At 36.2% G+C, this 144,179-nt stretch overlaps 4 protein-coding genes across 8 annotated transcripts in view; 2 read left to right on the forward strand and 2 right to left on the reverse strand.

Moving 5' to 3' along the window:
* Positions 1-572: 572 nt before the first annotated feature.
* Positions 573-31,106, reverse strand: pparg (peroxisome proliferator-activated receptor gamma). Of its 4 annotated transcripts, XM_046875060.1 has the most exons (8): positions 19,851-19,949; positions 16,919-17,011; positions 14,385-14,930; positions 13,641-13,810; positions 10,632-10,770; positions 7,234-7,433; positions 3,241-3,727; positions 573-1,358 (listed from the first exon to the last, which is right to left on the reverse strand). In XM_046875060.1, the coding sequence occupies exons 3-8, from the start codon at positions 14,926-14,928 to the stop codon at positions 1,111-1,113; spliced, it is 1,788 nt and encodes a 595-aa protein (XP_046731016.1). In that variant the 5' UTR covers positions 14,929-14,930; positions 16,919-17,011; positions 19,851-19,949; the 3' UTR covers positions 573-1,110. The 4 variants fall into 4 exon arrangements, with proteins under 4 accessions (XP_046731016.1, XP_046731012.1, XP_046731015.1 ...); XM_046875056.1 differs by lacking the exons at positions 16,919-17,011; positions 19,851-19,949 and adding an exon at positions 30,851-31,106; XM_046875059.1 differs by lacking the exons at positions 16,919-17,011; positions 19,851-19,949 and adding an exon at positions 22,575-22,694.
* A 7,537-nt stretch (positions 31,107-38,643) lies between these two features.
* Positions 38,644-109,869, reverse strand: syn2b (synapsin IIb). Its single transcript, XM_046875030.1, is given in 14 exon segments — positions 38,644-39,604; positions 40,335-40,911; positions 45,063-45,129; positions 45,447-45,599; positions 47,377-47,479; positions 50,891-50,965; positions 51,487-51,629; positions 53,117-53,179; positions 62,013-62,102; positions 64,368-64,524; positions 66,179-66,270; positions 70,495-70,552; positions 109,234-109,360; positions 109,363-109,869. Coding segments are annotated over 14 exon segments (2,088 nt in total). The 5' UTR covers positions 109,616-109,869; the 3' UTR covers positions 38,644-39,474.
* On the forward strand, positions 53,868-60,015 carry LOC124402199 (metalloproteinase inhibitor 4-like). Its single transcript, XM_046875031.1, has 5 exons — positions 53,868-54,160; positions 57,159-57,253; positions 57,686-57,800; positions 57,986-58,107; positions 58,327-60,015. Exons 1-5 carry the CDS (start codon positions 54,034-54,036, stop codon positions 58,504-58,506), a joined length of 639 nt encoding a protein of 212 aa, XP_046730987.1. The 5' UTR covers positions 53,868-54,033; the 3' UTR covers positions 58,507-60,015.
* A 26,379-nt stretch (positions 109,870-136,248) lies between the features above and the next one.
* Positions 136,249-144,179, forward strand: part of tamm41 (TAM41 mitochondrial translocator assembly and maintenance homolog) — a 13,342-nt gene continuing 5,411 nt past the window's right edge. The window contains exons 1-6 of one of the 2 annotated variants that reach the window (XM_046875529.1): positions 136,249-136,855; positions 136,994-137,176; positions 138,180-138,272; positions 138,630-138,780; positions 142,038-142,183; positions 143,358-143,523. In XM_046875529.1, the coding sequence (XP_046731485.1) occupies positions 136,718-136,855; positions 136,994-137,176; positions 138,180-138,272; positions 138,630-138,780; positions 142,038-142,183; positions 143,358-143,523 (877 nt within the window). In that variant the 5' untranslated portion in view covers positions 136,249-136,717. Of the gene's footprint in view, positions 136,856-136,993; positions 137,177-137,994; positions 138,065-138,179; positions 138,273-138,629; positions 138,781-142,037; positions 142,184-143,357; positions 143,524-144,179 lie in introns of those variants that run through there. The other variant, XM_046875530.1, reaches the window with a different exon arrangement.

Below are 144,179 nucleotides of genomic sequence, written 5' to 3' on the forward strand. Positions count from 1 at the left end.
TATTGAGAAATGCAGTTTTGCTTAACGCTAAACATACAAGCATTTAAGAGCCAAACTACAGAAGCAACCAGCCTTCTCCTACATTTTTTTTAAGAATCCATTACTTTTTTACAGTCCCTCTAATATTACCCAACACATGCTCGAAGTTTAGAAATCAGTGTAACAAAATTACATCAAATAAAATTCTGTTCTCTGCCTGTCAGCTGTCTTTTGCCTGTCAGCTTATGATTAAGTGGCAGATGTGAAGCTGCTGTGGGGAGCAGTAGAGGTCAGATTTTGCAATCACTACAGGGTGTGTTCAGAGAGAGACACACAATATATGGCTGACATAATGCCTGAGAAATGGCTTTGCGTGTAACTGAGACTGCCAGTCCAACGATCTGAAAAAAAAGAAAAAAAAAAAAGGAAAAACGAGAAGGTGGACTTAGTAAGACATGCTATATCTTGCAAAAGTGTCAGTCAGGGTCAGAGCTGAGGCAGATGTTATGCGAAAAAATATTTATTTACAATTTCAAGCATTTCATCAAGCATTTTTAATGCAAAACATCCATGACAAGGCCTGCGCATGAGGCTGGCATTAAAAATCTGTTTATTGTATTTACAAAAAGGCATTACAGAATCAAAAAGTAAAGCTTTCACATGTATAATTTCCCTGGTGAGAACAATGTACAAAATGTTTCACAGATAATATTACTATATTTCTCGGTTCATCGTCAGAAAACGATTGAAAAACTTTATATCATTTAGGTTTATCGCATATCACATTGTTTTTATGGATAACTCTTGAAACTCCCCAACTTCCTTTGCAAACAATAAAAAATAAAGGTACACTCTCTTGGGAAAATGTTTTTTTTTTTTCCAGGCAGCTCTTTACAAATATATCTATGCATTTTTTAAAACCCAACAAAATATAAAATCTATTTAATTTCCCATTATAGAAGAATCTCACTCTTTCAAGGAGTGACCTTCTCTGTCTAACATGTTGATAGTGCTAAACAGATGACTCCACCCTCTTTTGTTTGTTCACAGATGGGGGGGGGGGGCAATTTCCCTCAACTGTAAACCAAAGCATAATTACAAGTGTTCAGCTAAGACAAGCCAATCCATACACTAGTACAGGTCCTTCATGATCTCCTGCAGTAGTGGATGTAAACACATGTTGATCTCTGACTCTTTGAGAACATGAATGAAGTGTACATGGTCAGAAACGATCTGCCTCAGGTCAGTCATCTTCTGAAGGACTTTGGCAAAAAGATGGAGGGAGTCCGGGTGGTTCATTTTGAGATGGAGCTCCAGTGAGTGGAGAACGTTCTCCTGTAGATCTTCAATGGGCTTCACATTCAGCAGGCCTGGACGGTCTGTCAACACAAAGTAGTCAGATTAAATGACTGTTAAATATTTTTTTACTGCTGCTTAGAACGTCTGAACCTTCAAACTTCATACATTATACGTCATATATTAGTGACCGATGATTTTTTTTTTGGCCTCAGGGTTAATTTTTCACATGCAAATCCCAAAAAAAAAAAAATCTAAGTTCAAAGGTAAGATGTTATTAAATGGCTACAAAGCGTTAACCAATAAATCTGTGCGATAACCATGTAAGACATCTTGTTAACGCAGAGATTTAACGCAACAATAATGATAAACTAGGTGCAGAATCAGCCAAATATAAATCCAGGTCAATATGAGGTCAGGTACAATGCTAATCCTTGTGAACTTGTGTCGCTTGGGCTTGGTATAAGCTAAACATGTTATGAGTCATACGCGTGGGAGTTGAGAAGGAAAACCATTTTGAGGTGAAATGCTGGTCATGCAAAAACCTTCTTACCTAAATAATCCTCATGGATTATAACTGCCTACAAAAGAAGAGGAGAATAGGTTTCTGGGATATGTAGCGATGTGTGCTTGGTTTACCTCAGAAATGTATAACACACTTTCGAACAAATGCAGGATGTGTAAATATTTTAACTTAAAAAGACTGTTGTCGGTTTAAGGTTGCATTAACATGAGCTTAACAACAGACAACTGTCATAAAAAAAAGTCACTATGATTTTTATATATAAAATATATGTATGTACTTTGTTATGTTGTCAAATTTAGGGATCAGACACTTGCCATCACCTCAAAACCATTCCTGGTTGGTACATATAAAACTTTCTATTTTCTTTTCAGGTTTAAATAAATATTAATCAAGTTTTCTAGACGATTTATAATAAGTGATTGTAAATGTTCTAAATCAGTAACAGCAGGACTCTACATTCCTGTTAAAAGAAAAGGTTCCAAGCCCAAATGCAAAATATTTAACTTTGAATGTTCTTAACAGCAAAACAGTGCTCAGGAAATAAGCAAGAATTAAACAAATAGATAAAGTAACTCAGTATGGTATAACACACACACACACACACACACACACACACACACACACACACACACACCTCCTCTCTGAGATTTCTTTAAATCTTTAAGCCTTGTGTTCAGTGTTCATGAGCCTCGAATAGTTGATTAGTTGTGGAACTATTTAGTGAACCCAGACTTTTGTTGGATTTGACATCAAACATTTTAATCAACACTTCACCGGTGGCACAGGAGGCCTCAAGAGAGTATTTGTTTAATCCTTGCTAATTTCCTAATCAATGATTTGGGCTTTGCCCATTTCTTTGCCCAGGAGTGGAATATAAAGTGTTACATGTATGCTTTCATCTGTATATGCCAGTTAGGCTGTAGGGGTACAACAAGGTAAAATAGTTTTGAGCTCATTTTTTTAAAATAATGTGTTACTGGAGCAGACAGGCTGCGCTCTAATCAGATGTATAGTGAGTGAAGAAAAAAAAAAAGAAAAAAAAAGAATGCACTGTCATCATTTGTTGTTCATTCTTGTGATTTTAGGCTCGGCGCTAGTCATGCGGATAGAGTACTAAATACTCAGAAGTATGACACTGTTTATTTACAACTCAAACTGTCATACGTCTTGGCTTCTTTTTCACCATGTGACCTTGAGTCAAAATACAAAAAAAAATTTTTTGTAAAAATATTCTACTTTTTTGTTTAATGTGAGTGACAAAACTAAAATTTTCTTGTTTCACTGAAGGTTAGTTTAAACCCCTTTAAACTCTAAAATCAAAATCGAAGACACCAGACAACTTTGTGAACCTTTTCATTTACATAATGCAGCTCGGGTTAACACGACTGTAAAACTCCTTTTGGATTTGAATATATTTGCTTCCTGCTCCAGTGCCTTACCTCCGCTGAGAATAATGACGGCCAAGAAGAGTGCCATGTCGCTATCGTCGAGCTCCAGCATGTTAAACTTGACAGAAAACTCAAACTTGGGCTCCATCATCTCGCCAAAGGGCTTGCGCAGGCTCTTGAGGAACTCGCGTGTCATGAAGATCTGGCCGTAAGAGATAAGCGTGCCGTCCTTGTTCATGAGGGGTGACATCATGATGATAAGGACCTCAATGACTGCATACTTGAGCAGCGTCACCTGATCGTTGAGGTCGAGGTTCAGGAAACCTGGGATGCTTTTGGCAAACTCTGTGACCTCGCTGACCGCCTCGGCAGAGCGTGACTGACAGCTATGGAAGAATCGCAGCTCTACTTCGCGCTGCAGATCGGACTGAACCGAGCTCACACTCGGACGCCTGTGATGGTCCTGCCGTGGGATCTGACGACAGTTTATGAACTGTTCACCCTCTAGCAGAGACTTCATATCATGGATAACGAACGGCTGCGGGGGAAAAATAAACAACTTCAGGCTTTTGAGCATAAAATTTTAGTTGTATGATGAGGTGTTAGAGGAATAACACAAGAGCTGTGAGCTAAAATAAACTTCCAGTATTTAACAAGTTACAAAAATAATGCCAATGTCAATTTCAGGGATTATGTGGATAACACTGAAACACAGATAACACCGTGACCTGGAATTAACGTTGTGTCATACTGGTACACACAGAATGTCACAATAATGTAAAACTGGCAATAGATTATAGGAGCAATAACAAAAATTATATATCATATATTTTCTCAATTTTATCATGTTTTGTTAATTTAAATATATTTGTCACATCATACTTAATTGTATACCATGACATTGCTGATTGCGCCGTTTAACAGAAATCACAAAGAAAATTTCGATTACTTATGTAATATCAGAAATAGGATACTAGGATAATGGGGTTTCAATATTACAAAAAAAAGAAGAAAAATTCTGATAAGAAATATTTCCAGAAAAAAAAAGTTTCGAAGTTCCTAGCATTCGTGAGGTGCTTTTAAATTAATATGTGAGAATTGACTGATTTCAGGAGTTGTATACAGCGATATGTGCTTAGTGTTAATCTGATAATAATTCTTGCGAAACATTATACGAATAAAGAACGTATAAGAACTTGTTTCAAATGATGGGTAATGACTCCAACGACTGAACAGCTATTTTTTTACAAACCAGACATGAAAAAAAATCTTCTCAATAAAACAAATAAATTAATAAAATCAGGAATACAGTTAAATTTAGCTGATATTTGTAATTGGGTGATTCAGTTTAAACATGTTATGCCTTTAGATATTTTTTCTCATCTCCATTAGAAGTAACTGTTTGACATTTTCTTTTTTTCATATTTTCACTTGGTAAGGTACAGTTCTCTTGCATTGACCATGCCAAAAAGAAGAGATGGTTTATTTTAATTTTATATTTTCTTGATGCAATGCAAGACTAGTAAAAATCTAGCCTTTTAGAGACAGGAAGGAACACATACAACTGCTATAATAATATTTAATGAATGTTAATAATAATAATTGAAATCTAAAATGAGAGGTAATTCATTACAATAATTTTTCATTAGGGTGTGTGTGTTTTTTAATAAGTCATCTGAGGTAAGCACATAGCTGAACTGTAGCATGTAAAACTAAGGGTTGACATCTTTATTTGATAAATCTGACCTCAGAAATGTTCTCCCACATACAGTGTTTCCCTTTGTGGAGCCAGAACACAGGATAGACAATAAATCAGCGTTTTTCTTTTTTTTTTTAAACTTGGTCATTTACTGTATATTGATAACACTAAGCTGAACCCCCTGCAGTATAACTTAAAGTGCAGCGGTTGATTAGTCTATAAAACAAAATCAATAAATAAAAATAGCAAAATCTATAAAATAGATATATAGCCATACATCTATAGTAATAACTCAAGTTACGCTGGAACTGACTTTATTTGTAGAGTCTTGTGAAAAAAAAAAAATGAATACACCAAATACTACTTGCATTGCTTTTTAACTTTTGCTTAGCAGACTGAACTTCACTTTAGGATAAGCAGCATTCTGCTGGTCTTTTGTCCTTCATGCTGTCGCAAATGAAATTAGGCGAGGTTTCTAACCTGAACTCGAGCAGACATCTGCATTCAAGGCAGGGATTAGTTGTTAAAATGGTGTCTGGGATTCTAGACAAAATCATCCCTGAGGTGTTTACTCTTGTATAAGCAATGAAAAAAAATATTCTGATTGTCTGAAATCCCAAGGTGACATATTTCTCCTTAAGTTAATCACCTCTGAATCGAGCATGCTCTGTGAGCCCTTGCAGGAGTGGACATGTTTGTATATTTTATATAACACCTGTAAAAGTGAATTTGGAATTGTTCTAAAAAGGTTTGCGGGCTTATGCTAGAGCCTGCTCAGGTAAAAAATTTTTAATTAAATTAATTAAAAAAAAAAAGAGACCAAGCCAAGTCTTGTGTTTGGAAATACATAGGTAAGAACATGTTTTAGTCTGACAACAAATGCTATACACATTTACAGCTTTACTATTCTGTGGACTTCGTAAATATTTCCGTGTTCTCGGCACAGTTTAGAATCATTCGGCTCATATCATAGTCCAGGCCAGTCAAAACAAGTGTCCAACAGCCTTGCTGATATGTCCTGCTAAAGACGCTTATGGCAATATTGTATTTTTTTATGTACACTATATGCTTAAATTCGGAATTATTAAATACATTTAAAAAATAATAAATAAAAAATTACATTCGCCTTTTTAATCTTACTTTAAAGTTTCTGCATTCAATTTTACATAGTCTTATGAATATTTGTAAATTAAAATAATAAAATAAATAAAAGACCTAGGCGGCATTAAACCTTTTGGCAGAAAAAAAACAGACACACACACGCACGCACGCACACACAAACATAAAAAAACAAGTGTTCAAGTGACCAAACTGAAATAACTGTTCTTATTATATTAGACATGTCTAATATAATATATATTATATATAATACTAATAATTATAAGTATTTATTACATTAGTAATTACATAATGCGGTAACAAAATATATATTTTTTCCTGTTGTAGATGTTTTAATATTGTATACTAGCATGCACATATATACTTTGCGCTTTAAACGACAGTGTATTGTGTTTTACTGAATTTAATATATGACTGTTGTCTACTGTGATGTCTGAACGTGTTCTATTATATTGTCTCCATTTACTACTATTGTTATCGGATTTATTGTTAATGTCGATCAGAAACAGTCTGCACAGATCTCAGTAAAGTGCTATTCGTCTTAAGGTTGCATCCCATAAACCTGATAAAAAAAAAAACAGACTTATAAAATTATAGTCTGCTGCTGCCTTCTAAAATTATATGGTATCCAGCCAGCAAACTCAGGAAGCCTTGTCATTTAGTCGCCAACAAACATGTTAATTCAGGAGTTCTCAATTTGAGCTTCAGATTACAGATACACTGGTATGTCAGGGTTTTTTTTTACACTACATATCTGAATATCAGTCTAGAACATTATGGATGTTTTTAAAAGTTGAATAAAAAAAATAATAATGGTGATCTCGCCAGCATGTATTGAAAACCTGAATTTCTTCCTTAAAGCTGCCAAAACATGCTGTTCTCAACTGGCTTCTATGATAAGTCCAGATAAGTAGTGTACATAACCACTGATACATCTGATATCTGAAACTTGAAACTGGAATTTAACCTGCTATTACTTGTGTTAGTGACTAAGAGGCTAGGCTAACTAAATATTCTGCCTTGAGGTTTATTTATTCAGTTCTGTATTGGATTGGTTGCGGTGAATTATAGAATCAGAATTGAATTGCTGATAGAAACTAATTTAAAATAAATTGTAAACAATTGGCTTTGCTTTGCTTTGCCAGTTTAAATGTCACCACAAGCTTTACTCCCAGCTGATCTGCAATGCAATTTTTAGTATACTGTATACAAAAAAGCAAACTCACAGCATTGTCACTGGTTTTCCCTGAGAGGATGGCCCTGGCCTTGGCTTTGGTCAGGGGGAAGTTCTTCAGATAGCTCTCGTAAAGAAGCTTAGCCAGGGATCTTAAGTCAGCTGCCTCCGGGTGCATGTGCTCCAGATCGGAGGAAACCTCAGCCAAGAGCTTCTCCTTCTCCGCCTGGGGCATGCGGCCAAAGCGAATGGCTGGGAAAAAGACAAACAGGCCAAAAAATGTTCAAATAAACTCCCCTGAAATCCCAAATCCAACATGGTCAACTTACGACACGGTCACTCCAGGGATCAGTGAGTGGGATGTATAAAAAGATACGAGGAGTTTGTTTTTTTAGTGCGTGGGCATGTTTGGGAATGTCAGAGTGACCTGTTTGAGGAGGACGCTTCCTGCATCCATTTAAATTCCTTTTAAAATTCCAACAAGGTCTTCAGCGGGGGTTCCATTTTTTTTAGATCCATCTAAAAATGCTTACAGTTCAGGCCTTGAAACCATTGTTTTTAAAGGGATTTAATAAATAATCATATTAATAATACATGTTTTTGTTCTCTCATGGGTTAAACTCAGAACATTATAAAAAGATGAATCTCTACGTTGATTTTTGATGAAGTAAAACGTATGCACCGGCACGGTATCACCTGATGACTCAAGATCAGGAGGCCTGACTTTATGCTGCCCCTACTTGAATTGTTGTTCTGACGCAATACCTGGCTAATCTGTGCTTTGTCCTCTCACAGTACTCAGATTTGTAAGATTGGGTGTTGGTTCAAAGACAAGAGCCGAAAAAAAGACAGCCATGATGGATTTTTTGTTTTGTTTTGTTTTTTTCCACGTTCATTTTTGTCACTTGTTCTCCTTTATGTGACTTCGTTTATGGCTTGCGACTGAGCGAACTGATTGGCACTGGCAATAATGGACATTTCACAACTGCAGCAAATTTTCTAAACAACTCCTTAATAGTAATATAAATGAAATAATTTTTTGATTCATTGATTAATTTCCAATTGCCCAATATTGTTCTGTCAAAAAACAAAATGATGAAAAATCTTCTTTTAAACTGCTGTTAAACGTTCATTACATGTACAAACACAGATGCTCCATGCAACTCTTCCAAACCTGTAATTTGGGTTCTCTCCCACACATAAGTATTTGTCTTGGGGGTAGAAAGTGGTTGAAAAGATGACGTGTGAAGCGTCAAGCCCTCTGTGCCTTTAAGCCAACAAACCAGTGGCTTACACTTATCTAACTTTTTTTTAATGCTAGGAAATTGATGTCGACTTTTTTTTTTTTTTCTCCCCCCCATGTGCCCTGACTTGTTGCAAAACTCTACTGATTAATAGGGAGCCAGCACGAGTTTCACACCTTTTGTAAACCTGCACACGCCTCCTTATATCACTCATACTGTACGGCGGCACTGAGCCAGCAACAGTGACACGGTGCGTTTACTGCTGTGCCTTCGTCAATCATTGATAAAGAAAAAGAAAAGTCTGATGAGATTTTACCCAACCAACGTGAAATGCGGGACAGAGGGAGGGCGAGCACGCGATGTGAGTGGAGGGAAAACAAAGGCAGCCAACGAGAAGCAGCTTCGCTGATAAGGATAAACTCAGATAACCTCGTCGCACTGTGAGCTACACCTGAATTCTGCATTCGCCTAAACACATCCGGTTTGAAATGACATGAAATGACAGGTACACTCGGTGGCCAAAAGTATGTGGACACCGGACCTTCACAGCCTTATGTGGACCTTTTTTAAAACGGTTGCTAACAAGCTGGAGGCAAACTATTTTTTTTCAATGCTCTCGAATTCACTGAAACTAAGAGGCTCCAACCAGTTCCAGCATGACAATACCCCTGTGCACATAACCAGCTGTATAAAGAAACGGTTTGCTGGCATGAAAGAAATCTAGTGTCCTAAAGAGTTTTGACCTTAATCGGATTTAATACTTTTGGGATGAAGCCCTACAGCCTCACTCTAACATCTAGGCTTCCCAGAAGCATGTTGAGCTTTGTAACAGCAACATTCTAGCTCAGCTAACCTTTTTTTGTTTTACTCTTCACATAATAAAATTCAGCATAATTTGTGTCTGAAAATTTACAAGTAAAAAGGCAGATCCCCAACATCCTGCAGGCAGACGGTATTGTCTCTTGTTTGTTCTTGACCATGCCGTACCACGTACTGTTGTGTGGCAGTCTTGTTTAATAAATTAGTTTTTTCTATATCCATTTTTATTGTTTACATGTTGCACATTTTGAAAATCACTGCTGATGCAATGCATTGTGGCCACTATATTAATATTTTGAAATGAAAATTCTAGCATTAATTAACGTAACACACATTTCGAATGAAATAGTTTATAATCTAGCTGATCTCGGAAGTGCCTCAACAAAAAAACTGTTTGTGCAGCGAAAACAGCAGCAGCAACTTAGAACAGCAGAAAACACTTTGTATATGAAACGCTTCTGATCTTTTTAGCTGATATTAGAATAGTACTGCTTTGTTTTGAGGTTGCAGGGGTGTGAATGGGGGTACAATGTGTTAAGGAAAGTCTGTTTGAGAGTCATGTGGCGGCACACGGTTAGGCACTCTGCACGCTCTGACAATAAAGCCACAGTCGATGCAGCTGGTGACCACAAAGAGGAAGCGACGAGAGGAGCAGGCCAAAGTGCTGCTGCCTCACTGCTACAGCACCATGCCTTGAACGTGTGCCTTGGCCGGAAATAGTTTTCTCTGAAACAGCAGGCACTTCCAGCAAAGGAATAGCTCTTCTCCAAAACGGCAAATTCACTAATGCTGAAACTAAGCAAGGTGTCTCATTCTTACTGTAGCAATTCTTCGGTCCACGATACACTGTGTTATTGATTCCATTCGATTTATATATTTATGATAACCTTATGCTTAATTGTGCATTTTCTTTTTTTTTTTTTACTTAATCTTTAATTTGATGCTTGTGTATTCCACTACCACACTTTCGGTTGTTACATTAATAATAATAATCCAACTCTTATTTGACTGAGCAGCACCTTATTACTTTTGCACGGTTTATTTGTTAACTTGTTTGTTTATACCAAAAAATCTATACGGATTCTATATGTGCAGAAGATCTGCAAATATAGTAGGCTTCATCACTGAATGTATTAAAGAACTGGCAATTTTCACAAAATAAGTGGTCATTTGATTTGGATTGTTATTGACTTTACCCACCACTAAATGCTTTAAACCAAATTAAATTGCTACACACAGAAAGTCAACATTGTGGAGATTACAGTATGTCTTGCTGACAATGTGAAAACTGTGTACAATGTACATTCAACAGTCTCTAGTGGAGCATCAGAACATAATTTCAGTGGGAAATTAATTACAGCAGCTTGAGGGAAAAAAAAGATCTCACCATTGTGTGACATTCCAACCACCAGACATTTCTGGAAGCGGCAGTACTGACACTTGTTGCGACTTTTCTTGTGGATGCGGCAGTGCAGGTCACAATGATCGTAGACTAGCTTTAGGCGAATTGTACGGCGAAAGAATCCCTGGGAATACAAGCGAAGGTTAGTAACAACTTTTTAAACTTGTGACCTGGAATGTTCACTTAACATTACATGTATTGTTTGAGCAGATGTAAAAAAAAAAGTTTTAAATTGTTCTCAAGGTCTCATCATTGAGGACGGTCTCAAGGTTGGTTTTTGTTTTGCAGTATGCAATTTATTAATGACTCTCAAATAGCAAATTGGGAAAATGTTATGTCCAGTCTTTTTTTAATGGGTGGTGTGGCTGAGGCTATTTACTCTCCTTTGTCTATTAAAGGCCTGAATTGTCCATTAAAGGCCAGCCTATGTGTGTAATCAGGTGTGACTTCTGCTTGGTTAGAAGGAAAACCAGCGGTGACATGAGCTCTTTTGTATTTGTGAAGTAAACCATTTGACTGAACCTAACATTCAGCATTCTTTCTCACCAAATCTCAAATTAAGATGGAGAATGTCTCAGGAGAAATACAACCACCAAAACTCTTTACCGAAGCCCAATGTTTCTCATAAAAAAGTTTTAAATAATTTACCTAACTTAATATTGTCGCCACACAAATTATGTACTCTCCTTTTTTACCATTCACATCATGTTGGACAAGAGCAAGTCATTTATAAAGACCTCTCAAATGGCAAATTGGTAACATTTGATGTACATGGTGTGACCAGAGGTCCCTCCACTGGAACACTATAATATAATGGTTAACTGTAACACTTGGAAAGTTGAGTTATTAAGATCTTTTTCAAATGTATTTTCACCATCAGACAAAAAACAAATAGGAAAAGTATATTCCTTTCCATTAAATGAACCTTATGTGATTCTAATGATCTAAGCTTGGACTGCCTATTGATATCTATAAAGGGTAGATGTCTCGCTTAAAGCCATGCCTGATTTCACCCATTAGCTGATGCTGGCCTTCAATCGCATGTCAGGAGTGGCGCTTGCTTGATTGGAGAGAAAACCTGCAGCAACGCCCCCCTCTTGTGAAGTCGTTATTCACTCAGAGATAACGGGTCTCACGATAGACACTGTTTATCTACATAGTCCATCATTAGGACTCAGCAGAATTCCTGAATTGGACTTTGGGCAGAATGTAATCTAATAGTTTTACTTACTAATTTATGTATGAATGTATGTATATAGTTTACATACAAGTCTCAAGTATAAGTATAAGTGTAAGTATAGTTCAGTAAGTACAGTAAGTAAGTAGATAGTAAGTAAAATTAAGTTTTAAATGCTTCATCAGCATTTTATTTTTCTCATGACTCATACCACTGAATCATACCAATACCTGATATGTCTCTTAATCATTTGTTAATGTAGATATGACTTCAGCCACAGTAGGTGATCTTCGATGTTAACCAATGTTTCAACCATGTGACTTGAGTCTACAAGCAGTCACGCCACAATAGTGCGTTCCTGGTGCGAATTCTAGATAGGCTATACATGTTGAGTTGCAGTGCACTACTGGCTGTTTAAAATATTATTCAAAGAAAAATATTACCGTATATATTATTATATTATATAAATTATATATATATATATATATATATATATATATATATATATATATATATATATATACACACACACACACACACACACACACACACACACACACACACATATATATATATATATATATATATATATATATATATATATATATATATACATACTTAGAAATAAATAAAAGATAAAAATAAATATTTTTTGCTAATTACTGCATATGTAATGGAACAGAACAAACACACAAATAAACATTTACAATTCTTTTTGTAATTATTTTAGCAAAATTTAATTAGGATTAGAATTTCAGCACGTCCTCTTAGCATCGAGCCGAACTGTCTTCAATAAGCACAGGAAACATTATAAAACGGAGAGGATGTTTTCCATGTACCTTCTGCCTCCCTTGATCAGTTTATTATTTTTAGCAGCATTTTGAACTATAAATATAAAGGAAGTCAGGCCAAATAACACCCCACCCAAAATGGCTTTTGTATTTTAGAACAATTTGTGTATTAACCTGCTTGGCTGAACCTAACAGGCACTGTTACATGAAAAATATATAAATAACTATGTATAGGTATTTTAGGTGCCCCTGGATGCTGCATTTTGAACATTTCCTCTCAAAAACTGTACCGCATCATGTTGAACAAGTAAGGGTAATTCCATTTAGACTCGTGTTGGTGGACTATTCAATTTTCTAAAGGTGTATCATCAAACCCACACACCTACCTGTCTGCCTACTTTAACAAGCCCCCGTGTCTAGAGTGCGTGGAATGGAAATGTAAGCGAGAAGTCTGGTTCACCCACTCACATGATTATTCTTATTCAGACACCTCTTTCTGCCCATATGTTTTCTCTGAATGGAAACTTGCAATGGGGCTTTTGTGGTTCAAGTGACAGACAGAGGAAAGATATCCAGACACCTTTTGACCTTGTCTATGTGTCTGAGTGTGAAATGAAACTTAATTTATCTGAATGACAAGAGGGAGATTTTTATTTTGGGCACTTGCTGTTCATAACTGAGAAGATGATAAAGGTTCATATTTAGTTCAAGCAAGCAACTTGTATCATGTATCTTGTATCTTGTTACATGTAACTCTACTTCTTAGAAATAAACACTGGTGATTAGAAACAGCATAATGCAACTCAACATACAGAACTAGACAGAATAAAATAGTCATCTAAAACACCTTCAAAACTGTAATTCCAAACCTTCATATATATAAAGGTTTATATATATATATATATATATATATATATATATATATATATATATATATATATATATATATATATATAAAACTTCTGGCTTTAAGTGCCAACTTCCTTTGATAATAATTGAAAAAAGAAAAGGAATAATTAAATGTACCTTGCATCCCTCACAAGCATGAACACCGTAGTGGAATCCTGAAGCCTTGTCCCCGCACACGCGACACTCGATGTTTAAAACTGAGGTGGAAGGATCGTCATGCTGTTTTGGAAATCCCATGCTGTTTTCTGCAAACTGCGGTGGAGACTCTGGCTCAAGTTTAATCGAACCTTATAGAAAAGAGCACAATATACCTGTTAAGAAGTAGATATTTCCCCTTATTTAATTTATTATAAAAGTCCAGAATTGTTTAAAAAACAAGCAAAAAAAATATGATGACATCATTATGTTTGTTATTGATTTATGTCTATGAACAATAAATGATCTGAAATTATCCATTGCATCATCTATATTTCAGCAATGAGATAATGACTATATATATATTTGCTATGTTTAATCTTCAGGCTTGTGATGTAATTCCTACTTTATGGAGCATAGTAGGCATCACTAAATAAAATTCAGCTGTGCTATGACAGCACTAGGTCGTTTACATGCGACTGGCATTTACCACATACGAGGACAAAAAAATCAGTGCTGCCAAAACTTAAATGGAGGGGTTTTTTTTTTGTTCAGTTTGGCCTTTAAATGCATTTACTAAAAACCAACTTTACTAAAAGCTGGATTTATGAGGCCCATTAGCTGTGCATCATAGGCATATAATCTGAAAAATTATATAACACATATATTATGCACATATATAAATTCTGGATTTTAACAGTATTGAAAGAAAAATTTGGTTCATACTTTGGGTTTCATGTACTCTGAAGTTCTCTTCCTGAGTTCTGTAGCTGCTCTGTTGTGGTCTATAGCTAATATCTTGTGCTCTATAGCTGCTCTCTTGTGGTCTATAGTTGCTCTCCGGTGCTCTATAGCTGTTCTCCTGTGCGTTATAGCTGTTCTCTTGTGCTCTATAGCTATTCTCTTGTGCTCTATAGCTATTCTCTTGTGCTCGATAGCTGTTCTCTTGTGCTCGATAGCTGTTCTCTTGTGCTCGATAGCTGTTCTCTTGGGGTCTATAGCTGTTCTCATGCAGTCTGTAGGGGTTCTCATGGGGTCTGTAGTTGTCTCCTTGGGATCTGTAGTTGTACATGTGCGTCAGATCCATCATGTGTGTCGTCTCGCTCTGGCCCGGGCTGGGTGTGTACTCGATGCCAGAGATGGATGTATAGTCATTGATCGTGGAGAAAGGCTTCATGTCCAGAGAGTGTGAGCTGTCGTCAAGTCCTTCCAGGTCCAGAACGCTTAGGCCAAATCCCATGGGCCAGGAAAACGTCTGTGTGTCCACCATATCTACCCAAGAGACACATACACAGATTTAGAATGAGGCAATAAGGCAATAAGGCAAAAGGCAAATCGCACCATCAGAACAGGACTTGCTTATTATTCCCAGTCTCTGAGCTCTTAGTCATTGCATTTTCTTGTTTCTTTTAGTATGGTCAGTTATGAGTAATAAGAATCCAAGCTGGAATACAAGCCTAATTTTTTCATCTCAGCCCAGCTAAAAGATAACAGAATCAACAAAAATATATTTTCCTTTACCCAACCAAAGAACTACATCTCAAATCACCTCATCATCAGCAAATCATTTTTTGACCCACATTCTTTATGTGGACGAAGAAAGGCAAATGAAGAGCAAGAAGAGTTGCTTAAGATGATTGTTGCTTTCCTAAGTGGCCTCGCAGCTCATGAAAACAGCCCGAGGTCTGCCACTGACGCAAGCACCAAGGCCTTGGCCTAACACTCTGTTTCAAGTGAAAAGAGACAGAGAGAGAGTTTCAGCCTGTGTTTATTCTGTGAAATGCAGATGGCGTATGTGACTGGGGCAACACTTTGGCAGCAGGATTTAAATCAGAAGAAGACCTTTTGAAAAACAACTATAAGAAAGCAAACAAGCGCTTTATGTGAAAGTTCTTCTGAAGTACCCAAAAAATCTAAAGCTCTTTTTACATCACTATTTACAATTGTTATATAAATGTACTAATTCTTACTGCCTATTTTGCTTCATTTATTATCTTCAAAAAAAAAAAAAAAAAAAATTCAAGGAGTTTTTGCTTCATGTATAGGGTCTAATAAGGAAATCTTTAGTTTGCATACCAACACACACACACACACACACACACACATATATATATATATATATATATATATATATATATAAAATAGCTTTAAAAGATTAATAATCCATTCCTTTATTCAGAAACAGACAAGAACACAGACAAACACATACATATGTAGTGTAGTAACGCTAAGAAATGTCACTTATTCCACAGGTTGTTCTTTGTAAAAATATATATAATATCCTATTTTTAAATATTATTTATTAACATAGATTGTATAATGTTACAAAATGCACTGACATAAAGTAAAGAAAATACATAAGAAGACAAAATTCCGCCATATTGATCAGTAAGATTTTACACAATCAAAGCCAGCTGTTGTGTGAGGATTGCATTTATAACCAGATAGCTGTGAGAATGTGTTTCACTAGGGATTTATAAAATTTCGAAAAAAATTCACCATGCCTTTCATTTTATCTACATGGAAATTATATTTTAGAATCTGCTCCAAGTATTAGAGCATTGCGTGAATCTAGGGCATTCAAGAAAATAGTCCAGGTGTCAAACTGGATTCAAAGAATGTCCAATATAATTTTTTCAATAATCCAAAAATAGCTAAATTGTTGACATGGTTCCCAGCAATCCTCCCAAAATATCTGCTCCGGGTCTAAAAGTGTACGAAGAAAGTCCAGGTGTCAAACTGCACTTAACCAGTGCCCACTATATTTCTTCAATATTCCAAAAATAGCTAAATTGTTAATATGGTTCCCAGCGGTGTTCCCAAAATACCTATACGCTGCAAACATCCTCTGCACAACGACTTATTTTTTCCCTTCTTACCTTCATGGAATGTGAATGAATGAATGGAATCTCCACAAAATCACCTGAGCACACTTCTGCTGACCCCTTTCTTTTTGGAAATGCTGGGCAATATGAACAGTCTATTCTTAGCACTGTCACGACTTTCTGTCCCTAACGGATTCACTCTGAAAAGTGGTAAACATGTTCCTCTCAGGGCCTTTTGCTCTAGTTGGAAAAACAAGCAAGATACATAGTCAGGCAAGTGGTTTGGTGAGACACAGCCTCTCTTCACCTCAATCTGCTTTTCTCAGTGGTGAAATTGAGAGTCATCACATTCTAGTGAAAACCACAGGCTTATCATCTGATGAGCAAATAATAATAAAATAAAATAAAAAAAAAACAACAAAAAGAAATGCTAACCTTTTGTTTGGTTTAAATGCTGAAATACTCCTTCCCAAAAAAGGTAATTTACATAAAAGGATCTCGTGTTGGCTCACGTCGTACGAGACTTGACTGTGTTGGTGTTGAAGAAGTGATGAAAAAGAAAAAAAGATGAACAAAGCAAGACCAAGGAAATAATTTGAACAAAAGATAAAAACACTATGGGTATTTATTTTTCCGGCCCAATCAAGTCTGATCTTGCAGTGTGCAGAAAACAGGTAGACATTTAGACATGAGGCTTTACGGATAGCCACAGACTTTACACAGAATTTATTATAATCGAATTTTTAATTAATCTAATGTAATAAGTAATATAATGCTATCTGATACATTAGATTACTTTTATAGCCAATAACAACATAAAAGTCACACAAGTAATTTCAGTCTGTGTCTCCTAACAAATTTGGCACAAAAGAATCCTCCATATTGTTGCAGTATTTCTGCAGCAATTTAGCCATAGCTTAGCTTAGCTAAATTAGCACTAGATGCAGCTAGTAACACTGCCATGAGAAAGCAATTCAACTTTCCTGAATTCATTTCGAGGTATTAAATCAATTCCTATGTACACACAGTTTTATCCATTGATGTTTATTGGCTTCTTCTTTGCCCCCCTGACTGAACGGGTTACTAGCAAACTGGCTATCTCAACAACCATAAAACAACTATAAAAAAAAATGGTAAAACAGAAAAAGATAACTTTTTTTTTTTCTTTTGCAATCTAATCTACATTCCTGACTGAAAGCGTACTTTGCTCATTTTTATTGTATAATTTATTTTCTGGTCAGAAGATATTTAATGGCTGAACACTGGTAAAAATAAGTGCATCTGCCGTCCAAGTTGCACTACAAAGTACAATCTATCAATTTAATGGTATGAAAAAAACAGTGTCTAATTCTTTTCAGAAGGCAGCATGTATATATATATATATATATATATATATATATATATATATATATATATATATATATATATATATATATATACATACACTTTTGCATATGTCTCTAGGCTAAAGTAATTCCTGATTAAAAATTCATGAAATTTTAAATATGTATAACTAATGACACTGACTATCCCCTTTTCACAGTTTACATTACAATACTAGTAATATTAATAATGGCGGTTATAGAGACTCTAAGTACACAAACTTTCTGGAGTGTCCTTCAAAAAAGGGTGTGAGGCCAGAGATGATTTTCTATCGAGAGCTCTGCTTCTGTTCATGCACGAAAGTTATGGAAAAGAGTTGCTCACAGAGTGTGATGTGAAATCTTTTCCACAGGGACAGTATTGCAACAGAAACGTAATGTTTTCCATTAATATTTCCTAAGCGCCTAAATAGCTAAGCCAAGATGAAGGAGTCACACAATTTTTTTTTTTCGTTTTATATTCAAAGTTGTTAATCTCCCACGTTTATGTATACATAGTTAAAAATGTGTACTGCTAATTGTAATATATCGGCAGTGTAGCATTTTCTGGCTTCCTCATGCCAGACAATTTTTGTTAAATAACCAACTGAATAAATAAAAGAAAGAAAAAGTTTGCTAAAACAATTCACTATCAACATTGATTGTAAGACAAAAATAAGAAAATACAGGGGGCTGATTTTCTTTTATAGGTTAACACACCATGTTACTGATTGTCATTTGAGGTGAGTACACAAGTGACACAGATCTTAGTTTTTAGAAATTCTTAACAAATTTTCATGTGAGGTCACTTCCTTCTCCAATTGTTAATTTTTCAGTTATTTGTTTTTTACCAAATGCCTTCGGAGGAGATTCCAAAAAGCTAATTGATCTGGTTGAATAGACAAGTAGTATCTTTTCAGACTGTATAGAGTATGTGACCTCTGATGCTATGCTGGTAGGCACGATGGCTGTACCTGCATAATTTAATCATAGGCATCTTTGAGCTGATGTAGGTGAAATGGGGTAGATAGCGTTTTCCATGTTTCAGGTGCTAGCATTCAGGGGCCCTTGTCAGTAGCTGCCAAAATGTCTTGATGTTTGGGTTTGGCAGATGACCAAATTTGGGTAAAAAAAAAAAATCAGAAAACTGATTGAGCTTATTTTACACAAACTAAATAAAGGCATACAGACCAGAATAATAGTTTTTTCTTTATTTCCAAATTCAACTTAAAACAACCGGGTCATGCAAATGGTGCTATATATCAGTTTTTCATTGACTAGCTGCATTCCTGTGTGAATCCATAACAGATTTATGTCTGAGTGTATACGATGACCCTCCATGCACATACCCATCACTACAGAAATAGGTGAAAAGCTGAGTTACTGATCTGTAGTGTATTTTGTTTTTACTACTCCAACTCCAATTCTGAAAAGCTGCCAACGATTTGTCCGTCAAAGAAACTTGAGGAATAATTTCCAGAAGTTTTTTAGATTATGCAAACAATTTTTTGGGAATATAGTTATTTATTAGTAAAAAAATAAGGTTAACATATTAATGCAAGGTAGCTGTTCTTGTGCACCACTTCAAGAGTGTAGTGTGTGTAGTATTATCGAGCTGCAGTAGTTTAGTAGTGATTCATTCCAATACCTTTGTGAGAATGTGCCTATTTCGTGTGTTTCATTGTGCCTCCTCCATTTATTTTTATGATTATATTACAGTTCTTTCCGGTCAGTTTATGGAAACGTTTCAGTCTTGGATGTTTATGAATGTTGGCTTCTTTAAAGGCTTGTATATGCCTGAATTCAATTGCCTCACCTCAAGTCTCGCTGTCCAAATATAAATATATATAAAAAAGATCAAGCACTTGAATCTGTCAGCAGTGCTGCATGCCCAAACCACTAACAAAACATTTTTTCCTCTGATAGTCAGTAGACACCTATTTACCTTCATGCACTAAACAAAAACATATTTTGGCTAAAAATCATCAGAATAAAATTTCACTTACCAAACTGTCATAATTCAGAAACCGTGTGAATGCACGTCCGTGGCTGAGAATCACGCTACTTATTACGGATAACTCCGTGTCTTGTGGAAAGCAGCAATTGAGACTGCACAAGAAGAAGAACCAGCCTGACGACATTCAGCAACATCTACACATTCGTCAGTCAAACGATAAGCACACCGGTCTTTCCTGGTGGAATTTCTCAAAAGATACCACCGTAAAATGTGAACAGTATTCTCGCAGAGAAATGTACATTGCTGAACAACAACTCGACTCCTTTAATTGCTGTGCATTTCTGCATTGCACAATACAAATATAACAGGCTGAGACTATTATTACTAGTATTCAGTAAACAGATGTACTGGTGGCTGGATACAGACAACGTCATGCACATGTTTTATATGTTTGACATGTTTTGTCATATGATCTGGAACAAAGTACATAACCTGATCATGACGAATTATTTCTGTCTAAATTCTTACAATAACTGTACACAAACATTGGGCTCATTGATGTAATTTTAACTTGTCTCTTTTTTCCATTCTACCTTTTGTTTGTATTTGTTTAGGTTAACCAACAGACACAATTTAGCATGGTATTGCTTTCTTTCTTCTTCTTTTTTTTTCCATTTACATGTTTATTTCTCCATTTTTTTGTTTACTGCTTGCTGGTAGGCAGTGGGTAGGACTGGGTAAGGTAGAGGTTAAAACCTTTGTAGCCACCTTTGTGTGCCCAAATTGTTTGCATGCACATACGTACATATCAAAGTGTTTTTTTTTTCCATACTGACTCTTATTGAATGCACTCCGACCGAAAAGAAAAAAAGAGAGGTTTCTCAGAAAAACAGAGAGAGCGACTTACGATTATAAAGTACCGCTCTTGGTGCAACACTTTCATCAGAAAAGGCCATGACCTCGAGGCTTTGTCATAGCGAGCTGCAGAAAGAGAAATGTGACTTCCTGACATCAGTGCCAGCGTGAGTGGCAGAAAACTCTTCCCCTGCGCTGTTGTCTCTGCCGTGCCCTCTCGTTTTGAGACTAAAGCCAGACAATAAAGCTGTCACGCCACCCACACGGCTAGTACTGAACTTACTAGGCATACATTTGTAACTTTGATGCAGCAATTAGAATACACAAGCTTAAAACCACATTTAGTTTGGCATGGATTTGTCTAGCCCGGCACACGTGAACTCTGATTTCTTTTTTGGTCTGATTCGAAAAAACGTCGCTCCTTACCGGGGAACTCCTAAAGAAGATTTCTCTTTTTTACTCACTTTTAGCTTTCAATTAAATGGGTTTTGATATGGCTGGCAAAATTACAATCAGAATAAAACATTTTTAAACAAACTTGCTGATGTTCATATGCTAAACTGCTGGATAGAAACATCTTACTTCCATGTTTTGAAATGAATCAGTCATTTTTAGACCTTTTTGATGAGTCCGACATATAAAAATCAGGAAACAGGCACTCTCGAGTTAAGTAAGCTTTCTTATCAGCATATCAGTTAAATATAAATAAGACAAGTTAAATGTCTCTTGACATTATCATGAGGATGATTAGAAAATCTCTGAGTAGACAAGGGATAAGGAACACGGCATCACAGCTATGATGGCATCAGTGCATTTATGGGTTAAATGATACTGATAAATAAATGCGGGATGATTAAAAAACACTTTCTGTCATGGCATTTTTTGTCAGTTTCGGGGATCAAACATGACTTTGTGCATGGTGTTATTTACATATGCAACAGTACAGAGTTTTACATAATTTATATTATTATTATTAATTATTGTATTTACATTTTATTATTTATTATTTGACCATGAATTGTTTTTTATTGTTTTCACTAAAAATAATAAAAACAACATTTTACAACGTACATTTATGGTAAAAAAAAAACAAAACAATGCAAATCTTTTTAATCTCTTAGAGGTTAACATTCTTACAAAAAAAAAGATAAATATTAGATAGGAAAAAATCTAGTTTTCACTGGAAAAAACAGGATCTGAATCTCTTTGCCACACTCTAATTTGTACACATGCACACCACATATATGTCTTTTAGTTCATTCTTGCATTGTTTAATCTCATTTAATTGTTTAATCTGTAAAATGAATCTTTGCTCACAGTACTTACAGCAGCTGCGTCACCATTTGCGAGAGCACTCAAATTTAATAAAGCACTCGTTCAGATTCTCTCTACAATATAAACTAATGAACTAATGAACAACTTAATGAGTATAAAATATATCTTTAGATATTTAATGGAACATTTGTTAAAAATTCTTATTTTGTAATTGTGAGTTAATTATTATACTTTGATGGATTAAAACTGGATTCAGCTCATGGATCATCAAAATTGAAATTCTTATGTTGGTATTAAACAACACATGACCAGGAAATGTGTTTCAGAACAATAAAATGAAAGTCCAAACAAAAATCTAAATAAGGTGTCTGTGATTACATTCGAAAGCCATGTGGGACATTAAGATGATCAGCCGCTCATTATGATGAAAATCATGAACGTGGTTGCATCATGGTGGCGGCGATTATCAGCTTTTTAAGAACTGGAAATTTGTAACTAAAGCATCATTTCATGGACCAGAGTCAGAATGAGAAACAGACCACAAATAAAACAAAACAAAAATACAAATAATAATAATAATAAAAAATAAAAAATAAAAAACCACCCCAAAAACCCCCAATACAAATCTAAAAGTTGTACTTACCCCAAAATGTAAACCTTTGAGCCACAAGCCAATTGAGATTCTCTGCGACACGGAGATGCGTAATCACTAAGGACAACTTTTGGCAACTGGGTAAGTGAGTGGCTATTTCTGTGGTTCTGCCAAATTGAACAGGAACTTGAGTTTTTACTCTTCATGGCATCAGCAAAAGTGCAGACAGCTAACCATCATGTGGTTCTGCTGTGAGGTGTTCGGCTAGCCAGATGACTTCCTGTTGCTTCACTTGCTGGTTTTCTGCTTTCCACTTCTCTTTACGGAAAGCTGGATGGATCACTTCTTCCTCGGGATACGTTTATAATAGTAAAGCTGACGTAATAAGTTGCTTTCTCTGCACTGTGACATTTCAGTGTCATTGCTGAGGTCTTGACCTCTGATCCTATGATCATGACAGTCTTAATGACCGATAGTAGCTGTATGAGATGGCTTGTCAGATTTTTTTTTTCTGCTCTAGTTCTGCTTTTGTTATTACGCAACAACTACAGTAAAATTAATACAGTAGCCCTAAAGCATATGTGCTACCTCTAAGCCCATGTAGAGCTGATTAAGACCTGGGTATTTAGTATTGTGATGCCCATTTGATCTCTATCTGTCTGACAGAGACAATTTATAGAAATATTACCTTAACACTGAAATGAATTTTTAAAATGAAAACACATCCACATTGGCAAAGAATAGGCAATGCAGCATACAGTATTATGTTATTTAAGACCCAGGACTGATGCTGATGAATACACTGAATTTCTATTTAAGATAAGACTACTCAGGTGGAATTTTTATTCAGCATCCATACCTAATAAAATCCGTCTCATTTAGCATAAAGAGTGTTGCGTGGTAAAGTATTGTGTTTGTGGTATATTTGTGGTTTTGTCCGGTTTGACGGAGCATTGCATGCATCATTATTTCACAGACACCACTCCTATAACGCCCGAAAGAATTCGTCAAAAGCTCCACCCAGATTGAAAAACAACAAAAACAATAACTCAAACATTTACCTATTTTAACCTTGAACAACAATACATTAAAAAAAAGAATACTTTATTCAGATCATATTGTGCATCATGATACAGTTATGTAATGGAAATACATACGTACAAGTTATTAACTTTGCTGCTGCACACTTGTTCCGGATCATTCCACCAACTTCGCATAATTCGTCTAATAAGTATAGCTGAGAATAAGAGGCGGCTGAATACTTGCAATTAAAATATACACCTTATGCTACTTGTAAACGTTTGATAAAATTTTATTCAGTTTTTTTCTTGACTTTTTGTGGTGCTTTTTTCTCACAAAATATGTCCACAAAATGCAGGTCCCCTGCTCAAGACTCAAAAAAATTATACCCATCAATTAACAAAACAAAAGCAAAAAAAAAAACGTCTGCACAATTGTTCTGAAATATTGCACATGTACAACAGCTGACTGGAGATTTGCAGCCTGCAATTCAGGCAAATGATCCTAAACGATTTCTTTCGCCAGCCCTTGATCACAAAGCAAAACACACAACACACACACACTCACACGCGCAAGTACGTAGCAACTGCTCCATCGTTCCAGCACATGACTAATCATGATCTCATGGTTTTGGATCTGAAGTCCTGGTGAAAACATTAAAACGCACACAAGTACATAACTCGGGACGGATGTGGATCAATTGTTTACCTGAACATTCTCAACAAACCTTAATCCTTCGCAAATAGCGTTTTCTGTGTCGGACACCACGATCTTTATTGTGTAGCTCCTTGGGAATTTGCTCTTGCACAATATCTGAGGACGTGAACTTTCCCCCAATTGCTTTTAATAGGCATTGAGTTAACGGCTGATGTCCCTCTTGAGGTTTCACGCGCTTCCTCAGCTTCCTCAGCGGATGAGGAAGGGGCTTATGCGAGTCAGAAAGGCCTCAAACCTATCGTACCAGAGAAGGGCTCTTCCCTCGTTCCTCGAGGTGGACAGGAAAAAGGAGGGACGCTCAGCAGGGGATTTACAGTGCTGACCAAAACCATGTGGCCATGCTGTTCCTGTCCAAACACTCTGAGAAAGGTCAGCTCGCTGAATGATGTAGATGACATTCCCTAAGTGTTTACTATCATTTCCGACAATTCTGTACAAATGTCAGGCTGTTGAGGATGCATCGTATGCACTTATGAAACATTATGCACAATTCGGTAAGCAAACATCATCAAATCAGTTCCCTGTCCCAGTGGGCTCGCTGTCAAGATGAGGCACTTTGATAACCAACCTAATGAAATGGCATTTTGTGTAACTATTATAACTGGCACCGATGCACATATAAAATCTCAGGCTGTGCCCACAACAGTCCGGATACATTTAAAAATGCATCTTCTTCTTTATGTTCTGGCCTTCCTTGCACACAGAGAAGGAGCTTTTCAAAGTGTTCTACCATTGTATACATTTGGGACTAAGAAAGCGAAGATATTCAAAAACAATGACGTATTTTGAGTCACGTGACTGATTCAGCTCTAAACAAACAAGATGGTGAACGACAATGCGCTGCAGTTGTGTCTGCTTTCCGGTTTAATCGCGTTGTTAAACTTCACCACTTAAGACTGCATTTTTACAAAGAGATGCAAAGTAAATAAATAGACGGAAATGGCACAATGCAACGCTTCTTGCGATTTTAGGCATGGGGATTTTCAGTGTGTGGAGCAATTTTTGGAGAACGTTCAAAAATGTCAGTGTAGACGGCGAGCATTTCAAAACCTGACCTGAAACATGAGCTCAATATCGTATTGTAGAATCGACATATTTCCCAAATTCAATCCAATGATGTGTTTTTAACGCACAATACACCACTCTAGACAACTCTTTTAATGAAACACCAGTTAGCACCAGTATTTGCCAAGAAAAGAGAATAGAAACCGAGAGGGCGTCTTCACAGCAAGAACCTTTTTAACAGTGTCTGCAATTATTAAAGAGATAAAAATCAATGATTAGTGATAAACCTGTGACGTCTCAGAAAGCAGTGAGCAGCTTTAGGGTTCCCTAAATCCTATGCATGTGTAAATAAGTAAAAAATATTAACTCGATTTAAGCATTTTATTGAATGTTTTCGGGGGTCAATTTGCCCATAAATGCTTCAGCGGGGAGAAACGTTAAAATTATTTATAATATATAAAATGATATGTTGTCAAGTGCTTAGTACAATATGTTATCATGATGACAGATATAGCAATCTCTTCCAAATCCTACCATCTGTGATAAGACAAGGCTAGGAGGATATGTCGTATTTCATATAAACCCACTTGTAGCAAATGAATGTATAGAAATAGGAAGTGCTTTAAAAAGCAACAGGTGTTCAGGTCATCCGGTGTTCAAATCACATTAAATAGTCTGGCCGCTGTTTTTAATCCTGACGCCATGACGGGGTTTCGGAAACTTGCGTTACAACCCAGTTGCAAAAATAAAAAACGGGAATGTATATGCTTAATTATAAAAAAAATTTTTCAATCAACATTGAGTGACATGCGTTACCAATGTGATGAACTCTAGAAAGAAAACCCCAAACAGGCAGCGTGCGCACGCTAGGCACACAGAACGGATCAAATGTGTTCGAAATTTCATCTCAGCTGGATAAAACGTGTTTCAAATCTCAGATATATATGATATATTTTAACACATGTAGCCATATACACCTACTCAACCCCCCACAACACACACACAAACTTAACCGAAGATCTTTTTACTGATATTTGAATCTATCTCCAAATTGAGTCACGCTGCAAAACCCAAAAAGGAAAAAAATTCAAACGCTGAATGGAAACCACACACCACACGAGCACATCGGCACTTATCCGAAAATCTTTTTTATGAGCAAGTTGTGACACTGTAGCTTCTCAGCGTATGTAATTAAACAATAGTGAGGATGGATTTTATTCGGTATAATTGCTTTTTTTTTTTTTCATTTTTAATTTATTTTAATTCTGTCATAAGATGAATATAAACTGTTATATTTGTGGTATTTTCAGTATATTTAATTATTAATAATTATTATTATTATAATTTTTTTTCTATGCATATTTTGTCAGCTAACTTGTGGATTATTAGAATATATTATAATATTATAATTACTATATTATAGATGCCAGTTGATACAACAACAAATAAAATTATATTTATCAATAGACTGGAAGTAATCACATAAGAATATAATGCAGCCTTAAAACAGGAAACATATTTCGGGTCGCTTGACGCTGTAAACAAACAAATACCTGCCATTTCCTATGGTGTCTAGCACTTTCATATGAAACCTGTAGCTGAAAATGTAACTGTGGTTGTATCTTGTACTTGTAGCTGATGCTCTTTTTCACAAAAAGTAATTAAAATACTAAATATTATCTAATTACTGAATTATTTAATAACATAAAATATAATTTAATTGATTAGAAACGGTTTACTTAAATAAAATCTTGCAACCTGAATTGCACATGCATGTTTGATTGTAACAAACTGCTGACAGAAGCAAAAAACCTTTTTGAAAATGTAAAAAAAATAAATAAAAAACTTCGCCAAGTAGGTCATTTTGGTCTTCAAAGATTATAACATTTTATTATGGGATGATATAGCACTCATTTAGTGAACACAGCGTACTACTGAAATGGCTCGAGCGTGTTCCTGCTATACAAGTTCCATTGTTCAGCTTATATTATATACACCAAATGAAACAAATTAATGCTGAGGTTTGAAAGATATTTCAGGAGCAAAATTTTGTGAATGCTAATTACACTACATTTTTTATCGAATATGTATTTACAAGCACTGACGTTTGCCATATTTACTTTTAAAGAAACCCTGATGAAATGTAAGTGCGCAGTGACACTTAAATTCACAATAACACAGTGACTACTGAAACCACGATGAGGGCGATGTAATATCACCACATCTGCAACATTTCAGCCAAACATTCGGCATAAAACTAATTTTTGGTTCAGGGCGAAATCTGTGCGGAGATCACCTTTGGAGGTCGCCTTCCAAAGGACCAAGTTTAGCTTTGTAACACAAACGCAAAATGGACCAAAAGTGTAGTCCCAGGATTTAGAAATTTGCAATAATAATAATGTGTGCACCAAATTCCAAGGTTATAACAAAACATTGAACAAGCATAGCAGCGGAATGTCATTTCGCTGATGCGTTGAGGAAAGTGTGTTACAATCGAAAAGATCTGAACTACAAACTATAACCGCATCATGAAACTCTTATTTATAACAAAGGCCACTACTGAGGACTCACAACCGACACAACCCACACGCCGCCATTTAACCTGCATGTATTAAACATTTTTAAATAAGTAAAAAAAAAAAAGACGCTGACGCAAGCGATGCAAGCAAACGAAGGTTTGTTTTTTACTGCCGGTTTTGTACTAGAATGAGACCGAATGTAAACACTACTTCGCTCAGATCACTCCGCTTGCACATTTATAACAACGGGGCAAAGTCCATCACGTATTACGTCAATTATATAATACGTCTAATTTCAAACCATCTCATTCCCAGACAACACACACACACACACACACACACACACACACACACACACACACACACACACACACACAGATCCTAGCACTAGTTACGTTCATAAACCCAAATCAACCTATTACATCTACAAGCTACAAATTAATCACGATGAAATCACTTATGCCTTGGCAAAGGTTTTTTGCAGCAATCAATGTTTCTTATTGACCAATATATAATAACAATAATAAAGTGCACAGATGTTTCCTATTTTTAGGTTTAAACAATGAAATATAGATAAAACAAAGGAAATAATGTTAACAAACACACAGACAGACAGACAGACAGACAGACAGACAGACAGACAGACAGACATACAGACAGATAGATAGAGTTAGGAATACTACTATATACAAGCATATACTATGCTACATTCTAAAGCATTACACACACACACACACACACACACACACACACACACACACACACACACACACACACACACACACATATAAATATATATATACAGGTAGGTAGATAGATAGATAGATAGATAGATAGATAGATAGATAGATAGATAGATTTAGATGTTGTTTGTATTATATAAAATATTATATTATAATGTATTATATGCATTATCTAAACACTACTTGCACATGCTCACTGATTTTTTTTGTCTACATTCGGATTTAAAAATAAAATTAGAGCAATTGTGTGTGTGTGTTTAAATGTACATGATACTTTTGTAAAAACGAGACTTGTTTTCAACGTATCCTGCCGTCAATTTCTACTTAATGTATCATAAAAACCTAAACAAAATGCCGCCATTTCACCCAAAATCCACACACACAAAAACACACAAATAATGTCCTGATGACACGTGCAATTTTAGTAATTTACTAACTGTATTTCATAGTATCATCATGTTATATAAAGTTACACCGAGGTTATATTCAGGATCTAACCTATATAAGCACTTATTATTAATCCTGGTAAAAGTTGAAATACTTCTATATGAGTAATGACCTTGGATATATAAATGTCATTCAGTGCAATGAACTGATTCATTTGTTGGTTGCACAATTCAACATCACAATTTTTTTTTTTTTTTTGGATAGGGGAAATTTCTTTAAATAGTGTAATGGCTCTTTTGGTTCTGCTGTGGTTTGGAATGTTTATTGCCGTTTATTACAGGCATGTTCAAAATCGTATCACATTATCAGAAACTGATAAAAAGAAATGGGTGAGTGTGTGTGTGTGTGTGTGTGTGTGTAGGGCGGCATAGGCTAGCTCATTTAACACGCACATTTACACACACACACACGGCCCACACAAACCAGTTTGCAAAACAACCATAATCAATTTATTTCGGCCTACTGTTTAAAATTCGAACTTGATTCTTACATCTAATATAAACCCAACACTATAACGTATTCGCAATAATAAATGTGTGACGTTCGAAACACAATTTTCCCAATAAAAGCGTCATTTGAAATGACGTTTAAAGAAAAATAAATCTCCACAGCGTTGGGATCATCGAAGCACCAATCCAAGCAGTACTCACCGTGTCTGCCTTATGGTATTGGTTGAGAAGTCACCTTTTGCCAGTAAATGAGTCACATTTTATGCAAGAACAAAAACACGGTCATGTCCCTTTCATCCGACATGAACGGCATCAACATTCGCAGCTCTTATGTATTAATATAAAATATATTCTTTATTCTTTCATATTCATCCGCATTCAAATATTAGATCGATATTTTTTCAGAGACCAAGATTCTATCAAAATGATTTCTTTCGCTACTTATATAAATTCAGAATGTTTAGAAAACCAAATCGAAACTATATCACCCTATATAGGAAGAGCTTCGTGGGGCGAATAAAAGAGATCGATAAATTTGCATCACGTCACTTCCTGAAAAAGAAATCAAAACAAAACAAAAAAAAAGCCACTGCAAAATCCTTTGTGAATGAATAAACAGAATGAAGCATGTATGAACTGTGTGTTGCAAAGCCGAGTGAATATTAAACCACAACTTTGGAAATTTTTTTTTTTGCTTTCATTTTAAACAGAGATCAAATCTGATGCTTGTGAGCAATCAAACATAGGCACAATCTCTATTTATGTTGATCCTTGTTGAAATCTGAGGGTTAAAGGTCTTGGCAAAAGGCCCAACAGTGGCTTTCTGATAGTTCAGGGATTTGAACTCAAAACCCTCTGATCAATTACAGGGAAGGTTACCCGCTGAGACCACTCCTGGCTGATAGGCAGTGGGTGAATGATTTCTACGACGAACATCGCTGATAAGTTTTTTTTCGAGACTTTTTTCGAGCCTATTGGAATGGTCCCAGTGCAATGTCCTGATGGTGTATAGATAAAACTCTTACTGATTTACTTCAGGGTTATAACCATGGTGTGGATCTGTAAACTGCTGAGTCACAGGAGACATACAATGCTGGGATAAAGCATTCATTAATCAACTTATTAAAAAATAAAATTTTAAGGCAAATGTGCAATCAGTTCTTAAAGTAGTGAGCTACACCTGAGCAAGTACTAATCCCACCCAGGTGTGTTCATGATCTGCAAACCTAACACACTGAATACAATTGAATAATCAGTGGGGGGGGGTTTCTTATTATTTTCAGATTTAAAGTGGGGATTAGTCCATGCTTATTTTATAACTTCGAAAACTTTTGCTAAAGTTGACACGCACGTGCGCGCGCGCACACACACGCACACGACGGAGTGTGTGTGTGTGTGTGTGTGTGTTCAGTAAAAGAATCGCTCACCTGCGTGTGTGCGTTGAACGTGTCCTCTCTTCTCTGCGCTCTCGTCTTTCGCGCTGTGGCTCCACACCGCTGTTCCTCCACCGCCGTTCACCGTGTAACAGTCCGTGTTGGCGGTTCGAACCCTTCCTCGATAACTTTTTTTTTTCTTTTTTTTTCTTTTTTCCGGCTGAACTGCTGCGGTTTTATCGTCCGATGGCAGGTGCTGCCGCTGCTCTGATGCTGAGAGCTGTGCTTTCTGTGCGCGTTGCCAGATTGGGTCCAGCATTCAACCCCTACAGGGGCGGTTCTAGCGTTTTATTCATTCATGAGGGAGGGCAAAGGGGGGCATTAACAGGATTGCCCGGCTGAGCATATATGTTACATGTGTACAGGGCACACACACTTTTCATAAAAAAAAAAACAACAACATTTAAACTAATATTCAATAATCATTAGCCCAGACAACGGTAACTTATAAAAAGCCAGTAATATGTAATGATTAAAACAGACAGACAGACAGACAGATAGATAGATAGATAGATAGATAGATAGATAGATAGATAGATAGATAGATAGATAGATAGATAGATAGATAACTAGTTTTTAGCCAATTAATATTGTTAATCTTTTTATTATTATTATTGTTATTATTATTATTATTATTATTATTATTATTATTATTATTATAATTTTTTTTTTTAAATAAGTATTATTATTAAAATAATACTATGATACCCTGTCAGATGGGAATCTTGGGAAGTGGTGTGTGTATGTGTGTGTCTGTGTGTGTGTGTGTGTGTGTGTGTGTGTGTGTGTGTGTGTGTGTAAAGAAAATAATCAACGATAAGGTGTTGTGATGCACCTGTGAGACAAGTTAACTTTCTGTTAACACTTACGCTATAGCAGCTATAAAAACAATACTCCTTCAATGTCTCGCTTCCTCTTTATTTGTATATTTACTGCATCTATCTATCTATCTATCTATCTATCTATCTATCTATCATCTATCTATCTATCTATCTATCTATCTATCTATCTATCTATCTATCTATCTACGTATCTATCTATCTATCTATCTATCTATCTATCTATCTATCTATCTATCTATCTATCTATCTATCTATCTATCTATCTATCTATCTATCTATCTATCTAAATATTATAAAGGGCGAAAACCACCTTGGTAAAGTGGTGTGTGTGTGTGTGTGTGTGTGTGTGTGTGTGTGTGTGTGTGTGTGTGTGTGTATGTGTGTGTGTGTGTGTGTGTGTGTGTGTGTTAATGAAAATGCTCAACAACGAGGTGTTGTGATGAGGACTGTGTAAGGGCTGAGAGACATGTTACTTCCTGTTAACACTTACTTTAAACAGCTATAAATAGTCAGTCCTTTACAAGCATCTTCTTAATTCATTCTTCATTTAATCATTTGTTCATTCTCTCTATCATACAACAAATGACGCATGCAGTCTCCTGAATAGCACATCAGAAAAATGATCATGTTATTGTCAGGAGATCACAAGTTTAAATGCTGACTCATTTATATCAACACTACCCAATCGTGGTTTTCTGTAAACTCCTGCATGCGGAAGAGGCTAGATAGTGCTTTTTCCTATAATGAAGCAGTTTAAAAAGATGTGGTTAGCTGACTTCAAGTGTCTTGGACAAAGCATGTGCTATTCTACATTCTCACATGCTGCGATTTAATCACTGCAAATCAACAGTCACTGTACTATGTAGACATTTTTCACTGTGTGGTGCAACCAACAATCCAATTCTCACAACATATTTATATATACAATTCACCAATGCATATATACACCATGTCATACAAGATGAAGGAGAAGCAATGTGTGGCACAAGCGCAAGACTGTCACGTGTGTTCTGTCACAGATGCTGGGTAGTTGTCGTACCATTTTTGCATAAAGTTAAACTTTTCTTAACTTTGTGGCGTCACTCGACACTCCCAGAGCTAATCACCAACGGTCACTGCCGCTGATGTTGCCGGAAGTCACTGGCTCTTATTAAAAACGAAAGGTCTCCAGTCGCTTTGTTGCTGCGAATCACTGCACAGTAGGTGTGAACGCAGCTTTAGTCTTCACCCTTCCTGGTTGAAAGATGTTGCGTCATATGTGAAAGCTGAATGTTGGCTGGTAACTGGCAGATGAATACATTGTGGAGTACAGCGAGGTGGGGTGATGGGAAAATGTGTCTTGAGCAACTGGGATGCGTTATATTCTTAATTCTGAAGTGTGTTTTCCTGTGCTGGAAAACTTCATGTTGCTGGAAGCCTAAATAACGTCTTTAAATGCTAAATAATCATCTCCCTACATTATGTTTCATGACATCAATGATAAAACATTTTATCTGCATGAACGATCAAATCGATTCTGATTCATTTAAAATCTGTTACTCATTCCTTTTGACTTTAAGCTTTTATTTTCTGTTATGGCTCAGTTGCGTTTTGTTTTAGCTATTTGGGACACATTCAGTAGAAATTAGATTGGCATCTTTGGAACTAGTGAAACACATTAAAAATTTTTAAGTGTAAATTATATTTAAAAAAAATGATGTGGTTTAGCTAAAATATAATGTAGGTACCTGGAAGTGAAGGGGAACACTAGTGTGGCAAATTATATTTTACGTGGGGCTCCTTCACCCCTATCAGTTCCCCAAATTCATTGAAAACCACTCAGAGCAATACCTACATCATGAGTAAGGTTTTTTCCCAAACATGATCTGGACGGGAAACATGTTCAATCTGGCAACCCCGACCTTTCTCCTCCCTACACATGAAGCAATGCTGTAGGGTCTGTGCCAAAATCGTTCAGTCAGACCAGTGTGACCAATTCTGTTGCTTTGGTCCTCTTGTATTTCACCTAATTTAAGTGTTTATCCTGCTCTAACATCTGCCTCATAGTTACAGTGAGTTACAGCCTAAAAACAGTAAAATAGCTACAGTTTGTAGGGTATGTAGTATCTGTACATCATCATCTGGGTACCAATAAATGACAATTTAAAATAAATGCATGCATAATTAGAAAATGTATAATGTGCATATCCAATATATGAGGATTATTTATGTCTTTTTTGCTGAGGAGTGTTTTTGCTTCTTGTAAGTTGTTCATCTATTAAGCAGCATTATTATCATATTACTATATTTTGACATTATACACTTTTTTACACTTATTTTTTGGTTTTATACTGTACTATCTATAAGATATATGCATAGAGTACACACTTATACGTTATTAGCGTACATGTACTTCCTGAGGAGTTCTTAGTTACTTGAATTTTGTACTTTTACTAGTTCAGTTAAAGTATCTGCATGTGTCTACTGTTTTTCAGTATATTCATACAAATCTAGAAGAAAAAAATTGGATTGCATAAAAGAGGTGACTCAGAAGGATAAACTATAATTATCAATATGCAGCTTTTAGGCATATTTGCAATATACAGCATAGAGTCTTGTACACTGCAGCAGTAAATACACATTTTGTCAATTTATTTCATTTGGTGTTTCACTACCAGACATTCATGGCTGGATTCAGTTGATAGCAGTTGCTTATTAAAAACTGCACCCATTATTATTTTATCATAGAGAATTCATAGCAAAGGAAATAATACTTTAAAAAAGAAATCATAGTTGATATATTAATAAGTCAATTTTTCTATCTTTTTAGATTTTTGTTTCTTGTTATTTGTCATGTATCGATGTGCAATGTATACAGAGAATCAGTGTGATATTGCTTTTTGAGTAAGGAAAAAAAAAAGAAAGTTTTTGTATTTTATCATGTGTTGGTCTTAGTATTTAAATGTTATTTAGTATTTTTTTCAAAGCTTTCTGAGGTCAGGTACCTTTAGGTAATCAACTAGTGCCACCTACTGGTGAATCACACTCATAAGATTTGTTTATTTGAATGCTTCCCATCTATCTTTGTTCTAAGATAACCACCTACCTATTAGAAACCTATACATAACTGATCAGTCATGGGTATCCGGTATGGGTGGATGTCTGGACTAGTGTTTTAATCTTAAAGACATTTTAATATGAATCAGAGGTGTTTCATGAGTTCTGGATAAGTTTAAATACGTCAGTAATTAAGGGCTGCATATGGTTCAGGTCTGTGTTTATTATAATTTTTTTTAACATACTTTTTGCTGTTAGACTTACAGTGAAGACAATTAGTAAAATACTTTGAAAACACAGTTAAAGTTTATAAACATTTACCACAATTTAAAACACACGCATGTTGAAACACCTAGTGTTATTAACAAACGTAGCTCTAGAAGGGGTCCAGTGCCAATGTGTTAACAATCTTAAATTCCCCAAAGCAGGAACTCATTCACACAGGTCAGGAAACGTCTGCATTGTTGGGCATTTCACACACACACACACACACACACACACACACACACACACACACACACACACACACACACACACACACACACACACACACACTCACACGAATATGTTTTTGGGCAGTGAAAGGAAACCAGAATATCTAAAGAATTTCCAAGTGGACACAGATACCCAGAACGAACACGCAAAACACACAAACCGCAACCTGAATTTAGGGTTGAACCTGAAATCCTGGATCTGTGCTTTCATACAGGCACCACATCACAATCTGGCATATTTCTGTGAAAAAAAAAAAAGCTACAAAATTTTATATGGTCACTGTTTTTTTGCAAATATGTGACAGCTTTCATTTTCCTTAATAGATTGTTTACTCTTGAATATATCCCCTCAGATTTTAAAAGATCCCCTGAGTCAATTATTGCTTTACCATAGATGTAGCTCTGAAGAAGCCTGAATGGAATTGTTTCAAATTGGTGTATATCGAACATTTCAAGGAATATAAGGATCTTATTTGCAAGCGAAAGTTGCCTCTTGCAACAGGTACCCTATGAGATATTGTGTGCACAGGTACAGAAGATATTTACTGGGTGTCTTTTACCTTCCACATTAAACACAATAGAGCCTCCATCATTGAATACAAACAGAAATCATGATTAGTGATTAGTTGAAGTATTTTTTGCAGAGTAATACCAAACTGGTAAAAGCTGGTTTGAATGTCTTTTATCCCCAATATATGCTCTCAGATGTCCATCCTTCTTAAGCTTGTTAGGCAATGACATGTCCTTCCTCCAAGTGTGCCTTGGTATTATACTGGAATGTCATCATCCTGGCCAGGGAGAGGGAGCTCATCAGTAAACTCTCAAGAGACGAAAAAGGAGTTAGAGGTCTTTTTTTTAGGTGTCTGTTTTGTATTTTATACCATCATTTATTAATTCTGCCTCACCAGCCTATATAGAGCCTGATGTTGTTGCTTCTCCAGGCTTAGAGTAACTACCAAAGGCTCAAGTGTGAAGCCCTTATTCCTTTAGCTCATTTAGAAGTCTCTATATTCAAAATGGCTTTCAAACACACACACACACACACACACACACACACACACACACACACACACACACACACACACACGCACACAGAGCAAATCTCTCTCTAAAAATTTTCATGTATATCTTTGACTAGATTCTATTTGCTATTTTTGTTTGACTATTACTGGACATTTATTACATAAAAGGAAAGTGGAAGAAAGGGGAAGTGGCACAATCTCTCATTGGTTCATCCAATAAACTGTAAAAACAGACCAAAAAGGGTGTGAAATCTAAAAATGAACAGCATCTCTGTAATTATTTCTAGAAGCATTCATATCATTAAACAAATTTAAAGAATTAATAAAATAAATACATTTTTCTGATATATATGTATTTTTGAAATTTGATACTGCTGTTTGATATTCAGTATCATGTGTGGATATATTTTAAATTGATTATTTCTTTTCATTAGAAAATAAGTGGACAGAGTCATTTTCCTGAGGAGGTCAAACTCATCAAAATGTGTGTAAGGAAACAGCCATTAAATCTCACAACTGGCTTTTAGACTAGTTTGACTTATCTACCCTGTAAATCAGTATTGTGAGGAAAAATCAGTGGTGAAATAAAAAGTGATGTGGAAGAGAATGTTGTGAAAGTCCAGTATGAATACTGCTAGCACTCCTGACCTGTCATTGTGTATATTGTCCACTAGAAGCCGTTATTCTTCCCGCATGTGGTTTCCTTCTTCCTGTTATTTTAATTGCTGCAACCTGTGTCTCATTTCATTGGGCATATTAAGTCGCCCTGTTTCTTAGATTTTTGTTTAGTGTTCCTAAATCCAGCCGTCAATGTTTTGTTCGTGGATTACTCGATTATCTGAATTTTATTGTTTGACATGATCCGAGATTGTTTGGATCTCCGAAGCTCTGTTCCAAACATGCACAGAAGGTGCAAGAATAATACAGAGAGCTTTTTGAATTCAACACACTATAGCACAGACTGAATCCTTAAGCACAGCATGATAGTTAATTTTGGAAAAATATGGATAGGGCTTATCTCAGGAACGCTGGGCACTAGATGTGAGGTGGAATGCCAGTCCACTACAGGGTGCAACGCACACACTTATTCACACTTGGTGGCAATTTATAATAAGCCCACCAACTTGCATGCTTTCACACACTGGGAAGAAACCAGATAGGCCAAAGAAAATGCATAGAAACATGGGGAGAACATGAGAAAGTTGACAGACAGTAGAGTTCGGAATTGAGTCCCGGAGCTTTGGATCAGCATCACTACCTGCTGTGCCACCACAGTCACAAATGATTTCTGTTTTTTTAACATTGTGTCAGAATTGTTAAATGTATTTGCGACATCAGTTTAGATGTCTATTGAGATTTATGGCTCTTTCTCCCTATTTAGGAGTCATGTATTATGCCTTGTGTTCTAATAACTGCCTGAAGGTGTTGAGCAGATGCCAAATGTCTCTTTTCTCAATATTGTTTCTGGTGTGCCCCAACTTGAGAATAACAACTATACACCAACCAGGCATAACTTTATGTACAAAGATCAGGCATATCATTATGACCACCTGCCTAATATTTTGCTGTCCCCTCTTTTGTTGCCAAAACAGTCCTGACCCATTGAGCATTAACAGCATTAACTTATTCAGCAATCTCATCTGTTGAATTGAACCACACTGGCCAGCCTCTGCTTCCCACGTGCATCATTGAGCCTTGGCCACCCATGACCCTGTTGCCAGTTCACCACTGTTTCTTCCTTGGACCCCTTTTGATAGATGCTGACCGCAATTTTGAGGACAAAATGTTCACTTGCTGCTAAATATATCCCTCCCACTAACAGGTGCAATGATGAAGAGATAATCAGTGTTAATCACTTCACCGGTCATAATGTTATAATGTAATATTATGCCTGATCGGTGTCCCTTTTATATAAGTAGTATTTATATTTCCCATATTACTATGTAGTTAGCAAAATGATCATTAAAAATTGTCTAGAAGTGTTCTAAAGTTACCTGCAGTATACTGTAGGTACCTTTCTTTGTGCATTTATACATATTATGCACCAGGATAGTCGATGTTTTGCATGAAAAATAATGTTTAACATTACCCTTTTTATTATATATACATACCCTTCTTATCAATCCATTCTATTATATAGTGACCATAAACCATTAACCAGCAGTCACACAAGATTTTTGTTGTGTCTTGGTAGACATAAAAAAGAAGCCATTTCTTCTACATACATAGATTTGTGTATTTGTAAAAAATATCTACCAGACAAGATGTTCTTGTTAGTACTTTAGTGCACACAAATAAATATCAAACATGCCTCCCATTTATAAAGAAAAGACATTGATAAAAGCATCTATCTCAAACTAATAACGGACATGCTCATAATGAGCAACGATGAATTAGTGGAATGAAGCGCCACATATTTATTGACACCTGTACAGAAAAAAAAACAACTGTCACAGAGTCATGCAAAGCAGAAACACTCAGACCAAAGTAAACACAACGTGAACAATATATGACACCAGAAATAAATTAACCTCCTGAGATGCTGAACATACAGAACAATACGATATGTAAGGATACTACATGGCACTCATGATTAATTGAACATGTTGATACGTTTGGAACCAGAGCCACACCAAAAAACATCAGGCATTCCACTGAAACGTCACTACTGCATTAAAATCAGACCCGTCCAAGCACTGCATACTGTAGGAAGCTTGGATCGGAAAGTGCTTGTATAAAGGTCCCGTCGAGGTATTGTTGAACTATTTCATATTACAACAGATCAACTAGATATACACACTGCATGGGAGCGACAAGGGAAACCACTCACAGATATTTTTATCTTTGGGCAACTGAAATACACTTCATATACAATAAGGCTACAACATCAAGGGGTATTATAACAGACGACGTCAGCACACATCAGGCTCTTCTCTCTTGATTGCCTTAGACATCCATTTACTCGAAAACCATGCATCTGAACATTGCCCACTTCCTCCTCATACATATGGCAAATGTTTCAGTCCAGTGCAAATCAGAACAGAACAGCTTGCCAGAACAATCACTGTACATCACACTCCACTTGCTTATTGACAGTCGAACATTTACAGCAGAGTTGGGAGGAGGGTACAATGTATTACAGCTACACAGACTTAACCTCAGACCAGGACACACTTCTTGTCAATGAAGTCCAAGCCAACAAATTCTTCACCATAAACTTGTCACTAGTCGGAGAACAAGCTGGCAAAAGACTTCCGCAGGTTTCGAATGGTCTCAGCCTTGGCTTCATCCTCATTGCCAGAGCGGAAGGTCTCACCAAAGGCATTAAAGGCATTGGTCAGGGACTGGGATTTACTGAAAAAGAGACACAAAATGTAAAAAATATTGTGAACTTATTGGCCAAAGTCTTGTTTAAGATAATTACGATGTCTAATCTCAGTAGATGCTGCACAGTGAGGTATGTTCATATAGTACTGAATGTTTACTTGAGTTAAACATGTTGAGTGAAGTGAAAATTAAACAGAGACAAGAATCAATTTATCTTCAAAAAAATCATACGAATCAAAAGGAAAATCCAAAAAAGCTTGAAAATAAAAATACAATTTTAAGTTACTAATAATATATGTGACATTAATCAACAGATTAAAATAATTAATAATATTATTATTTTAAAATGCTTATATAGATATAGATATATATTTTATTTTATAAGCTGCTGAATAATGGTGAAGGTCACACTGTTAAATTAAATGTAATTACAATTACTTGGACTAGTCTAGCCCTGTGTCTTTTTAGGTATTGTATTGAAAAGTGTCAATCTAAACGATAAATGCAAAAACATCTTCTTACTTTCTACTCAAGAAGACTTATTTTTGCAAGTAACTACATGCAGGATTTCCTAATTAGAGTGGTGTTCTCAAAAAACAACTAAAACACTTGTGTAACCAAACCTTAGATTGACCCATGTAAATGCCGATGGAACTTGTGGGCACTAAATTGTATGAGAACAGTTAAATCTGCAGCGACGGCTAAACTAAATCTTGCCCAAGAGAGCTTCTTTCAGTGCATGAAGTATAAACTTTACTTTAAGAAAGGATGCGATGACTTCTGTTGTGGTGCAGGCTGTTCCTCTACAGCAGAGGGTGCAGGAGCCGAAGATGTCGATTCAGACGCGGCCACATTCTGAACTGGAGCCTCGACCTGGGCTTGCTCTTTAGGCAGAGGTTTGGCCTGGACCTGTGGCTTAGTGGGAGACTGGTTTTTAGTTGGTGCTTTGGGTGAGGATTGAACCTGTGTTGGAGCTGCATCGGTCTGGATTTGGCTGTGATCTGCTGGTTCAGGCTTGACTTTAGCTGGGGCCTTTGCCAAAGGTGGGGTCTGGGGCTTGGGCTGGAGCTGAGGCTTGGAGTTTCTGCGCACTGGAGGCACAGGCTTTGGTGGAAGTGGTTTTGGAACCTGGGGCTTTGGGGGTAAATCTGTTGGTTTTCCAGGTGCTGGAGTGGGTGAAGCCTGAGGGTGGGCTTTGGGTTGCTGGGTTGTGGGTGGAGGGGTTGGGGAAGGAGTTGTTTTCAAGACAGGATCTGGTCCTGGTGCACTAGATGCTGATGCGGCCAGTGGCTCTTGAGTCTTGGGTTGGGACTCTTTGGGTTTTGCTGGGGCTCCTAGAGTTTAGTATAAGACAGACTCACTCATTACATTAGATTACATTTCACAGATGACAATCATTTTAAATCCAGCACCAGATGCTCATAATAATATATCAAATTAACAAAAGACTCACCCCCTGAATCAGACCAAAGTAAAGGAACAGGTGGATACAAACAAAGAAAACCAGAAGGAAAACTCATGCTTTGTACTACAAAAACTTTTTTTAAATAAATAAAAAAAAACAAAAAAAAAAAACTGAAACAAAGAAAAGGATCAAAGACGGGAATGCAAAACAAATCTTTACCTTCAAACTACAAAATGAGATCAGCAAAAAAAAAAAAGGGAAAAAAACTAATAAAAACAAAATAAAGCCGAGAAATTGGATGTTGTTGGATCTCTTAGAAATTTCTCTGTTGTGATGGCACTTTTCGCCATTTCTTTAACCCTCATATTTTATTCAATACTTAACAAAGGGTGTTCCACTACCCTTAGCCGAATCTTAACATTTTACAGCAGTACATTTCTGTTTAAATAATCAATATACAGCATTTGGAGCAGCATGATTGATAGCTGGTATGAAATATCACTTTGACTCACAAACTTTGTTTTTCTCAGATCAAAATGACTTGAACATAATGTCTGCAATAGAGCAATGGTGTGACAAATATTTTTGATTTATCAAAACTTAATAGTTCTGGCTATACCTTCTACATAAGGGTTAATATGCCATTAGACATAAGAAAAAAGTGTGTGTGTGTGTGTGTGTGTATATATATATATATATATATATATATATATATATATATATATATATATATATATATATATATATATATAAAAATGAAATTTCAAACATATTACTCAAAAGCATCACACAGCATTTTTCTTCATTGTATCTATAATTGGAATCTAATCAGTGATTCTTAATTATATATTCAAATATTGTGTGTGTGTTTGCTGGAGAGTAAGAAATGAATAAAACTAATGGTAATAAACTAAAATTCGATAAATTAGGATACAGTAACACAACTTGTGTAATAGGGGAACTTTATTACTTTGGACTTGGGGGTGGGGGATTTTGTGTATGTTATGTACAGTCAAAGCTGTACTTAATTCAAGTACTGGATTTAAAGAATAACCCCAGGCTCAAGAATTATTAAAGCCTAATATAACATAATGCAGTGACCATTCAGCAGAAAATGAAAAACATTCACAAACATCTTTAAATGGAAATTCCTACCTTAAATTTTTTTCTGTTTAACTTCATTACTAACATGAATCACTTCCAGACATGCAACATACAAAAAACAAAAAATCCAAACAGAACAGTTCTACTCGGTTACATTTACCACCTAATACTGTCATCATTACATAAAATATAGAACACACATGGCACTATGTTATTCCACTAAACATTACTATTCATTTAATCATATAGATTATAGTTATAAAAATATTAAACAATCTCAGTATCATTATGAATGCATTGCATCAGAAGACTATTATTTGTTTACTCATAGTGAGCTTGTACACAGTCGCACTTTCATATTTTATAACAGTCATAGAAGAAGTAATGAAACACTTTGCAGACATGGCATGTTATGCACCCCAACTATTTTAGCAGTACTATGAAGCGGCTTTGACACTTTTTGCCACCTGTATAAATGCTCAAATACTGAACACTAATAATGAGCTTGGAGCATTGAAAGCATTATCATGGTATTTTTAGGCAAACTGAAACTCATCTGAAGTGCTGATTCCACTTTCCAACTGATTCTACAGCAATAAATGTTTTCGTGTGTGATTAATCTTAAAACACCAAATTCAAACTGTAGGTTTTGCATGACCTGTTAAAGTTGGTAGCTGTATCTCTACACATTTGTCTTTGAAACAAATTTTACACAAAAGCAACACAATTAACTATATGTAACCAGGCAATTGCATTCACATTACATTGAACCACGCAGCACACAGCAGTTGGTTGGCAGCATTTTCCCAAATAAAAATGCGCCTACAACTTTTACAGACAAACTAGTGGTGCAACAATATGGCATACTGAATTGTTTGAAATTAGGCTCAAGATATTATGCATGCAAAATACAATAACGGTTTAATAATACCACTTATATTATATAAGGTGTTCTAAACATTTAAACTCAATCCAGCCTACATTCTCTTATCTGAAACAATTGCATAAAGAACATTCTTTCCTACACGTGTAACATTCAACCAGTCTGGTACACCAGAGGGTGATCTTTACAAAACTTTCTTGTCATGCTTCCTGTAAAAAGGAATTTTACAGGAATTTTCTCATGCTTGTTTTCCTGAAAAAACATGAGAATTTTCTATTGTAATATGCAATGGCGTTTTTTTAGTGCACCTGATTACTGTTTTAGGGATATCAACAAGATTTTCAAGATGCTCAACCTTCTTATCACAAGGCACTTGCACTGGTCAAGCTATGTTCAATCTCACCCTGCTAACGCAATGATACACAGGTTTCAAGGGGGGATTCCTAGAGGTTTTTGGCCACTCAGGCTGAGAAAGGATGCCATGGAGAGACTACTTACATGAAAACATTGGGAACTATTTGCTAATGATTTTGTGTTAAGCTTTCACTTTAGCAGCCGAAAATGACTGAAATGAGTCAATGGTGAATGCAGATTCTTTTTTCAGAATCTCAGTCCCTTCAAATGGCTATCTGAATTGACAGTGTGACTAAAGCCTGCCACCATGGCAGTCTAAATTTTGAATGCACACTAAGTTAACATTGAACCGATGGACAGCTAAAACCAGGCTACAATCTTTGGCTTGTGCATGAACTATTTGGACCCAAACATCAGAGCCACACCACAAGTGAGTAGTAGTAACATTACTCTAATGATAAAGAATAAACATATCATGCTGTCTCTTAAATTGTTTTGGTGTTCTGGGTCTAATTTTATCCTTGCTCTTGAAGCTAAGATGAAAACGTAGCTAAGATTCATAGGCCTTGTTACAAGTCCATATACAGTTATAGCCATAGTTGGGAGTAGGAAACAAAACCAGATACACACCAGTGTATCGAACTTAGAAATTGCTCATGGACACCCATTTGCCATAAAAACACAATTGCATTGGCTATCCTTGTTTATGGTATTACCAAAGAACACTATTCCGAAGCCCTAAACAGATCTAGCTGAAGTTTTTAGTAAGACCAAGGCTTAAGGTTAACTTCCCATAGACTATTCAACTGACCTTCCGTCAGGGGCTATTCACCCTATATGAATTGTTTAATCATAAAAAAAAAAACCTTTGCATCAACCAACCACAACCAAGATTTACATTGCTTTCTAGGGTAGGCCAAATTTAAAGAAAGTTCAACAGGGGCTTTAGCAGTGTGATCTCTCCGCTACCCATGATTCTCAAAGGCGAACACAAGAAGCTGAAGTGAAACCAAGAGGTAGCCTTTTCTGTAGCCTTAGCAACATGGAAAAACTGGTACACCCCTGGCTATCAAGGCAGCCTTAGAGCAATGGCAACATTGGCCCGAGGGTGCAGAGGGTGTCCATGATTGCTAAGCTTGCTTGGGAGCAGAGCACGCTAGGTCGGTTCTCGAGGGAGAGGCTGCCTACTGATCACCAATCACAAGAACCACAAGAGAATCATAAGAGTATGTCAAGACTTCCAAGATACCCCACTTCAGGCCAAATGCACCCTTTACTTGCACTTACCTATTAATTACAATTATTATAAAATATGTTGTAATTAAATAGTGATGATATAGTGTACAGGCCAAGTAAGAGTACAATACACTGCATTCTGTAAATGAGTTTGAATGGATCATGCAAACAATAGCTTTAAGTTATGGTACTTTTATAATGTTTTATACTGTAATCAACTGAAATAAAAAAGGTACATATTCAAGTCGTACATCGTTATTATGTAGAATTTGATCAAATGTGATAAGTGCACCATGAATTCCCTCCGACAAATATGTAATATGAGCCTCATCTGAAATGCACCACTCAGTGCCTAGAATTATCACTCAATAAATGACTTCTGAAAACTCTTTGTACTGCAGCAGATAGATCTGTGCGGACATGCCGTGTGTAAAATTAGTGTGACTGGACTGGTTTTGTTTCTCCAGTAACTCCACTACAGTCAAGAATTTACTGTAAACCACCTTGCGGAGGAACTCGCTGGGACAGAGGCTTTGTATGGTCAGCCGGTCCTTCCTTTACAGCAGGGCTCTGTGGAAACACAAATTATACACAACTTACGTCTGGTGGGTATATATATTGATGTCTTTCTGACTCAACACTAGGTGGCGCCTGTTAGACAGAATATTGGACATTTCTTTAAAACAGTGATGCAATTTATGTTGTCTCAGATGATTTAAGCTAATCCATGCTCACAATTTCATAATGACAAAAAGTAAATGTATGCAATGATTTATGCAAAAAAAAAAATTGGCACATCAAATTCTTTTCAAAGCTATATTTCCTCATATAGGCACTCTTAACATGTATCAGTTATAAAATTATTTGTGGTAAGGTGGATTTGCTACCTGTGGTTGTTGGACAGCAGCTGGAGGCCGCTGCTGAGTTCGAGTAGGTGCCCGAGTTGCTAACTGGCTCATCTTGGCTAGAACAACATCGGATATCAGCTGCCGGTCTTCTGATTGGTGGTCCCCGATGAGCGGCATGGAGGAGCCCACCACCTGAAGAGAAATAATACAAAGATCAGTTGTATCTTAATCTCAGTGGTGGACAGTAACAAAGTAAATGTAATTTTGTTACTGTACATGAGTAGCTTTTTCATGTATCTGTACTTTACTGAAGTATTTCTATTTGGGGAGACTTTTAATTCAACTTCACTACATTTCATAGTCAAATATCTTACTTTTTACACAACTACAATTTGTAAAATCAGTTGTTCCATTTTATTAATGAGTGGATGAAAACTTAACTAGTCAAGCACACAGTAAAACACCAATCAGGCTGATTGTTTTGATTGTTTTGATTGCCTCTTGGTGGTATCCACTATCTAAATCTACAGGTTTTCAATAGTTCCCAGTTCTCAACCGTATCCATCCACATTACCAGTTGATTAGGCACACCTATTAGTCTTTTTTCCTGAATACCAGCATTAATTTCACAAAGACATGGATTCTATACTAGCTGCATTATGCATTCATTTTGAACCATGCAGAAATGATTGTTCTATGTTAGATGACTGCACATTTTTCTGTGAGCAGCTCTTTGCACCTTTGCACCATTGCACCATCTTGAAGATGGTGGGTGGTGCAGTAGGGATTATGCATGACACAGAAGCTGAGACAACTCATTGTCACATTACTATACTATTATTCCTGAACTGGAGTACCTCACAGGAACTATCATGGCATTTTTATTGTTTGTAAATATCTATAATCTTACCTTTTTATTTAACATTTTAACTTGTTATTTTCTTCTCCTAGCTATTTGTGCTTTAGCTGAATGTCAAATACAATTAGGTTGTTTTTGTTTTCCCTATTAAAATAATATTTCTGCATGAAGTCATTTGTAATAATTTAAAAGGTTATATTAAGGCAACAGCTGCTCAACAGCTAGGATGTACTGTACAGGCAACAAAAATGTAAATAAATTATAGGACAATAAGAATGGGAGAAATATTTTAGGTATAATGTCTGTGACTAAGATTGGTTCAATGCTTTCCTATTTTAGAAGGTGAAAGCTTGCAAAGGGCAGAGGACCATAAACACACATGGTCACATAAAAAAAAGGTTACATAAGCATTGTCCCTCCTTTTCAGGGCCTCCACAGTTTTAATGGAATGTCTTCAATTTCTTTACAGCATTTTGTAGACATAGTCTACTGCATTTAAAACTAAACAGTGTACAATACAAAGTTACCTGTGTTCTAAAAGTTTCTGTCAAGTTGTTATTATCTCTTTTATATGAAAACCATCATTAAAATATTTCCCCCCAAATGTCTGCACAGTGGGAGCCATAATGCACAAATGGGCAATAGTAACTCAAAAGATAATACAACTTCATATGACTGTTTTTACTCAGCACCAAGTATTGTGATTAAATGTTATTTTAGACTAATTAATGCCCTTTTTGCTATTTGTTTTATTAATCACTTTAGTTTAATCATTGCTATCAGTGACTTTGCATTCCTCTTCAGTCTCAGGTTTTCTGACATTTGGTCAAACTGCAATGCAATTGATGCCCTACTCAGAGTGCATTAACACTTCCTTTAGCAATGTCTTTCAGAAAATACTTTTACATTTTACCATATGCCAATTGTGTGATATGATAAATATTCTTTCAATATTTCATTTCTTTTAAAGTTCTTTAAATTTTAACTTTATAAATTTAGCACCTGGTGTTTCTTAATTCTGGCCTTTCAGATCGCCTAAACGTAGCCCTAGGAGCAGATTTAGGAACCAGTGTAAAATATTGACCGTTATTGTTACTAACACTGCCTTACCTCAGTAATGTAGTCTTTTCCATCCTTTCCATGAATGGCTTTAACAGCACAGACGTCCAGCCCTCCAAAGATTTCTGAACAAATGTCAACCCACATCTTATATCTGTGTGACAAAAGAGCAGAGGCCAACAATTTATTAAATACAAAAATAAATAAATATTAATAGACTTGTTTTTGGAGTGCATTTTAATTTATTTTCTTTTTCAATCTAACCAGTTAGTAAAGATATGCGTTAAATGGTTTTACAATAAATTATATATCTGGACTGCTTGGTATTTGACTATTGGCAGATGAGTAACACAGAAAACCTGCAGAATGAATGTGCCTTTCTTGGCAAAGGGCTGTGTGGAGATGATGTAGATTGTCTCTAGGTTACATATGTAACCTTGGTTCCCAGATTGAATGAGATGCTGCGTCATAACGCTTTGGGAACGCTTCAACGTTGTCCACGCCCTGAATCGCATGTGTAATCAGTCCAATGATGGGATGATGTTACGACAAGGAAGCTATAAAAAGCACATGCTAGCTTCTGAACAGGCAAGGAAGCGCTGCAGGGATGCAGGCAGTGTGACTTAGAGATGCAGCGTCTAATTCTTTAAGGAAACCAGGGTAACATACGTAACCTGCGTCACAAACAACCATTCTTATCATGTTGCCGAACAGACCAGTAGGCACTACCGGGGCATCTAACAGCACAGAGAGGCCTCTCAGTGGAGACGAGGACGGACATGGCCAATGGCCCTAGTGGTCTCCTTAGTAGCCCTAAGAGCTAGGTCTAAAGCCCCACACATCTTAAGGACCTGATTGCCCTGAAGAAACTTCATGTCTAGCTCCAGCAGCAAATCAGCCTGATAAGCCTGGAGCTTCGATGTGTTCAGGCAACCAGCAGCTTGCCCTGCTGTGGTATAAGTTGTATGAAGCGGTTTGTTGGGCAGTACCAGAGACCTGAGAGATAATGTAACACCCATGGAGCAGTAGCCAGCGAGCGTCTCTTCAACCCGAGGCATTGTCCCATAGCTGTGCTCTTTCAGCTCTACTATGTTAGCATAGAAAGAGGAATTGGGGCTGAAGAGGCAGGCCGTATATAGATGACCCCAGGACCTAGACACTTCAGTGCTTTGGGGTAGTGATGTCGGTTGCAGAAAGCGTTCTTCAAGTTTGCTGGACGGGCGCTGTTTCTGCTGCTCTGCTGACCAAGCGGCAACAAGTGTTTGTGCACCTTTCCCCCCGTCGTGCTGCTTCCGGGGGTTCTGGAAAGAGTTCGCCAGGACGAAGTCTGCCTACTCCTGGTAGCCCCAAGGTGGCTAAGCAAACTATGGTTCACGTACCTAGTAGCTCTCCTCAAGCACAATCCATAGGCGATTGCTCTGAGGAGGGATCTCCTTTCCCAGCTCTCCTTTCCCCCGCTCAGAGTTGTGGAGGCTGTGGCTAAGGCCCCTGAGGGGGCACAGCTCTGAGGTTCTAGCCTCCCCACCGAGGTGGTAGAACCATTCTTCACTCCAGAGCTCCCTCCACAAGGAGGACGTATTCGGCCAGGTGGCATCTGTTCTGCTTGTGGTGTGACCACCAGCAGCTGGATCCAATCCACTGCCCGGTTAGCTCAGTGCTGTAGTTTCTCCAGTGACAGTTCACCAAGTCTATGCGTCTGCCATTTTAGCTTTCCATGACCCGTAAGATTGCAGGCATTCTATCCTTCTTCATTCCAGGCCCCAGACCAGGAAAAACTGAGCCGGCTGTGTCCGGTACGCGCACTGGACACTTACGTCCACAGGATGGCTCCTTGGAGGAAAACTGATCAGCTGCCCAGCTGCTACAACCCTCCCAGTAGAGGCCTCCCTGCTAATAAGGGAGGGGAGCTCTGAGCAGATGGATCCTTGATGCCATCACATCATCCTATTGGTCCTCTGGTCTACCCATTCCAGAGCTCACTCCACTTGGAGTGTGGCTGCCTCCACAGCTTGCTCCTCGGGAGTACACCTCCAATGCTGAGGGTTGTTCCACCCTGCTGATCTTTGTGCGGTTCTATAACCTGGACCGCAGTGCCACTCCTGGCCCCTCTGTCCTCCTCTAGCTGTGTGTAAACATACCCACTAGTCAGGGACTGGTCAGTCTGGCGTGATTGGACACTCGTTCCCAAAGCGTTTTGACACAGCTCGAGATCCTGAAAGAGAATGTCTCTAGGTTACGTTTGTAACCCTAGTTCCCTGAGGGAACGAGACACTGTATCTCTAAGCCACACTGCCGGCATCCCTGCAGAAGCTGGCACCAGCTTCACTCCTTGTGTGTTTTATAATTCCTGGTCATGATGTCACCCCGCCAGTGACGGCCAGCGTCCAATTTCTGACTGATTTCACACATTATTTCAGAGCGTGAACAATCGGGAATGTTCCCAAAGTGTTTCAACGCAGTGTCTCATTCTCCTAGGGAACTAGGGTTACATACGTAACCTAGAGACGTTCCTAAACATTACCAAATGCTTTGTCACATGACATCAACCCACCGTGAAGGGTAAAGACAAACATGTGTTTCCACTGAGGCATATGTAGCCACCCTCTGCATCTTTGTGAAACACTGAAACACTCAGAGGAAAGATTTATTTGCCCACAAACATTCACAATTGGCTACCTTTGTTCTGAGCGATAGAGGAAAATAAGTAATGCCACCTTTCCAATTTAGTAAGCATGACCAATTTTGGCCTCTGGACTCTGGCTAATTTACTGTTTTGAACTTGAACTCTTCTAAGGATAGGCTGAATGCCGTCTGATTTGAAACTGAACACATAAAGACAATGCCATAGTCAAGATACAGTACAGTACAGTACAGTATAGTACTGTTTAAAAGTCTTAGGCACATGCAAAAAAATAGTGTGAAGAAAAGATGCATTTAAAAATAATAATGAAATGAAAATTCTATATTAAAAAGTTAATATTTGGTGTGGAAAAAATATCAGTAGACTCAGGTACACTTTGTGCAGTTTAATAAATTAGTTGAAAAGATGCCATAAAGTTTTTAAAGTATATATATATGATGTATGTATGTTATTTTTATATTGTCAATATATAGTATATATGTTGTTTATATAGTCAATGATGCAGAAGTCATAAAATAAACATATATAACGAAACCTGGATTAAAAAAACATAGGGTGTCTAAGAATATTTTTGCAGTTTTTTATATGCAGAAAATTCATATCTCAAACAATGAAAAAAAAATCCTCAGATCCAAATGATGCATGATTAAAAGAGGTGCAAATAGATAGTATGACTGAAATAAACTAAAAACAGGGATGTGGATCCAGAATCACGAATAATGGAATCAACTGTGGAATAATATGCAACAATTTTCTAGTTCTAGTTACTCTACATTATGAATGTTATGAAAGGTTGAATGTTATGAATCTAAATAATGATTTAGCCTGTCTGGTTTAATGTTGAAGAGAAAAAGAGACTTGGGAAATTCTCATAATGACATTTTATTCTTACATTTCTGAGTTAGCAATTTTATGCCTACTTACTTGTCTGTCATAGCTACTTGTTCCAGCATGGCAGAGCCAGTGTTTGATTTCCAGTTGCCAGAGATGGATGTTCTCCTGTAAGTGAATAAAATGTAATATACTCCAAAGCAATAAAAAATCTGTCTCTTTAGTAAGCTCAAAGCTTCAGAGGGCTTATATAATATCTGTCTGATCAGTGGCATTGATAATAATAATTAAATATTATTATTTCGCACTATCACTGTAGATGACAGCTTAGGCATTTTTCTCTAAATGTCTTAAAGAACTAGAGGCAAATAATGCTTAAGGGATTTGACAGTCGATTTATAGGAAATAAAAACGGCATAATGCAGTGGTTTATGAAACCCAAAAGAGAACATGCAGACTATAATGTTCACGGAAGCATTAGATAAGACATTGCAACAAAAAAGTAGCAATTATTTAACCTTAAATAACATTGAGTTAAATATGAGGTTTGGCAAATGCACATACCCTAGCATGCACAAATATCACAATCATCATTATCGTCATTATCATCACCATGCTTGCCATAAACAGTGATTATACAAACCAGAAAAGATAATGCTAGTGATTTTTGTGGGAATATGTACACTTACATATAAGCTTTGTAGTCAGTGCCTATCTTCTGGACCCTGATGTCATACTTGGCATCAATGAAAGGTTCTGTAGTTGTGTAGGTCTGAGTGATGGCCACCACGCTGGCAATGTCTTGGAAATCGCTGTGATTATCAACTTTAACCTGTCACAATTCCCAATACATGTCTCATAGCAATTCTACTGAGTATAAGAGTCTAATATTTTAACTAGGTGTGAAACCATACCAAACATCGGCCATATCAGGATACAATGCTAAACTCAGCATTGGATATTTTAGGATTTTTTTTTAAAGAATGCCTAAGATTTTAGAAAAAGATGTACACTATGTCCAAGGGTATATGGACACCTATCTATTTCACCCGCCCCAAAATTTTACCACATCAGTTAAGAATGCCTTTGTATGTTGCGGCATTACGATTTCCCTTCATTGGAACTGAAAAGCTTCAAAACTTGTGCACAAAGGGAAGTCACAATAGAGGTCAAGGTTGGCTTTTAAAGAACTTGAATAACATGTACTTTCGGTATGAACCATGATGCCAACTTGCATTAATCTTTTTGCTCTCTTGTGGCTGAATGTGCACAAATCTTCATAGTTACAGTCCTCGAACATAGATGAATTTTGGGTAAACAATTCAATATTAATACCCATGGTTTTTGAATAAGATGTTTAACACTCAGGTGTCCACATATGCTTGTCCTCATTATCTATTTTAGTCTGGAATCATAGTATAAAATCAGATTAACTTAAGTAGCCACTTATTGTAGACACCAAATGTCACTAGGTTCTGTTTTGGTATAATATTGGCTTGAATGCAGCTTTTGACTCTATCGCCAATTATATTTAATAATTAATTACAATACATAAGCAGTATGCTATAAAAGTCTACCACAAGTTTCTATCTTTAGCCCCCTAAAGCTGCTTTGCTGTCTGTTTCAGCTAGTTTCAGCTGGATTCAGCTGGTTCAGTCTATGTTTGTACCAAAAAAAGTCATGCCAGAGCATATTATCTCTTATCTTTTAAGCTAGAACTAGCTGTTTGTTTATGAATTTCTACAGTATGGTGGGCTAATGATGATTAAATTCCTTAATGGATTAGCTCTGATGTGGTAGCTCAGGCAGTGGAAGTGGGTGTTTTTTTATGTAACCCCAAACATGCAGTGTTCCAAAAACGTAAAAATATAAAGTTAAGATCAGCTATGTAGGTGTTTTGAGAAACACATACTTGTTTTACGTACATATACTGTACTTATTGTTTAATCTGTTTGTAATTCTTAGGTCTTTTGTCTTGTCAAATAGTTTCTCTTGTTAAATTGGTTCATATGAATCTATTACATTATTAAATGAGTAGAAATACTCAGTTCATTAGTGATTGTACATAACAAATTATCATAAGATCATAAGATACTGCCCATCATGAGATTACCAGTTTAACTATTTCAGATATTTTTTTACCACATTACAGCAGGCATACCCATTTACTGTTTCACCTCCAGTTTCTGAGTAAATGCATAGGCCAGCCAAATGTACCATATCTACTCTTGCCATGCTAACATACTAATATACCAGCAGTTTTATTACATGCAGTGCATTTGTGTTTGAAAGCTTTCACTTAAGATGGACGTGTCCTACCTTTCCCATGCCAGAGTGGGCATGTCCAATCTTCACAACTACTGGGAATGTTGGCATTGATATCTGAAACACACGTATAAGTAAAGGAATAAGTGAATAATTCAGTGTTATGTAACTTTAGAAATATATAGTGACATCTTTAATACTGGAAGTGCAGGAATACATTATATATTAACTTTGTTTATGTAATTTAAGTGGATTTCCTATACAACAGCCATTATATAAGTAGGTACAATAATAATATCCTGTCCTTATTAGGAACATCTTTTTTTTAAAGGTTTTACTGGATATTAGAATATAATGCATATAGCTGCTAATGTTTTTTTATTATGAAATCGTAGGAAGACTTTCCCCCGCTTTTCACAGAAATGAATACAGCTTTGAACTAAGGCATCACTATCTGAACAAAAACTTAAAAAGACTATAAACATTAACTCTGTCTGACAAATCCTGTGCTCCTAACTCTACTATAGCAATGGCATACCCTTTATTCACTGCAGGGCTTACTGAATGCTTATTGAAATCATTACAAATTTTGTGTAAGGCTTGATTTCTATTACTATTAAAAACCAAAACGATTCAAAGGATTCAACGTCATCCACACACTGTTTTTGACATACTGGCATTAGTACAGCATGACTGAATTTTACAGTAATCTGGTTAAAAATAGACTGGGAAGGAAGGAATCCATGTAAATGTTCTAACTCACTGAGTAGTCTGTAGGAGGGGCGCAGATAAATAAGAGCGAGAGAGAGAGAGAGAGAGAGAGAGAGAGAGAGAGAGAGAAAACAGAATGCTGAGTGTTATATAAAAGTGATAGTCAAGGATAGGAAGAGAGTGTGTTTTTTTCATTTCGGCTTTTGGTTTAAACTTTTAGCTTTAAAACTTTTTTCTTAAAAAAAAAAAAAAAACTCGTAATGGAGCAAGTAAAAATGCAACTGTTCTTGCTGATTGTCCTGGTATTAGGCATAAAAGCCCCAGTGGTTCAGGGGTGTACCTGTTTACCAGCACATTTGCAAGATCATTTCTGCCATTCTCAAATAGGTATGTACTGCCTGCACACACACACACACACACATACATACACACACGCAAAACAGTTTAATTGAAAAAACTTTTTCCACGAAATGTTGTCTCCTTTGTGGAATTCGTCTCCTCTCAGAAGTTAGAACCAGACTGAGTGTGTCGCATTTTATTTATTTAATAAGGAACTGTATTATCTCAGGCTTGTGTCAGTAATCTTTTCCTAAGTGAGGACAATCACATTGCTTTTTAAAAAGCTGTCATTGCAATCTAGGATTTAATAAAATTAAAATATCTGATAATTAAAAAAAAGATATGCTGTCCTAAAGATTCAGTGGCACCAAACTGTTGTTTTTTCATTGAACTCAAAATAACAGCTACTATCCCCTGCCCTTCTTAAAGAACCTTTAATGATTATAGATAAAACAATACAGATTCACACTTGATGAAACATTTTTTTCAACATAATATGATGGTTCAGTGGTAAAAATTTAAACTCAGACTAAATATTAAGTCTAGCATATATCAATGATGTTTGAGAATGAATGATGAACATACACATATTAATACTGTGACAGTAAAAATGTAATAGTTTTTTAAAGCACCCTATATGGTCTTTTTCCAAAGTCAATAAAGCTTTAGGCTTCCTTTTTTTTAAACAAGTTGAGACGTGCTTGAAAAGAATGGGAAAACTTTCTTGTTTGCACTTTCATATCCTCATGCTGTGTTTTATTATGCCAAGAAAAGCAGTCCGGTTGTGACTCTGTGTCTTCTCTTACATAAGAAGTCTTACATAAGAATGTTTGATTAAAGCACCATGTTTGCTCCAAATGCTGTGCCAATTCACTTCATGCTTCTACTATGGCCATACTATTGCCAAATATTTTCATTGTTTATATTAATAATAATTTGTGCCCCTGCACACAGTTTGACATGTAGTATTTAGTTTTTAAATACTGTTGTATAGTTTACTGACTACTGATATGCAGTGTGATACTACAGTTACATTTCCAAAATTTGGCAGATGTAATTTGATTATTAGTAGTGAGATACAATTATTTCATTTAAACAGTGAGCACTTAAGACCTAAGGACCCAGCATTGGACCACTTAATGACACTGGGATTTGAACTCACAACCTGCCAATCAGTCCAGCATCTTAACCACTGAGTCACCATTTACCTGTTGTTCTTAACATAACACGTGTGGTTGTAGTCATGATAAGTGTGGATCTAAAATATTTGGTGGGAAAAGAGTAAAAACATTTTTAAATCTTTAAATCTGGTTTCCACCTGACAACAGTCGTGGTCATAATTAAATAATTAATATAAATAAAAATGACAGGAACGGTCACCAGAGCTTCCTGTTCAAATCTAAAACTAAATTGTTAATATAAAGTTAATTCAAAATTCTTGTTCTTACAATTCTGAGTCATTTTTTCACATGCTTGTTAGTTTTGTCCATTTCATTCATTTATCATCCACATGCCTAACTCATAAACATTCATCGCAACATGCAGTTCAGCTGATGCAGAAACAAGCTAATATCTATCATATCCTTTAAGGCTGCCCCACCTCACTTTTAACAAATTTAATCTTGGCACAAATCTGATCATCTGTTGCTCATCATTGTACCCTATGAATAGCCTGGAACTTTCCACTGAGCCTTTTATACTTGTTTTTTAAGTATAACATATGCAATTTGCCATATGCCATATCTTGGGTCCATGTTCCACTATTTTTAATTGTTCTCTTGACGATATTTGTGTCTTATTTTAGATATTTTTAAGTGCGCATGTACACAATATATTTTTTACAGAGCCACTTGCCGTTGCAAGAAAGCTAGCCTAGGAATTGAATTTTGCTTATTATGAAACCAGCTCATGATTCTATGAAGCCACCCATTTTAACAGTAAAGTGAATACAAAGATTTATATTATTCACCTAGTGTTTAGTGTTGGCAGCAGTCAGTGTTACATAACTGACCACCAGTGCTATGGGCAAGCAGTTACAGTGGTCTAACATCTAAATCCTTCTAGGTATAATGTTGATTTAAAAAACTTGTCTCGGTCACAGTCTCCTAGATTCTTTATAAATACACAATCTTTTACAAGTCTAACAAACTGATTTAGTATATCTCACTGATGAGGGATCAAAATGGCATCCCAAGATGTAGGCCAGGTATGCAAACTTGTTCATATAGTATTGTTTAGTTTCTAAGAACAGCATGATATATGATTTGCCATGGATGCATCAATCTGCCTACCTGCTTCATTATTCAAAGACGCTACATTTTATTTCAATTTATGCTACTGTGAAATAACCAGACTTTTCATTGGTTAAAGACTGCTGAAGTCTACTCCCATTACATTTTCATGACATTGGCTTGTCAAATGTAAATTGTCTCTGACAAAAATGACTGAACTTTCATTCCGCTATGTGCTTGTTTAGCAGCTGTAAACAAAAGTTGTTACTAGAGCAATGGTTTAGTTCTTGTAACGAAATCTTGGACTCATTGTTTGATCACCTGCAATTACCGAAGCACATAAGCAGAAGAGTACACAATATTAACTTGGGAATAGGGTCTGGCTGTGAACTACTCTTCTCCTGCTAAATAATATACATAGCCCACATTCTTTGCTCCATTAACTGGGTATATATACATTCCTTCTGGCCCCCAAATGCTTTATAAACAACATTTAAATAGCCATGTTTCAGTTCTATGGCTCCAGGTCCCAATACAAGAGAGAGATAAAAATGCATGTTGCTTCTTGCTAAGGACATGCAAAGGGCATACGGAACTCCTTATAGTATGGCTGTTATGCCTGTCTCAGTCACACACACACACACACACACACACACACACACACACACACACACACACACACACACACACACACCTCTTGATGTGGATATGCTTTTTAAACATCACTTGAATTTTGCAGGATTTTGGTTCATATTATATAAAGCTTTCTAGGCAACAAAACTTGTCCTTACACTGAATTTTTCTGTTTTTTTTAGTGATCCGTGCTAAGATAATCGGACAGAAGACTGCAACTCAGAGCATGCGCTTATATGGGGCAAAGACGATTGAGTACAAAATTAAATTGATCAAGGTAAACTGTCATTGTCCAAGTAAATTCGTGGGTAATCAAATTCACATATTTTGCATAAATGAAGGTTAGCAAAAACTATAAATGCTTTTTCTATCCCCTATTGCTTCATGTTATTTTTCAAACTAAGAAGATGAATTTCCGCTGATGCTGTTGTGTAAAAATGGGCTTAACACAGTATGTTAAAGTCAGACTGCTCAGAATGTTACTTGAATTGTTATTGAATGAGACAAAAGACTCAACAAGCTAATAAAATTCTAAATGTTTTGTAATTGAACTTAATTGGTTTTCCATCAGTCATAATGTGTAGGCTCTTTCAAATGAACTATTACTAATGATAATTTGACTATTATCTGTCCAGTTGAACTCAAAATAATGGAAATATAAAGTCATTCTCTCTTTCTATTGGCTCTTTTATATCCTTTTGCATTGCAGACGTTCAAGGGCTTTGACAAGGTTGATAATATTCAGTACGTCTATACCCCTTTTGATGATTCTTTGTGTGGGGTTAGGCTGGATGCCGAAAACAAGGTTCAGTATTTGCTTTCAGGTAAATGATCAGTCATATGGGTATTTAGACATTGTATAAATTCCTTCTGTATGCATACAAATGTCTCATGGTGAAATGCTGAGACAGTCCCTCAAAATGATAAATAATCTGAGAATGAGTGTTCAAAGTATTTATAGCAAAATGTTTAGGAAAAGGTGCTTTTATTGTTTCTTTTTATTTTACAGGATATTTGTGGAATGAAAAAGTCATGATTGAACTATGTGGCGTCAATGAGCTTTGGGAAAATCTCTCACTGTCTCAGAAAAAAAACCTAAAGTACAGATACCAAAAAGGATGCGAGTGCCAAGTATGCTCTCTCATGGCTGTTGTTGATATTTAGGCAAAAAAGAAAACAATTTTTCAATATATATGCTTTAATATTTGATATATGTATTAGCACTACTGGTTTATTAATTTTTTTTATTTATAACATTCATGAAATATCTTATTTTTTATCATATATTTGCTGAACCCCATTATTTTAGAAAATTTACTTTAACCTTGCCTTGTGTACTTAAACTTACAGATTAGAGACTGTTACACTTCGACCTGCCGGGCCACGTCTGCAAATGAATGCGTGTGGTATCCATTCAGCAGAGAATCTCTCCAAGGTGTGTGCATGAAACGGACCAATGGTTCATGCAACTGGTATACTGAAAAGTCTGACAATGTCAGACAAAATGGTATGGGAGAGACTTCTATGTGAGTGCTAGAGGTCAGCGAACACAAACCCACAGAAACACTGCAATAAATGTGTTCACAAAGCTTCGATTTATAAAACCAACCAATCATCCTGCCCTTAACTATTTATAAATGTTTATACTTGGCTATGGTAAATTCCTATACATTTACTTAAATGTGACACTCTCTGCATTTAAGTAGGATACAATAATTTATGCAACTGAAACTCCTAGTCAACATTACAGTCAACTTCAGGAGCAGATTAAGGGAAAACTTACCTAAAAGGCATACATTTTTTTTTGCTAGTAAACAAAATTCTGTTAAAAATAATCTGGCAGTTGCAGTCCCCTGGACACCCGTGTGATGAGGACAATACAACACAATAGAATACTATTTGTGCATGCTAATGATCACTTTAAACAATGGCCAATGGCAAAAATTAAGATTATGAAGTAATTTGACTTCTTATATTACAGTGGATTTAACCTGCCTATAAAATAAAAAAAATTCAATTAAATAAATTTGTATAGCACTTTTAACAGTGGACATTATAAAATGTTGGACTTCATTGGAAGCAAACTCCTCATACACTACACACTGTAAAATAATTATATACCATATAGTATTTTCTACTGATATACTGTATAATGCTGTGTGAAATTATCACACCATTCTGCAAAATAATGACTCACACTGGTAACTATCACTCAAAAGTTTTTCCACAGAAGCTATTCATAATGTATTTACAATGACATACTAACATAAATTCTTCTTATGTGAAACTTTTAATCATTTGGAAAAAAAACCCACAGATAATATAAAATACTTCTAAACAGAATATCCTTTATATACTTTAAAGCAAAAATATAATTAAAATAGTAATCTTGGCAATAATTATAATAATAATAATAATAACAATGACTGTTATTATTATTATTATTATTATTATTATTATTAGCAGTTGCACATTTAAGCATTTAAATCACATAATGGAGCTATATCCTGCCTTTAAATAATCTCAAAGCTTGTTAATAAAATCAACATTATATCAGTGTGTACAAGCACAGGCATGTGCAGAAATTTAATACTTATTGCATGTGAGGCATATTTTGTTCATTCCATATTTCTAATTTATTTTTATTTTCAATATAACATTTCATCTATACATTTGTTTCAGCTATTACAGCTATCGGGAATATGGCTTCAAATTTATAAAACCTTTTGTCATTTTTTATGCTGTGGGAATGTGTTTGAATGCTTAAAAATGTAAATAGGTGGAATTCCAAACTTCCTTTTAATTCAGTGGAAAGGATTTGAATTTAAATCACATAATGCCTCATTTTACTAAAACTACAATATTTTTTTTATATGCGGATACAGAGGACTTTTTCTGTACATCCCTCTAGATGTCTATTGCACAGTGTACACAGTACCAGTCTCATTACAGTGCTGATAAATGTATTTTTTTTTTAAATATATATTCTATTTTACTGTGCCAAGAATATGCAAAATGTCAATAAAAAATCAGCCTGTTTTTTTGTGTCTGATATCTGTTTATTTATGTTCATGTTCAGATGCTACAATCATTCAAATTGATTTTCTTCTCATTAATTTACACTCAGTAGCCCATAATGACAAAGTAAAAACAGAATTCTGGAAATGTCTGTGTTTCTTGCATGTTCATAAGTGTTCAGACCCTTTGCAACAACACTTAAAATTAGAAATTTAGCTCAGGTGCCTCCCATTTTTTTTTAGATTTTTTACACCTTGACTGGAGTCTACCTTTGAAAAGCTTTATTGATTAAACATGATTTGTAAAGGCACACACCTCTCTATAAAAGGCCTTACAGCTGACAATGCTTATTAGAGCAAAATCCAAGCAATGAGGTCAAAGGAACTGCCGCCACGTTTAGAGACAGGATTGTTGCAAGGATTTGGGGAAGACAACAAAAATTGCTGCTGCAATGAAAATTCACAACACAGTGGCCTCCATATCTGTCACTTGGAAGAAGAGGACTGGTCTGAGCAATCGGCCTTAGTAAGAGAGATGATCAAGAACCCGAAGATCACTCAGACTCAGCTACATAGATCCTGTGTAGAGATGGGAAAAAGTTTCAGAATCTCACTGCAGCAATCCACTGATCTGGGCTTTATCGCAGAGTGGCTTAATAGAAGTCTCGGTGCAAAACCTATGGAAGCCCAATGGAGTTTTGTCAACAGAAACCTGAAGAACTTTCAGACTGGGTGAAAGAAGATTTTCTAATGAAACTAAGATTGAACTGTTTATCCTCAACTATAAGGCACCGATCATCACATACCCAAAACAATCCCAAAAGTAAAGCAGCATTATGATGTGGGGATCTTTTTCTGCAGCAGGGACTGGCAACTGGTCAGGGATTAGGCAAAGCTAAATGAAAAATAAATAAAGAGTATTCTTAAAAAAAAAAACCTGTTCCACAGTACTTAGGACCTCAATCTAGGCTGAAGTTTCACCTTTCTACATGACAACAACCTTAAGCAAACAGCCAAGACAACACAGGAGGCTTAGGGACAACTCTGACTTGAACCCTCTTGAACATCTCTGGAGAGACCTGAAAGTGGCTGTCCACCGATAGACCATATAAAACCTGACAAAATTGAAAAAAAAGAGAAGGGGTTCTAAAAACTTTCTAAATGCAAATGTTGTCAAAAATGCTGTCAAGTGAGAACGCTTTCAAAAATAAAAGTGTTAATTTATTTTTCATCATTTAAAAAAAATGAAGGCAAATGAATGAAAGAGAATTGACCACCCTGTGGCTTTCAATTCTTACCTTTGCACATTTTGTACACATGCACAAAGTCAGGGATTTTGTTGGATAATTTACCAATTAATTTGTTGGATAATTAACCAATTATAGCATGTGGGTGCTGATGATCATGGATTTCATATGTAGGTTGAAAAAGGTCATTAACTGAACCAGAAATAGCTGTGTAGGAAGCTTAAACCTGGGCAAGGAACAGACAAACTCTGCCAGGAAGGTGAGGTTGTGGAAGACAGTTTCATGTCACAGGCCATACACCATAGCAAGAGTGAGCACAGCAAAAAGACAGAAGATAGTTATACTACATCAACAAAGTTGATCACAGGCAAAGACTGGTGTGCAAGTGAACCTAAAAGAATTTATGCTGATTTGCAGTCAAAGGGTGGTCACACTAAGTATAGACTGAATATTCTACATTCCTCAAGAGCTGCAATTTTTTGAGAAGCTCTGACCCAGTAATCTAGCCTCACAACTCACTTAAATCCTTATTTCATGCTTTTAACACATTAACTTTGAGGACTAAATGCTTGCTTGCTGCCTAATATATCCCACCCACTAACAGGTGCCATGATAAAGAGATAATCAGTGTTATTCACCTCACCGGTCATAATGTTATACCTGATTTGTGTGTATATATATATATATATATATATATATATATATATATATATATATATATATATATATATATATATAGTAGCAACATGCATGCTAATATAAATACACTTACCATGTCCTTGTAGTTTGGGTAGAACGTCTGCTCAATAAGAGGAAATTTTTCAGGTCCCAGCTTCTTATAAGTGCTTATTAACTGAGCAAACTGAGGGAGGAAAAACGTAGGGTGCCATTACACACAGTTTGAGTAATAGAAATATTGAAATATTGCATTGTAACAAGTGCCACAATAGCAAAGTTTTACTATACAATAAAAAATACCTAAACCCCTGAAAATCAAACCCATATCCATTTATATTTCTAAAGAAAAAAGAAGGAACTGATATTTGGGCAAAATAGTTTTCTCTGCCTTTAACAATAAACATTAAATATCTTTCATCAAATTGACAAATGCATGTATTTATTAATTGCTAGATTTTCCTAAAGCTTTCTGCAAATATTATGTTAGATAAGGAGCCAGGATAGCAAGAAAACCAATTAAAATATGGCCAGTTGTACTGTTAGTCCAATTACACTGCAGTCAGAATGCAAACGTTCAATGCAACATGCATGCACTGTCCTTTTCATTATCATGACTGTGCTTCTTTTTTTTCACTGTAGCTTCTGTAGTCTATTCATTTTCTTCTCACCAGGTTTATAATGAATGATTATATTAGTATATTTTTCCTGGCAGATTGAGGCAATTTTACCCACAGAACATTCACACACAACAGTCTCTAGAGTTTACACCATTCAGTGTAAACTCTAGAGACTGTTGTGTGTGAAAATCCCAGGAGATCAGCAGTTTATAAAATACTCAAAGCAGCCCATCTGGTACCAACAACCATGCCACAGTTAAAGTCACTTAGATTACACTTTTCCCACCATTCTGATGTTTTATGTAAACATTAACTGAAGCTCTTATCGGTGTAAATTATTATGTTGTGCTGCTGCCAAGTAATTGGGTAACTGCATGAAAGAGCAAGTGTACTAGTTATCCCAATAAAGTGGACATTTAGTGCATATAGGGTACATTGTCATAAGTCGGTAGGACCAGATGACATGCCAGTAGAAGCATGGAGATGTTTAGGAGAGATGGCACTGGAGTTTTTAATCAGATTGTTTAACAAGATCTGGGAAGGTAGAGGATGCCAAAGGAATAGAGAAGGAGTGTGCTGGTATAAATTTTTAAGAATAAGGGAGATGTGCAGACCTGCAGTAACTACAGGGGAATAAAGTTGATTAGTCACACCATGATGTCATGGGAAAGAGTAGTGGAAGCCAGGCTGAGATGGCCACCTGTGACCAAGAGGTGACCATCTGTGAGCAACAGTATGGTTTCTTGCCGAGGAGGAGCACCACAGATGCATTATTTGATTTAAGAATGTTGATGGAGAAGTATAGAGAGGGTCAGAAAGAGTTGCATTGTGTGTTTGTGGATTTAGAGAAAGCGTATGACAGGGTGCAGAGGGAGGAATCAATTAAAATTTTATTTGTGGAATTGTGGTATTGTATAAGAAAGTCAAGTGTGTCAGAGAAGTATGTGAGGGTGGTGCAGGACATGCATGAGGACAGTGTGACAGCAGTGAAGTGTGCAGTAGGAACGACAGACTAGTTTAAGGTGGAGGTTGGATTGCATCAAGGATCGGCTCTAAGTCCTTTCCTGTTTGCAGTAGTGATAGACAGGTTGATGGACAAGGTCAGACAGGAGTCTCCATAAACTGTGCTGTTTGCGGATGATATTGTGATTTGTGGTGAGAGTAGGGAGCAGGTTGAAAAGAGCCTGGAGAGGTGGCGGTACGCGCTGGAGAGAAGGGGAATGAAAGTCAGTAGGAGTAAGACAGAGTACATGTGTGTGAATAAAAGAGAGAGGGCGGTGGAGTGGTGCAGTTGCAGAGAGAAAAAGTGGAGAAGGTGGAGGAGTTTAGGTACGGTGTTGGAAGTAGTGTGGTGAAGGAAGGCATGTAGGTATTTGGTTTGAAAGAGACAGATGTAGAGAACAGAGAGATGGATGGAGACAGATGATCCGCTGTGGAAACCCCTAATGAGAGCAGCCGAAAGAAAAAGAAGAAGAAGAGTACATTTTCATTATATGAGCAAATGCAGCAATAGTGATCTTGTAAAAGCCATGCAATATTTTATCTTAAGCTTTTGTGGATAGGAGAGATCTAGAAAGGAGTGCATTATGTAAGCCTAATAGGTCTCACTTAATGGTCTGCTCAAAATCTTCAACTTGGCATTTTTAATGCCTGGTTTTCCTCTCCAAAAATCTTCCCCCTATTTTTGCAATGACACTAATTTATATATGCTTACATTTCATGTAGAGGACTGAAAATGATATTATATTTCACAGTGAGCATTAGCAATTGAAAGTTTTAAAAAACACTTCACATGTAAAATAAAATCTCATCGATGCAGATAATGGACTCACTGCCCATGGCTTGTCACAGAGGTTGTAAATAGACTCGAGTGAATTCACACTGGGAATCCCAGCGTATTGCAGGCCGATGATCAGGTTACGAAAGTCCTCGTTCTGGGCCATGCTGAACGCATGCTGTCGGACCAGAACAAAGTCAGGCTTGAAGGATCTGCAGAAGGCACACAGGTTTTATTAGCACAATGTCAAATTTAAAGCTTTAATTTCAGCCTTTATCTGAAACAAAAATATTATGAACACATATTAGTAACACTTGACACTGACACTGATACAAATATTGTCTTTATGTGTGACTCACAGATCACTGAATAATATTTAAATTTAATTTATAATGAAATATAATTCTCTTCTTCTCTATTTGCTCAACAGAAAATCTGAGGTAAAATGTTTCTTTTAGGAAAGCACACCATGTCTTAACCCTAATACATCTAATCAATGTGGCATGGTGGCCTTGGAGAGAGGCTGTAATGAGGACTTATTACAATGTACTTTACTTTCCCTACTGATTTACTGGAACCTAAGTAATTTTGTCAGCCGGTTGGGACAAGGAATCCTTTAATAACACTCCTTATATATGTTTTTATATATAAAGTGGAAAGAAAGCAAACCACCCTAATAGAGACATACTGTAGAAGCAACTGAGACAGAAAGAGACACTGTAAGAGAGACTAGGAAGGAGCAAGCAAGGCAGTGAAGTCTCCTCAGGTCAGTGAGCATGTGTTGGCTCTGCTCTTTTGTGCATGTTGCTGAAGTGGAATAAACACTGAACCTATTTGAAAGCCTCTGTGCGCACAGAATTTCAATGAGTCCAGATAAAAAGCACAGGCTAAAAAAAAAACATTGGTAGAATGTCTGCCTTTATATGGTGTTAGTTTCATAGCAGACACGACTACCGAAATGTGCTTTGCATTATGTAATAAAGCATATATAAATCCTTATAAATGTAGCACATTCTGTATTTATGATAATATAAAAAAAAACCTAATATAAGTTAAATGTGAAGTATTCATAATGTTTTTAGTGATTCTAGTGTGTGTTTGCTGGGTGATAGCAAACTGTTTATGTACAGCACCAAGTTAGCAATTAGTTAGCAGACATTGCTAGAAACAATTTCAAACATAAGTTTTTTTTGTTGGCGCCTAAAAACAAAAGTGTGAGAGTTTTTTTTCTTACTCATTATTTTCTAGTATTGATATTTAAACAAATTTAAATAAAGACAAGAAATATTCGGCTCAAAGTCATGCTGAGAGTTTTGGTTAGTTAGCTATCTATGAGCAAAAGAGGTGACAGAGCAGAACACTCAATCTCTAGAACTAGCTAAATCCCACTGACACTACTATCAGAAGGTAGTCGGGCAAAAGTGTATGTAATTGTAATGTAAAGGTGATAGTAAACCCAAATAATATATACAACCACTGAAATAAAGTTGGCCATCTTCAAGCACAGACAACTGTATGCAGGAACACACACAAACACACCTGAACACAGGAAAGATTTAAACATGTCTAGACCCATTCAGTTTGTGAGAGAATCCTGACTGCCACAGCTGTGCAAACCAATCTGTTAAACATAATTGGATAAGACTTTTGGTTCATGGTGTGATGTGTGTGGTGTGATTTTGGTTGCTTGTACTTTTGTCTAGTTGGCTGGTAAACCTGACTAGGTTTTAGAGTTTATATTATAGCCCTAATCTTTTCACATGTGATCCCAGCCCCACAGTAGACAGACTGGTTTAAATCATAACATATTCAACCTCACATTATTATGGAAATATTAGTTTAAATAAGTATTTAAATCCAACCTACCGAACAACTTTAGTTCCATTCCTAATAACCTGCATGTCCACACTGCACGTTCCATTTGTATGTGCAACAACGTTGATCTCTGAGAATTCAGCCTGGAATATGACCAAGAGTGAGTTCAGTTTGTCGGTAGCGCACTTTTATCAATAATAATAACAATACAAAATAAAGTGACTAGAAACCAGCTGATGTTCCCCTTTAAGAAATAATTAAGAGTAATAATTCTGACTTTAACCCAGGTTATAAGAACACAGTTTTGAAGCCCATTGTGGTATTTTAACCCCAATCCTAACTAATATGAAGTGTAAAAACACTTTTTTTTATTATTTTCATATTTCACATTTCTCATTTTTTGTATTTTTGAGAATACAACAACTTTTATGATGCAAGCATGTGGTTATACAATGCTGCCTTTTTTATTTCCAGTAAAAAAAAAAGCATACTTATCCAGGTAATACTATGAAAAGCCTTGGCAGCTATTTGAAATACATTCATACTTGTGAGGCAGCCTGGTCTAAATAATTTGGATAAATGCATGTGGGTCAAACGGTTACAGCTGCAGACTCTTCTGTGGCTACAAGAGAAGAACAGTAGACAACTTCTCAACTTTTTAAGCTAAGTTATGATATCTAAAACAATTTATGTTTTTCTACCTGAAAAACCACCCACAAAAAAACCCCCAATAACATATAACCTTTTATACCTACACGATTTGTTATAGTGTAGCTAGAATATAATAAAAAACCATTACTAGGTCATTAGTCATTTCCTCCAACATGTAATTTTACCAACCATACTACATCAGATTTTTGCTGTCAGAGTTGCAAAACATTGTGACTGGAGATTAATCATTTTAATCATTGCTTGTGAAAAGAATTGCATAACACTTTCAAAGACATGCTATGTATCACACTGACTGCTTTTCCCCCATGTAATCAGTGCAGTGTGTCTTATTAATCCCGATTTTCCATGTTACAGTGAGATACAGTGTAGTTACAGTTATATAATTTGGGTTAAGACCTCAAATGGATTTTTAGTTCAATATCTCTTGTCTGTAGTTTGAGATAATTATGCTGTATGTCTGAAGTGTTGATGAGTTGGATAGTGAATGCTCAATCATTGCGAATAGAAAAGGTTGAAAGTCTGAATAGCATAGCATTTACTAGGTGCCTAGGGGCGAGTTAAACAATTCACATTTCTCCTGGCTTTGATGTCTTCACCTACTCAAAGCACTTGATTTACTCTGCAGTAATGCTAAAGCTGTCCTGGCTTCCGTTTAGTGTAGGAGTTCTACCTGTAAATCACCCAGCTCCCCAACTGACTGATGTCACAAAAGCATGTTCATCATGATTTACTCACACAATGAGTAAACACCCTGGAGACATATTCAGTATTCAGACCCTAAACATAACTACAGAATTAATTATTTTAATATAAATGGTAATAAAGTGGTAATAAAGTTGCAATCAGTGTAATATTAACTGTAATTAAATAAAATTCAGTAGTGCAATTAAACCGAGTTTAAAGGAATATATTGACAATATAACCAACTCCTATTTTCTTATATTTTATATATTTATTTATATATATTTTTTTATTGTTTTATTGTATAGTATTTTTCTGTTGGATGATTGGGAAACTACTGCAGGAGTGATGAGGGTGGCAGCTAGGAAAGTACTTGGTGTGACTGGGAATAGAAAGGAAGACAAAGAGATGTGGTGGTGGAATGAGGAAGTGCAGGAGAGCATAAGGTGAAAGAGGTTAACGAAACAGAAGTGGGATCGACAGGGTGATGAGAAAAATAGGCAGGAGTACAAGGAGATGCGGCAGCAGGTAAAGAGGGATGTGGCAAAAGCTAAGAAAAAGGCATACGAGGAGCTGTATGAGAGGTTGAACACTAAGGAAGGAGAAAAGGATTTATACCGATTGACCAGGCAGAGGGACCGAGCTGGGAAGGATGTGCTGCAGGTTAGAGCAATAAAGGATGAAGATGGAAATGTGTTGACTAGTGAGGAGAGTGTGTTGAGAAGATGGAGGGAGTATTTTGAGCAGCTGATGAACGAGGAAAATGTGAGAGAGACAAGGTTGGATGATGTGGAGTTGGTAAAGCAGGAAGTGGATAGGATTAGTAAGAAGGAAGTGAGAGCAGCGATTAAGAGGATGAAGAGGGAAAGTCTGTTGGACCAGATGACATACCGGCAGAAGCATGGAGATGTTTAGGAGAGATGGCAGTGGAGTTTTTAACAAGATTGTTTAACAAGATTCTAGAAGGTGAGAGGATGCCTGAGGAATGGAGAAGGAGTGTGCTGGTACCAATCTTTAAGCATAAGGGAGATGTGCAGACCTGCAGTAACTACAGGGGAATTAAGTTGATCAGTCACACCATGAAGTTGTGGGAAAAAGTAGTGGAAGCCAGGCTGAGAGAAGAGGTGACCATCTGTAAGCAACAGTATGGTTTCATGCCAAGGAAGAGCAGCACAGATGCCTTATTTGCTTTAAGAATGTTGATGGAGAAGTATAGAGAAGGACAGAAGGAATTGCATTGTGGATTTGTGGATTTAGAGAAAGCGTACGACAGGGTGCCAAGAGAGGATCGGCTCTCTTGGCTCTGAGCCCTTTCCTGTTTGCAGTGGTGATGGACAGGTTGACGGACGAGGTCAGACAGGAGTCTCCCTGGACTATGATGTTTGCGGATGATATTGTCATTTGTGGTGAGAGTAGTGAGCAGGTTGAGATGAGCCTGGAGAGGTGGGGGTACACACTGGAGAGAAGGGGAATGAAAGTCAGTAGGAGTAAGACAGCGTACATGTGTGTGAATGAGAGGGAATGCAGTAGAGTGGTGCGGTTGCAGGGAGAAGAGGTGGAGAAGGTGGAGAAGTTCAGGTACCTGGGGTCAAAAGTGCAAAGTAATGAAGAGTGTGTTAGGGAAGTGAAGAAAAGAGTGCAGGCAGGGTGGAGTGGGTGGAAAAGAGTGATAACAGGAGTGATTTGTGATAGTAGAGTATCTGCAAGAATGAAAGGGAAAGTTTATAGGTCTGTGGTGAGACCAGAGATGTTGTATGGTTTAGAGACAGTGGCATTGAGTAAAAGACAGGAAGTGGAGGTGGAGGTAGCAGAGCTGAAGATGTTGAGGTTTTCGTTGGGAGTGACAAGGATGGACAAGATTAGAAATGAGTTTATTAGAGGGATGGCGCATGTTGGACGTTTTGGAGACAAGGTAAGGGAGGCGAGATTGAGATGGTTTGGACATGTGCAGAGGAGCGACATGAGTTATATTGGTAGGAGAATGCTGAAGATGGAGCCATCAGGAAGGAGGAAAAGAGGAAGGCCAAGGAGGAGGTTCATGGATGTGGTAAGGGAAGACATGCAGGTAGTCGGGTTGAAAGAGGCAGATGTAGAGGACAGGGTGGTATGGAAATGGATGATCCGCTGTGGCGACCCCTAATCGGAGCACCCGAAAGAAGAAGAAGATTGTATAGTATTTTTCTAACTGTCATGTTTGTTACATTATATTATATTCAACAAATAAATCATATTACAAATGACGGAAAAATCACTACATTTTGTTCTTCAGTGAAAAACTACACCTTAAATGCTTTGTCTTGAAATCTTGCCACCTTGTTGAGTTTGAACTACATGCAGGTTATTGGCATAATCTGTAGAGGGCACTCGGAAAATCATTTTATCTGATGTATAGCTTTTGTGTGCATAAATAATAGTGCAACTTTGCATGACCAAAAGTTCATTCAGATTAAATGACAAGCCATCAGATACAATTGGCTGTTGATTTGGTAAAAGTAGTCACAAATTTTAGTCACATAAATAAACTTTTTTAAGCACCCCGCTGATTTAAGTGCTTCTATTTTAAAGCAAAAAGATTCCTATAGTAGGGCACAAGCGAGACTCAGCATCGAAGCTAATGCACACTGCGACACACTTAAACTCATGAGTCATCGTCTTTGCAAAGCTCGTGTGCTTTCAAGGTGATCTTAGATGCATAACTTGTGTAGGCCAAATTACACATCACTTACAGGTTTAGTGCCAAATGAAATTTGCCACTTGCCACCTAATTCCTGGAAACGTTCATGAAATTTGTTAACCTCATTCAATGCAGCTCAACTTGTGTTTCACAGCATTATGAACAGTTATGAAGAAAAAGATTCTCACTTATTTACAACTCATGTGAAATATGAGACAGTGGCTTGACTGTTCATTCAAGACCCATACTTATGAACTTTTCTAAAAGAAGTTTGATACTGAGCTCTATCTTGCTTCAAAGCTTTGCTGTGGGCATCAGTGAAAGTAATAAATTATTTTACCTGTTCCACTCTGATATCATATTCTCCTTGGACCTTTTTCCCACGGAACAGCTTTGCCCTGAAAGGAAAAGAAATAGAATGCATTTTAATCTATTAAAGTTTTTATTTTGGCAACCTTGAAAAACTATATTATATTATAAATATATTATATTATATTATATTATACTATGTGTCTATCTATCTATCTATCTATCTATCTATCTATCTATCTATCTATCTATCTATCTATCTATCTATCTATCTATCTATCCATCCATCCATCCATCCATCCATCCATCCATCCATCCATCCATCAATCCATCCATCCATCCATCCATCCATCCATCCATCCATGTTTTTTTATTTTTCTTATTTTTTTGCATGTTTGTCACACTTGTATGTTTCAGATCATCAAACTAATTTAAATATTGGTAAAAGATAACACAAGTGAACACAACATGCAGTTTTTAAATGAAGGTTTTTATTATTGAGGGAAAACAAAATAAAAAAACAAATGGCCCTGTGTGAAAAAGTGTTTGCCCCCTAAACCTAATAACTGGTTGGGCCACTTAGCAACAACAATTGCAATCAAGTGTTTGCAATAACTTTTAATGAGTCTGTTACAGCGCTGTGGAGGAATTTTGGTTCATTCATCTATGCAGAATTGTTGTAATTCAGCCACATTTGAGGGTTTTCAAGCATGAATCGCCTTTTTAAGGTAATGCCACAGCTTCTTAAAAGGATTCAGGTCAGGACTTTGACTAGGACACTCCAAAGTCTTCATTTTGCTTTTCTTCAGCCATTCAGAGCTGGACTTGCTGGTGTGTTTTGGATCATTGTCCTGCTGCAGAACCCAAGTTCGCTTCAGCTTGAGGTCACGAACAGATGGCCGGACATTCTCCTTCAGGATTTTTTGGTAAACAGCAGAATTCATAGTTCCATTTATCACAGCAAATATTCCAGGTCCTGAAGCAGCAAAACAGCCCCAGACCATCACACTACCACCACTATATATTTTACTGTTGGTATGATGTTCTTTTTCTGAAATGCAGTGTTACTTTTATGCCAGATGTGATAGGACACACACCTTCCAAAAAGTTTAACTTTTGTCTCATCAGTCCACAAAGTATTTTCCCAAAAGTCTTGGATATCATCAAGATGTTTTCTGGCAAAACTGAGACCAGCCTTTATGTTCTTTGTGCTCCGCAACGGTTTTTAAAAAACTCTCTCTCTCTCTCTCTCTCTCTCTCTCTCTCTCTCTCTCTATATATATATATATATATATATATATATATATATATATATATATATATATATATATATATACACATACATGCAACTATAGCTCACCTATTACTTTTTATATCACATAAGTATTTATGACTCTTGAACTTTTGCATGATTCATATGAATACAAACTGGAATTGAAATTATTACTGAATTATTGGTGATTATATATAGAGTTAACTGCAATTGCACAAAATCTAATGAAACTAAATAAAACTGTCCATAGTAGTACATAGAACTGAAGGCGTTCATTAAATAGTTTGACTACAAAACATAACTACATAAAGAGCAAACAGAATAATGAAGACCAAGGATCTACCAAAATACGTTTGCATAAAGGTTGGGAGCATTAACATAATTAAATCAATTATTTTAAATATAAAGAATATATTTTATTTAAACAAAGTCATCTAATACATTCTGCTCAGAGAAGTCAGAGAAGCAACCAAGAAGCCAATTCTGGTAATTCAGAAGGATCTGGAGAGACTCATAGCTTAGAATGAAGAATGCAAACCATGGTCGGGACCATTTTTATAAAACTACATTAATTTTGTTCCACTTATCCTAAAATCCCAAATGAGTTCCATTTCATTGGCAAGTTGTAACAGGTGTTGCCAGTGTCTGGGCTTTATTATAGACTGAGCTTTTACATTAATAACTTTTTTCAGGAAGTTGTTTAGTGCCCAGTGCCAATACTTAAAAATGTTTTGCCAGTCAAAGCATTAGGCTGATTATGTTCTTGGCCACACAAGCAACAGTGACTCATTTAATAATAAAAATATAATAAAAATATATTAGAAAAAAAAATTGTATATACAAAGGAGGAATAAATCGATATAACCAGTTTATTTCCAGAACCTTCTTTGAGTGGGCGAGAGAACAGAGTAGACTACACTCACTATACAAAGACAAAGGGAATGATACCACAAGCAGAAAGCAGGTTATTTAAATGCAGATTGTAGCGGAGGAGTTCTAAAGAAATTCATTTATTCAGTCATTTAATGCTTTATCCAGTTCAGGGTCACAGGGGATCTAGAACCTGAGAGGACTGCGGATAAGACAGGAATCAACCCTGGGAAGGATTTCAGTTCATCACAGGGCACACACACACACACACACACACACACACACACACACACACACACACACACACACGCACACACACAGAGGTCAGAGAAAACCGGAGAACCCAGAGCAAACCTCAAATTGGTGGGAGTTCTACACTTTACACCAGTGATATCATGAATTGCTAAATAGTTAATTGCTAAATACATTTTTTTTAAATCATCCCTTTTTGTATCATAAACATATCGAATTCATTCTGTTGCCACACTATTTAAACCACCGACTCATTCGTTTATCTTTTCTTTTATTTACTTTATGTTCTGTACAATGTTATTCAATTCTATTAAATGCATACTATGTTCATAAACTTAAATGAACTTGGTTTGTCTTGCTTTTCTTAATATCATAAAACATGATTTTAAATTCAAAATACACTCTTGAGGAAAACCTTTGTTAAACTTACCCAAAAATGACATGATTACACACTCAATTGAACTGACACAAGCAGTATTAATTGCAATCAATTAGCTTTTTAATTCAGATTTATCTGTATGCTTTACCACTGAATCGCTTTATTATATCTCATTGAATCTAAAAACCTTTGAATTGGATTGCATCGGCTTGTTCGTGGTAATGGTGTCTTTCACAGGATGGACCATTCATTGTGTATTGAGATGCAAACTGTCTCAGACATATACCCAGTCTTAATGTAAATGTAATTTGTTGCTACCTTTGAAGTTGTGTTGCACTGATATAAATGGCTTTATATAAATTACAGATGCTGTTTGAGGCCAGTGAGGCATGATATAACCTGATATAAACATCTGGCTAATTTGGACTCAGACAGGTGTTAAGGAGAATACTCTAGGTAGTCTATGTTGAATACACACACACACACACACACACACACACACACACACACACACACACACACACACACACACACAGAAGCACAGACAAGCAAACAGTCTGTCTATCTATTTTTCATAACACACTCACACACAGACTTCACAGTTCGAGAACAAAAACACCACCCACATGCAGACACCTATCCCACGACACTACACTAATATATACTGACTTCCCATTAGAATCAGTCATTTTCACTTGTTGCACTCTAACTTTCTCGAACATGTACAAACACTATTAACCACCCCAGTAAACAGAGTGATGAAGCAATATCCTGCTGTGTTGTTAGACTGCACTAATCAAACGGTGTACTGTGGGAGATATATCAACATGTTAAAATTGAAAATGAGCACCTTTAGCTGCTTCATTTACTTTACAGTATCTTTCTGTGTGACAATGTGGTCTAACTAGAATCGGTTTCAGTAATGAGCAAAGCTTATATAAATAAATATTTTTTTTAAATCCTGTAAACATATTAAGAAAACAAAATGTCTGCTTGGTTAATAATAATAATAATAATAATAATAATAATAATAATAATAATAATAATAATAATAAAGACATCTGTTGTGACAATATCAATGGATATCAAAGATGACTCATATAACTGTAAATTTTTTAACATCTGTTAGCTTAACTAATGCTGCTAAATGTATGATGATTTATAAAAATAAAGAAAGTTTAATTTAATTTAATCACAAGATTCAAGTAAGCTAAATTTGCTTACTTCCTGTGTTAACAAAGTTAAATTTCATATTGTGTTTCTCAGAAACACGTTTCCCCCTTTTTTTTGCTATCGTTAAAGCCTTTGCAGTTTCTTTTGACTTTAAGGGTTTTATTAGCAGAGAATCTACAGTATTTTTTAAACACTGTAGATTCATCCTGGATAGCAATCACTTTTTGGCCAATTCTAGCCAAGGTGCTTTAAGTGTTGGCTCTCTGCCATGGCCATTAAAATGTAATCCAGGGCATTTCTGAGGTTGGTGACTGATTCTGACTGAACAAACCTGTTAATGAGGGCCAGTTTTATCTTTGTAGTTCTGCCAGATGCCCAAACTTATGTTCATCAAAGTTAAATGTGGCAGATCGGCAACTGGTCTCTGCACCTGGCTTTAGTTTGTTGTGACAGAAATAACCGATAAGTATGAGTATATGAGTATAACCGATGAGCCCTGAGTATATATATATATATATATATATATATATATATATATATATATATATATATATATATATATATATACAATGAAAAATCTAAATACTAGTGAATTATCTTCGTATAACCAAATGTTTATAATAGGGATTACATTAGTCTTTGCTACCATTTCTCAGTTCATTAAATTGAGCATTTAGCCTCAATCCTGAGGTAATTTAGGTTAGCAATCACAATCAAACCTGAAATAACTTGAGTAAGTATTTGCTAACTAGTAATAAATTAAATTAAAGTCTAAGGTAAAGTAGGTTAGCATTTGCTATCTAGTCTTGAGTAATTTTGCTAAGAATTCACTATCAAATAAGAACATATTAAGTTTAGCATTCCTCATCAAGTCTGGGGAAATTTATGTTTTTGCTATGTAGCCTTGAGTAATCATGATTAAAATTTGCCACTTACTATAGTTTTGCATAATTTAGAGTACCATTCCTTATGAAGACTAAGGTAATTTAGATTTGTATTCATTATCTAGTGTGAAGTCATTTTTGTTTGCTACCTAACATAAATAAATTTTGGTTATCATCTGATACCTGCCAAATTTTTTTATTTGTAGCACAGTGAAAATGTGACTGAAGATCACATGTACAGTAAGTGGGCATTTGCTGTTGTGGGTTGCATTATACCATCTTTACAGCAACTGCAATTGTTTATTAACTACAAGGTTAGCTAGTATGTTTAGGTGTTTGACAAAACACAGGAAAAAAAATGATCTGCTGGAGTTAAATACTACATAGCAAGCAGAAAGTTAATAATAAGAGTTAATAATTTTAGAAAATAATCTATAAAAAAAAAATCCCCTCATTATGTAAAACAAAGCACATTCCCAATTGGAGCAGATGAGAGGAGATTATCCCTATCTTTGAAAGCGCGGTTGGCTCTTACTCCACCCGCAGTTACAAGCTACTAAGCAGAGAACCAAATATTGCGTTCATGTAGTCTGATGTGTATGAGCGTGAGAAGAAGAATGAGATCAGTGGCTGCATAATGGTAATACATATTGCAAATACTGTATCATTATGAGCATTCACACAACAAGGGACCATAGTGTGCTTTACCAGTTTGGGGTTGTGTTCATATCACACAATTTTGGCTGCTGCTCTGTTAACATTTGGTCATTTTCCAGATGGCACCATCAAGCTGTCTATACAGTGTACGGCTTTTTTTAGTAAAATTATTTATTTAAAGCAGCAAAATTCCACTTTTGCCTTATATAATGATTAAACCAAACCCACATAAAATTAGAACAACAATAATATAAAAGATTAAACTTTTCATAAAAAGAAAAATGGAATAAAACAGAAAGAAAAAGTCCAATGACATATTTAATTTAACAGATAATAACAGTGTAATAACAGATTTACACAAATACCGTAATGAATTTGCACATGGGTGTAATTAATGCTGGTTAATACAACTATTATTTTCTTAAAAACAAAACAAAAAAGGGCAGAAATGTGTATATGTAATAGGTGTATATGTTTAATATACAAATAGCCAATATTAGAGTGGTTATTATATTCTGTAAACAAGTAGATTCCTCTCTTCCTGATTAATGACTTTCATAATACAATGTAATTCACTGCATTAAATAAAGTAGGTCCTCTCAACTTTTATTCTATAAACCAACAGACAACAGACAGCACAATTTTTCTGTGGTTTCCTCTAAAATCTAACAGGAGCTTCCTGATAAGCCTTTTTGGTGTGTTTGATAATAATTTCCAAGTGCCAACAAAAGTTAAAATATCCAAAAGAGTTCTTGACCTATACAAATAAAAACAAACTAAAATATAAAATTCATTGCAGAATTAAAGCAGATAACAGATAATAGAGTGACTTAATGAAGTGACGGAGTGAAATAATGAAGGGAAGACACTATAGATAAATATGGTCATCAAAAAAGCAGTAACAGTGGATATCACAATTGACTGCTGAGTGCTATGGTTATAAATTGTGTTTAATTATAGTATTGAAAATTATCTCATTTTGTATACTTATTTTTATGCAGAAAAGTCTGATTAAATATGCATAGATTTGCATTCTTAATACAACACTAACAAAAACTGGTAATTGGACTAAAAAAAAGTTATAGGTTGGGAAACAAGCTTCTAGTGTTATTTTAGGGCATGGCGTGATTGTGTCGAATGAATGGAGTGTATTAGCAAAAAAAATTCTTCTGGAATGCAAAGCCCATTCTTTGCATTTTCTGTACTGAAAAGCAGGCTATGACTTGCTGAGGTTAAAAAGCACCTCAGCATTAAGCTGCTTGATATTAATGTGTTTAAAACACTGTAGATGGTAAACATTTTGTTAACTGAGACACAATATATACAGTGTAAACATAAAAGATTTGCATTATACATTAAGAGCAGTGTTCCAGGTTAACAAAGCAGATCCTTTCTTTATGATATCATCATAGAAGTCATTGTTGATAAAAAAAAAGGAACAATCGTTGACAACTGAACATGCAGCCATATTATTAACTTAACTTTTGAAAAAAAAGGGTTTCTAGTGAAACTGAAAACTATTTGCAGTGAAGCAATGGAAATTCAATAAAGCATGCTTTTAAAGGAAGATTTTAACAAAGTCTATGTTTTTTTTTCTATAACAACACATTCCAGAAAGCTTTATTCCTTTTAGACCATTGCAGTTGCCAATGATAAAATGTTTATTATTTAGGTTATATGTTCACACTTTTTAGTTGTCTGTAATTACGTTTCATATTGTGGAATATGTCTGCACACACACACACACACACACACACACACACACACACACACACACACACACACACACATATATATATATATATATATATATATATATATATATATATATATATATATATATATATATATATATATATATATACCTCACCCCCTAAAGGTTTTTCTCTTGAAGATAATTACAGAGAAAAAAGCTTGTCTCTGTGTCACCTTCTGGCTCTTCCTTTTAGTTATGCTGTCATAGCTAGCCTTGCTGGAGTCTTTACTTGCACTCTAAACACATGGTACAGTGTCCTTAACAATTATGTAACAATACAGTTACCAAATATCTAATAATCTCTCTCTCATGTTCTCTCTTTCTGTTGAGCTACACAGGCTTCTGAGAAACCGGTGTTTCTGTCCCCTTCATCTTTCCAGACCTGCCTGTTTCATCTTGACACCCTACATCTGGAATGAGTTTTCTTTACATGGAAACCACTCACAGCAGATGAGGATGGTTCATATGAACAGCCTGAATCTACACGAGGTTACAGTGGAGGGTTAAACTTAAGAACCATTAAGATTAATTTAGACTGTTGTTAATATAAACAGATTTCTACAATGGCTTAGGGCTACAATTGCCATGAACAGTTTTAAATTTAAGTGTCCACTAGTGAACAATTGATAATGGAACTTTAACCATAGATATCGTTAGCTATAGCTCTTAGATCCTCATCCTAGCTGAGGATGGCTGAGTCTGGTTCCTCTTAGGGTTTCTTCCTTACACCATTTTAGGGAATTTTTCCTTGCCACAGTTGCCAGTGGCCTGCATATTAGGGATAACATATAGGGACAAATTTAGGACCCAGAGATTTAATTTAATTCATATTTCAAAGCTGCTTTGAAATATACCATTATACAAATAAACTTAAAATGAATTAAATATGTTACCAAGAAACAACAAAGCCTTCCATCCCAAAGCCAGAAAAGTGATTGTTACAAAGTGCTGACACTAAAGTATTTTTTAAAACAATCTAATTTCATGTCTCTTTAATGTGCAGCATTAATCCTGCAAACCCTTGATCAAATGTTACTATAGAAACTGTTGAATATAATAATAAGTGCATTTATATAAAGCTTGTAATCAGAATTACTCTCAGAACCATGGTATTATAAATATAATTAAATCTTCTGCACAATTAGAATTGAGAATCGAACTGCCGTGGCATGGTTAAAAATAATCTAGTTCTATATCGTTGTATCTTTTTAAATTCCTTATAGGACTATAATTGAGCTATTTATTAAATGCTGGTGCACTTAGAGGCCAAACCAATTAAGAAAAGAATGCCATCAATTCTAAAACAAATATGTTGTGCTACATGTGCCCAATTAAAGATCTAATTGATTAAACTGAAGCCTTTTTTAAGCTTTAAGCTACATTATTTGCTACCAATAAAGCATTAATTTCTAAATTGACTTTTGCACCGACTGATAATCAGTAGGCAAAGGTTCATCAAATCTAAATTCTAGACAATTGAACAGCATCTAAATCATGTTTTTTTTCTGAGCTATCCATGAGAGTCTTTGTAGCTCCAGACTTCTGTTCTTGGCTGCCAGGAGTAAAACGTGATATGAAGCCTGCTGTGGCCTATTTACCGAAAGATTTGACATATCTTGAATTCTGAGATGCTTTTCTGCTCACAACAATTGTAACATATGGTTATTAGAGTTATCAGAGACTTTCTGTCAGTTTAAGCCAGTAGAGCCATTCTCCACTGTCATGTCCTATCATGAAGGCATTTCTGCCTCCAGAACTGCAGCTCACTTGATGTTTTTCAGTCTTTCATGCTACATTGTGTAAACTTCAGAAGTGGTTGTGTGTCAAAGATCCCAGGAGAGCTGTATTTTATGTGGACACTCAACAACCAGCCTGTATGACAACAAAAAAAATCATCTTGCAGTTACTTAGATCATATTTCCGACATTGTAATATCTAAGTTTAACATTTAAGCTCTTTACCTGTATTACCTGGTGCATATTAATTATTATGTTTAATTAGAATTGTGTTTTTTAAAAGAAGAATTGTTCCTTCCAAAGTACTTGACCATGGAAATTGGAAATTGACAAATCCACAACATGAAAGGGTTTCATGTTTGAATTTCAGCAGGTATGTGATATATTAATACTTACTTGATTGGCTGACTGATTGATTACATAATAATGATGATTAATTATCAGTTATTTATATGCATACATTGTTATATAGTAATGTATAGTGTATTATATTTAGCCTGTTAAGTTATATACAGTTACAACAACACACAGTGAAGCAAAGCAACATTCCTCCAGGAACAAGGTGCTACATAAAACAACATACTCTAACACTAAACAAGGCAAAACTACTTAGAACCAACAGACCTAAACACAGGTCTACATAAAGTGCATGTGTGCAAGCAGAAATGTGTGCAAACAATACAACAGAGTACAATGAGACAGTAACACAATGTTAGTTTAGTAGCGACCAGTACACAAAGCTACATGTGTGATAGTGTAAGACATTGTTCATATAATAATAAATAGTATACATAAGTATTAAAAATTTTCCACACAAATTATGTTTATTTGTGTGTCCACTCTTTGTGTTAATGAGTCTGTTTTCTGTCAAAGTTCAATTGTGGCTCTTTACATACTTTAGTCTTAATACTATTAAGAGTCATAATACTATTAGTCTTTTGTTAATTTATTTTAAAATAGCATTTTGGTTACTTTTTGGTCAGTCTTGACATATCATTTTCAAATATATCATAACAACACCCACATTCTTTTTGTGATTTTTTCTGTTCTGATACAACCTTTCAATCTAGAGCTATGTGACTGCACAAAACAGTGCAAGGACAGTTTAAATAGTTCTAAACAATTTTGGGAAAAAGTAAAGAACAAAATCAATGTGTCTCCCCTCTCATGGCTCCAGAAAGACTCCCAAAGAGCCAAGAGTAATAAGTAATCTATTATTCTTTTCCTTAAGATTAAAAAGACCTTTGTATGATGCACTAATTATGAAAAGTTAGACACTTTTGCTGACATTTTTGAAGTCATGTTTGACGTTCAGCTACAGCAAACAAGCTTAAAATCTCAAGAGACAGGAAAGAGGGAGTTCCTGTGTAGCTTAACGTCAAACATGGACAGAAAAGAGGGAGTTCCTGTGTAGCTGAACGTCAAACATGGACAGAGAAGAGGGAGACAACCGGATTGAGCGGAAATGCAAATAAGGATACATGAGACATCAATGCTATCAGGGTTCACTACTGTTGTAGCACATCCTCCTTAAACATTGATGTTTTGCATAATATGCGTTATTAAGATGCGTTTTTGTTCAGCATTGCTCTCAGACAGCTTCAGCGTTTAGAAAAAGTAGAAAAATCTGCCTTAGTACAAATTATCTGTTAAGTTGTCTGTGGAGCACTTGGTGCATGCTCGATCACCACTCTCCACATCACAGTACATCGTGACCAGAGTAATAATAGAATCTAAATGCCATCTGCTCTGTTCTGTACTGGATTGAATTTAATGGAAGTAGAATCCTGCAGTCTGCAATATTATACACAAGCAATATCATTCCTAAATACTCTTTTAAAACAAAATAAATCCTGGCTTAAGTCTTCTGCAGCTAGGTGAAGGTTGCTTTGTCACCAGGGACTGGTATCAATTCTCTGACATGGAAAATGAAAAAAAAAAATTTTAAGGCCTCATTTCATTATTTATTTACTGCAAAGACAAACATGGTATGCATGGTGAATTTGATTTCTAAGGATACAAAAACAGCACCGCCTATATTTATCTTTAACACCTCCCATTCTTCCCCTGAAATGAAACGCACATCACACAGTGTGAATTCACACTCCACACATCAGCCCTTACTACCAGCTCTGCAGCCTCTTAGCAACATATCACAATAGATCTGCAATCTAATAGCCTAGGGAAAAGAACCACAAGAAATCTAACAGCATTAACAGCACATCCAAAGTGCAGCAGTGTGGCTCGTAGAGTTGAGCGTTATGCTTTTATGCTGGCATGCAGTGCAGCTATATATTGTATATTTATTATGCTGTTTCAATACAGGATAAATGCCTTTAGGCTTTCAGATTTATATAAAATATAGTGCTCTCTTTAAAATCATGCTTCACTTGATGGGGTCATAGTTCTGGAGGGTTGGAGTGCAGCATATTTTGATGATTTATCTGCTCCAGCTTTTCCTTTGGGATCAATAAAGTACACTCTACTCTACTCTACTCTACTCTACTCTACTACTCTACTCTACTCTACTCTACTCTACTCTACGCTATTTGACTCTACTCTACTCTACTCTATTCTACTCTACTCTACTTTACTTTACTCTACTCTACTTTACTCTACTTGACTCTACTCTACTCTACTTTACTCTACTCTACTCTACTCTACACTACTCTACTCTACTCTACACTACTCTACTCTACTTGACTCTACTCTACTCTACTTGACTCTACTCTACTCTACTCTACTTGACTCTACTCTACTCTACTCTACTCTACTCTACTCTACTTGACTCTACTCTACTTATCAGTTGGCTTAGTAAGTACAGTATCTCACAAAGGTGAGTACACGCCTCACATTTTAGCAACCATTTAAGTATATCTTCTCAAGAGACAATAAAATGAGAATTTGACAAAACAGCTGGCAACAAAAGTGAGTACACCCTAAATGAACATGTCAAAACTGTGTCCAAAGTGTCAATATTTTGTGTGAGCGCCATTGTTATCTAACCCTGCCTTAATCCTCCTGTGCATAAAATGTACCAGAGATGCACAGGTTTTGCTGGGATCCTCTTCTACTCCACCATAATGATATCACAGTGCTGCTGGATGTTAATCACATGACGCTTTTCCACCTTCTCCACAGGCAAAGATGGCTAAAGTACACACATCCTTCACTCAAGTAGAAGTACAGATATTCATGTTTTAAAAAACTAGAAAAAAGTAACTACACTTACTAACTCAAGTTAAAGGAACTAAGTTTGGGCTCTGACATGTTTTTAAGTAAAAAGTAGCCATTATTACTACCTGTTTTAGTGTCATGCTGGTAACTGGACCTCACATCATGTTAATACACAGTATTAATATAAAATATTTGTTTATTTTTTTATCTAATGAATGTATCCAGGCTAAACAACCATTATATAGAACACAAGCAGAGCAAAGATGATGATCAGATGATCAGAAACGTCTCGATGTCTTCCTCTGTCTAATCACGCTAGCATACTTCTTGTTGCCTTTTGCCTTGCTTTTTGTTAGCTTTGTAGTTTAGCCTACTTCCGTGGTGCGTGATACCCAGGAAACAATACACCAGTGGTGGGTGGAGAAAGCGTCACAATGACAAGAAATAAGTTGCTGGGCTGAAAACGGTGCACTTATGTGTCTGTTTTTTGAAGCCTCATTCTGCACCTGCATGTTTTTGAAAAACTCAGTCAGGATACTAGTGTAATGTAAAGTGAATCACATTCTTCAGATATTCAGAGTCTTAGCAGGTTTGTGGGTGATTTATTTCTGTCTGGTACAAGAATAATATACAACAAGGCCATACTAGTGGGAAGAAAGGGCTGTCTGCGAACCATTGTGTGTACACATAGAGCATGTTTTGGATGCAGAGTTGCACAGTGGTAAGCACTGCTGGCTTTCCGATTCAGGGTCTCTACTTTAACCCGAGCTTTGGTTAGACTGGTATTTCATTTCATCCAGTTCAGTTCCCAAGAAAAGCTCTGGCTCCACCATTAACGTGATCAGGAAAAAGCACTTATCGCAAATGAGTGGCCATCTTATATCAATGAATTCAGCCCTTGCAGTCAGTGCCCATCTCTCTGTGTACCATTCCTTACACCCAGAGAGCATTTCTAATTCCCAGTCCCAGTTACACGTTATTTTGTACCTTATTTTCAGATTACTGTAAATTTTCTGAAGCAATACCCAAGATTAAATCTTGTTTTTTGAACCAATAGTTTGACATTTGTACAAATACCTTTGTGTTCACTACCACTAGTGAATTATTTTGCTATTCCCTTGCTATTAAATAACACTGCTAGTGCTGCAGACATGACTATACCCTCATCTATATAGGAGAGCAGGGAGTAGCAACACAAACATAGATAAGTCAAGTCAAGAAGATTTTAATGTTATATAAATATAATAGCAACCATTAGCTACTTAGCTAGCTAGCTAGATGTTAAGACATCCTCCATCACTACAGTGGGACTCTGTTAGAACATTATTGGTGTGTTTTATAATTGGAAAATTAAGAATAGATTATATAAAGAATATTGACAGAGCCTCTGAGGACAAGGATAAATTAGTCACATTAATAAATATAATTAAATGTTATGGGAAAAGTTTAAGTATTGTAAATGTACATAGTGCCACATAAAATTTCAATCAAACATACACATTTTAATAGGTTTATGGCTTGCTGAAATCCCAGAGGCTCATAAGATTTCAAACATGTTCTTCAGTAAACATATTTTCACTATTGGACCTGTGGTGCTGGCGCCATCTGCCCCTCTTGGCATTAATACCCACAATTTGGCTTCAAGAGTTTTGTTTTTTTTCCCCTTTGGACATAAGTGGCTGAAAAAAGCTATAACCTTGATGCTTGGCATTTAAACTAAGTGGCATGCTTTGACTGGAACAAAGCCTCTAGCTGATTAGGCAACAACATTTGGCTAAAGACTTCAAATGTTGAGATGGTTACGTGCCGTGAATATCAGGTGGTTTTCTTTTGTTTGGAGAGCAAGTTTACATCACAGCATCTTTCCTGAGAGAGAACAGTGTCAGGCATAGTTAAAAGAAAAACCTCTTAAACTGATTTAACACTTGTTCTCTGTTAGTGAGCAGGTCAAGACAACAGGGCTGTTATAATAGTCTTGGAGTGTTGTGTCTCCATCTGGCTGAGTTGCTTCATCCATTTTAGTTGAGAAACCAACTGATAAGAGCAATAATAAAACTACAATTCAAAATCAATACAATATCTATTTTATTAATTCTATTCTATTATTCTATTCTAACTATTATTAGAAAACATGCTTTGTTTTTTTATGGTTGTACATGGCCTAGATTCATCTTCCAGAAGTTTCCCTACTGTGTGAAGCATCCATGATTAGCAAAGTAAACATTCACCCAGCTCATGCACTGTTTAAAAACAAGAGCAGCTCCCATGGTGGATGTGTGGAACATGAGGGGATGAAATTAGCATAATTAAATCCAAGCCTATGTAAACTAATACTAATGTAATATAGGGAGTGCATTTAATCAGCCTATTAAACACTTTGTAGCAGAATAACGAGGAAAGGGCTGGAGACGTATTTGATCTTCATATTATTCCATTTTGGTCAGTCTGAGAATGGAGAACGAATGCCTGTTATATGGGCATTTTTTATTATATATTGAAGGTCATATAAATAACTGTGGACAGGATTATGGCTATGAACTACGGTACATTACCCCATTCACATCTCAGGAGTGAGTCACTGATCATTTCCAAATGTTTCTTGTCACTGACCTGCAACTCAGAGTTTATCTCATGTAAGTCCTTCTATGGAAAATGTCATTGTTATGCTTAGGTTTAATTTCTTGTCAGGGTTTCATGGTATTAACTGTTATATTGTCTTAGTTTTTATTTTTTATTTTGTATATTTTCACTAAAAGTAAAATGATTTGCACTTGAATCCACTTCCTGCTTCTATTATGTGAAAATAGAGCTACAGCTCACAATGACTTGCTGGCCTCAAAAAACAATACATTTAAATGACCTAAACTACTATGATTTCTGAATAGTATTGTGTAAATGATTGTGTATGATAGATCAGCACAAAGATGTGTTATGACAGCAGGGAAATCAAATACGTTCCGCTGTCTGACCTTACGTGTCCCAATTAAGTTTTTGTAAAATATTCTAATAATAAAATTACAGAATAATAGACTTTTGTTATTAGTCAAGCAATGAATAGTCAAGCAATGAGCAACAAGCTATACTGAAGATGGATATAATACAGCTTAAGATCATGTTTTTGTTACATTTTCTTCATGACATTTCATATACAGTAGTTGTTCTATATTTTAAAAGCATATTTCAGCTGTGTTTACTGTGTCTGGAGTAAAATAGAAGTTACTGTCTCCCACATGTTTCTCATTATACTGCTTGACTGTAAATGAACGAGTTAATAAGTTAGTGAGTGAGCAAGTAAAAAAAAATCAATAAATACATAAGTGAATGAGTTAACAAGCTAACAAGTGAGTGGCTTAATAAGTAACCAATTAAGTCAACAGCAATTGATCAAGTAAAGAGATAAATACAGTATGTTAGGGGTGCCCAATACGTCAATCGTGATCTACTGGTCGATTTCAAAGGTACTGTGGGTAGATTGCATGACATAAAAAAAAAAAATAGACGTCAGGCTGTTACTCATCCTCACTAAGAAATTTGCAAGCGTACAAGGGCGCCAAGTGCGGCAAAATTCTAGCAAGCTACCGAGTTGCCTAGTTAGCCTCCAATTTATTCCTTCTGAACTTAAGAAAGGGTAAAAATTCGTGGCACTATGGATCCCTGGCTGATTCCACTCATCAGAGTGAGGTAATGACAAAATATTTACACTGTCATATTGTGCAATATAAATAAATGAAAATATTAATAAATATATGGTTTGCATATTTTTTAGTATTTAGGTCATTTTGACTTTGGTCATTTTATAAGTAGCTCGCATGCTGGAAAAGTTTGTGCACCCCTGCAGTATATGAATAAATGAGTAAGGGACTGAGTGTGTAAGAAAGTGTGTTAATCAACTAGTGAATGAGTTGAAAAGCCAGTTCCATGATATGCTTTGCTTCAGAAAAAAACATTAACCTACCATTTCTAATCAAATTTCTGCATATATACTTCAAAGGATATGTCTTTTGCATCTTTAGAGGACCTAAAACAAAGATACTCAAACTATAAATGACAGCCAGACATGAGAAGAGCAAAAAGAAAGAAAACAAATGCCACTAACACAGATCATTATTTCCAATTTTAAATTGTTCATGTAAAATAAATATAGTTTTATTTAAAATGTAGAGAATATAAGTGAAATTGACATCATAATTTGGAAAAAATCCTTCATGTCTCATTAGAGGTCACTGATTTGGCTGTGTTGCTTATAAATTGAATATTAGACATTGAAATCTTTTGTGATGTAAATGGAATTGTTTCAATGTTTTCACTGTACTATAGGTTTCACTGATCTAATAAAACAGCATTATTTAAGCAGATTACAGAGTAATGTTATTTTTTTATTTATTTATAAATATTTTGAAAATCATACATGAGGGGAACCATGGCAACTTTAAATTTAATATATAGCAATTATACATTATGCAACACTTACTTTCAGACCACAGCCCGCAATCAAGTTACATTTTTGACCCTTAATGTGAAAAAGCTTGCGTTCCTTTGACCGAGAGGATGTGGTGCCCATGAAATTAAAATGGGTGTTACAAAGTCAAATGTATTTGAACATATCTATTATAGAAATTAAATTGTTTTATTCTATTTACTTACACATTGATATATAAGGTCCATTATACTTCACAATAATGTCTTTTTCACCCATGATTGAAAGTGAATATTCTCTCCTCTTTGGAGAAGGGGGTAGTAGCTTAGTGTTTAGGGTGCTGGGTTACTGATTGAATGGTTAGGGGTTGCCATTGTTAGGCTCTTGAGCAAGGCCCTTAACCCTCGATGCTCCAAGGAGCGCTGTATCATGTCTAACCCTGCGCCCTGACTCCAGCTTCCTAACATCACTGAGATATGTGAAGAAAAAAAAAAGGCAAAAAAAGCAGTAGCAGCAGTTAAAAAAGATGTTTAAAAACAGCATGTAAACAGTTTGTAGTAATGAAGTGATATTTTATGGGCATGGATGTGTGAAGTGAGTACGATTGTGTGTGTTGAGTCCGGGTTGTACAGATCAGTCACACAGTTTGAGTGAGTTTCAGTTCAGTTCTGTGTTGAGAAGCGTGATGGCTTGACGGAAGAAACTGTTGCAAAATAAAATATAGATTTTTATTCATTCATTATCCACCTTCAGTGAACTCTTTATAATTCTTTTGCCATTTTTGTTTTAAAACTTTCAAAATATTTTGTCTACATTAAAAAAAGTAAACTTTCATATATTTTGGTCACTGCCAAAAGGAAGACATTTGAAAATCTGCCCTTTAGTGTCAGAAATCTGGTTATCTGCTTCAAAACTTCTTGGCTGATATTTTCATCCACATTAATCAGATTGCATTCATCAGCCAAAGACAATTTAAAGTTAATAACAATATTTAAAGTTTATGCTCTTCATTTGCTTTCACACATTTGAATTAGAATGAAATTAGACACAAATGCCAGTGTTTTGACGACGCTTCTTCTTCTTCTTTTTCTTCTTCTTCTTCTTCTTCCAGCTTTTCCCATTAGGGGTCGCCACAGCGGTTCCATCTGTCTCCATACCCTCCTGTCCTCTACATCTGCCTCTTTCAACCCAACTACCTGCATGTCTTCCCTCACCACATCCATAAACCGCCTACTTGGCCTTCCTCTTTTCCTTCTTTCTGGTGTCTCCATCCTCAGCATTCTTCTACAGATATACCCCATGTCCCTCTGCACATGTCCAAACCATCTCAATCTCGCCTCCCTCACCTTGTCTCCAAAACGTCCTACATGCGCTGTCCCTCTAATAAACTCATTTCTAATCCTGTCTATCCTCGTCACTTCCAACAAACACCTTAACATCTCAGCTCTGCTACCTCCAGCTCCACAGGACAGTCTTACCACAGTCCTATAAACGTTCCCTTTTACTCTTGCAGACACTCTTCTATCACAAATCACTCCTGCCACTCTTCTCCACCCACTCCACCTTGCCTGCACTCTTTACTTCACTAACACACTCTTGATGAAGCTATGAAGCCTTAAAAATTTATGCATAGACAGATAAATGTTTATTTTCATACCAGCTCAACATCTTTTGCTTTTTGTTATCCATCAGGGAAAATTTTAATAATCATATAGATTTGAGTTATTGAGTTAATAGTGAATGATATCCCAGTACACATTGTCAGAGTGTACTGAAAGGTAAATTAATTAATGTGACAAATGTAAAGGTGATCTGCATAAAATGCTTCAAGAGATTAGACCTTTTTTTAAGTAGTGGTTCCTTGGGAGTACCTCTTAAAGCTTCTATGTAGAACTCTACAGCTTTGTGTTTTAGTATCAGGAGAAGTTTTAAGAACCTTTAAATTATCCAATAAACCATTAAATAACCACTGAAGAACTATGCTTGTGCAGTTACATTAAACTATATTGCAGTTTGCTGTATTAGAGCCACTGAAATGCTGGGTAATTTGTAGTAGGTGGTCTATTACAGAGCAAGCAAATAAAATTGTTACAAAAGTACAAATTTAAAAGCAACATTGGTAATGAAACAATATTGTGCTGAGGACAACATAACAGGTGCAACACAGAGAATTAATGTGTTTTGTACTCCTGGCGGGACTTAAAGGTGTGCAACTTGGGAAACCACTGTTGGAATATGGCCAAAAATATATCATGAAAGATTGTTTTTTTTTTATATATAATGAGAGATTATGTCTTGTATATTGGTCATGGTTACAAATGATCTGAAACCACTCCCAGATTTGAGGGACCAGCACACCCAGCATCTTCCATGAATATTCTCTTATTACACTGAGGAGCAATTGCTCTTAGTTATCAAAGCATATCCAACAATATCTAAGACTAATGAAGGACATCATGGAACCTGAAGAAAACCCACACAGATATGATGAGAGCCCGCACAATCTCAACCTACAAGTTTAGGGTTGAACTGGCAATAGGTAGCTATACCTCACTTATATTATAATGAAAGTCCCTGAATCAAAACAATAATACCGTATTTTCCGGACTATAAAGCGCACCCACTGAATCTTACAAATATTTTTATTTTGAACATAAATAAGCCGCACCTGTCTATTAGTGTCTACACTAATGAACTTTACACAGGCTTTAACGAAAGACACGTTACACACGGTGTAACGGGTGAAATATGTTGCGATTCCTTTAGGAGCATAGTGGTATTTTGGGAATAGCCTGGCACTGCATTTTTCCGCTATTACTGCGTGTGTTCAAGACGAGGATTATGTCCTTATTATTTTCTGATGCTGATTTCTTTGTTTCTTTGACTAACCAAGAATAATAAAAAAGCACGAGTTTTGGAACCCTGTCTGTGCTTATATGATTTCTGTTGCAACTGGAGTTACCGAGCTATCCCTTGACCCAGACTCGCTACAACGCGCTACAAAGGCTTGTATCTAAACAGTAGCCTACCAAGAAAGTCATTGTTTACTGTCTTCCGCCTCCCTTTCACAACTATTTCTTTAGGGAGTTTATCTTTTGGCATCGTCGTGCGTTTAAAAATGCCATGCAGCTCAGAACACAGGTGAGGTGCGTTTTTTCGTTTCCGTTCGGACATTTCATTGGTCTAATGTTATGGGGTTCAGTTTTTTGGCTTGAAGTTTGTGAAACTGGGAAAAACCCAGGAAAAATTCATAAATAAGCCGCTTCGTTGTTTAAGCCGTGGGGTTCAAAACGTGGGAAAAAAGTAGCGGCTTATAGTCCGGAAAATACGGTAATAACAATAATACATTTTACAGCTTACTACTTTATCACACTACTACACCAGACTACTGTCAGGTTTATTTCACAAAACTGTGTTTTAAATCAGCCACTATATTTTATGTAATGTTTTATGTTATATGATTGCTTTGGTTAATTAGAACTTTTATTTAGTGTCCCTGTGCACCACACTCATTGTCTCACAGATGCCATTATTGCCGTCGTTTTTGGTTCAGGTTACAGTTCTTGTTTCATTGGCTTGCTATTTCATGCTCTGCTTCTTTGTCTATGTTTTGTATGTTTGCACTATAATAATTTAAAAAAAAAATCTGCTCTGCAATTGCATCTGCCTTCTCTGCTTATTACATGACAACCACAATGTCACCGCCAAGGTTGGAAAACTCAGATATCTTTGGTTTTTAATTTTTTTATCACTATTAATGCTAAAGACAAATACAAATGGAATGACAAGGAATAGAGTAAGGAAAAGATAATAAAGCAAATCTTACACCAAATACATAATTTATATAAGTTTTATTAACTGCCTGTTCTCAGAGCCAAATAGAGTTTCGAACAAGAGTTTCATCAGCAAAGTATAAACAGACAAAAGGCAATAATGGCCTAATTCCTACTAATTATAGACAATTCTAAATATTTTTTGACAGCCAATAATTTTTTTTTATTTAATTCCTTTCATTTTCTGAATGAATAAATGTGAAAAATTGGAATGATAAGATTTATTTGCACGATCCTCTGGGCAAGGTAAACATTTTCCTGCCTTCAAACAGTTAATGAATAAAGGTCAGGATTTTTGCACTGTTCATATTTCAAACAGGAAATAAGGGCATGTACAAGTGGGTGGACTATTTATTAAGTGCAAAAATATTTTTTTCCTTTTATAACGATCTGTCACTGACACTTTTTTCATGGTATTGTCCAGAACAGAACATTTGCAGCTGGTCCTCTAGACATGTAGCTTGCAAGCACCTGTCTCTAAGCAGAACACTACTTTGCTACTTCTTTCCTGCAAATATTTAATTAACTGCAGATAGACGACAGTGTGGTGTGATCCTGCACCTCTTTAATTTGTTTCTTCCCTGCTGCTTCTAGTCAAGCATGAGGCACGATCAAGCATATTAAAACCAGTATTCATAGCTGTTGCAGAAAAAAGTTTTAGTCTAAATAATTTAATGCACAGAGAGATTACTAAATCAACACATGCACCACTTTTGCAGTTCCTAGAGCATAGCTTGCATAGATATATTTATAATGCACTAAAAATCAGAGCACTCATATCAAGGGTAGCATCCGATATTCATACATTTAGACTATGGCCCATTAGAATGAAATGGGCAGTATTACTTGTGCACACAAAAACATCAATTGCATGTACATCTTGCATCCTTTTTGAATGATCTTAATTTCCTCCATTATCCATTTTAAGAACTGGAGGTTTTAATATTTCATAAAGTTGATATTTTCCTGACCAATGATTCGATGTTAAAACCAGTAAAAGCATCACTAGGTTACGTATGTAACCCTAGTTCTCTGTGGAAATGAGAGCTGCATCAAAATGCTTTGGGAATGCCTCGCGTTGTTCACGCCATGAATCACGTGTAAAATCCACCCAATAGGCAAGTCATCGGCAGGCGACGTCTCGTAAACCAGAAAGCTACAAAATGGGTGAGCGATGGTAGCGACATTAGCTTCTGAAAAAGGAGAAGGTAAGCACTGCAGGGATGCAGGGAATATGGCCCGTTGATGCAGCTCTCATTCCCTCAGAGAAACTCCAGCGGACCAGGGCGTAGAGGCCACCATACCCCAGGTGAAATGAGCCTTGATTCCGAAGTGAGGGGGAAGACCAGAGGACTTATAACACGAAGAAATGGCATCCACAATCCATCTGCTGAGCATCTGTTTATTAGCCGGAAAACCATTCCTATGAGGGCCAAAGCAGACAAACAGCTGCTCTAACTTCCTCCATGGACTCCTGTGGAGGTATGTGTCCAGTGCTTGCAGTCAATTTTGCTTTTCCTGGTCGGGGGCTAGGAAAGGAGGAGGCAGAATGCCTCCAGAACGACAGGTCGTGAGGTACCTAAGGTACATACCCCGGTTTAGGGTAGAGAAAAGCGCTGGCCATGCCAGGAGCAAACTCCAGGAGATACGGTGCCACAGAAAGAGCTTGTAGGTCCCCGACCCTCTTAAGGAAGGAAATTGCCTGAAGAAAGGCGGTCTTAACCGACAGATACCTCGAGGTCGAGGGCCACCTCGACCAAGGGCTTGATGGGGGGCTTAGATAGAGCAGCCAGCACAACGGCCAAGTTCCACATATCACAAGCCTCAGCCTCCAGGTGCCGTGTAGGAAACGTGTCATGAGGGGGTGTTTCCCCAGCGACTGCCCCACAGGCGAGGTACAATAAGCCGCGATAGGAGTGGGCTTATTGTACTATTGTGGACCAGCAGGAGTGGACTCGTCCATCTCCATGCCTTCGGCTAGGTCGGCCTGCGAGCCCCACGACCTTCGGGCCCGAGCCGCAAGGGAGATCACGCTCCTCGAAGAGTGATCTTTGGGAGCAGAGAGTGCACATAGCCATGCGGCTACAGCACGGACAATCGTCTCTCTCTTAATTTTCTAGTAACCTTGCTTAATATTTTATTTTTATTTGAAAAAAAGCATTGCATGTGCAAAGCAGTAATGGAAGAGGGTATGTTTATGATAATAACCAGATTTCTATGTTCAACAGTGGTTCAAAGTAAATAACAAATATTTTAAGTAAACCTTTACGAGAAGGTTACAGAATCTTAGCTACTTCACTCATGATAGATTAAATAACATGACGGACCAAATACTTGCAAATAAATATATATTAGAGAAGATAAACATAAAAAAATTTTCTATGGAAACATTTTAGAAGCTATTTTTCTTAACAAGGACCATTGAGAGGTTATCTGTAATCATCCAATTATACACTTAGTATATCATTTAGCTGAAGGGAGCTTATCAACCCCAGCAAAACAGAACTGCTGGTCATCGCAGGTGATTCATCTCCAGGTCAAGATCTCCGAATAACTCTTTATGACTCTCTGCTCTCCCCTTCAGCCACTGCTCGTAACCTTGGGGTAACTATGGACAATGAACTGTCCTTCTTCTCACATGTTGCTAATGTGGCTCATTCCTGTCGATTTCTTCTCTACAACATCCGAAGGATTCAAACATTTTTGTCCACACAGGCTGCCCAGGTGCTTGTTCAGTCTCTTGTCATTTCAAGTCTTGACTACTGCAAATCTCTGCTGGCAGGTCTTCCTCTGAACGCTATTCGTCCACTGCAAATGATCCGAAATGCAGCTGCACGACTTGTGCTCAATCTGACCAAGTTCTCCCACACCACCCCACTGCTACGCTCTCTTCACTGGCTTCCAGTAGCTGCACGTATCAGTTTCAAAACACTGATGCTTGCCTACAAGGCCAAAAATGGACCAGCACCATCTTACCTCAGAGACCTCATCACACCTCACACTGCACCACGCTGTCTGAGATCCTCCAGTACTGCTTGACTGGTACCACCTTCTCTCAGAATGAGAGGTAAGTATACTTCAAGGCTCTTCTTTGTTCTGGCACCGAGGTGGTGAAATGAACTTCCCCTAGATGTCCATACAGGGGAGTCCCTGGCTATCTTCAAGCGACAGTTAAAGACCTACCTCTTCCTGAAACACCTAAATTAGCACTTTCCAAGTTTGCTTTGTAGATTTCAAGAGTTATATTTATATTAAGTTTGTAATCTTGCATACCAGTGTAGATTTATTCATCACTTGAGACTCAAAGCACTTTTGTACGTCGCTCTGGATAAGGGCGTCTGCTAAATAAAATGTATATCAGTAAACTTAATGTATGATTATCTAGCTTTATTGAGTAATTAAAAATAATTTCAAGCTGGCAGTAGATATTTTAGCAAATTACTTCTAAAATTAAGCAAAATGATCTGCCTGCAGAACAGAATTTGCATTTATGACATTTTGGCACACATCATCATCCATCTCATTTATAGAACATACGTTTTTTATGGGGGGTTCCAGAGTCCAAAATCTAAACTATTTTCCAAATAAGATATAAAAAACAAGAAACATAATATATTTTATATTAAAAGATAGTATTTTTAGAATAGAAAATAATATACAAGATTATTTACAATCTTATCTGGGATGGCATTTTTGCAGTTTTGCCACCGTGAACAAACAATGAGTATTTTTACCACAAAAATGTAAAGCATGATATGTAGTCAAGACATAGAAACAGTTTCTAAAACAAAACAAAAAAAGTTCTTGTTTTATTTTGGAAGAAGTTTGGAAGAATAAAATCATGCTTTCTTGAGCTCTCTGTAGGAATACAATAACTGTGCTGGAACACAGCAGTTTTGCCACTGAACCTCTGCAGGAAGACTTATTTGTAGACACAATAATTAATAGTTTAGTATTAAAAAGTAAACATTGCTGACAGTCTCAGCAGTGGTATAATTAATTGTTTGGTAGGAATTTTATGTAACCATGACAATTTTTAGATGACTACCTCTTGTTGTCGAGGGACATTAGAGGGTGTTATTGCTTATCATATTAGATAGGGAGGGCCAGTAAAAGTAAAAGTATAGATGGTTGGGGCTTATTAGGTTGCTTTCTACTGTAAAATAATTTTTAAAAATGCCATTATTCTGTTACTGCATGGATACAGCTATATATATATATATATATATATATATATATATATATATATATATATATATATATATATATATATATATATATATATATATTAGTTACAACCCATTCTAAAGTTCTCAGCAACCACTTTAGTATCTTCTCAAGGGACAATACTATAAAAATGAAAATTGAATATTTAGAGTAGTCAATGTGCATCTTACAGATTACAGATTTACAGTTCTTAAGTGAATAATTCGAAACTGTGTCCAAAAAGTCAATACTTTGTGTGAGCACCATTGTTATTCACCAGTTATGTCACCAGAGCTGCACAGGTTGTTGCTGGGATCTTCTTCCACTCCTTTATAGCTGCTGGATGTTAGACACATGGCACTTCTCCACCTTCCGCTTGAGAATGCCTCACAGGTGCTCAATAAGGTTCAGGTCTGACATACTCCATCAACTTCAGCTTTCTCAGCAAGGCAGTTCTTCTCTCAAACTCGAGCTGCCTCAACAACACTTTGGGAATGCCTCTGCATAACCACAATCTAACACGTGTGTAATCCGTTGAATGAGAAAGTGCTACACCATTGACAGAGAATCCGGGTTCTACAGCCAGTATTTGATAGTTACAAAGAAGGATGGGGAGGGGAAGACGACAAATAAATCCACAGGACTGCTACATGGAGGAAGTCAGACCAGCTGTTCATCTGCTACGGTCAGTAGGTGGATTGTGGATGCTATCTCCTCCTCTTATGAGTCATCTGGTCTCCCTATGACTTTTGGAGTCAGCGCTCACTCAACCTAAAGTGTGGTGGCCTCTAAGTCCCTGTCCTCTGGGGTCTCTCTCCAAAGCATTTGCAACACTGCAGGCTGGTCCACCCCGCTGACCTTCGTCAGGCCTAGCAGCCTTGTCCTTAGCGACACTCCTGACCCCTCTGTCTTCGGTTTAGCTGTGCTCATCTACATTAGGCAGGGACTGGTGTGTCTGGCCGTATTGTACACTCATTCCCAAAGTGATGATGCATCCAGAAGGGGAATGTCTGCGTCTTGGTGCCACTATTGGACGGATTACACAAATGGTTCAGAGAGTGGTCATGCAGAGGCACTCCCAAAACGTTGTTGACGCAGCGTCTCATTTCCTCAAGCAAGCACGGTTACATACGTAACCCAGTGACCTTGTCATTTTGGGGGGGTGTTTGTCATTTTCCTGTTGGAAAATTGGCCAAGTTTCTTAAGAGAGGGCATCATGTTCTGCTTCAGAATGTCACAGTACATGTTGAAATCCATTTTCCCTTCAATGAACTGAGGCTCCCTAGTACAGGCAGCACATGCAGCCCCAGACCAAAATGCTACCACCACCATGCTTGACTGTAGGCAAGACACAATTTTCTTGGTACTCCTCAAGTGGGTGTTGACACACATGCTGAACACCATCTAAGCCAGACAAGTTTATCTTCATCTCATTAGACAATGCTCTTAATGCTCTTGGACAGGTTGCCTTCAGCAAAATGTTTGCAGGGTTCCCTGCGAGCCAGCTTTACTTGCTTCCTTCTGGGAAAATGGCCATGCAAATGAACTTGTTGCAGTGTGTGGCGTATGGTCTAAACACTGACAAGTGGGCCTTCCGCTTCTGCAACCTTTAAAGCAATGTTTTTAGCACTCATATTTGTTTTTTGAAGCCAGCTTCTGCATGTGACGAGGACTCAACTTCTTTGATGTACCCTTGTGAGGCCTGTTCCGAGTGGAACCCATCTTGTAAAACCTCTGTATGACCCTGGCTACTGTACTGTAACTCAGTTTCAGGGTGTTACTAATCTTCTTATAGCCTAGGCCATTTTTATGGAGAGCAACCATTCTAATTGTAAAATCCTCTGAGAGCTCTTTGCCATGAGGTGCCAGGTTGAACATCCAGTGGTCAGTATGAGAGAGTTGTACACAAATTACCAAATTTTAACTACTCTAATACAAGATACCCAAATTTGTATGGTCCTGTCAAGCAGGCAAATACATAAACATGATGAACATGATATGTGACTTTGCATGGTTGAACAACGTAGGGGCTGAATGAGCACAAATTTCCACAAGCACACTCAAATCTTCCCAGAAGAGTGAAGATTTTTACTGCAAATGAGGAATGAGTATGTTCAAAAAGCACACAAAAGATATATGGTCAGGTCATATTAGATTTTACATAATTTTTTCTTCCTATGATCTATTTAACATTTTTAGCTTTCAAAATTGTTAATGCACAAAATGAGTTCATTCTATTAATAATGTGTTTGTACCTGGAAACGTTTTCACAAGCATAAAGATTTCCTTAAATGCCACAGAAACTGAAGCTACAAATGTGCAGTGAATGGTAAATTGAAAACCAAATTCTCTGCCTTTGATAAATATTCTGATTAGTTTGAGATTCTAAAACATTTCTGAAGAACTTTCTATTAAGCGTAGGTAGATTTTTTATTTTATTTTATTTTATCAGAAATAGGCTTTACTGCAAATCTTATTCCTGCCCTTCAGTGGTACTATTGTTAGCAGACAATCATTATCTAATCACAGACATGGCAGGGAAAAGACAAAGCCCACACTAAATTATACCAAGGTTAGAGTATGTAAAAGAGAAGAATAAAAAATGCACGCATTCAAAAACATATCTTTAAGAGCCTTGGGGAGAAAGATATTTATCATTAAAACAGCACAGTTAAAGCTCTGAATTCTCTCAGCCCATTCAAGGTCACTGCCTTATTTTTCACAATGACTGCTAAAAAAGAGCAGCTGCCCACGACAGAGTTCCCATAATGGCAGAGCCCAGGTATCAATGATATATGAGCTTTAGAGATTAAACTGGGAGAGATTCCTGCAGAGGAAAGCACGCACCTCATTAGTTATGCAGCATCCCTCATTCTATTATACTAACAAGAAACATTAGCTGGGCTAATCTGCATTTGCCAGTAAGAGCTGAGGGAGTGCCTTTTACTCTTCCATCGTTCTCCCTATAAAGTTTGTTTGGTCGAACATTAGCACAGGGAGCAATATTATCATATTACCATATCATCATATACCTTATCAGTAATTTCTGTCTCACATGCCAACCGTGGCTCGTCTGTGCCTCACAATTTCTCCTCAACTCTTTATTTTTTCTTTCCTGGATCGATGTCTAATCCGCAGGCGATTCTACACAGTGACACTAGGTGTGATTGTGAAGAGGGCAAACCTTCCAGTGCAAACTCAATTATTTATACAGCAGAGTCTGCGAAATCGATACGACCCAAAATGGTATTAATTTTTTTTGTTGCACACTGGAGGGGCTTTTCAGGGACTTTTTTTTTTTTTTTTTATCAGATGCACTTTTCAAAACAACCAAAAACCTTGTGCCAGCTCTTAGGCGCATGCATTAATGATACAGCAGCACACCAGGCTAACGATACAAATGACAAAATGTACAAAATGTATTCTCTCACGCATCTTGAAGCTCAGAGTCTACTAATTCCAACAGCCAAATTTTCTTGATTCATTCCTTCAATCAAAAAGCCCCCGAAACGTGTGCATTAATCTTCATACTAAACATGTATGTTTGTAGTATCAGCAGCACCCAAGAATATTTTTTTTATGAAATTCAGAAAATGTTCTATTTCTACCTATTTGCCTAATGGCTACATTACCCACAATGCTGTTTCAACACTGGTTCACAGAGGTGTCACTTGGAATTAGTTGGAATAATACTTCATCTTTCCCTAGAGAGGGCAATGCAGCAAAGCTTTAGTCCTTTAGTCTGAATAGCTCTCTTACCTCCTCCTCCATACACTCTCCACTGTGACTGTTATAATAGAACTTTGTATAGGGAAACAAAAAAGTATGTAACTAATTAACAAGTGGGTAATGTTCGCTATCCAGCTTGTCATTCTTTTTTTTTAACATGGTTATACTATATATGGTTCTTCATTATTGTGGAAAAGTTTTAAAATCTTACTTTAATTGTGTCTGTTTTCTGAAAATTAAGATGTTATAGAAGTTATAAAGTTATATATATGTTATAAATGTTATTCATAAAAGTTATATATAAATGTTATCTTAGAAAGTAACATTAAATATTCTGTAATAAAAAAGAAAGAGCACAAAGCTATAATAATCAGAAGACCATTTTACATTACATTTACATTACATTTACATTACATAGGACAAAGAACTGAGCAATTGCTATTAAAAAAAAGCATCTTTCCTCCCATTTTTCATCCCAAGCTACTGAATTAGGGCACAAATTTGGGCATCAAAATTCAACTAAATCCAATTAGCACCTTCTATCCATCTTGGAGATGTAACCTGCTTGACACAGTGATTGTTCTTCTAAGATAAATGTGAGGCAAATCTTGGTAAATGGACTGGGACCTTATTTTTCAACTAAATCAGAATCTCATTATGTTAATTATGTTACATTTACGAGTGCAGGCGTATGGCATATAGCATACTAAACATGTGTTTAAGAAGGTAAACATTCAGTGAAATTTTAAATAAAAATAAATATCTACATGAAAAAAAGATTAGATATAAAGAATTGAATATGACGATACTGTATATCAGTATCGAATATATTTTACATTTAAACGCATCCCCAAGCCTGAGTGACTGAATGTCCCTGAGACATCTTGTAGTCCTCTTTGCAATCGTTTCATCAATGTGAACAGTAGGCGGTTTTTATGGCTCTGTCAGTGAATGGAACATCAGTGTGCTGTAAATTATGTCTGCTGTTTAATAAAATGGCTGTCTTGCAGTTGAATAAAGCTGACTTCTCTGAAAGCCACACTGTAGCCTGAGATTATTCTCCAAAGCCTTATTGAACTGCATGGGCAGAAAAAGGCCATCTATAAGCCATGTGACAGCTTAATCAATAGTCAAAGTGTACTGTTAACCACTAGGTTGAATCCACAGAGATTGACACACTTTTTCTGAAGAAACATCACAGAGTCTTGCATTTATATATACTGTATATATAGGATGAGGATATATATGTTTATGAGAATATGTGTGAGTTCTGAGAGATGCCTCATGTGTCTTTCCACGAGCAAGCTGTTGAGCGTGTGGGTGCTGAAAGATTGATGGAAGCACACCTACACTAGTTTATCTACTACACAGGCAGTATATGCCAGCTTTACACACAATATCCCTTAATCTGCCCTACATACTACAATTATCAATGCTGAGGCACTGCAATTTGCATTTGTGACTTCACCGACCTACTCGTTCAAAACTATTGTTTCTTTTTGCTTTGCTGGTGTAGTGGGACATGGGTTCAAAAACACGCTTTACTAAAAAGACAAACCAAGAGGATGAGGCGTAAACACAGTCAGAAAAAAAAGTAAGCTGTATTATAAATGCAGAAGTGAATTCAGCTTTTTGTTTCATTAGACAAAATGTTTTTTATTCCCATTCATTATGTAAATAGTATGGAAATATCCAAATCTCTTTCAGCACACATTTCTGAACTGTTTCCAACTACAAAACGAACTGTGGATGCATCTATCCTGTTACCATAGCAATCAATTTAACCAATGAAAGGAACATTCACTTCCTCTGTAATGTTTTATATTTTTAATCATTTTCGGTTTGCAGTGTGTAAAAACAAGCAGCCTCATATTACTGTTAATATCTTTGCAGACCTAACATCTTGCCTCAACATTTTGCTGGATCTGGCAGTTCCATTTGTGGCGAAGCAGAAATATGTATTTCTCTTGCCTTTAGAATGCAAGCTTGCTCTTTCTATACTCTTAAAAATGCAAACTCTGATTGTTTTATTTTTTATCTTTCAGTCAATGTCTGGTCAAAATAGCTGCACGTGTGGTATGACCTTGAACACATAGGAGATGCAAGTGCAGTCAGCTTGATTTAAACCCACTACTATAAATACAGTATTCCAAAGACTTGAGCTACATTACTATTGTCAGCCAAAACTGACATCAGTTTTTATTTTTTTGCTGCAGCTTGGATCTGACTTTTCACATTTGAAATGGGTCATATTCAAATAGTTTCTGTAATTATTAAATTATTAGGTTAAAATGGTGTTCAGACAATACATATCAAATGGAGTCAATGAAATATGGGGCAAAGGTCCAGTACAGTCAATCCTGGCTTGATTGTCGACCAATATTTTTTCATGGGGCATCCTTGTAGGAACATAGAAATAATACAAGGGTCACTACAAAAAAAGCATCTATATAATTATCAATAACCAAAACATCTAAATAATGCATCAAGGTCCACAATGTCAATGCAGACTTGGAAGACTAAATCACTTTCTGTGACATTCAAAAGTGTTGAACATTTGAACACTTGTACCCAAGCATTGGACCCAAACTATGCTAAAATGTGCAGTCACCACAACATTGCTTATTTAATTCAATAATATAAATGTTTTCATCATTCAATTCTTAACCAAAGTCTGTTAGTTTGAAATATAAATTTGGTTTTTGTATCTTTTTATGAAACCTGCCTGTCATGGATCATGAAATTTGCTTTGTGTATAAGTAAAGAAACCCTTGAAGATATATATATATATATATATATATATATATATATATATATATATATATATATATATATATATATATATATATATATATATATATGGTGAATAGTGAATGCTGAGTGTTTCTCAGTGAGCTGTGGGTGAGAAATAGAGCTGCCTGAGGCTATGACAACAGGCTCAGAAGATCAAACCTTGATGGGTTTTTTTTTAAAGGCCAAGGTTTATCTTCAGACCAGAGGGTACAGAATGTGCTTTTTTATTATTATTATTATTATTATTATTATTATTATTATTATTATTTTGTGGTATTTTATTTAATGTTCTTGTGAAACAGGTTGTATTCATGTGTGACTTTTTTTCAAAGATTAAACAGAATTGAAAGACAAGTGTTATTCCCGTAAAACAGGCGACTAAATATCAAGCTAACATTACAGAACAATAAAATGTATTTTAAAGCATTATTATCTTGCATGAGAGATGCAATTTGTTAAAAAAAATTTATTACAACCAATTACCTTTGTAAAAGCTGGTTAACCAACCAGTGCCTTGTGTAAGAGTTTGCTAATTAACCAGTGATTTTTGTAAAGGTTTGCTAACGGTTAAGCTAACTAGTTAGCAAATTTAGCTAATGTTTCCTGCAAAGTTTAGACTATTTTGAGAAAGTGTGGCAACTCAGTCGTGTTTTCTTTTTTACCAAGCCAGTATGTAAGAAACTACAGGCTACATGTTTAGCATATGGCAAATCATGGTGGTGAGTGTGCATTAAAAAAAATAAATCATGACAGCTCTGAATGTTATCATTCTAAACAGAATCAGCAGTCACTATAAAAACAGCATATGCCAAGACAATATGGAGAGATTTAGCTTCAGGTCCATAGCCACAATAGGAGTTTTGGGAATCTATTCAGTAGAGCAGATAAGCAAATCACTGAGGATTTTTATTCAAGAGAAATAAAAAAAAAAAAAACCATACAAAGTTCACTTTTCTAGGTCAAGATTGAGCATCAGCACAATCTTTCTCGTAGCTTAAGACAAATAATGGATAGACTAGGAAATATTTTACTAGGCTTTACCTATTCATAAGGTACTTGTAATTGAGATAAAGCCTGATGTGCAATTTGTCTGAGGCATTGTGTTATTTCACACCCCCCAAAGGGATATCTAAATAGAAACAGTTGCTGCAAGTGTCAATCGGATCCCTACAAATCACTGACTGGACTTTAATTATAAGTATTCGAAGTGAATAAAAAGGCTTTATGGTTCTGAACAAATACTACTAAATGGCACATCCCCATGGTGATGACGATAAGCTTAAAACTAATGACCAGATTTGCCACAAATCTTAAGCCTAAGAAAATAAGAGCTTTTAATAATCAACAATATAACATGCATCCTCACACTAAGGCCACTGAGGCTAAATGGCATGATTGAATATCTGAGCTGTGTACAGAAAAGGTTAACAGCATTAGTTTTAAATTAAGTCCTAACTGGAATATGCATTACAAATGATGATCTTTTCTAAGATATTGGGAAACCCATGAAAACTATTTAATTTAGCATACAACACAACAATAATCTTACATATTTAAACATAATCTCTTTTTGTAAAGTGGACATATTTCTAACCAGAAAATATAAAATATCTGTTAGACAAACTTAATTCAGTTTGGAAAATTCCAATTCCTTATGTTTCATTTGAACATTTTTTTTTAATTTAGGACAAAATTAGGATTTTATAAAAATCCTAATATGGTGCTAGATTTCTAATAATAAGCAAGCCTGAACAAACATAGCATAACAAATAACCTTGAGAAAGACATAGAGGCTACAAAGTTGATTTAGGTCTAATTTGAACAAATCATGATAGCTTAGAAGATGACTGTCCTTACAGTATGTTGTCTTCTAAATTGAATATCATTCTAGTTATGTGGTGAATCCATGGATGATGATGACCATAAGAAGCAAAAACAATAGAAGAATTCCCTTATTCCCTAAATCAGCTTAAAGCGTAAAGGACACTGATTAACACTAAGGGATTCTCTCTGGTGACTGTAACACAGGAATCATGGCAGTAACTCACTTTTACTTTTACAAACATGCATGAACAAGATTAAATAAAAATCTATATTCCAGTCCAATCATCTTCCAGAAAAAACCCTGCCTCATTCAGCTTCTATCATGCATCATTGCATGAATGCATCATTCAGCATTCATCGCGCTTTAGTGAAGACATAAATCCTGTCATTGACCAAGTAGCAATAGACAACACAGTACTACTATGTGGGCTTAGCTAGCTACATAGCCTTCTTGCTAGGTGGAATTGATTTAATATGTTGCGTGTCCCTGGGGGTTACTTCATGTATAAAAAGTTAAAAGCACCAGATATATAGTGTGCTTCTTCATCCCTCCATTCTGTGCAGAAACAGTAAACGGTACAGGGGTGATTTGAAAGCTTCTTACAGTAGGCCATTCATCAGTGGTGACAGAGTTATTTCAGTATCAGACGCTATTCAGCAAGGCTTCAAACATAAACTCTAAAAAACCACACCCACTGACAGAGGATTATGTAAATCACAAGTGGTCATTCAAATGGCCACTATATTTGAAATACTGTTTATTTTAAAACATTTTCTGTCTGAATTAAAAAAATAAGGCAAACCTGTACACCAACCAGACATAACATTATGACCACTTGCCTAATATTGTGTTGGTCCCCCTTTTGCTGCCAAAACAGTCCTGACTCATCAAGTATTAACAGCATTAACAATTTCAATTTGAGCTACAGGAGCAGATCACGCAGACCAGCTTTCGCTCTCCACGTGCATCAATGAGCCTTGGCAACCCATGGCCCTGTCACCGGTTAACCACTGTTTCTTCCTTGGACCACTTTTGATACTGACCACTGCAGATGGGAAACACCCCACAAGAGCTGCAGTTTTGGAGATGCTCTGACCCAGTCGTTGATTGGGCCCTTGTCAAACTCCCTCAAATCCTTACTCGTGCCCATTTTTCTTGCTTATAACGCATTAATTTTGAGGACAAAATATTCACTTGCTGCACAATATATCTCACACACTGTGCCATGATGAAGAGATAATCACTGTTATTCACTTCACCCATCATAATGTTATAGGGTCATAATTCTATGCCTAGTCGATGTATGTGTGAAATGTGCTATGCTATTTTAACTATATAAAATGTAAAGCTACAGTTAGAGATTAATTATGAGTCTGGTTTTTTTTTTCAGGTCATTCCAGCTCCAGAAATACACTCAATGTATTTTTGCAGTTATCCAAACAACCAATCATGTGGCAGTATTATATCAGAAGCCTGAGGCTACATTGGGCAGACTTGAAAATGTGTAGAACATTGTCTGATCTTTTTCTGAGATTTTGTGCCAAAGCTAGATTCAGAGTCTTGATGCATTAAGTGTTGCAGCTTAGCATATCTAGCTCAAGGTTCAGCATGTTGTATGATCTGAGATGCTTGTCTGCATACCATGATTAAAAAAGAGTGTTTATTTGAGTCGATTATGTAAAACCAGTCAGGCCATTGTCCTCTGACCAAAATGAACAAAAATCCAGGCAGATTAACAGTTTTTAAAATACCCAAATCAAAAACAACCAGGCCACAGCCAAAGTCAATTAGATTTCTCCCCAATTTGATGTTTAATATGAACATTAACTTAAGTTTTTGAGCTTGATCTTTCATTACTTTTTGAATTGTATTGATGCATGACTGGTTGATTGTATAATTTACATGAATGCACAGATGTATGTGTGTTCCCAATTTAGTGGTGTGCAGGTAAACATATGTGTTACATACAGTAAGGGGATAGAGATACAGTTAAACATGATGGAACACAGCTTGAACTTGAAATTTCTGTTCTTTGTTTATCATGATTCTGTTTGTACATTTTCAATTTGTGTGTTCAGTTTAGTATCCAATTTAATTAAATAGTCCTATCCTAGAAGAAAGGTACATATCAAGCACAAAATGCAACAGTTTACACACCTCTCCGGTAAATGCCAATGTAACTTTGCAACAGCGACCTGATAATGTTAGCAAGTTAGCTAAAATATTTAAAATTCATTAAGGGGGTTATATTTCTACACCCCAATTCCAAAAAGGTGATTTTGAATTTGATGACTGGAACAAATTTCATAAAAGTTGGGACAGGGCCATGTTTACCACCGTGTAGCATCATGTCTTCTGTCCGTATACATCTGGGAACTTAAATGACCAGTTGCTGACATTTTGGGAGAGGAATGTTGTTGCCAAATGTTTAGAGGATTCTAGCTTCTCAACAGTTCTGGGTGTCCTTTGTTGTGTTTTTCATTTCATGATGTGTCAAATGTTTTCAAATAGTTTAAGGTCTAGACTGCAGGCACGCCAGTTCAGCACCTGGGCTGTTCTACTATGAAGTCATGCTATTGTAATAGATGCAGTATGCATTTAGAAGCATATTTTGCTGCTAAAACCTGTATATATCGTTCAGCATTGATGAAGCCTTTCTAAATATACAAGATGCCCATTCCACTGGCACTTATGCACTCCTATACCATCAGAGATGCAGATCTTTGTACTGAATGCTGATAACAACCCAGATGGTTGCTCTCCTCTTTAGTCTGGCGGACGTGGTGTCTATGATTTCCAATTAAAATTTCGATTGTCTGACCACAGAGTAGTTTTCCTCTTTGCCTCAGTACATTTGAAATGAGCTTTGGCCCAGAGAGGATAGTGGCATTTCTGGATCATGCTCACGCATGCCTTCTGCTTTGCATGATAGTGATTTTACCTGCATTTGTGGATGACATGGCAAATTATGTTCACAGACAATGACTTGTGATTTACATTAGAGAATCATGACTGTTTTAAATGCAGTGCCGTCTAAGAGCCTAAAGTCACAGATATCCAATATCCTTTGTGCAAGATGATTTCTCCAGACTCTTTGAAGCTACTGGTGATATGTACTGTATTGATGAAATATTTATAATATATAATACTATTTATAATAATATAATAACTGTTTTGCAATTTTATGTTGAGGAACATTATTTTGAAATTGTTCCGCAATTTGTAGACACAGTCTTTCACAAATTAGTGAAGCCTTGCCCCTCTTTACTTCTGAGAGACTCTGCCTCTGTAAGATACAGTATTTATACCAATCATCATATTGACCTAATTATCACACATCATAGCAATTTCTAGTTTAAAGTTCATTTCAGGATTAAAATAATTTGACTTTGTTGTAAATTCCAGTTGCAGTCCAAAATAATGAGACAACAGTTAAGTGGAGGTAGATAAATCCAAAACATAACCAGGAACATCCAGTGTTTTGGACATTTTAGAAAGCAAAAAGCTAACCTGACCCTTTTTGAGGGGGGTTTGATATACTGCTGATGTCTGTCCATCAATCATGCGTTTCATTTCAATTGTGGCAATGCTTTTTTCTTGTTTTACACACACACACACACACACACACACACACACACACACACACACACACACACACTCTCTCTCTCTCTCTCTCTCTCACTCACACACACACACACACACACACACACACACACGCATTTAATATCAAAACTAATAAAAATTAAGTACTAACTGCTGAACTGATGAATGCCTGGAGAAACTGGGGGAACCTGCTTGAGATAATCTATTCACTGTTAAACTGAGAAATGGTATGTCTGCTGATTCAGTCTTGCCATTATTAAAAAAAAAAAGAAAAAAGCTTTAATTCAACTTTATTGAATTATGGTATATTGGATGCGTTGAGAGAGGCAGTCTCCACCTCAGCACCTGCTCCCTGTGTACACCAATAGACATGCAAATAAAAGCAGACTGTGTGTCAACATTCATGTCAAGGCTAATATGTGTGATGGACAAAATAGGAGAATAGATCCTGAATACATACCCATCCTCCACCAGCAATATATGCAATTGTGCACAAGCTATACATGCACACACACACGCACACACACGCACATGCTTGTGCATTTATCCTCCCACGCAGTACACAGTCGGCACAGATGCAGCATACCCCAGGCTGAGCATGATGATTCACCATATCCTTTTTTATCACTTAATCACATGATCAGGCCTCTAGAGCCCTGTCCCTCGACATCAACACAGACTCTGTTTTTAAATTACAATCTAAAAATGATCTAACGTTTTTTTTCCAACCTCATAACATCATTAAGATTTTGGGTTTTACCTGATAGGCATAAGGATTGCACAAATTTAATGGAAATAATAATAAAAAACACATTCCTTTTTTGTATTCAACCCTGAATATGAAAGCACACAGCTTATTTCTGGGTAGCCAGCTTGGAACATTGCAGCAAACAACAACCAACGTCACTTTTATGCTCTGAGATGACATTGCAGTTATGTAAACATTCTGCTGGGGCTATTCACACACGAAACAATCTGGACCAATTTATTCAGAGAGTCATTCAGAGTATGTCTGTGCACTGCTGCCCCAAAATACGAAATTAAACACTGCTGTTCGGGGCATAGAAAATCTAAATGAACAGGTGTAACGATGATAAGGCATGTAAAAGGGATGTCAATATGGAGAACAATTTTTATTTTTATTGGGCTTCCTGGAATATTCTGGCATCTCAACACTCTGCATCGCTTGCAATACTACTCAGATGACATGCACCTGTTGAGATTTTCAAAGAGGAAAGGAAAATCGATGTGTTATTGCTTCTAAATATGAGCGCATTTCAGTGGTATCAAATGCAAGACACAGAAAGTGTTGATTGCAGTTCGTTACTAAAACCTAAACCGAAATGCATGCTCTGGCTTCGAGGATGGAAGATAAACACGGCTGCCTCGATGACTCTAGTGGAGATTACTTTCGGAAAGTGGGAGCGCCAGCTCAGTCAATCTTGTGGAAAGCTCTGCACAATCATCCATGAAGGAAAAATCAATAGTGCCAAAGGAAAACACAGTGGCTTCAGTTCCATCGAATGAAAAGATGGCTGGTTTTCCTATAATATATGCAACTAATAGATAGATCATAAATATACAAAGTAGTGGGTAATGCTTCGACTCTTGCTTTATTACGATATGAAAGATAATTAGCTTCCTTTGCGGCTATTTTTTATGAGACCTACTAATTATTATAATACCATGGACATTTAGTGTCTCTTGTCAATATCAACATTATAGTAGGGATTGTTTTTCTAATAACCTACCAGCCAATGAGAAAGAAGCATCTGATTGACCAGGATTGGTCTCAGTGGTGCTGTGAACTCCCCACCCCACCACCCACACCTCAATTTCTTCAACGCTATCGAGGACAATTTAATTTAAAGAATTTAAATGAATGAAAAATGAACCTGCATATGATTTTATAAGATAGTAAAGCATTAAAGAATAAATAGAGTATTAAATATAATATTCTTACAAATCTCAAGATATCAAAGTGAGTATTTAATCCACTAAACTCAGATATCATGTTATTGCAAACAAATCCAAGAGACCCACGAGATCTGTTCCATATTTTATGCAAAAAAAATAAATCAGAGCCTCAAGCCAGTTTATCCTGCACAGCTTTTTTTTCCACTTCTGCCCTCTCAAAGGTCATTTGCAAGCGGAGATTAAGAGGCTGGGAAAAAAAACGTACTATGCATAGAATATAGAGTACTAACCATTCGTTCTGTGGCTCGTCGATCACCAGGAGCACTTTAAACTTCTTGGAAGACTGAGCAGAGCTTTGCTCAACCAATCCTGCTGAGGCTGCCGTCTGCTTCACCACGTTGGTGATGGAGCTGAAGAACCTGAGCTGGATGAAGCAGCCTGGGTCCGGCGTTCAGGTGCTGGAGAGACAGATGGAGCAGCAGAAGGAGGAACGGTGGCTGTAGCAGGAGCAGGAGTAGGAGCAGGAGCAGGAGAAGAAGATGGAACCTGCTGAGAGGAGGCGCTGGGTGGAGGAGGTGGAGGAGGATCAGGCCTTTGCAGATCAGTCATGTAACCATTGGGCAGGTTGGCAATGAAGCTGCTGTCAGAGAGGCGACGGCGCAGGAAGTTCATAGCTGCGACTGATGAAGGTTAAACCTTTGTAGAGAGATTGACAGAGAACTGCTCAGGTGTTTATGGAGATGGACCTCCTGAAGCACTGCACTCTACCGTACCACTTCCTGCTAGTAAGGGTTTATTTAGATGGATGTCCTAATGATGACTAAATGCTGCTTCTCTTCCTTGTGCTCTCTGTCTGCCTGAGCTCTGACAGCCTGAACGAGAGATGCTCGTGTTCTGCCTCAGCCTCCTCTCTCTTACATCCCCTCCCTCTCTCGTTTCACACACACACACACACACACACACACACACACACACACACACACACACACTCTCCCCCTCCCCTTCTCACTCTGCTGCGTCATGACCTACGTAGTTGTGTCGTACTGCAGATTGCAATAGGGGTTTCCAATGAATATAGATAAGCGGGGGTGCTACCCCCTTTACTCCTTAACGATGGCATTCCCTTCTGCTATCCACTAACCCTTTTCTCTCTTTTTTATTTCTCATTGTGACCTCCAGGGACTTGAAGACGGATTAATACAAAATTAACTGGGTGGAGCTCTTCCTGCCTACCTCCTGGGCACTGTAGCTCTGAGAAACACAAATAGTGTGTCATCTTCTTTCCACTCACAGATTAACCCCTTAATCTCCTACGGCTGTGGACTAGTCTAAAATTTTAGGGTTCAAGCTGATCTTTCATATTTTGTATTTAAATAACCCTATCTTGTTTCATTTATCTAAATGATAAAATAACACAAAATTATATATATATATATATATATATATATATATATATATATATATATATATATATATATATATATATATATATATTAGGGCTGTCAATCGATTAAAATATTTAATTGCAATTAATCGCATGATTGTCATAAGTTAACTCACAATTTATTAAAAGTTTATCGCACATTTTTACCTGTTTTAATGGTTTTTTTTGCTGTAATCAACACGGGCAAGTACAAATATGAATGCTTTATGCAAATGTGAACCTGTACTCAACATAGAGCATGAAGACCAAATATTCTTGTAAATGTTTAAAAGTAATTATGGTGTTTTAAATCACGTAACTTATCAGGACACCAAACTGAACCTTTGCTATGTTTCCACAAAGAGAGTCTAAAAGTCTAAAATCAAGCACCAGAAACTGCCATGACACACACATCTACCAATTAAAACCATCCATGTGAATTGTAAACATTGTGAATATCGAACACTGTAAACAGAGATATACGCAGCACATTTAAGTGGGAATTAAAGTGCCATTGTATGGATCAATGCGGATATGCTTTATTGTAGAAAGTGAATGTCCAATAAAAAAAGAATTATGAAATTTTATATAGAAGCAAATGGAACAGATTTCCCCAAATTCTGACCAAAAAAACACATTTTTACCATTCAAAAAAATCCTTTATTTTTGTACATTTATGTATGAGAAGAATTAATAATTTGAACCACAAGTGATCAGCAACAAATCATATAATTGGAGATTCACTGATGAAGTCTATACTCACAGGATTAATAAAAGTGTGGAGGATATCACAATCAGCCTGACTGTAACTACTGAATTCATCCAAAACCTCTGTGTCCTGAGAGCTTGTAACAAAAACATTTTAGAAGCAATGATCTGAAGCAAACCAATAAAGACAGTAGTTTCTTCCTGTATGCCATAAAGACAACTACCTCCGGGGGGGGCTTTAAATGACTTTTTAATGCCCATGACTTTTATTTGAGTAATCAAACCCATTAAATGAAAGAACAACGTTTATAGTTTTTAAATACTACTACAATAGATAAAGATCTCTCCTAAAGATAAACCCTTGAAAGGCTGCAGGACCTTATCCCAAGCTTTTGTCCATATTTGTTTCAAGTATTAGACCATTTTTCCAATAGCAAAAAATCTTCAGCCACATGCTTTTAGCCCAATACCTCTAACCTCCATCATCATGAAGTACTTTCAATGGTCACACCATATATAAAAACCTGCATTTCATCCATTCTTGATCCTCATCAGCATGCAGATCTTTGCAGTCGCCTCAACAAGGATGCCATCTTCTCTGTGCTTCAATTTTCTCTGACAAATTGGTAAAAAAACTTATGTAAGCCTGTTGTTTATAGACTTCAGTTCTGCTTTTAATTCTGTTATTCCCCAAAAGTTAATAGACAAACATGCTTCACATGGTTTGCAATCCTTAATCCTAGACTGCGTCCTAAATTTGCAGACCCCAAAAAGCAAGTATTATCAACAACAAAATCTGCCACTATAACCCTCTGCGTTTAAAACCCACAGGCTTGTGTTCTAAACCCCCTTTTATTTATCCTGTTCACAAACAAAAGTGTTACTAATGCAACTTAGAGCAACCACATCATTCAATTTGCAGATGACACCAAAACTTTGGGACTCAACACAAATAATTATGAGGTACAACTGTTTGAGGACTGGTGAAAACATCATTAAATTTGCCTTAAATGTCAGTCAGATAAAAGTGTTGGTGATGGATTTAAGAACAACACAATACACACACCAACCTATATAATTCTTTGGAATGCTTGTGGAACAAGTTTCCATGTTCAGGTTCTTAAGTGTATACATTACCAACAACTTTGCATGAACACCTCATTTTGAGCCTCACTTTGAGTTAAAATAAGCAGATATGCAATTAGCGATCCTTACCAGCTTCTACAAGAGTATTATTAAGTCTGTTCTGACCGAATGTATAACATGGTATGGTAACTGTACTGAGTCGGATAGAAAACTCTCTAGAGGATGGTGAGGACTGTTCTGAGAGGCACAGGCACCAACTCCCTTAATATTATTAACATCTACACAGAACACACTGTTCACAAGAAACGCCTGAAGCAACTAATCAGGCTCCACTCATCCATCACACAAACTGTTCACCTTGTTCCTTTTAAAGAAAAGACTGTGTAAAATTCAAGCCACATTCACAAGGCTCATAAATAGCTTCTTTCCACAAGCTGTGACATTTCTAAACAGGTCTTCAACCTTGTACAGATGGTCCCGGAGTTACAATTGGTCGACTAATGATTTTTTGATCTTACGATGATGATAGCGATATGACAAAATTGTAAAAATATTTCACGCAACAGGCACAGGCAGCAACGTACGATGTACCATACCTCAATCAGTTTGAAGCAGAAAATGAAAATTATAAATCAGCATGAAGCAGGAAAGGCTGTCCCAGTCATAGCACCATCTTCGACTTACGATGGGGTCGAATCTCTATTGTAAGTAGAGGACTACCTGTATTTTGTGTGTATATATGTGTATATATCCATGAATGTATATTTATATTTATTTATTTTTTACACACCTAGTGTGTGTCTTTTTTGAATATAGTTGTGTACAATGTTGGTATTGTATGATGTGTAGCAACTTGACTCACTGAAGAAATTGCATTCTGTAATCCATTTGATCCACAATTCTTTACCTACTCATGTAATTGTTTTGATTGCTGAATTTTTTATGCTTTTAGGAGGCACCCATTCGCAATTCAGTCATAATTTTTTGTCCACTTTGTCAGGAGTATGATCACAAACTTTATTTACATTTAGATCTTTATTTAATGCTGTAGCAAAAATTAACTAGGAAGAAGATCACCACAGCCTACACACCATTAATGTATAATAGCCAGAGGTGGGAGACTCGAGTCATATGACACAATTTTCTGGACTTGAGACTTACTTGACTAGATCTCTGATAAGACTCGACTTGACTTTAGACTTGCTCCTTGTGACTTTAGACTTGACTCGGACTTGTGCCTATTTACTTGAATTGACTTGTGGAAAATAATTTTTTTCATTTATTGTGATTTTTTTTATATATTTAAGAATGAACTATATATTTCCCAATAAGTTGGCGAACCCAAGCTACTCTTCCACATGCGTAAACCGCTAGATGCTATCCGGAAGCCGCTTGCCGCCTGCCAAAACAGCAGATCCCTCCGCGGACAAGACAACATGGTTACCGCAAAAAACAGAAAACCAATTTGTGCTCTAGTCCGCTTATCCAGCTTAACCACTACCTTGACATTTGTGATGGACAGAATGCTCTTCAGTTTTGGTCTATAAATAGACCCATTGCCCTCTTTATTTAAGGTGACTACCAGGCCTTTGGCAATTCCAGCATCTAGTGCACCAGTTGAACGTGTATTCAGCCATGGGGGAGTGATAATGTGACCCCATCACTCACAAATGACCGATAAAGTTTTGTCAAGTTTGATTTTTTGCAAATGCAATTCACTGCAATTTGCCTTCACATTGGCATTATTTTAAACTGTCCAAACATCACAGTTTAACATTGAAGTGGTCAAGGGTTAAAGTTGTTATGGCCAAATACATAAATATGGTTTGATGTACGGTAAATATCTCCATAAATACTGGGGCATGACCTGATAGTTTTATTTTTTTACATTATTAAAGATATTAGAAAATAAACGAAAAAGCCCTAGAGTAACTTGATCATAATAGTTTATGGATAACTCTTAACAGAACAATCAATGTTGGGTTCATCACCTTTTAAAAACCACTGCCTCACTTGTACAGTAAGTTTTTTTTTTTTCTGATATTGATATTCTACTTTGAGTATGCAACCCATTGTTTGGTGTCTGATGAGATGACAGAGTATACTTTACAGTTATAGGTATTATTATTACTATATGTTGAGATGGGGGCATGTGACTGTTCACTCAATGTTTACACAGATATATCAGGGTATTCATAGATAGAAATTATCCAGTTTAACAGCTGTAGTTCTGACTCCTCCTGAGAAGGGAACATCAGCACATTCTACTGTCTAAAAAACTTACAATAATATAAAATTCCTAGATATATGTTCTTAGTTTTTTTTTTAAAGCGTGTTCACGTTGGCCTAATTGGATTAAATTGAAATGTTGAATGTTTTTGTTTAGTTTACACTTTCATAGGGGACATCACAGCAAAATAACTATATGTAGGGCTAGCACAAGATGGGAAAAGTTTTATTAATTCTTGTTTACTTGTTCATTTAATTTTTTTTTTTTTAGAGCATTTAAAGTGCTTCTTAACGATATTTTATCACACACAAGTTAATTTATTTATTTTTGTAACCCATCATCAGCTCTCTGTTTCTAAATAAGTAATAAAAGTCCCTGAGTTAAAAAATGTGTCAAACAAATCTGTGTGCGACTTGGTATGACTTGATGACTAAGTTGCAACTTGACTTGACTTGACTTGACAAAGAGTATGACTTGACTTGACCCTTACAACAGAATGACTTGACTTGACTTTGACTTGCAATGTTAAGACTTGGACTTGACTTGAGACTTGCATTTAGTGACTTACTCTCACCTCTGATAATAGCAATGAAATTTAAAATATGAGGCAAAAAAAGTTTATACTATATATACTTTACATTTTACATCTTTACAATATACATTTATTTTACATAACAAAATATCTATATACTAAAAGTTTTTCCTCCCCTATGAGGGACTGAACCAATTAGACTTATTTAATAGACCTCAGCATGGGCACACGATCCCTTAGCTATGAGTTTATTGCTTACTAAAAATAGAACTAATTCTTCCTTAAGTTAATATTGGATGCAAACTCTATTTTTCATCAGATACCATTTCTTTCAAACATGGCAACCCTGTAGTTCATCTCCCAAAACATGCTTGCGTGTTTACAATTACATACTCGTCACCACCACAGTGTAAAACAACTCTCATTCATTCAGCTTATTTCAAACTAATACACACGTTTTTTCTTTGTTTATTGTGTTGTTTTGCCCAGTTTATGTCGGTTGATGAATGTCTGACTCCCACTTGTTTCACAATTATGATGTTATGAAATCTGTCTGCAATGAAATAATCTTTATTTTAATCTGCAATTGCATCTACCATCCACATGACATCCATTGCTTTGGCTATAACCTACATCTCTTAAACCTAGAGTAACTAACCCTTGGTTGAAAAACTTGACCACCTTGATAAACAGAAAATGTTGGAGTTGAAGGACCTACCATCTCCTGGCTTAGGTCTTGTTTAATTGATCTTTATTATTATTTAAATGTAAATGTGAACTTCTTGGGTTTACTGTTTTATTCTCTATACAGTATATACATATATACTACCTCTTCGTAACAACATTTTATTTTTGAGTTACCTGGTATGATGGATTTTCAATTTCATTACTGTTACACTTTACAGAGGTGTTCTGGACCTCACAGTCAGGAGAGAGGCTCAGAAAACTCAACAGGTTTCTTTATTTCACTTTTTTACTTGTTTTACTTCTCAGTTATTTCTCAGTGACATATTTTCTATGAGACATCTCTCCGTGCAATTCAGCTCTACTTATTATGCTTGGCCTTTGCCTGAAACACAGACCACTATCACTATTACGTTATCACTAAATATAATAATGCTAATATAAGAAATATGTCATTACATTACACACACAAAAAAAAAACTTGTTCATTTTTTTGAAAATTTACTTTATTGTAATGCCCTGCTGTCTGAACCTTCCAGTGGGTGCATAAACAAGCTCCAGTTAATGTGGAATGTATCAGCCAGAGTCCTTCATGAAAAAGAAGAAACGACCACATCACATCCATCTTATCCACACTTCAGTGGCTTTCAAATAAATTTTGCATTGATAAGTAAATACTACATTACTCAAGGGAATTATTTTTATGATCTGCTTCGCCTAATTTAATCAGAAGGTCCAGGCTCTTTGTTGGTACTGCGAATAATGAAGGTAATTTAAGTGGGCAGACCTCTCTTTTACAAAGCGACTGCTATGGAACAACCTTCGAATGAATGTTTTGGACTCAGACACAGTTCAATTCAAGGAAGACACACATTTGTTTAGTCAAGGCTTTTGCTAAAAAAAAAAATCATCTCCAAAAAAAGTAGCAGATCTGGATGGCTCACAGATATAGAGTGCTTTGTTGAAAGTATCTCTATAAAGCACCCCACTCCCCCTACACACACATACACACACACACACACACACACACTCACACACCTAGGTTTGCTGATAGAGGAACGGCTGGCTGCGTTATGTCCCAGGGTGCATTCAGGTCCTTCTGGCTGTCGATTTTAGTTATGCTGTCTTATGTTGCTTACACTCAGTACACAGTGTACACTATCTATAACCATTATTTAATAATGAACATACTCTTTCTCTCTCTCTCTCTCTCTCTCTCTCTCTCTCTCTCTCTCTTTCTCTGTCTTACTTTCATTCTGTCAAGCTGCACATGATACTCCTTAGGTACCATTGATCCTGACCCCTTCTGTTCTCTGGAACTGCCTGATTTATCGTGATACCCTACTGTCTGTTTATTCTCATCACCTAAAGAACACACACTGCTGCTGAGATGGCCTCACATGTACAGCCGAAAAACCAATGAGATTACTGTAGATGGTATCAAATTGAAACTGAAAAGATGGCTGTGGATGTTCTTCCTTACGTAGCCTTAGAATTGCAATTGCCCAGTTTTGCATCATTACGCATATTCATTTATAAGCTAACACTTATATGTTGCTCATCAGCTTATAAGTTCCACAATTTTACTTTCTGACAGATTTTAACAGTACTTGAGTATTTTACTTATATTGAATGTAGGGGTAAAGATGCACATAGTCCTCAACACTAAGACACATGTTAGTAAAAAGCCGAAAATAGTTTATTTGTGAGGTTTTATTTCCTAAAATACAAATCAAATTGTACACCTCAGCACTGCATCAACCACGACTAACACAACAACACAACAGCCTCTTCAATATGTCAACAAAGAATCAAACAAGGGTTAGGGTAAAAGAGAAAAAAGACAACATCAATATATTAATCTATCTAAAAGGTATTTTCAATTAACAAATGAACCTTTGGCAATCAATAATGACTCATCCTGCAGAATGAATACGCCACAGCAGATTTGTTATTAGTAAAAGTATTTGTCAAATAAAATATAATGGAGTACAAGTACATACAGTATATTGAATCATACATGCAGTTGAGTAAAGAGTAAAAGTTGCCTAATACAGTATCTTATATCCACTCAGTAAAACTAGAAATTATCCAAAAGATTACTTAAGTACAGTAATAAAGTACATTTACTCAAATACTTTACATCACTGCTTTTTGACTATATACCGTATTTTCCGGACTATAAACTACTTTTTTCCCACGCTTTGAACCTCGCGGATTAAACAATGAAGCGGCTGATTTATGGATTTTTCTTGGCTTTTTCCCAAGCTTTAAGCCAAAAAACTGATCCCCATAACATTAGACTAATAAAATTGCTGAACGGGTTCAGGTGAACCAATGACACTCTTTATATTAAATCAGATGCGCTCCCACTGAATCGGGCCGCACCACATCATAAATATGGATAATGTTCCTCTGACGTTTGACCTGCCACTCACTCGGACTGTCTACAGGAAATGCGAATCATTCGTCATGCTGAAAACAACCGGGCATGAAAAACTGCACTTCACCTGTGTTCTGAGCTGCACGGCATCGGGAGAAAAGATTCACCGATGGTGATTTTTAAACGCACGACGATGCCAAAAGAAAAACTCCCGAGAGAAATTGTTGTGAAAGGAAGGAGGAAGACAGTGAACAATGACTTTCTTGGTAGGCTACTGTTTAGATACAAGCCGTGTAACAGACACTGTCTTTCTTTAAAGCCTGTGTAAAGTTCATTAGTTTCAGTGTAGACTTATTTATGTTCAAAATAAAAATCTTTGTCAAATTCAGTGGGTGCGGCTTATATTTGGGTGCGTTTAATAGTCCGGAAATTACGGTATTATTCAGCTGTATAAAGTTTTAAAAATTACAATTATGAGGTAAGTTTTTTTTTTTTTGGATTCTTCCTCATATCATCTAAATAAGATTTTCCTTGCTACTTTTGCCTCTAGCTTAGGCCCTAAGCCTTAGGGATAAATGTATCATTTTAAATTGAATATCTAGAATTAATGTTTTTGTAAAGCTGCTTATTGAAATCTATTTTGGGTTGATTTATGGAACATTTGCACTAAACTTGAATAAAACGTTTTTTATATCATTTTCTCTATAAACCGTTTAATAAAGTACAATATAAAGACCATAAAACAATTCCACTATCATTTTCTGGGCTGCACATCCTGTTTGATACCAAGTGCTTATGAACATATAAAAATGACTGTGCATAACTTGTAACACATAAGATGACACAGTACACAAACTCATCACTTACACTTTTACTACTGACACGCACTCACAAAAATCTAATTTGTAGAGATGGGTTTGGTGTTCAGTGACCTCCTTTAACTCTCATTAATCATATAAATGTGACTTCTACTAAAATGTCAAACAATTTCTGAAGCTTTCTTAATGTTCTGGAAAATTATTCAACCGTATAATAATGATTACAAAAGCATATGATAGAATTTCTATTAATCGATAGGGAAAGGTGGTTTGTATAAAAATTGTGAATATTGTGTACAGTAGTTGGTTTAATTTGATGTATGAGCACTATTCAATTTTTATATACTGGATTTGATACAGGTCAGTCTACGCTTTTGATAATAATGACATTTGAACATTTGAACATTTGACACGTGTTTTTTTTGTGCAGAAGATATTAATTCTAACTAATAATACAAACTACTGTTAACTGTGGGCAAACACAATACTACTTAAAAAACTCTTGAAGTCTGAGAGTACAGTTCAGTTCAATTTATTTGCAGAAAATAACAACTAGAAAAAATACCAAAAAAAGGCTTGCAATAAGTTCAAATTAATTTTGTAACAACACAATACTAATGTTTTAACTTAGAAAGAGATCAATTAATATTTGGTGGAATAACCCTCATCATCTTGGCATGCTCGCCATCATTCTTTCACATTGCTGCTGTGTGACTTTTTGCTACTCCTGGCACAAACATTCAAGAGCCCGGCTTTGTTTGATGGCTTTTTCCCAGCCATCTTACTCTTGATCTGGTGATCCTCCATCCACACCTTGATTGACCTGTATATGTGGCTTTGTGCATTGTCCTGCTGGAAATCCCAATCATCAGAGAAGGGCTGTGGCTTGTGGCACTGTGGCTTGTAGGCCTCCTTGTAGGTCTCCTTCTAAACATTAGATGACCAGCTGTTGGGCAAATCTGAAAATTGGACTCATCAGAGAAGATGACCTTACTCCAGTTCTCATCTTTTTCTAACTTTGCACAACTTCAGTTCTGCCAATAAAAGCCTGTTTTCTACAGTCCTTGCAATGCACTTCACCCCAGCTGCCATTTGCAATTCTTTTTGTAGGTCACTTGATGTCATCCTGCAGTTGTTGAAAAACATTCAAATGAGATGGCGGTCATCCCAGTCAGTGGAGACTCATTTTCACCGTCTGCTGGTCTGTAGCTTTGTTGTCCCCAATGTCTGCAGCTTGACTTTGTTTTATGAACCACTGTCTTTAAATTTTTAAGGATGGAAGCACCCTGTTACTCACTGAATCCCCCTGCCAGTTAAGCCAGAATTAAACCTTTCATTTACTCACTCAAAACTCAACTCAACTCTTGTGACATTGTCAATAACTAATATTTGATTCCAATTGATGTACTATACCATCAGAGGTAAAGTTGAATGTACAATCTTTTGTCTTTAATTTATATATGATCAAAAAACAAAACAAATATATACACATTCAATGTGGAAAGATGTGCTTACAATAAAATTGACATTTACAAAATGTCCAAAAGCTTATCCTTAATCTGTCTGGCATCTCAGTAGTATTGGAATTTTATTGCTAACCATCTTGATCTACAAGCAAAATTGGAAAATAAATAAAGATTATGGGGTTTTTAATATGCTGAAGTGAAATCAGAAAATGTAACCCTCTTACCTATGCCAATTGGATTTGCTTACATTTGTCAAACCAGGCAACTAAAATTACTGTTGAATTGCTGTGGTGTTTGAATGACTTGAGTTTTTTCTACCTGATCTATTCAGATTATGTGCAATAAATCTTGAAACAAATTAACAGCCCAGTATGAGTCATATGAGCAGAGCTGTTAATAATTAATCTGGCAGTTAAATTGGTTCGCATTCTCTTGTGAAAAAGGAAGAGATGCAAATGTTTTTTCTTCTCATATAATGCTTTCTTTTTTTATTAAACTTTATTTTTTATAATTCTGTAGTAGTAATATAAAAAACCTTTCCATTCAACTTTTCATGCAAGATGGACAATGAATCTCAGAGCAGGAATAATCCTAGAAAAAGATTAATAAATGTACGACAATAAATGTACTACAATACAACACAATACATTTGTTGTATATTTCATTCATTTCACTTTCATATAAATTTTACTATGTGTTAAAGGCTTCTAAAACTGTACATGTTTTGGCCAACATGAAAAATTGTGCTTCCAAATGCCAATACAGGACCATAATTTATAATCATACCCTTTCACTCGCAGACAAGCAATGAAAGCAGTTTTATATTCCTCTGAGGCAGCCAGCCTTTTTTCCTACCATTACTCAAAACTTTATGAAAAGTGAACTTATATAATAATTTTGCTCTTTCAATAGTTCAATAGAAATTCATTAATGCGACTAGTCTGTTTTATTCCATTTTGCAATTTTATTATTAAAGACTATAAAGGAGATAAATATTTTAAAAGCTGACTTAAAGGAAAAATCTTTTTATACCTCTCCTACAAAAAGGCTGCATGTCTTATGTTATTATTTCTCATTAAATGGAAGCTATTTAAAAAATGATTATACCAAGACCTTTGGAAAATACTTATTTCTGATTTGCGTTCATGTGTTCATGATTTTAAGGCGAAAATGTAACCATACATTGGAATGAGTGCACCTGAGCCATGCAACCATGTTGGAATATAATCATAAGAACAGTAAAAATCATGTTTTAAATAATCAATTATACTATACTGTATAGACAAAACTTTTGTGGACACGTGATTTTTGAACATTCCATTCCACATTTACTCCCCATTTGCTGTTAATAACCTTGAACTCTTCTAGGAAGATATTCCACTAGACTTTGGAGTGTGCTGTGGAGATTTGCGTTCATTCAGTCACAAGGGCAGTAGTAAAGTCAGGCACTGATGTAGGGAGAGGAGGCCTGGGGTGCAGTCAGTGCTCCAACTCATCAGTTCAGTAGGGTTGAAGTCAGGGCTCTATAGCAGGCCACTCAATATCTTCTATTCCAACCCATGTAAATCATATATTAGTCAAGTTTGCTTTGTGCAAAGAAGCATTGCCATGTTAAAACAGGTTTGGGTCTCCTGGTTCAAGTGAAGAGAATATTCAATGCTACTCCATTCAAAGTCATTCAATACGATTGTGTTCCTATAGCTTTGTGATATCAGTTTGGGGAAGAACCACAAATGGCTGGAAAATTTAAATGTCCCAATATATTTGTCCATATAATGAATGTTGGGTTTTGCTTGGAGAGAATTTGTGAAGAATGGACTGCTAAAAAATTGTCAAATATCAGTCTTTGAACCAAAACCAAGCATATAATAATTATTTGTGGGAATATCAATAATTGCAAAAAAAAAAAAAAAATTAGCTAAATAAAATAAGAATTTGGCTGAATTTTATATCATACAAAGGGATTAGCAAAGCATACAAAGTCATAAAATCTTTAAATAAATTTTTTAAATGGCAGTAAGTTACTGTAGGAATGCAAAATTTAGTTTACTTCAAGATCAGTTCATCCTTTATATTCCCTCTATCATTACATAAAACAGCACTCGAGTGATATACATTGTTTGTGGCCATTAAAGATATACAGAATACAATCAACCATAATGTTGTCTGTGATAATTCTATTTCATGAGTTAACATTTGCTATCAGAGTCAAGGGTAAATGTAGTAAACTGTGAGTTGGAAACAGCTATGCTAACATGCATTGAATCTGTTATACTTGATGAGTACAGCTTGAAAAGTTATGTTCTGATTTTGAAAACTGAGTATCTCATTTGCAACAAAGAATCTTGCTGATTATACTTCTACATCTCCTGGTCTACCCTTCCCAACATGGTATATGGTTTAGTGGCCATGGTATAAATAAGGCTATAAAACGATCCCAATATCATAAAACACTCTCCAATTTATTTCATGGTCTTTATCTTTGTATTGTGATGCTTCTTGGGCGATGTATTTCACATTTTCAATAGACATTGCTTAAGTTAAAGGCCTTATTCAATACTTTAGATGTTATAGCACAGTCTGGCTACATTTCTGTCTGAATTTCTGCTACTCCCCGGACTTGACCTTGTTTTGACATTTGTTGACTTCAAATTCTGTCACAGTGAACAGTGCAATCTGTTCTTTATTTCCAGCTTTAAAGCTATTGGAAAATGTCAATAAAGCTGCCACTGCGTGTTGTCTAAGTTTAAAAGTGTCTGGCTGTAAATGTATATGGATTTTTAAGCAGTGACTACCGTAGCATATTTATGAATTTTTTCCCGGTTTCACAAACTTCAAGCCAAAAAACTGAGCCTCATAACATTAAACCAATGAGATTTCCGAACGGAAACGAAAAAACGCACCTCACCTGTGTTCTGAGCTGCTCTGCATCGGGAGAAAAAACTTTTTTTTTTAAACGCACGACGATGCCAAAAGAAAAACTCCATAGAGAAATAGTTGTGAAAGGAAGGAGGAAGACAGTGAACAATGACTTTCTTGGTCGGCTACTGTTTAGATACAAGCCGTTGTAACGCTCGCTAACTCCAGTTGCAACAGAAATCATATAAGCACAGACAGGTTTCCAAAACTCGTGCCTTTTTATTCTTCTTGGCAACAGTGTTACGGTTTAGTCAAAGAAACTTAGAAATGAGCATCAGAAAATAGTAAGGACATATTCCTCAGTCTTGCACACATGCAGTAATACAGTAAATGCAGTAATGCAGTAAAATGCGGCAGCAGGCTATTCCCAAAATGCCTTGCACTTAAAGGAGCCACAATATATTTCACCCGTTACACCGTGTAACAGACACTGTCTTTAAAGCCTGTGTACATTAGTTTCACATGTAGACATATATATGGGTGCGCTTAATAGTCCGGAAATTACGGTATGCATATAGCATTTTAGAGAATTTAATACCTAAAGAAATGAGCTTAATATGGTTAAGCACACAAAACCAATTCCCATCTGTCGGGCTGAAAATATATTGGCTGTATGGCTATAAATCTTGAATTAGCCTTTTTGTTTTTCATTTTTATCTGCATTTTAGTGGTCTGTTGCCTCAGATTTAAAGACATTCAAAAACAAAGGCATGAGCAAGACCTAACAATCTGACATCACAAAGCCTTTCTCCCATTTAATCCTGTTACAGACACAAACAGAACAGGCTTTGATCAGCTCCAGATCAGCTCCTGAAAATCAATGGGCTCTTTCTCTGTGCCTTACATCTGTCTATTATTTTGGGAAAAAAAAAAAAAAAAATATATATATATATATATATATATATATATATATATATATATATATATATATATATATATATATATATATATATTCACAACTTTATATAGCTTTTACTGGGAAATAAATATTATAAAATATCCTTCTGTGGGTGACATCCCACATCTCTCATTACGTACCAGGGGACCAGTGATGCAGATGGTGTTGTTGACCTGACAAAAGGCAAAATGGCTGATGGACTTGCTATTTAAATCTCTGCAGCATCAATGGATAGATGTTGACTTAAGTAGAGCATGCTAAACGTAAGGTCATGTGGTGAGGTGGGGGTGTACGCTTCTCACACCCGTAGACATGCTGACATGCCCAGCTCATCCTGTCCTGAATATTTTATGTTGGGGTTAAAAATAGAACAGCATCTTGTGCCTTCACACTTAAACATTTCTCATGGGGTTTTGGTGTACTGGAGAAAATAGTGTGTCAGCTTTGTTTATTTTGATTTGTATCTCGTAGGATAGAAATGGGATAGCAAGACATTTGTCACTGAAGTAGCACACATTAAAAGCTCTGGCTTTTTAGTATTTTTTGTTATGGAAAAATACCCCAATTGGAAATAGTTTATGTGCAAGTGAAATTATAGTAATGAAATCAATCAATGTTTCATATCTACAGGCAAAGACCAAGAGGTTAACTTAAATCCATAGCATTGCTGAGATTTTTCTATAATACTGTGTAATTATGCTGGAAAAATAATAGAAGTCTTGTTGGGGAAGGAATAAAGAGTAAAATATTAAAATGCAGTGAATAATAAAATATACTTGGTCAATAATGTTCCATGTTTTTGCCCCAAGCTGTATAGTATCTTAGGCTTAAATAAGACTTATAAATTTTTTTTTTTTTTTCTGTGAACTGCCTAGTATTAACTGAATCTGGCATGCATCCGGTCTCCAATTATCTTCACTAGATTTACAACTTCAGGCTTTGAAATATAGACAACTATAATGCTCCTTTCAAGGCTGTCTCCTCCCAGACACTGACCAGGCACTGTTTACAGGAACTGGTGAAAGTTTTTTAAGAAACCGATCTGCATTGATGATACAAGCCAAAATGCCTTCAGGTGTAGAAGATTCAATTAAATTCATTCCATTTTTCTTTGTCTAGACAGTGACACAGTGCAGCTTTACAAAAAATCCATGAAAAAATATTCGCTTTCGGGTGTCAAAGGATATTGTAGAGTAAATCATTGCACTAAAGAGTGAAGACAAACAGTATTAAAAAGATGTATAAGCAGATTATGAATGTGTCTTGAATGAGCATTAGGGAGTCTTTATGACTGAACAACAGCTGTTTTTAAAGATTAATCTACATTATACCAATTTAAACCTCAATTGAAGAAGATAATGTGAAACAATAATGTTTTAATTTACAATGTTACAATTTGTACTCCAAGTGTTATGAAATTGTCTGCCTTAACACTCCAAATGCTGTATGTGCTTGTCATTAAACCCGTTGTTTTGGTTTTAGTTTTGCCCCTGTCCTGTCACTGTTTTTTCCCTTAATGTGTGCACCTGTTCTGTGTTTAGCCCTTAATTCGTCTGCATTTGCATTTCTGTATTTTTTCAAAACATATTCTGGGCAAGTTCCATTAGCTATAACTACCATCAACATAGCACGTAGGCTCCAGCCAAATGAACACTAATATCTAAGCCATAATGTAAATCCATTTCTAAGATAGCTCAGCATTAATTGCACCATCCAAAATCAAATCCATATAGGTGTATGTGTACATAAAAAAATACATGGAAATGTTACACTGTCATGGTGACATAATGAAAACAGAGCCACTAATGGCTTTTGCTAGTTAAAAGTTAGTTTTTATGATACAGAAGGTTCAAGGTGACTCTGCAGCCCCTACTGGCATTCAGTTGATGCAAAAGACCTTTACAGTTACGTTCTGGTTTGAGACCATGGTTCTAAGCTCCAGGGCAAATGCAGGCTCAGTGCAACAGCTATCTTAGGAATGGATTTATATTATGGCTTAGCTATTAGTGTTCTTTTGTCTAGAGCCTACGTGCTATGTTGATGGTAGTTATAGCTAATGGAAAATAATAAAAGGGCACAATGGTGGACAGAATCTTCTTAACTCCTCATCCTAGACATTAGAATGCAAGAAAAAAAAAACATTTAAAAAAGCATGCTGCTAACTGCCTTTTTTTTTTTTTTTTTTTTTTTTTTTTTACAGAACTAGAGAACAAAACACAATGTTAATCAAATGTAAGCATAGACGGCAAAAAATTAATGTGAAAATTATAGGTTAAACTTATATCATTATGAAAATAGTAGGGTTCAATTATAAAAAATGGCACATTTCTTTGTTTAATTGTACAAAGAAGCACTTTGGTTAATGGTCTACCTGAGTAATGGTGATGAAAATAATGTTTTGGGAAATGTATTAATTTATCTATATATTGTCTACCAGCATTTATGACTTTCCATTAAACTGCAAAAGGACAACCTGTACCTTCAACTTTTAAATTTCACAAAGTACCACATACCTCTAATGGCCACAAACTTACAAATCTTCACTCCTGACTCAGTATTTGATATGTAGATTAAATTTAAATGGAGACTTGGCAGCAGTCTGTGTTTCTGGTGCACTAGCCCATGAGAGATATCTTTTCAAGGAGGTTAAGGTTTAAAGTTTCACGGACAAAAAGCTGCACCCAGGAATGAAAAGCAACTTAAGATTAAAGTGTATAAAAATGATTGCAACCCGTATGGATCTCATCCAAAACTACAATGTGAAGATACAATGCTGAGCAAAATAAGGTGTTGCTGTTCCATTTACTGAGAACGTAAATCTTATGCACAACTTCATTATGGGCTCTGAGGAGTTCGGTGAATGCAGTATTAAACCTAATAGACAATGTAATCTACCATCTTACATACTTTCAAGTATGGACTTATGTGTTTAAATTGTTTCTGTTTCCATAGAACAATAGCATGTACTGTCTCTCAAGAAACAAGTGATTAATGAATTATCTGTGCAGGTCAAATTATCAGTGTGTTCAGTATTGTTTAGTCATCATATCTTTATCTAGGTTATGATATAAACAATGTTAAAAAGTAACAATACATTTTAAACTTTAATCAATAATTTTTTTTAAGAATGTATTGTATATTGCAATTGCAAATCTTTTACTTTACCACCTTTTTGAAAATTGCTTCACTGCTTTGAAGTGAACAAATAAATTGCATTAAATGAAAACCCGCTACAAGATCACAACCAAATACATAATCCATCTGATTGTGTCTGTACACCTATAACATTAGAAATCTCTCTCTTTAAAGGGCTATGATGTGGAACTTTAATTAAATAAATTATTAAAATATTGTTTTAATTGATCAGTGTTTTTAACTTTTATACTTCCATACATACGTGTGTATATTTAAAAGCAAGTATTTTTGTACACCCCACCCTCAGAACAACCACATGGCACTGAAATACTAAAAACTGATATGAAGAAAACATTCCCAACACCATTACATAACAAACACCAAACTGTTAACAGAAGGCTGTTTAACTCCATGCATTCATACAATTGATGCAAAACCTAAACTTCAGATTCTTGTTTTTGACAGGAATCTTTTGAATGAGGGCTTAGTATATTGTAGCCCATGTGCATTTTCAGTTCTAAGATGCTTTTCTGCTCCTCATGATTATAAAGAGTTGTTAGCATTTTTCTTATGTTGTATCTCTTTATATGCCTAAGTGTATATCTTCTCTTGAGATTTAGTACAGAGCTCAGCTCTCTGTTCTCAGATCTCAGATGTTATCAAATTATGTTTAATTGCATTCAAATACAGCATACTGCCAAGTTTACTACGTGTATACTAATGTATATTTGGAGTGAGGCACTGTTTATTATTTACATACTATTAAGTACTGTATATTTTATGCAAAGATTAATAAAGTGTATTTTAATTGTGCTAGCTTTTACTAATTGCAGTAGAAGTACATTTTGTTTATTCTAGTATTTGTAAGTACAGTTAAACAGAAATACACAAGGCACTAAATATTTAATATCTTAAAAATATTCTGGTCTACCTATTTATCATTCACATTCAATTATTCTTTTATTTGAGCACTAGCATCCAGCTTTATATGTTTTTAATTTATATAATTTTTAAAGAGAATTGATAATTGAATTCAAATCCTGCTGATGCCATGTGTTTCTTTCTGTTTTGACTCCTTTAATGACAGAAAAATCCCATGTTTCTTTTTTTGTCTCATTCTGTTTCTCATTAATTTCTCAATCTGTGGCAAAGTTGAAGAAGCCCAAAGTGAGAATGCTTTAAATTTGACAGAACATTACAACCTGTTGTGCCAGCGAGGTAGTGCAAAATGTACAGTCAGCAACTGTAAAGCATATTTACTGCATCTTGCTCAAAGGTCTTGCTCAAGGACACAGCCATGGCAGTAGCCATTGTGGCTGTAGCTCCAGCAAGAAACTTGTACTGATTCAATACCTCTGTTAACAAATTCACTTGCCATAAAAAATTGCATTGAATCAATAAAAGCTAATCCAATGGTTAGGAAGGTTCAGAATGTTGCATTCATATCAAAGCGCTGTCACACTGCAGTGTCTGATTCCTATCCCGCATCAGCAAAATGTGCATATGTACTGCATTTGGTGTCATTATATACTTGTTATATAATATATATTTGTTGTTAGCATTATTTTTTACACATGGCAAGAATTTGTAAAGAATACATTTTGAATCAATAATCAAAGCTTGATTGTTTGAGCACAGTTTTAATTTTGTTTATCATTGTTGCCTCTTTTCATTGTCTTTATTGCATCATTCTAAATGGTCATTAAACCAAACCACTGAAGGTTAAGAAAAGTGTGTGGTGTCTCTGCAATCTAACATTGCTTGGTAATGATACAGCAAGTTATTTCTATTCTCATTGCATTCTTGTGTTTACACAAATAAAATGATCATTGCAGAGTAATTAAGGTTCCAGAGTCGAGTAAGCAGCAAAACCATTTTCTACCACCAGAAGAATGATATGTTTTAGTGACAGCGGTGCAAACGCATAGTGTGTGCAAATGTAACTTATGAATTTGTGATTTGAAAAAGGGGGGTGAACAAACACAGTACGCTTGTAGTTCAATCAGTTAAATTCACGAGAACACTGTTGCTAGGCAACTGGGAAATATAGATGCAGTGCGTGAAAGCTAGCTAATAACTGAGAGTAATGATTTAGTTAAAGTGGCTATTAGATCTAAGATTTAAGACTATGTAAAGATGCAAGACCTGGTAAAGACACAAACACATTGATGGTGAAACATTGAGAATCTAGGGTTTTCTTTCATAATCCCATTGATTGAAATGATTCTGTATTTTTACTTGCCATTTACTACAAAATGAACCTTAAGAAAATTCAATATTGCATCATGTTATTGACTTGGTTATCAGTATAATGAATACCACAGATGATGTTAGGCCATATAGAATATGTATGAGAACACAAGCGTGTTTAACCTTAATACCTGCACTGGTGGCTAGCACAAGCTAGAACAGCTTGAAAATGCTTGTGTTTGATTAGCTTGCACCTATATGTAATTTACTTGTATCAGAACACCTCTAATGTTGATCAGGTTCAATAAATCAATCATTCAAACAGGGTTTATATATAGTTGTCCTATCCATTGTAACACACTTTTACCAATTAGTTTTTTTTTTAATTAAAACAGGTAATTCACAAAAAATGCTCTTTTGCTTTTTTGTATGAAGGATTCATCACCCTGTATATACTGTACGGACCCCATGTATTATACTGTTACTTATTGTAAATAGGCCACTTCTGCACTTCTGGTTAGATGCTAACTGCATTTCATTGGCTCTGTACATGTACCTTGCAAAATGACAATAACGTGAAGTGTTTTTATTTATGACAGAAAATTATATATTTAAAAAAATGATATATTAATGATATTATTATATTTGTTGATATTTTAAAGCTTTTGATATGGAGATTTTAGTAAACATATATGAAAGGTTTATCAGTTAGTAACAGCCAGTTTGTTTAACACATCAGGAAAGTCTTAGGACATTCTGCTTTGCCATTTCTTTTTGTAAGACAACAAGCTGTATCTTGAAAAAGAGGCTGGTGAAAAATCAACTGTTTATACAGCAGCTGTTGTATAAGTAATAGCAGGAACTGCCTTCACTTTTCATGGATGTTGCACATTATGTAACATCAATTTTCAAAAGAGCTAAGATGTGTTTTTACAAACAAAATAAAGAAATTGTATTATAGAGGAATCAACCAATTTTAAGGTAGAAACAGTGACTCCACTTCACATCATGCTGCATCACACCACCCTGTTGTTGCTTATTTCCCTATAAGTCCATTGTCCTGGACATCATTCTCACAAGAATATGTCTATATTTAGGCAGAATGTCTTTTATTTTTAGATTTTTTTTCTCTCTCATACTTATTTTATGTCATTATATCATGAATCTGAGATATGAAAAAAAAACATATCTTCAGGCATTTTCATTAAATGGTGCAATGTTCAATTATATTATATTGTTTACATAATTATGTAGTATATTGTACTTAATGTACTGTATCTTTTGTCTGTACTGAAGCTTACCAGTTATTTTTGTAGAATTATACAAATACTCTTCATATTGTACTATAAAAACTTTCTCCCGTTAGGGGTCGCCACAGCGGACCATCCGCATGTTTGATTTGGCACGTTTTTACGCTGGATGCTCTTCCTAACACAACCCTCCCCATTAATCCGGGCTTGGGACCGGCACTAAGGCTTGTGCAATCCTAATGGCTGGGGTCGGTTCCCTGACCGGGGATTGAAACCGGGCCGCAGCGGCGAGAGCGCCGCATCCTAACCACTAGACCACCAGGGAACCTAACATATTGTACTATATGATTATATAATATTGTATATATTCCTGCACAGATGTATATGTACATTTTCAGCATTCTTTTATATTTTATATTTCATATATTCCTCCACATCAAACATCTATAGAATTATACAAAATTTTAAACAAAAATTATTATTTAAAAATTATTAAAAATCCTTATTAGTTGTATTTGTATATGTTTTATTTACTCCCTTATTTATTTGTTTACTTCTTTTTACAGCGGTAAATAATTGAGTGGTGTTTGCTTTGTGTGTCGATGCTGCACTCATCAAGATTTGTAAAGCTAAACTTGATACTGGTTTAGATTCTAAATGAAAACATATTCGGGAAATGATTATAACCCAGAGCCAGTAAACACATGAGGAAATACATGCACACCTAATATCATTCATCCAGAGACACATTATCATTATTTCTGTGGTCATCAAGAAGTTTTGCAACTAACAGGACAGGATTGTTCACATTTTAAAAGTTTGACATAAAAGCACATTTTGTTGTTCCACCTCAATTACCGAAACAAAGCGCTGACTTTTGTTTTAGAGCTTTGACCCAAAAATGGGCTTATTGGGTTACTGAGTAGCAGAGCTGAGACTGTTGACAACAGATGCATGACCAGAGGGATGGAAGGAACCACCAAACAAATAAAGACTGTTTTCTTCACTGCAGTAACATTTAAAGGCAGACTAACAGAATGATACACTCTAGGCAGGATTATCTTAGAAGCGAGAAGGCAGATCAATCTGATTTATTAGCTTTATGCGTCTGAATGCCACCGGGTTACATCGTCAAATAAACTAGAATCAAATGCAGGATTTAAGTCACTTGTTTTTTTTTTTTGGGCACCTCCGTGGGGCATTAGTGCAGACTCACAAGAAAGCAGACAAAAGAACATCAGGAGAAACAGCAGAAAAAGAGCACTGACTGAGAAATACAGGGAAGCACAAAAATCGTTAATGCTCTATAAAAACATAAAAAATAAATACAAGCATACACAGTTTCAAAAATAATAAAATGTTAATTGATATAGCTAATGTGCTTACTAAAATGTCTGCAATTCCAAAATCCATTTGAAGTAACTTATTGATTACGTTTCATTGATCCTGTTAAAAAAAAACCTTGGATTTCCCTTGAAACCTTAATATAACAAATACATTCTCTGCCATTTTCTTTCCCTGTGGTGTTTTCCTTGAATATCTAATATTCTACCAGTATGACATTTAATTTTAGATTTTGTAATTGGGGAAATCCATGTGGACAACCACATAACTCGAGATTAGGATTAAACACGGCGATGGCACTCACTGCACCACCAAGCCACAAAAATCAGATTACAGATGAAACACGACTCCAAATCTTTTATCTGCAATAAATGGACATTCAATGCAACCCAGATGAGGATAGGTTCCCTTTTGAGTCTGGTTGCCAACAATGACTGCAACTCTCAGACTAATGGAGCACACCTGTGTTCAATCACACTCAAACACACACACACACACACACACACACACACACACACACACACTATTCTAACTATACACTCATTTTGTCTCTGTGCATCTGACATTACCAAATGTACATATACCATTTTTATACCTTTAATTCGGACTTATTTCACATATTTGCCTGGTTCACTCTGTTTGCTAAACAAATAACGTGCGGCTGGTTTCAACTGGTTTGATCTCACATCTTGATTCCTGCATCTGCATCTGGCTTTGAATTCATTGCATGACACCACCCAGTATACCATAATCTTACGTATATTTTCTAAAACTATGTATTAAACCAATAAGTAAAATTCCCCATTTATTATAATATTATAAAAGTGTGTCATTAATAAGGTTAAATAAAGTCAAGTGGGAAGTTATAATTATTCCTCTCTGTAGCTTGTATTCATTGAAACATAATGTTGTTTATGCCCATAGGGCATCACAGAACAGTACACAAGGCTACATAAAGTGCAAATACACAACAGTGTGGCACACAAAATGATATGTGTGAAACAATTAATACGGTGGACAGTAAATACACAGAACATTATATAGCTATTAAATAGTGTATCAGGAAAAGGTATATTTACCATTAAATTACACATTACTTATTTATACCATTTTCTCAGAGCCATGACTTTATAAATACTCATTAAAAGCAACACAAACAAACCACACTGCCATCCAAATGTAGCATGAATTACATATTTGTACCTCTCATATATGTACATCCATGGGTTCTGCTGAGCAAGTTTAAATTTAACACCTAACCTCACTGTTTTCGCGGTGCGAAACTGACAGCTTCATGACTGCAGAATGTCGATGTGAAATGTGTTGCAGTTAAGGAGCTCTGTTCACAGGAAGATAGTTTAAACTCCAAATAGGAGGTGTATCACCATGGCAACAGCCTCGGTAGTGGAGTGGCACTCTCTTTTCCGCATCGTGACGGTGCTGTTGAGAACGGATTCAATCTGAGACTCACAAGCAAACAATACCATGGAGACCTTCGGTCTGAAAGACCAAAATATCAATTAGCACACCATATGAAGTAGTGGGCCGGATGAAAAGAATGCCACATTAAGTGACGGCGTCTAATGTGCATTCATGAGGTTTTTTTTAATAGAAAAACAATTTTCTGGAGAGAAAGTAACAGATTTTGTGCAGCAATGCTATTAGTGTAAAGACAGTATTTTGCTCATTGAAACATCTAAGTGCATGCATTCTACAGAGTGATTGCCTCATATGATATTAGATAGGGAGATAAAAGCTTGTATCTATCAGTAGCTTGACAGTATAACTATTAGGTCTGATCAATGGCATAATAAGAATAATGTGTGGCAAACTATTACACACCCACCCACACCCACAGACACACAAACACACACTTAAAAGCTGATATGCAGCTGCTTTAATGATGTCAACTCTGCAGAGCTCTACTGCTCTGGTTCATGTTTTATGCTGTCTCTTACTAGCATACATATATATAAATAAATACATATATATAAAACATATGCACATTTACGTAATTATATAATCAGTGAACCATGTGGCAGCTGCATAATGTATACAATTATGGCACTATAGTCCGATTGGTTTAAGCTGCCAAGAATGATATAGTAACTCAAATACTCACTGATTACAACTCAATTCATTACAGTTATATCAGTATTCAGTGTTATTTGTAACCCTTTATATAACAATTATATTAATAAGACAAATATTAAAAACTGAGTGACATGGACTAATGATAATTTTTTTTTTTTTACCAAACTAGCAGAAAGAACTAGCTATCTTGCTCACATTAATGCGTTCATGTATTCCATATTTTATCTTATTTGAATGATTATTAATATTAATATTAATATTAAAAGCATCATATGAATGTCTACTGATATTGTTACTAGCTATGCTTTTGTAACAGTATATACAAACAGTGATATAAACTGTGACGCATCCCGGTGCGGTTAAAGGAAATATAAACGCTCCTAGAACATTAAATGACCATCCAAATTAGTGGAACGGAAAATTTGTCTGATAAAATATGAACAGTATTGAATTGTTGAGAAGTCATTACTCTATCATCTTGGCTTTAACTCTGGACTTAGCCAAAGGAAAATATTCTTCTATAATTATGCATATTTATTTGTATAATTAACAGCAACACAAACAAATTCCCTGAGGTAATTATCCACAGAGTGACTTCATTATACACTCGCTGAGCACTTTATTAGGAACACTATACTAATACTGGGTAGGGTCTCCATTGGCTGTTAAATCTCTTTCATGAAATGTACTAGATTTTGGAAATATTCCTTTGAGAATCTGGTCCATGTTGGCATGATTACATCACCCAAATGCTTAGATTTTTTCAAGTGCACTTTTATGCTGTGAGTTTCTCACTCTACCACATCGCAAAGGTGTTCTTTGAAACCAGTTTGATGAAAGTACACATTGGAAAATTGTGGACGTGAAGGGATGTACATAGTCAACAACGACACTCAACAGAACAGGTTGTGGCATTCAAGCACTTATTTCTAGGCATTAAAGGACCCAAAGTGTGCCTTCTCCACACCATTACTCAACCTCCACCAGCCTGGATTGTTGACACAAGCCAGCTAAAGCCCATGGATTCATGTTGATGGTGGCAAATTCTAAACCTTCCATCTGTGTGCCTCTAGAAAAAAATAATCATCAAACCAGGTTACATCTGTCCAGGTTTGAACAGTCTAGTTGTGGTGCGCCTTTGCCTATTGCAGCCTCAGCTCTGTACAGTCCTGTACAGAATTAATGTACCATGTACAAGTAAACTCTAGAGACTGTTGTACTTGAAAGTTCCAGGAAATCAGCAGTTTTCAAACCAGTCTAAATAGCTTCAACAATCATGCCAGAGTCAAAATCACTAAGATCACATTCTAATGGTTGATGTGAACATTATCCTAAACTGTGGGCTTAAAATCGGCTGATTACAGAAATGCATGAATGAGTAAGTAATCCAAATAAAATTCTCACTGAGTGTATGATGTTTTTGCATTGCTGGATTAAAAGCCATGCGCCCTCATGTGGTACAACTAACTTTCTGCAAATTTCACACCAACGCCACCTGATAAAGACAGACAGAAAGACAGACAGACAGACAGATAGATAGATAGATAGATAGATAGATAGATAGATAGATAGATAGATAGATAGATAGATAGACCTACAAAAACCAGCACAGAAATGCAAATACTTTCCATTAATTCGTTTGTTTACATCATTAAATTATTATGATCAAACCAAAGAAACCATTGTAAAAAACTTACTTGGATTTAAATGTGTAATGATGTCCTAAGGGTCCATATTGGTATCCAATACCAACATGTGATTGAGAACTGGCCTAAATTACCAGTAACGAGTTACCATTAAAATCAATAAAATTGCTATTATAGCAACCATTACAAAGTCTATTTTATTGTTTTTTTCCCACCAGAGTAGACAGACAGACAGACAGACAGACAGATAGATAGATAGATAGATAGATAGATAGATAGATAGATAGATAGATAGATAGATAGATAGATAGATAGATAGATAGATACTCTGCTCTAATATGTTATTTTCGTAAATAAAGGTGTATATAAACATGTAGGCGTTTATAATTAGAATAACACTGATAGTTTTGCTCCAAAATGTTACTTTATTTCATTTTCAGAAATGATTCTGATTGACGAGGCGTCCTCCTGAACACAAGATGGCGGTGTTGTTTCCTCCTGACCAGCCGGATTCCGTTTTATAGCAGCATTTAATTCAAAGGGCAAATTTAACGTAAAGCCGCATACATTTAAGCGTCAAATCTATTTGATTCGAGTGGCTTTAAATTACGTTTTATTTCTAGTCAAAGTATATATTTTTTATTAATATTTCAATTATAAACTAAGCTTTAATTTTGAGAACCGCGTGCGATACAAAATGGGCCGAATCCCGAATAGCTTTCAACTCCCTTTATAGCACACTACGTAGGGCATGACGTAATGGTTTGTACAGCCTCGGTAGTGCACTACTTGTAACGCAGAAAGGCATTTGGGTTTGAACCTCGTTGAAGGCGCTACTTCATATTAAACTGATGTGTTAGCTTGTTGCTACTGTGCTGTAAGTTGCACTGGTTATTGAATAAAACGATGAGGGCAATGAATGTAGAGGTTATAAAAACGTTATGGAGTATTAGATTTCTTCCTTAAAAATGGCGCTTGCGACGTTACAAAGCACGAGTGTGTTTTACCGAAGGATTCTGTCCCAGTTTCCACAAGATATTAGCCTAGCGTTTGCCTATGGCTCTGGAGTGTTTAAACAGGCTGGGACTAGTCAGGGTCAGATGCGGGTAAGGTTTAATGGGAATTCATTCACTTTCTGAATGTATTGTCACATTTAATAATAGTTGCTGATGATAAAACAAAGCCTGGAACAGCTGCGTGTTGCTGAAATAATGATAGCTTGTGCTTATTTGTGTCTCCTCCAGAACAACATGATGGACTTTGTGTTTGCAGTGGATGACCCCATCACCTGGCACACCATGAACTTAATAGAAAACAGGAAACACTACTCCTTTCTCAAATACCTTGGGCCAAAACACATCAGCAACATTCAGACTGAGTATGGAGCTGGAGTGTACTACAACACCCTGGTCCCTGTGGAGGAAAGGGTTAGTATTAGATGGTTCAGTGGTTAAGGATCTGGGTTACTAATTATAAGGTTTAGGGTTCAAATTCCAGTACTGCCAATCTGCCACTTTTGGGCCGTTTTCCTCCAGGGGGGGGTCGTCCCATGGCTGACCTTTACTGGCAAGCTGGGATATGTGGAAAAAATGAGGCAGTGGTGGTTCAGTGGTTACGCATCTCGATACTGCATTTTGTTGCATTGTACTTGTACATGTGTAATGACAATAAAGTTGAATCTAATCTAATCTAATCATAAGGTCAGGGGTTCAAGCCCTAGTACAGCCAAGCTGCCACCGTTGGGCCCTGACCTTGTGCACTGACCCCAGCGTCCTGGCAAGCTGCGATATGCAAAAACTTAGGAGCAGTAGTGGTTCGGTGGTTATGGTTCTGGTTTACTGACCATAAACCCTGGCACTGCCACGCTGTCACTGTTGGGCCCTTGAACAAGGCACTTAACCCTATCTGCTCCAGGGGCACCCTGCAGACTGATCCAGCTTTCTGACAAGTTGGGATATGTGGTAACTTAGGGGCTTTGCTGGTTGGTACTGATTATAAGGTCAGGGGTTCAAGCCAAGCTTCCTCTGTTGGGCCCTTGATCTGCTCCAAGACCCTGCACGTGGGTCCCAAGCTGGGATATGTAAAAACCTAGGGGCAGTGATGGTTTAGTGGTTCAAGCCCCAGCATCTCCAAGCTGCCAATTTGGGGCTCTTGAGCAAAGCACTTATTAAGCCCTTTCTGCTCCAGAGGTGTCAAAACATGGCAAGCTGGGATATGCAAAAATCAGTTGTCTTCATTATTTCAGCAATGCATCTTAATTCGTCTTCCCATGACCTGTAACAGCCCTGAAGATTCAGAGAGGTCTGGTTTTCGAGGTGAGGACCGGCACATTCATCAGGGTCCTTTTTTGTCTTGTGTTGTTCATATTTGCGGTGCAGAGCAACAGCACATCCAAAAGTCAGGCTGTAATGCTGTAATGTTTCTTTGCAGCTTATAAAGTACGGTGTCATGAGCACAGATGCCCTGATAGATGACTTGCTTCACTGGAAAACCATGTATATAGCAGGTCGACTGCACAAGCCGGTAAGAATTACTTCATATATTTTATTGTCATTCAGCTTGATAGAATGAAATCCTTGCTGGGGGGAAAAACAAAAGTCAGTTTGGTCGGAAAAAACATTTTAAGATAAAAGCCAATTTAAGATGGTACGAGGAAACAGTTTAAAACACAGGTTTTTCATCTTTATCATGATCAATGCAGTCTATAAAGAGGCTCTACCATCTTAATTTTGCTTTTGGTGGCTGCTAGATAATTAGATCTAGTTAACATTTTTTAGCATGGATCTTATGCCTATTCATTTATTCAGTATTTCCGGATATACCCATACCCCTGGGTACACATAGACATAACCACTCTGTGTGGCTTTTTTTTCTCCTCAGGTGCGGATTCTGGTGCAGAAGGAAAACCCGAAGCTGCGAGCTGCTCTGGTGACAAATCTGAAAAGCGCAGTGATTGCCTCCTTCCTCATGCTTCCAGAGAGTTTTTCAGAAGAGGATCTTTTCCTCAGCATTGCTGGACTCTCCTACTGCGGTGACCAAAACAAATTTTTTATCTTGATTAAAATGGAGTCTCCATTCTAATTAAAGTACAACCATGTCTGAAAGTTCTATTACACCGAGCATGCTGTTATCAATTGAAAAAGTTGTTTCCTACTTATCGTAATATAATTGTTTGTAAGTACAGTATAAAATAATAACGTGAGGTTGGTCGATGTTTTACATCTCTTGCCGTTTTTTTTTTTGTTACCTTTATATGTGCAGTGCATCCGGAAAGTATTTACAACGCGTCACTTTTTCCACATTTTATGTTACAGCCTTATTAAAAAATTTATTAAATTAATTATTTTACTCCAAATTCTACAAACAATACCCCATAATGACAACATAGAGGTTTGTTTGAAATCTTTGCAAATTTATTACAAATAAATTACGTACATAAGTATTTACAGCCTTGAGCTCTCAGGTGCATCCTGTTTCCACTGATCATCCTTGATGTTTCTAAAACTTGATTGGACTCCTCCTGTGGTAAATTCGGTTGATTGGACATAATGTGGAAAGGCACACACCTGCCTATAGGAGATCCCACAGTTAACAGTGCATATAAAAGTACAAACCAAGCTATTAAGTCTAAGGAATTGTCTGTAGACCTCCTAGGCAGGATTGAAGGTCCCACTGAGCACAGTGGCCCCCATTATCCATAAATGGAAGAGGTTTGGAACCACCAGGACTCTTCCTAGAGTGGGTTGTTCGGCCAAACTGAACGATCGTTGGAGAAGGGTCTTATTCAGGGAGGTGAGCAAGAACCCAATGGTCTCTCTGAAAGAGTGCCAGCGTTTCTCTCTGGAAAGAGGAGAACCTCTCAGCAGAACGACTATCTCTGCAGCACTCTACCATTCAGGCCTGTATTTTAGAGTGGCCAGACGGCTTAGTAAAAGTCACATGACTGAATGCCAGGAGTTTGTTAAAAGGCACCTGAAGGACTCACAGACCATGAGACACAAAGATTCTCTTTGAGCTGAATGCCAAGCGTCATGTCTTGATGAAGCCAATCCAATACCATCCCTACAGTGAAGCATGGTGGTGGCAGCATCATGCTGTGGGGATGTTTCTCAGCGGACGGAACTGGGAGACTAGTCAGGATCCAGGGAAAAGATGAATGCAGCATTGAACAGAGACATCCCTAATGAAAACCTGCTCCTACAGGACACCAACCCTAAGCACACAGCCAGGATAAAAAAGGGACAGGCTCTGAGACGACTTTGTAAATGTCCTTGAGTGGCCCAAACAGAGCCCAGACTTGAACCCGATTGAACATCTCTGGAGAGATCTGAAAATGGCTTTGCACTAACTTTTTCATCCAACCTGATAGAACTTTAGAGGTTCTGCAAAGAAGAATAACTTCTTGATAATCTGCCGAAAAATGGGTGTGCCAGGCTTGTAGCTTTAAACTCAAAAAGACGTGAGGCTGTAATTGGTGCCGAAGGTGCTTTAATAAAGTATTGAGCAAACAATGTGAATACTTATGTACATGTGATTTAAAAAAAAAAAAAATTTATTCGTAATAAAGTTGATTGAAGATTTCAAACACACTTCTTTCACTTCTTTCACGTTGTCATTATGGGGTATTGTTTGTTTGTAGAATTTTGAGTAAAATAATTTATTTAATCCATTTTGGAATAAAGCTGCAACATAACAAAATGTGGAAAAAGTGAAACGCTGTAAATACTTTCTGGATGCACTGTACATAGGATTCTCAAATTGAGCATTTTAAAATGACTCCTACAAGTGAAAACAAAGAAAATTATAATTCAGCTTTATTTTGACACCTTATACTTAGTTGGTAACTTGCATGTGTATTGATCTAAAATTAGCTAGTAACTGTAATACAAAATAGTTATGATAAGAAAATTCCCATAACCCTCAGGTGCACCTTATAGTATTTTATAATCATATATTTAGGATATTAAACTTACTAACTACAAAAAAATGACTGACCAGTTTCAACCTTTTTAAATGTTTTTATTTAAAATTATTACAATTACAGTGGAACCCGGTTATCTCGCCCTCGGTTACCTCGACAACCCTATTAAGTCGACGTTTTTGAAGTGGAACCACCAAATTCTCGCTTTTTCTAAACATTTTTTATCGGTTATGTCGACTTTTTTATGTCGCCGAACCCTGATATCTCGAGCACAAGGGGGGAAAAATTTGCAATTTAACGTCGGTTATCTCGGTGCAGCCGCAGAAGAACTCGCGAAAGTGGCGGAAAAATCAAGTCTTACAGCTGCTACAGGTGTTGTATTGTATACTGGTGAATCTCTGCTGTTAGTTAGTGCACATATGCCTTTTGTTGTTAAATGTTATGCGATGAACGGGAGGCGAAATGATTTTGGATGGTGATGACCATCCAAAATCATAGAATGAACACTGGCAGGATCAGGGGGAATCCGTGGTGCGCTTTGGGAAGAAAAGCCCAGCCGTTGAGAGAGTGCCGGTGGGAAGGCACGTACTGGGATACGCATGCGCGATAACCACGACCGCCGACAACGACAATAACGGACAGTGAGAGTGTGGAAGTTTAAATAGGAGCTGGTGATGATGATGATAAACGAGCAACATATGTGCGCGATTGAAGCCGCGGGAGCTTCAGAGAAAGCGGCCGAGAAAGCACCTGACACGCTGAAGGGGGCCGAAGGGGGCGTGGCAGGTGGATTCCTGACAGATAAACATGTACTGTATGTATTTTTATAGCATGCCTTCATCAAACAAATCGCGGCAACGCTGTTGTGTAAAAAACCCCTTCAAAAACACGTGCATGCACATTCTCATTTATTAACGCACATCATGTACATAAAGAAATTTCAAGCACGTTAATATACTGCCGCCATTTTGATTTTCGTTTATCTCGATCATCGGTTACCTCGATGCTTTTTGGCGATCCCCTAGGACATCGACATAACCGGGTTCCACTGTATTATAAAAAGTAAATAAATATTTTTCAAATATAGAACTACACAACAGTAGCTGCTGAAGCTGTTTGAAGCAGTTTATCCACAAGCCAATCGATGCATTTAGAGGGAATAACTTAAAAAAAAAAATTGGTTTATTCAATCCAGGTTTGAGCTAAAAAAAACCAAAAACAAAAAAAAATCATATTCATTAACAACAAATTACTTTATTTTTTAAAGCATTGTCTAAAATTGCCTTTAGTTTTATGCAATTTTAGCATCGTGGAATCATGTCTGTTTAATCCTGAAGTGCCTTCTAAAATTATGTAATGCCTTTTAGGGGATTTCAGAATGGTGATCGGCGAGGATAAATCCAAAGTTTCCAACATAGTGAAGGACAACATGGAGCACTTCCGAATCTTGTATAATAATATTCTCCAAGAATGTTCTCAGGTGGTTTACAAGCCACAGCAGGGGAAGCTGGAGGTGAGACTGGGATACAGGTTTAAACCCTTTCTTTAAATCTTTTTCTCCAGCAGGAGGGGCTACTGATCAAGTCTTGAGGTAGGAGTATGTACTACACTCTTCATCATAGTAATTAAAAGTATAGTATACACTGTGAAAGATTTGATTTAGTATATTAAGGTGTGGTCTGTGTGCCCATCAGGATTAGTAAAAAAAAAAAAAAAAGGGTGTGGCTTCTTTGCTTCTCAGTCTTTGTGAAGGAGGTGTGACCTGTGTTCATTGCAGTCTCAGTGAAGGTGTGGCCTAAATGCCTCTCAGTCCCAGTAAAGGAGGTATGACCTCTGTGCTTGTCAGTCTTTGTAAAAAAGGTGTGGCCTGTGTGCCTGTCAGTCTCAGAAAAAGATTTGGCTTGTCTTTGTGAAGAAGGTATGGTCTCTCTGTCCATCAGTCTTCATGAAGTAGATGTCTGTGTATGTCAGTGTCGGTGAAAGAGATGTGGCCTCCCACTCCCAATCAGTATTACTTAACTATCTTATTTAATGCTGTTTGGACAATAACTTATTATCGATTACTGAATTTCTCACTTTCTATTATTTCATTACACTTTAGATCTTCTTTCTCCCTCTGGGTTTTTTTTTTTTTATAAATATGATGGACAGAGACTTGTTTAGACAGTTTTATCAGTATTGCATGTCTTTGCCTTGCTGACTTTTAAAGACTTAATTTTTCACTGGGTATGGTATATACTGTTCTCAACTCTGTGCCAAGGCGAAATATTCTGCTATTAAGAGCTGCTTAAACATGCCCAGAGCTATAATGCCTTGAGCTTATAGCATGGATCGTCCTTTATCGAGACAGAAAATTGCACTCGGAGGAAAAAAAACCTGAAAGGTTGGTAGATTAATGTCTAAAGCGTGGAGGCTGTCTAATAGCTCTCAGGCAAAAACACATCTGTGCTTAAAAGAACGAGATGCACATAATGTTTCAAATGCAGGAAATATGTGGCTCATTAAATGTCATACGTCATGGATCCTTATAGGATGGAATGTGGTTGATTTTTTTTTTTTTTTTTTATGACCTGCAGCTCTGAAAGACCACACAACTACCAATTATACTTATTCTTAGAATTATAATGGTGTTTCTACATTTCTGAAAATAAAATGTTTGTGAGCTGTGAATTTGTTTTTCCTGGTAGGTGGATAAGAGTCCAGAGGGTCAGTTTACCCAGCTGATGGCTCTGCCTCGCACTTTACAGCAGAAGATCACATGGCTGGTGGATCCTCCGGGGAAGAACCGTGACGTGGAGGAGATCCTGCTGCAGCTCGCTCATGACCCAGACTGTGGTCTGCTCGTACAGCAAGGTAACTGACACTTCTAATGGATTTTGTATCTCAGTCATAATGACTAGTTGTTAAAGACAAGGCCTACAGGGTTGGCACCATAACAGAAATTTGATTTTTTTTTTCCCCCTAAAGAGAAGAATTGGTAATCAACATTTCACCTTTTTAAGACTCTGCTTTGAAGCTTGTTTTTGAACCTTTTTTTTCTTGCATCAAATTATCAGGGAATAATAATTGTAAAAATATGCAAATCTATGCATTGAGTAAATATGTCCTAGCTCTGTTCTAGCTCTCCACAGTTTAATTGTATTCTTTATTGTGTTTTACAGCATACACATTGTCTATAGACTCTATTGGTGTACCTTATACATTATATATATATATATATATATATATATATATATATATATATATATATATATATATATATATATACACACACGTTTTGCTATACACATGTTTATTCCCTTTGTGTGTATTGGAACAAAACAAAATAGGGAGGTAAAAAAACAAATTTGACATAATGTCACACAAAACGGGCTGGACAAAATTATTGGCACCCTTTCAAAATTGTGGATAAATAAGATTGTTTCAAGCATATGATGCTCCTTTAAACTCACCTGGGGCAAGTAACAGGTGTGGGCAATATAAAAATCACAACTGAAAGCAGATAAAAA

This window comes from Silurus meridionalis, chromosome 19 (assembly GCF_014805685.1).
Source record: "Silurus meridionalis isolate SWU-2019-XX chromosome 19, ASM1480568v1, whole genome shotgun sequence".
NCBI classification, from domain to species: Eukaryota; Metazoa; Chordata; class Actinopteri; order Siluriformes; family Siluridae; genus Silurus; species Silurus meridionalis.

Bases quoted from the DNA above. Each gene is read 5' to 3' on its own strand.
- pparg (XM_046875056.1), bottom strand. From the start codon at position 14,928: ATGGTGGACACACAGACGTTTTCCTGGCCCATGGGATTTGGCCTAAGC. The intron at 13,811-14,384 runs GTATGAACCAAA...CTTTTCTATAAG, and splicing joins CAGAGTACATGAAACCCAAA to GTTCGATTAAACTTGAGCCA. The intron at 3,728-7,233 runs GTGAGTTTGCTT...TTTCCCCCGCAG, and splicing joins GGAAAACCAGTGACAATGCT to CCGTTCGTTATCCATGATAT.
- LOC124402199 (XM_046875031.1), top strand. From the start codon at position 54,034: ATGGAGCAAGTAAAAATGCAACTGTTCTTGCTGATTGTCCTGGTATTA. The intron at 57,801-57,985 runs GTAAATGATCAG...TTTATTTTACAG, and splicing joins GGTTCAGTATTTGCTTTCAG to GATATTTGTGGAATGAAAAA. The intron at 58,108-58,326 runs GTATGCTCTCTC...TTAAACTTACAG, and splicing joins AAAAAGGATGCGAGTGCCAA to ATTAGAGACTGTTACACTTC.